Source organism: Akebia trifoliata, chromosome 2 (assembly GCF_017979445.1).
Source record: "Akebia trifoliata isolate Shusen 1 chromosome 2, ASM1797944v1, whole genome shotgun sequence".
Taxonomy (NCBI): domain Eukaryota; kingdom Viridiplantae; phylum Streptophyta; class Magnoliopsida; order Ranunculales; family Lardizabalaceae; genus Akebia; species Akebia trifoliata.
In genome coordinates, this window is record NC_141376.1 from 8,567,848 (window position 1) to 8,702,669 (window position 134,822).

General features: G+C 34.6%; 11 protein-coding genes and 1 non-coding gene across 23 annotated transcripts; 6 read left to right on the plus strand and 6 right to left on the minus strand.

Annotated features, from left to right (window-relative positions):
• The first annotated feature begins 7,781 nt into the window (after positions 1-7,781).
• On the plus strand, positions 7,782-12,273 carry LOC147409335 (ADP-ribosylation factor-like protein 8a). 3 transcript variants are annotated; one of them, XR_015173395.1, is made up of 7 exons: positions 7,782-7,998; positions 9,087-9,168; positions 9,268-9,300; positions 9,450-9,571; positions 11,202-11,363; positions 11,626-11,814; positions 12,016-12,273. XR_015173395.1 is itself a non-coding variant. In XM_086427726.1 (6 exons), exons 1-6 carry the CDS (start codon positions 7,961-7,963, stop codon positions 11,741-11,743), a joined length of 555 nt encoding a protein of 184 aa, XP_086283852.1. In that variant the 5' UTR covers positions 7,782-7,960; the 3' UTR covers positions 11,744-11,988. The 3 variants fall into 3 exon arrangements, 1 of the variants encoding a protein (XP_086283852.1); XR_015173394.1 differs by having other exon boundaries at positions 12,039-12,273; XM_086427726.1 differs by lacking the exon at positions 12,016-12,273 and having other exon boundaries at positions 11,626-11,988.
• Positions 12,274-17,192: 4,919 nt separating this feature from the next.
• On the plus strand, positions 17,193-19,730 carry LOC147409336 (LIM domain-containing protein WLIM1-like). Its single transcript, XM_086427745.1, has 5 exons — positions 17,193-17,593; positions 18,538-18,634; positions 18,711-18,754; positions 19,069-19,158; positions 19,245-19,730. The coding sequence occupies exons 1-5, from the start codon at positions 17,459-17,461 to the stop codon at positions 19,470-19,472; spliced, it is 594 nt and encodes a 197-aa protein (XP_086283871.1). The 5' UTR covers positions 17,193-17,458; the 3' UTR covers positions 19,473-19,730.
• Positions 19,731-21,789: 2,059 nt separating this feature from the next.
• On the minus strand, positions 21,790-28,582 carry TRB1 (telomere repeat binding factor 1). Of its 3 annotated transcripts, none has more exons than XM_086427766.1 (8): positions 28,418-28,571; positions 26,571-26,633; positions 24,360-24,563; positions 23,769-23,989; positions 23,310-23,394; positions 22,914-22,997; positions 22,230-22,577; positions 21,790-22,005 (listed from the first exon to the last, which is right to left on the minus strand). In XM_086427766.1, the coding sequence occupies exons 3-8, from the start codon at positions 24,507-24,509 to the stop codon at positions 21,991-21,993; spliced, it is 903 nt and encodes a 300-aa protein (XP_086283892.1). In that variant the 5' UTR covers positions 24,510-24,563; positions 26,571-26,633; positions 28,418-28,571; the 3' UTR covers positions 21,790-21,990. The 3 variants fall into 3 exon arrangements, with proteins under 3 accessions (XP_086283892.1, XP_086283899.1, XP_086283884.1); XM_086427773.1 differs by having other exon boundaries at positions 28,441-28,570; XM_086427758.1 differs by lacking the exon at positions 26,571-26,633 and having other exon boundaries at positions 28,418-28,582.
• A 1,937-nt stretch (positions 28,583-30,519) lies between these two features.
• Positions 30,520-33,746, minus strand: LOC147409338 (exocyst complex component EXO70I-like). The gene is made up of 2 exons (XM_086417757.1): positions 32,780-33,746; positions 30,520-31,860 (listed from the first exon to the last, which is right to left on the minus strand). The coding sequence occupies exons 1-2, from the start codon at positions 33,554-33,556 to the stop codon at positions 30,520-30,522; spliced, it is 2,118 nt and encodes a 705-aa protein (XP_086273883.1). The 5' UTR covers positions 33,557-33,746.
• Positions 33,747-36,969: 3,223 nt separating this feature from the next.
• On the plus strand, positions 36,970-43,935 carry LOC147409339 (NADH dehydrogenase [ubiquinone] iron-sulfur protein 4, mitochondrial-like). Its single transcript, XM_086427805.1, has 5 exons — positions 36,970-37,193; positions 40,603-40,691; positions 41,910-42,039; positions 42,938-42,967; positions 43,726-43,935. Exons 1-5 carry the CDS (start codon positions 37,029-37,031, stop codon positions 43,777-43,779), a joined length of 468 nt encoding a protein of 155 aa, XP_086283931.1. The 5' UTR covers positions 36,970-37,028; the 3' UTR covers positions 43,780-43,935.
• On the minus strand, positions 43,908-45,423 carry LOC147409340 (uncharacterized). Its single transcript, XM_086427792.1, has one exon. The coding sequence runs from the start codon at positions 44,994-44,996 to the stop codon at positions 44,034-44,036; it is 963 nt and encodes a 320-aa protein (XP_086283918.1). The 5' UTR covers positions 44,997-45,423; the 3' UTR covers positions 43,908-44,033.
• Positions 45,424-46,372: 949 nt separating this feature from the next.
• On the minus strand, positions 46,373-60,954 carry LOC147409341 (putative amino-acid acetyltransferase NAGS1, chloroplastic). Its single transcript, XM_086427779.1, is given in 11 exon segments — positions 46,373-46,838; positions 46,840-46,948; positions 47,451-47,523; positions 49,261-49,420; positions 49,622-49,733; positions 53,538-53,635; positions 55,677-56,160; positions 57,227-57,378; positions 57,562-57,770; positions 58,552-58,639; positions 60,437-60,954. Coding segments are annotated over 11 exon segments (1,920 nt in total). The 5' UTR covers positions 60,827-60,954; the 3' UTR covers positions 46,373-46,793.
• A 14,392-nt stretch (positions 60,955-75,346) lies between these two features.
• LOC147409342 (nucleobase-ascorbate transporter 7-like) lies at positions 75,347-84,179 on the plus strand. 5 transcript variants are annotated; one of them, XM_086427831.1, is made up of 14 exons: positions 75,348-75,589; positions 76,539-76,636; positions 77,045-77,221; positions 77,373-77,413; positions 77,522-77,597; positions 78,107-78,166; positions 78,806-78,990; positions 80,880-80,976; positions 81,171-81,257; positions 81,365-81,423; positions 81,792-81,883; positions 82,078-82,155; positions 83,378-83,538; positions 83,659-84,179. In XM_086427831.1, exons 1-14 carry the CDS (start codon positions 75,475-75,477, stop codon positions 83,875-83,877), a joined length of 1,545 nt encoding a protein of 514 aa, XP_086283957.1. In that variant the 5' UTR covers positions 75,348-75,474; the 3' UTR covers positions 83,878-84,179. The 5 variants fall into 5 exon arrangements, with proteins under 5 accessions (XP_086283968.1, XP_086283957.1, XP_086283963.1 ...); XM_086427815.1 differs by having other exon boundaries at positions 75,350-75,589; positions 77,313-77,413; XM_086427824.1 differs by lacking the exon at positions 75,348-75,589 and adding an exon at positions 76,132-76,267 and having other exon boundaries at positions 77,313-77,413.
• Positions 84,180-86,131: 1,952 nt separating this feature from the next.
• On the minus strand, positions 86,132-90,940 carry LOC147409343 (uncharacterized). Its single transcript, XM_086427855.1, has 4 exons — positions 90,713-90,940; positions 89,899-90,601; positions 89,591-89,781; positions 86,132-86,918 (listed from the first exon to the last, which is right to left on the minus strand). Exons 2-4 carry the CDS (start codon positions 90,146-90,148, stop codon positions 86,799-86,801), a joined length of 561 nt encoding a protein of 186 aa, XP_086283981.1. The 5' UTR covers positions 90,149-90,601; positions 90,713-90,940; the 3' UTR covers positions 86,132-86,798.
• A 5,804-nt stretch (positions 90,941-96,744) lies between these two features.
• LOC147409344 (U1 spliceosomal RNA) lies at positions 96,745-96,906 on the plus strand. Its single transcript, XR_015175709.1, has one exon. It is a non-coding gene; the product is annotated as a U1 spliceosomal RNA (small nuclear RNA).
• Positions 96,907-112,881: 15,975 nt separating this feature from the next.
• On the plus strand, positions 112,882-114,618 carry LOC147409345 (protein SOB FIVE-LIKE 5-like). Of its 4 annotated transcripts, none has more exons than XM_086459245.1 (4): positions 112,882-113,584; positions 113,681-113,764; positions 113,856-113,925; positions 114,038-114,618. In XM_086459245.1, the coding sequence occupies exons 1-3, from the start codon at positions 113,225-113,227 to the stop codon at positions 113,901-113,903; spliced, it is 492 nt and encodes a 163-aa protein (XP_086315371.1). In that variant the 5' UTR covers positions 112,882-113,224; the 3' UTR covers positions 113,904-113,925; positions 114,038-114,618. The 4 variants fall into 4 exon arrangements, with proteins under 4 accessions (XP_086315371.1, XP_086315354.1, XP_086315363.1 ...); XM_086459228.1 differs by having other exon boundaries at positions 113,851-113,925; positions 114,038-114,611; XM_086459237.1 differs by having other exon boundaries at positions 112,883-113,584; positions 113,856-113,941; positions 114,038-114,617.
• A 2,664-nt stretch (positions 114,619-117,282) lies between these two features.
• Positions 117,283-126,760, minus strand: LOC147409346 (WD repeat-containing protein PCN-like). The gene is made up of 11 exons (XM_086427867.1): positions 126,298-126,760; positions 126,062-126,205; positions 123,301-123,604; positions 123,104-123,167; positions 122,826-122,939; positions 122,578-122,740; positions 120,630-120,783; positions 119,790-120,379; positions 119,168-119,349; positions 118,049-118,309; positions 117,283-117,953 (listed from the first exon to the last, which is right to left on the minus strand). Exons 1-11 carry the CDS (start codon positions 126,463-126,465, stop codon positions 117,638-117,640), a joined length of 2,460 nt encoding a protein of 819 aa, XP_086283993.1. The 5' UTR covers positions 126,466-126,760; the 3' UTR covers positions 117,283-117,637.
• Between the last annotated feature and the right edge of the window lie 8,062 nt (positions 126,761-134,822).

Genomic DNA, 134,822 nt, shown 5'->3' on the forward strand with positions numbered 1-134,822 from the left:
CGAATTCTACTCGGATATTATCCGATATCCGATAGGATAATCGGATTCGAATTCAGATAGAGTTTTAGAATATCCGTCATATTCAAATTCGAATTTGGATATAATATAAAATTTTCGGATTTGGATATTGTTGTATTCGAACCGATAAACATCCGTTAACAACCCTACTTTAGCGCCATGATGAGCACGATGGTAATGCAAGTGTGGCTTGGCGACTTGTGTCAATATTATCATGTCACCCATCAATGCTAAACCATCGACATCATGACCGAACACGACGGTGGTGCCAATGTGGCCTGACAGCTTATGTCAATGTGTAATGTGACCCTTTGGCACGATAACCAAATATGAAAGTAGTGCCAATGTGGCCTTACAACCTGTGTCAATGATGTTACGTGACGTTTTGACACCATGACCAAACATAGCGATGGTGTCAATGTCTCCCGGCGGCTTTTGTCAATGGTGCTCACATGATGTTTTGATGTCGTGATCAAACACAATGGTAGTGCAGGTGCAGTTGGATGAGTTGTGCCTATAAGTTGAGAGAGACAGAGAAAAGAAAAAGTGGAGCTAGTACTAAGAAAGGGAAGCCCTTCCTTTGTGACCTCATATCTTATTTATATATCTAAATGAAAAATAAAAACGACTTAAATATTCCTCTAGGCAAAGGGAAGATGAAATGACTTAGTTTCCTCACTCTCATTGAATGACATGTATGTGATGTATTTCTAAGGTAAAATGCGTCGAATGAGCAATCATGCGATCACGATAATCTTTCGATCTCCAAACCCACGTCCTTTTTAGCTCCCAATATTGATTGTGTTTGTTCACCTCACATTTGACCAATCCACATGGTTCACATGTGGATCAACTTATTTTTCACCATCTAGAGAAGGTAACAAGGTTGCGATATATACTTATGATAGAATGATTCAAAATTTTGTGTGTTTTGAAATGTTTGGAGTGTGACATTAACTCTAAAACATTGAATGTTCCTACAATATTTTAGAATTTGTTAGAATATTTTGATTTCTCTTCTAAATGAAACATTGCTTTGAAATAAGATTTTGAACTTTTGGAAAAATTACTAAAAATGATTAATTTTTAATTAACTATAATAAAAAAAAAAATTATAAAAACCAATGTAAGACATTAGACAAGGGGCTGTCCAGCTCCAACATTTTATTAAAGTCACTGGACTGTCCAGCGTTTTACACTTTCCTAAGAGGCTATAAGCATTGTAGAAAAACACTTTCCTTAGTAAGATTCGAATGTTTGTTTGATCCAAGATTCTGAAATTGGACGACTACTAAACTCTCAAATTTAGAATTAAAAAATTTAATGGTAAAAAATAAATTCTTTTTTTTTTTTTTTTAAAGCAATCCTTTTTCAATAATTTTCCCATACCTACCTTAGAACAATCCTTGGCATGCATAAGTTGATCACACTCTCCCGCATAATTCCATTGCTTAATTTGTTTCAATTAATAAATTTATAGATAAAGGTCATAGAATATTTATGAAAATAAATATAAGATAAGTGGATAGGTACGATAGTCCGACTAGTCTTCCTAAGTTAGTAAGAATTTCACCCTTAGTAAGGGTACTTGAGCTCACCTTGTGACATCCAAAATCATGATCCAATGCTTCAAGGTTATAGAGGACAAAATGCTATGAATTTCAACAATATATATTTCACCATTGAATTTTAATTTTAAATTTTGGAGTTAAGTGAAAGTTTGGTAGCCGTCCATTTTCAAAACCTTGGATGAAGTCCTAAACAAATTATTTTTATTTTTATCTGAGTTTTTCAATGAAATCTAGAGGGCTTTGGAGTTGGATTGCTAATGTAACAAACCATTTGAGCAAAACAACCATCAGTAAGACTTAAAATCTTACTAAGTTAGTAAGGAAGATGTTTTTGTAATGGAAGATGATTATTAATTTAAGCTAGTTGTAAAATACGAAGCGTCTAGGTGAGTTTAATTACAATAATCTATTTATTTAATTAGTATAAACAATAATTTAATAATTTATTATTTAAGTCCTATTTGAACAATGGACAAGTGACATTCAAAGTCTACATAATTTTTTTGTGCAACCAATGGATATGACTCAAAGGTTGGCCATTTGGGTAAGTTGTAAGGAAATATTCAAATTAAGCTCAATTTAGAGGACCGAATTCACAAAAACTTGAAGTGTGTTTTTGTGAGAGACTTTCCTTGATCCAAGGTTTTGGAAAGGATGGCTATTGAACTACACAAACTCTATAATAAATAAATAAATTAACAATGAAAAACAATATTTCTTTTTAAGTTATTTATTTATTTAAAGTTCATTGAATCTTGTCCTCTACATTCTTTGGCATCGGATCATGTTTTTAGATACCCCAAGGTGAGCTCAAGGCCCTAAGAAAGATTTGAAATTTTACTAAGTTAGTAACGCTAAATTTACTCATGAAAAAGGCTTTTAAGGTTTCTTGTCCTCTTCCTCTCACAATATTCCACTTAGATAAATAATTTATTTAAGCTAAACAACCTACCTTCAAGAATAATGCCTTCACTGCTAAGGCTAAGTATTTAATAGAGTTATGGTTTGTTTGATTTCAGGGAATTTGATTTTATAGAGAATTTGAATTCGTTGAGAAAATGCTCGTAAAAAAATAATTTCTATGAAAATTTATTTTCCACCATTTGATTGTACCTAGGTAATTATAAAACAGAGAAGTGGTTTTTACAATAACTATAAAACTTGTTGAGGCAACTCGAAATCCAGCGAGTTGAGTTTTAAAACTTTGTTTTAGTTTAGAAGGTGGAATAAATCCTGATTTATGTTTATATTTAACATCTTATGAGTTATATGAAAATAATATAATTAATTTATAAAAATATTAGTTTTAAGTTCATTCAACATATTACCAAACAGTACACTCAATTTAACAACTTTAAGCAGAGCTTTTTCCAAACAGATCCTTAGTGGGTTTATTAGTTTGTATCATCACACTATGATGTAGTAATACCCCCTTACCAAAGTGGTGAAATTAAATGTATCCTTGCAAGATGCAAGATTAGATTTAAAGTTTATATATATATATATTTGTTTTGTTGATGATTTAAAGGTGAAATTTTAACTTTTTTCAAAGAGTTGTTCTAAACTGACTTCCTTAAACACTGAGGAAACAAATCTAGGGTTCCAACACACTACCAAGTCAATATAGTGTTGAGCGCAATGTTGATGGAAGTCAATGTAGGTATCAAAATTTAAATGGACCCCCGCGACTTTTTAAATTAACAAAATGTCTCTTAAATCAAAATTGGGCCGACAAGTCTAAATTGGGAGTCCATTATTCAGGATGGGCTTTATGTGGTTTGGGTTTGGGTTTTCGCAAATAAAGTCCATGATCCAACAAATTTAAATGATCCACATTAAATATTGGGCCCTACATCTAAATAAATGGGTTTAACCCAATAATAATTCATAGAATCCTTGAAAATTAGATTTTGACGAGTTTAACATTTAAATAAACCAATCAAATCTCTTTAAGTTGGGATATAATTGGAAAGTTAAATTATCTTTAAGTCTATAAATACAATAGCCTCTTTCATTAAAAGAGGATCGGGATCACTTTTTCTCAGAAGACAGAAGCTCTCCCTCTAGAGAAGAAGAAGCTCTCAAACTCTCCTCAAGAAACAAAATAAAAGTTCTTCAGAGATTTAGACTCATATTAAAGAGAAGATCAAACATGAAGCCTTTTTCCGGAAGTCAAGGAAACATTCTCAACTGATAAAGCACGAAGTCCGGAGAGAAGAAAATCTGTAAAAGCCTTTACATAAGATCAAACACAAAGCAAAGTCAACGTCAAAGCAACCTACTATGCTAATAAAGCGCGAAACCTAGAGAGAAGAAAAGCTACATACATCACCATCATATTTTTGTACTTAACTATTAATCAAAGAAAATACTGAGATTTGTATCTCCTTTTTTTATCAAAAATCAATAAAATCATTTGCGATCTTATTTTATAAATCTCAAGGTAGATTTGTTGAAATTTATTGTCGCCAATCAGTTCAACATTTTCTTTTTGGATAAATTATACTTTGACCCCTTAATATTTTGAAAATTACACTTACTTCCCTTACATTTATCTAAAGGGTTCACTTACTCCACTTCCATCAAATTCCCGCCAACTTAACAATTAAATTCAATTTATAAAAATCATTTTGTCCTTTTTAAAATGTTATTCTTTTTATAAACAAAAATATGCCTGTGAGAAAATGAGTTCAATGAATGCCTAAACGTGAGTATTTTAATTCTTGTTTTAAAATTTATTTATTTTAAATAAAAAATAACAAAAAATAAGAGGGTAAAATAACATCTAAATTTTACCAAAGTATAGGGAGTAAAAGCGTAATTTACCCATTCTTTTTTCAAAATGTACTCTTAAATTACTAAATCAGAATTTGAATCTTGAGGTCACGTCAACATTATTCATAAAGAGTCGTGCTGGAGTGACCTCAAGATTGGACCTCATATCGATTACCTTAAGTGAGTGGATGGGAATCATAGATGTTTTTTCACTTGTATCAAAAGTGTGTGCGATGTGAGATCACTTCAGCATTATTCTTTAGTCTATTGGAAGATTGATTCTAGTCAAACGTACTTGATTTTTCTATAAGAGAAATATGCAAAAAAAACCGTTGAATCTATCACACGATGCCACGTGCGTATAAAAAAAATGTAAAGTCATTGATTAGGTGGAGAAAAAAAATGTGATGTTACACATTCCTCAATATATACATAGTATCATGCGATTGATTTTATTAGCTTAATATCATTATATTTTTTTTAAACAACAAATTCTTATTCAAAAGCGAGTGTTGCGTGTCTCTATAGAGCGTATAAAGTTCCTTTTCTTCAATTTGTAATGATTCAATTCCCCCCTTTTCTTCAATGGAATCACTTTTCCTTTTGAATCATTTTCATAAAAATTGTGATTAGAATGTTGATTGTTGAATGAAAATGCTCAGAAAGTGCTTCTAAGGATTCAAATTCTATATAACATTTGGTAAAAGAAGAAAATTTGTGTATTAAATTGTGTTTGATTGACCATAATGCCCACTTAAAGATGTGTGAAGAGTCGAATTGATGCATTCTAGTGAATAAGTACAAATTTATGTTTTTTTTTTTCATTCCATCTAGATTCTTGCAAAATCCAAAAGTCAATTCATGAATTTGGACTTCAACATCTAGTTAGAATTTAGGAGTAGACTGCATACCAAACAAGGCAGTGACTTCCCAAAGTAATTTTAAGAAAAATCTGTTTGGTATGCTACAAATCATTTGCAAATGCAAATAATTTTATGAAATCAATTTTACCAGTACTTGGTTACACAATGCAAATAATTTGCATTACAAAAAATTTGTATGGATCACCTAAATTCTTAATAAATTTTAACGAATGATTTGCAGTACAAAAAGTATCAGAAATCATTTGCAAAATCACAATGAAATTCTTTATTGTGAAGATCAACTAATCACAAAAAAAGATTCACAAGAGATTTCCCATTGGTTACCAATCATTAATAAATCATTCATCGTAAAACATTTGCAAATAATTTGTAGGTATCAAGCAAGTGTTAGGATTTTATTTAGAATTTTTTTTTTTTATTAAATAAATTTTTCAAGAGATGCAAATGGTTGGTTATTCATCGAGAGTCATGTCCTTTGGATTTTCATGAATGAATATGCCTTTTGGTTATTCATGAATAAACGTAACCCTTGACTTTTCATGAAATGACACACTTTTTGTTCAAACGTCTTTATAGAAAGATATTTAAGAGTCCCTTCAATCTCTATAAATAAGATTAACATTCAGGTAAAATAAAAAAAAATTATTTTCTAAAATTCAACTAGAGTTTTTCAACATATTATGAAATATTTTAATTTTCTCAAATTATCAAGTTGAAAAATACATATTATTTCATAGGAGAATTATCAAGATTTTTATTTACAAATTTTTATAATGGATTTATTGTATCCTGAAGGCTATTTTGTAGGTAACCCATCAACAAACTCGTCTATGAGTCAAATAAAATCTTAAAGAAAATGATATTTTCTGTCTCAAAGTCTCAAAATTATAGATTTTTTTATAATATAATTTAACTAAATATTGATATACATTTTCTCAGCTAATTTATTTTCGCTCGAAAATGTTTTCTAGAAAATCACATGTACCGAGGGTACAGGATCTTTTCTGGTCCGAAAATATGCGGAGTCCAGCTAAAGTTGCCAAATTTAGAGCCAGGGTATTTCTGGCTGTTTGTCGCTTTCAAATCTCACTCGTCTTTCTTTGTCTAATTATTATAGATAATTACTATTGTCACACCAACCTTACTAACCACACACCATCTGTGCAATTTTTTATGATTTACAAGTAAGTAGTGTGTTATTAGTAAAAGTTAATATGACAACAACAGCTCTCTTATTGTATTACGGAATTTTCATTGCCACCCCAACACTTTTTTATAATCCCATTCTTGTGAAACCTAATATCTTTCTATGTTTTTCTATTATAGTTTTCTTTAAAGAAATCTTAAGAATTTCATAAAAGGAGGAGAATAGTAATGATCTTAATTCTCAAGCCAATTAAATAATTTGTGGACTCCAAGAAAATCGAAAGAACAAAGGAAAGAAAAAAAATTGAAATAAATATTTTACTCCCAAAAAATCGCAATACTAAAGAATGAATGCTCAACTCAATATATATTCCCAATGATCCAAAAATACACAAATTTTACTTCTATTTAATTCCGACTCTTAATTGCGAACAACCCAACTCTTGGAACATACTACAGTCCCAGGTGGCGAAGAGCCGACATCGAGGTGTCAAACCTTCCCGTTGATGTGAACTGTTGGGGAAGATCAACCTGTTACCCTAGAGTAACTTTTATTCATTAAGCGATGTCCCTTCTATTCGACATCATCGGAAAGATCTATTGCAAACAATCTCATTATTCATTATTACAAATATGTCCATCTTATGTTAGTATAAATCAGCTTTCATTAATGTCGTAACATTTGCTTCGACTATGAGTATGGATTACATCCTGTCAATTTGAGTAATGCATCCTTGGCATGTTGAAATCACTCGACTCCAAAAATAAATCATTAGAAAAATGATCCAATCCTTTGTCCCTCTTCTCTAATACATTTTTGTTGTTGTTGTTGTTGTTGTTGATTGAGACATCGGTCGTACTGAATGCCATGGGTAGTTCATTTGATACACCACACTTGATGTTAGTTATCAATCACACTCAACAAAATTACATCTTTTAATCTCGATTGATACTAGTTCGTCGAAGCTCTCGATTACTATTGTTGAGTTGCTTCAGCAATAATAGCTTTTAATCTTGTATTTCCAAAAGACTTAAGATCCAATACGGTCTCCTGCTCCTATAAAATAGGAAAGGTGTCTATATAGCATAATTCAATTGGAATTTAAGATCACCTTGGGCTCCTAATCAAATTGTGCATGGAGCCCAATGTGTATGTTCTCCAATTTAAACGTGCTATGTAGGCACTTTTCCTATGTATAAGAACGAGACATCGAACTAGATCTTGACTCTTTCCAAAAAGAGTGTCTACTCTCCTCTCTCTCTTCCATTGGATTTAGGTGATTGGTGTGTGAATAAAAATTTAGAAAAAGTTAGGGTGCTATAATTAACAGTTGGTGTTACAATAGAAGTTTTCTTGTACAGTTGTACTATATTTAAAGTTTTTAATTTTTAGACGTACGAACGCCATTTTAGAGCAGGAGAAGGGAAGCTCGTCCTCCTGCGAAGAAAATAGTTCAATCGAGAAAAAGCAGAGAAGTCTAATCATCTATTTTCTAATTCTCAAAACCCTAATCTCTCAATCTTTCTCTGCAATTCTTGTTGTTTGATTTTTCTGTTGGTTCTTCAATGGGGTTATGGGAAGCTTTCCTCAATTGGCTTCGAAGGTAAGAATCTCCCTCTCTCTATCTGTCTCTCTCGAATTTAATTTCATCATATTATGTGTTTAAGTAACAAATATTAAGATTTAAATGGATTCGGAATTTTTTATTTATTTTTTAGTTTAAGAATAATTTCTACAATCATTTATTGGGTTTAGTTACTGTTTTGAGTTTAATCTTTCACTAGAAAACTATTGGTGGACGGAGTTTCATTCAATTAGAAGAGAGAGATGCAAAGGCAGTATCTCTGCCTGCTTTTTGTGCATTTTGAGGAATAAATTAGTTCGATTTCTTGATCTATGTTCTTTCCTGGGTGGATTTCAGTTTTTCTGTACTTCATCTATGATAATCACCACTTCATCTATGATAATCACCACCATCAACCTAGGCCTTATCTCATAATTATGTTGCACGAGTATGTTTCCTCGATTCTATTTCTTTTTATCACCATTGACAAATATAAAGTTGTCGATAGTTGTTTGTATTAGTTTGATAATCATTGATCCTATCAGATTTGAGTTGTCGATATTATTTAGAAGATTTACTGAATTGTGGTCGGTACACCCAAATCTTTGGGACAAAGTTTCAACGATGATGATGAGATAAGATTTCTTTACATTGGGATGTTGGAAAATATTACTATCTGAGGAGACATTAAGAATAACTCAATATAATATAGAAAAAATATATATGTAATCTTGGGGATATAAAGAAGAACTAAAATAAAAGAGGAAGAAAATGTTTGGGAAGATCGTCTATTGTTCTTGAATTTTACTAAAATATTTTGTTGTTCATTTCCAACGTTTAGCAACCATTTTAGTGTATAAATTGATATTAATCGATTTACATGAAAAGGGAACTTTTTGTGCAAGGTGGTGAAATTTCTCCTAGGTTTTCTAGGATAATTTCTTGTGCAAGGTGGAAGGAAGAGGTTCCCTTGAAAGTTTGATGGAGTTGCCAACATAGGCATATTTATGAGAAATGCTTGGAGAGCTTTAGATGTTTCTTTTGTTTGCTTTTGCTACTAGTTTGCTGTTACATCATCCATGGAATGCCTATTCAGGATACATCTTTTATTTTGGTCTCTATTGCAGCCTTTTCTTTAAGCAAGAAATGGAGCTTTCTTTGATAGGTCTTCAGAATGCTGGAAAAACCTCGCTTGTGAATGTCATTGCAGTGAGTAAATATTTAGTTGAATGATCAATTGATAATGTTTTTGTGTGTGTGTGTGTGTGTCACCAAAGCTAAGATGTGTGCTTCTGGATTTCTTTATAGACTGGTGGATATAGTGAAGACATGATTCCTACGGTATGTAATTCCTCTTTGCTGAGGTGTCTAGACTAGCTTTAATTGTTTACTTTAGTGGTGACTCTTCTGGTTTTAGAATGTGTTATTCCTTAATATAACAACTTTTGATTACATTTTATTTTATTGTCTGCATATGTTATGTCCAACAGGTGGGCTTCAATATGCGGAAAGTAACTAAAGGGAATGTCACAATAAAGTTGTGGGATCTTGGAGGTCAACCCAGGTTTCGCAGTATGTGGGAGAGATACTGCCGTGCTGTTTCTGCTATTGTGTATGCATCCGACCTGTTATTTGACTTTTCTTGCCTAATGGATAAGCTTGTTTCTAATACTATTCTGCAGAGTCCTAACAAAAGCTATTTCTTGAATCCAAAAACTTTAAGATGACCATTGACGCATTTTAAGTTGTTAACTAGTATCCTCGTTCATTGTCAAAGACTTCTTGTTCAATATAGTACCATTGTTCCTTGTAGGATTGGGTTAGTTTTTTGAACAATATAATGGTGATGGAGGATGTTAATAGAGTTGAATGGTGAAATAGGATCCATGTTGCAGATCCTGACATCTGAGATTAGGTATAGATGATGTTGATAATGAAGAAATCCAAGCTCCGGGGACTATAGATCTGCCTGCCCACTTTGTTATATTCATGAATTGCATTTATGACTATTCAAGTCATGAACCAGAGTGGCCCTTATACATGACCTAGTTCAAAATCATATATAATGTATACAAGTCATGAACCAGAGTGGCCCTTATACATGACCTGGTTCGAAATCATATATAATGTATTACTTAAGATTCACTAATTGGATGGCACTTGTAATATTTTATTAGATGGGGCTATGTATAAATATTCAGAACTAGTATTGCCTCTCATCCTATGGGACTCCTACACTTGCACTACTCTTTTTTATTTACTATATTTCTTCTCTCATTTATTGCCACCACTATACTATAGGTTTATTGAAGCTTTTAGTATACGCCTGATTTTAGAAGCTATTTCTAATTTCTTATGTTGAACTTATGAGGGGAAAGGCATCTTGTTAATTCATAGGAAATCCTAGTCTTCTATGAGCATCCACCTTAGTTAATTCTTTGAAGATTCTTCCTGTGGGCTCCAGTTGCTTAACCATAACTTTCTTTAGCACTTGCATGTTTGTTTTGGTTTGGTTTCATTCCATACCCAGTGAAGACTATTGCAATATTTAGTAAGGCTTAGAACTGATTTGATATTGTTTGTAAACCTAATCTTATACAAGCTAACAGTGTAGCTGATCCATCACCCAAAAATGGTGTATTTAGATCTTTTTTATGTATTGGAAGCGCCTTTAGTTTCCTTTTATTGATATAATTTAATTCTATCGATAAAAAGTGATGAAAATTGCAAAGATGGTAAAACTAGCAAAAGAAAATGGATTCCTTACTTAAAACATTACTTTATCTAAAACCATGCACTGGTGGCCTTCCTTACCCAACCAGATATTCCTGTAAGCTTACACTTTGGTAGGCCATCTCGGATTCATGGGTTGGGAGATGTTTCTCCCTTTGCTTTGCTTTCTGAATATGCTCAAGATGTAAAGCTACAAATGGCATTTCTAGGATGAAATATCCATGAAGATCAGAAAAAGAAGGTAATATAACACTTCTTGCGATACCCAATACCCACATTGAAGTTGGGTCCAACAATGATCCTCGAGGAAGGTTCTTGGAGTTTTGGTTGTGTCTACTTTTCCAGGGTAAATCATTTTCCCTATGCAACCATACAACCCTTAGTAATTAAATGATGTTTCATCTACTGCATATGTACCATTTTATCGTATGTGAACCTCATTTCATGGCATGCTACCATTTATGATGATTCAACAATTGTAGGGCTTGATTATTTCCTACCTATTGCAGTTATGTTATCGATGCTGCTGATCATGATAACCTGGCCATCTCAAGAAGTGAACTTCACGACCTATTGAGCAAGCCATCACTGAGTGGTATCCCCTTACTGGTGCTGGGTAACAAAATTGACAAGCCAGAAGCTTTGTCCAAACTTGCTTTAACTGATCAAATGTAAGTGGAGATGGCTTTTTCTCTCCTTCTGTAACTTCTGTTTCACAATATTGATAAAAACCCATCATGCCTCTTTAAATGGATTGTCCTAAAAAGCAAAAAGAAATAATTTTTTATTTTCTAATCATCTCATTTGCTAAAATTTTGAAAATCCCAAGCCGACCCCATCCAGATATAATTTGGAATCCTTTTGGAAACAATGGGCCTTACCATTAACATCTGTAGTAAAAAAAATTGGTGCTAAGAAGTTTGTGCTGTGCAGGGAGCTCAAGTTGATTACGGACAGAGAAGTTTGTTGCTTCATGATTTCGTGTAAAAACTCGACCAACATTGACTCTGTTATTGATTGGCTAGTCAAGCATTCCAAGTCAAAAAACTGAGAAGATAAATCTTATCAAGTATGGAGTTTCTGTTACTAAGATTTCAGAACACTTCCTTGGGGTTGATGGTGGTGAGATTTGCTCTTTTAACCAGGCTTTAGATTGTTCGACTATTGTCTTTTCTCTATTATTTGGCTTTTTTACAGTAAAGGTTATATTATTTCCTTCATTTTGGGAGAACATGTGGGATTTTATGGTGCTAAGCTATTTCCCTATCAGTGTTATATAGAGGCTTTGGATTCTTATGTATCGATACTGATTCGTATGAATAGAGTTGCTTCTATTGCATCTGCAGAATTTGGGAAGAATTCTGATGGTTACGTAATCTAATATAAAAGATGAAGATGGTGAAACATGAAAGAACAGCAAGTTTTAAAAGCAATTTCAAAGGGGAAAGTAAAACATTGACATGTCAGAGGGGACATCTTTCAGGTATTTCTCTCGTTATTTCAGGACCTTCAATTTGATTATTTCTTTTAATTGGGTTGTAATCAGTCTTCGTGGATTATGCCCAAACAGTCTTAGTTGACTCTCTTAGTTTATAATCTATTGGCGTTCCTCCTACAATTTCATCCAGGCAAAATGACAAAGAGAAATAATCCTTTTACCCTACACAGAATACTGAATTTTTCTTGCAAGTAATGGCAAATATTGTACTAGAATTGTGAAATACTGATTTTTGCCAATTTTTAACTCAGCGTGGAAACATCACAAGAAGAGGTTTCCAATATTAAGCAATGGAAAGTGATTAATGAAGATTAAAAAAATATATTTAAGTGAACAAATTGACTAGCTTCTCAGAAACAATTCCAATCACAAGGAGCCTTGAATTTATTGATTTTTTTTATATGCAGAAAACCCTTTCTCATTATTTGGAACAATGATGCCAGTGGATTTGAGTTAGGAAAATGCTGAAATGACAAAAAGAATTTACTTCGATTCTCATAAGTGACACGTGGGATGTGCACATAACCATAGATGTGTTTCCTCATGATACAAGTAAAAACCATCTACGGTTATGTATGCATGTCCACGTCAGAATTGTGAGAATCACAGTAAATCCTATGTCACCCTGCACAACTCTTTGAGTTATTTTTACTTGATAGAAATAGCATTCTTATCAAGTATTGGAACCACATGCATGGTTGGAAAGACTCGAGAAGCAATACATGGGATGGATGGATGGATGTGATGGAAGAAAGAGAAAAAATTAAGTCAAATATGAGAAATAGAAACTTTAACTGTTTATTTTTGCAGCATATTCTGCCTTGAAAATTGAAGGAACCAACCCCAACAATAACAATGACCAAAATGTAGCATTCACTAGGAATAGAAACTCCAGCCAAACAAACCTATTTGATTAAAACAAAACCTCAGTCTCGTGAGTTTTAAAACCCTTTTTGATGTCTCATCTCGTTCAAGTGCGAGACCAAGTCGGTTCAGACAAGTTTTCCGATACATATGAGTTCGTCTCATTCAACAAAGAGAAAAATGAATCATGATTTTAAATCTTGTTCAATATGTTTGACTTGCCTTTCAGTCTCATTGGTGGACTATAGGTCAAAACATATCGGACAAGTCATCTTGGTCTCAGTTGAGATTTATAACCATAGTCTCATCTCAACCAAGTTATCTCAGTTTCAATCATGGTTTTAAAACTCAGTTTCGTGTCTCGTCTTGTCCATGCTAAATATCGAGTCGTCTCGAACAAGTTTTTCGATGCATTTGAGCCATCTCGTTCAAAATTTTGAAAATTGAATGTGAGTTATTAAATCCCGTTCGAAAAATTGACTTGTCCGTCCATCTCGTTCATGCCTCGAGCAATACTTATCAGTCTCGAACAAGTTTTGAAATCATAGTTTCAATGGTAATAAGATGAGCACATTAAGAAAATCAGTAAGGCAAAGTGGCATCAACACCATGATTTTCCTGAAAGTTGATTTGACAAATATCATCAAAATCAGAAACCCAAACAAGTAATCATTATTTTTTTATTATCATAAAAGCAAACAAGAATAATCTTATCCTATCATCTGTGCCGTAGGGTTTCTGCTACATCTTTGAATCAAAATCTGCAATTTCTACTTTCAATAGAAGTAACGGCATTCAAAATTCAAATTCTTCAATCAAATAAAAAACAAAATCTTCTACAAAAAACTTAAAATCATTCTAACACAACCGTAGCTCCCAATTCCTTAAGCTTCTCCACAATCGGATTCGCCTCTTCCTTCGTAATCCCCCTTTTCAACACAACAGGCGCCTTTTCCACCAAATCGTTTGCTTCTTTCAATCCCAAATTCGTGAAAGTTCTAACTTCCTTAATGATCTTGATCTTCGTCGCCGCATCAAACTTCTCAAGCTTTACATCGAAAGCCGTCTTCTCCACTACCTTCGTATTCGCCGCAGCAGATCCAACTCCAAATGAATCAGAAGACGAGGAATCAAGACCAGAGATCGCAGGTCCGTATTTGTTTAACCCTAGTTTACACCTGAAGAGGATCGAGTAATCGTACCTTTCGAGCTTATCGAGGGAGAGAAGTTTGTCTTCGATTGACTCTCGACTCTCGGTGCTGTTGTTGTGGAGAGAGATCGATGGAGGGGTTTGGTGTGGAAGATAAACCTCAGTAGGGATCGAGGAGGGATTTTGGTGGATATGGAGGGCTTTTTTTTTTTTTTTTTTTAGTTTATGATTTTGGTTATTCAGGTTTGGAAATGAAAGCATCGTTGTTTAATGTTGAGACTTGAAAGTACTCTATAAGTGAGAAAGACTGAAGTTTCAGTGGGCCTGATCTCTGTAACCCAATTTGGCCCAGCCCAAAATTTAGATAATGGATCTAGAGTGTATACTCTTGTTTGGGTTTTAGAACTGGTTCTTAGAATCTAGTTGAATCCAGTTTGACTTGAGAGAATCCGACCCGACTCAAACTAATATCTCTTCCCAACATGATTTTTAAACTCGGCCGAGACCGAGACCTAGTGCCCAAGTTAACTTGGTATTTGAGAGGACCGCGTATCGTGATATAAACGGGTCGTCTCGGATGATATTTCGATTATCTCGGGTGATACGAACGAGACAACACAGTAATGATTTAACTCAAGTTAAACGAGACGTATCAGACGAGATTTTCAAAATCTCATCTGAGTTAATCGATACAAATGAGTTAAACCCTCAACCCTTAATTCTTTCACTCATAAATCGATTTTTTTTAATTTTATATTTTTTTGGATTCATTTTTTTATAGGAATTATTTTGAATTTTTTTTAGAATTTTTAAATGGTTAAAAACTATTGTCTCAATGTCAAAGGAGACAACTCAAACGAGACGAGACGTATTGTCTGAGTCAACTTGGTATCAGAGCTAAACGAGACGAGACGTAATACCAAGTTTAAAAACCATGCTTCCCAACCGTTTCAAACCTAAATGTTCATAAATTTAAAAAAGTTTGTGTTTATTTCCCTCGAGACTTTAGGGTGTGTCATACCCTTGTTAAGTCCAGTGACCCTCTTATATTCATAGTTGTTTTCCTCTCTAACAAATCGGTACTGAGAGGAAGAGTGAAGGATTCGAAGTCTCAAGCGCAAAATCAATATACTTTTCCTAAATAATCAACTCTACTCACACGAGCTATGATTTCTTAAGTTCATGTGAATTAAAACCTTGCTAAAAACTTGAGAGAAGCCCACCCACCAATATTGCACAATGAAGAAAGGTGCACAGACCTGACATTCCTTAATCATCACAACAAAGAAGTTTTTATCTCGACACGTTTCATCTGATCCCTAGTTGATATGACCTTACCTATATTTACTGGCACCAGAGATCCCAAATGTATAAATAAGTAATTATCGAAGAAAAATAAACATAATTTCCATTATTTCTAAATTGAATTCCTATCGTATGTTCGACTAATTTGATCGTCATAGTATTTTCTGCACACACTTAATGTGGTTAAGAGGACCACCATCACTCTCAGAAAGAAGATGAGAGAGTAGAGAATATTGATCAAATAAAAAGGACCCCCCCGATGTCACCATAGAAATCTTAATAAATGCTACAATAATTGTAGGGTGAATTACTATTTCCTGAGCTGAAAGTGGGGTTTTTTTTTTAAAAGAGTCGTGCTGGGGTGACATAGGATTTATAGTGATTCTCACAATTCTGACGTGGACATGCATACATAACCGTAGATGATTTTTACTCATATCGCGAGGAAACACATCTATGGTTATGTGCACATCCCATGTCAGACTTGTGAGAATCATAGAAAATATTTTTTCTCATTTCAACATTTTTCTTTTTTTAATTCTGATTCACAGATCATTTTAATTGTTAGAACATGAATAATCACATTTTCGTTATAAAAAAAAATTCAGAACAAAGTGACTATTTTGTAAGTTTAAAGTGAATCACTTTAAACTTACAAAATAGTCACTTTAAAAACCTCCGAATTTGTTATCGTTCATGTTTTGATAATTAAAATGAACAGTGAGCCCGAATCGTAAATGCAAATATATTATATCAGAATAAATGGGACAAATTGACTCGGTTTTGATTATGGCCTCCGAGTCCATTCCAACATCTGAGTCGATTCCACTCATTCGAGTTTTTAACCAGTAGAAAGTTAGAGGCTAAGAGCTGTTAGGCACTCATTTGACATCATCAATGGAGTAGGATCGAAGTTGGCTATCATGATTACATTGAAGGACCCACGTGTCATTCCATGTACCAAACATGAGCAATTATCACCTGTATATCTGTTGTAACAATTACACTAGATGCCATGCACGTGCATGGCACATGCAGATGCAGATAGAGAAACTACTACCATCACTTAACTTCCAAGGGTCCCACTTAGTTGATATCTCACACTATCTTTAGATATGGTTATAGGAAAAGACTTTGATTTAGGTCAACAATCTAGAACAAAAGAGTCAACCCATCAGTCGGTTCTTGGATCACAAAACCGACGCAGGCCCACAATACATCTGTTTCATGATCATCCTCTCGCATTGTCGCCATAGCTGGACCACAGCGTATCTAGCTGAAGAGTACCGTAAATGTTATACAAACCCATTATTTTCTTTAAGAGAGAGAGAGAAGACAAGCCAGCTAGGAATTGGATCATGAAATGCTGGCAATCAAAACCCCGGGCCCACCATGTTTTCATGTTTTTCTTCCTATACTAACTGCCTGAAACAATTCCAGTTTTGTAAACTGCTACCGAGTACACGTGGCACACATGCAGGATCCCAACCACCCAATATAAAAAAATTGCCCTTTTCGTACTTAAAACCATGGATGATTAGAGAATCAATCGGTCAAAGAGAGCCGTATGCAATTTAAAACGGTAGCACGGAATGCACGAAATAGAGAACTATTAACGGCTCCGTTTGAAAAGAAGAAGAGAGAGAAATGAAAGAAAAGCAAAGGCTGTTGGGATTGGGATTGTGGGGGTGCTTCAAATTCGGACAAAAATGATTGTTAAATTCCACTCCTTTTGATTATCTATAATTTTGCTTCCTCTCTCCGCAATAATCTTCAATCCTCACATTTCTTTCTCTCTCTCTCTCTCTCTCTCTGTCTGTCTTTCTCACCTCCTCTCATTGTTTCTTCCTCTTTGAAGAATTGTGAGAGATTTATATTTTAAAGACAGAGAAGTTAGTTTGGTTGAGGGGATTTAGTTGTTCTTTGTTTGTTTGGGATTTTGAAAAGCCATGGCATTTGCAGGAACAACCCAGAAATGCAAGGCTTGTGAGAAGACAGTGTATCTGGTGGATCAGCTCACAGCCGATAATCGAATCTTTCACAAGGCCTGTTTCAGATGCCACCATTGCAGAGGAACTCTCAAGGTATTAATATTATGTTGGTGGTCCATTTACGTTCTCGGTTTCAATTGGTTTTTCTTTCTTAATCTGTTTTTTTTCTTTTAATGTTTAGTATAGTTGTTAAATTCTTTAACTAGGATTTCATCACAAATTAATATGACCATTTAATTCTATCTTAGAGTCTAGATCTATATGTTTTGTCAAGGCACGTGTCAATGTATCATCAGATCTTTCGATTGTTGTAACTTCTTGTCTTTTTGTAGTCTTTTTAGATCCTTCAACTTGTATCAAAGCGCTTTTTCTCACTGGGTTTTATTGAAAATTCCTAAACTATCTAAATTGACTTTATTTTTTTTCTTCTTGAACAAATTTCTATCATAATCATCTATAGTTTTAAGTGGGTTTTTGCTAATTTTGATGACCCAATTAAATAAAACTCAAGACTTTCAAACTAATATGAAGTTTCAGCTGTGGTGTTCGTTTTTCATCAGATTCACTCCTAAGTGTTCTTCCTAACAAGATCTCTTGTAAGCAATCGATTGCTATCCGATCCCTGGTTTTCTGCAAAGTCTGATCATTATGGGTGCCTATAATAATTGATCCTTTGTTCCCTAAAAACAATTCTGAAGAACTAACATTGTCGTCATCAAAACCTTATTCCAAAGATTTGTGGTTGGCAAAACAAATCTTGTTCCTCCGTTCAATTATGTCCAGAGCCATGTCTTATGTTATTGAAAGTGTGTTCTTATCTGCTTTTAATATCTCAATCCATGTTCTTTTGGGCCTTCCAAAAGGACTCAATCCTTCATTCCTCTATTTTACCTTTTTTTTTTTTTTTTTTTCCGGCTGGGATAATTATAATTCAAGCAGATCTGACATCGGTTATTGAGTTCAAAATTTCTCTGTTTCGATGTCTCTATTCCCATTAAAACTAACTGCTTTAACTCATGCTTTGCTTCTTTTTGCAGCTTAGCAACTACAATTCCTTTGAAGGAGTTCTGTACTGTAGGCCTCACTTTGATCAACTCTTTAAGAGAACCGGCAGTCTGGACAAGAGTTTCGAAGGTAACACTAACAACAAATCGTAATACACTCAATGCATTGCTAAGTTCCGGGTTTCTGACTTTTAAACTTCTTTCAGGAACGCCAAAAATTGTGAAACCAGAAAAACTCGTAGATACTGAGGTAATATGCCCTTGGAATATAGATTCTTGCATATCTTTGTTTCATTAGATGTGTCTTATAGCACATCTTAGTGAATGGGTTTATCGATGGTAAAGTTATGATAATCTGATTAAGCTCTTGGGTCATGAAGGTCTCCCTGGTGGGTCCTGACCCCTCCATCGAACCAAAAACTTCCCAGAAATTTTCAGATCTCCTTAGAGAGGCCTAACAAATAATGGGAATCCTTCCCTACATGCCACAAGTTTGATTCCATTTTCTGTAAAAGTTCATAGTTCTTCCTCCTACTAATCTTGAACATGGGTTGCCTTGAACAGAATCCTATAACCAACAAAGTCTCGAGTAAGTTTGGGGGAACAAGAGAAAAATGTTTGGACTGTAAGAAAACTGTGTATCCAATTGAAAAGGTAACAATCGTCAACTTTGTGATGATGCATATAGATATAGAGTTCACACATGAACATATATCGGTAATAATTGTCTTCTTTTACAGGTAACAGTGGATGGAAGTATATATCACAAGAGCTGTTTCAAATGCACCCATGGAGGGTGTGTTATCAGCCCATCTAACTACATTGCACATGAGGGGAAGCTCTACTGTAGGCACCATCACATCCAACTATTCAAGGAGAAAGGAAACTACAGTCAGCTCGAGAGCGATCACGACAAACAAGCGGTGACAGAGAATGTAACTGCAACAGAAGTTGCTGCCAAGTCCTAATTTCCATCTCTATATAGTAGATATCTCTTAAGAGTGTTCCCTTATTCATCTATGGTCTGATACTGTTTTTTCTTCCCCAACTTATAAGACTGAATTGTTATTGATGTTTGCGATTTAAATTTGTCGATTCTATGTGTTTTTCTGCATTGGGTTGTTATGTGAGATAGTGGGGAGCTCAGATAAGATGTGTTATGATCTTTTTGATCATCAAGAATACTGTGGTGATTTTTCTGAATTTAACAGTTTTCAATTCTTATTTGGGTTGCTGTTGATTTTGAATAAACCTTAATGATCCATAATGATTTTGTGATGTTCACCTCTTATTAGGAATATAATTATACACTGATGGAATGGGAAAATGACTATACTACCCTGACTCTGCTATTATTTAAAGTGAACGTGCCGCAAAAAAGATAGAATCTTTAGGTTGATGACCCAAGTAAAAAGCTTAAACCTAGAGGTTGAAGATGATGGATATTTTTGGAGAGAAAAATCAAGATTTTTTGGGTTGAGGATGACAACCTCTGTGTTTTGAAAAAGATGATATGCCCCCGACCTCAGTCTCGTCTCTAGACTAAGACTTAAGTGCCCTCGTCTTCAACCTCTAGTCAGATACCTTTGATTTTTCTCCCCAAAATCCTTATCTCCAAGCTCTTCAACCGGTATGAAAAATTATTTTAACTATTCATCATTATCTTCAATCCATCGTTTTTAACCTCACCTTAAACTTTTATAGAAACTATTTTGACTTTTCTATCCAAAAATTCCATCATCTTCTACTTCCTTAGAAAAACCTATCTCGTTTTATAGGTTTGTAGTTTGAAGTTGATAGAATTTTAAGGTTGAATGTGAGCGTAAAAGATTTTCACAAGAGTTTGGAGATGAGCGGGTTGAGGAAGAAAAATCAAGGATTTTTTTTTTACTAAAGATTAAATGTAAGGGCATTTAAATTATTTTATTAATCCAACAAAGAAGATTGTGGTAGCAATGGAATTGGTTTGTTGAATACTATAAAAAAAAAATTATAGCAATAATAAAAGTAAATATTGAAATAAGTAAACGAGAATTAACTTGAATGACCATGTTACCATTCTTTTACAATACTATTAATCATAAAAATAAGATTTTAAGAGTATTATAAAAAAAATTAAATAATGATTAATTTTAAAAATCTATATAATAAAACACAATTGTAGGTCTCACTCCAACTATAATTACGGGGTATAATTTTAAAATTTTATATAATAAAACACAATTGTAAGTCCCACTTCAGCCTATAGTTACGTTCATTTAGTATGATCCAAACTATTCACTACATTTTTCTCAACCCCCTTCAACTTTATTATCTTTCCTCTCCTCCTCCTTCTCTTTTTCAATAATATTCTTTTACTTTTACTATCTTTCATCTTTTACCCCCTTTAACTGTTGTCCCCCTCCCCCCCCCCTCCCTTCCCTTCCCTCTTTTTATAAATATCCCTTCGATTTTAATATAAATCTTTTACCTCTTTTTTAATGATACCCTTCTAATTTTACTTCATTTCCTCCGATACCTCTTTTAACCCATTTATTATCTTTCCTCTCTCCCCCCTTTCTTATCACCTCTTCAACTTTCATTATTTTTCCTCTTTTACCTCAACCCCCAACAAGATGTCCATACCATAAGCACCAACAAACTCCAATTTATCCATCAATACACGTCATTGCAAATATCTCAATGAGAGTTTTTCTATTAAAGACTAAATAATCGTAGTTCTGTAAATTGGGTATGCCCCCAATGCATGTGGGCTCATTTGATTGGTCTATCATAGAAGATCTTGTGAGCAATGTGGGGGGAAAATCCAAATTGCCCATTGAAGTTAAGGGTTTTGAAATCATTCTAGAAAACAAAAAAACCCATTTTTGAAGGAAGAGAGGAAAACAAAAGACAAGTGATTGACCAACGAAAGGTTAAGAGAGGAGAAAATAATCCATCTGCATGTTGATAAAGCAAATAGTCATTGATAGTAATGTTTCTTCCATATATATCCCTAAAAAAGTATTTCAATTGTTCTTGGTGCTATAAAGCAAAGGTTTTGTTATAACCATTTAATGATTATTTTCATGAATAACTTTTCAAATATTTGTAATATAAATGTGTGACTGAACAATTACAACAAAAATCCTTATTTTTTGTACTAAAAAGACAATAAGAATAATATTTTAGGTATATATATATATATGATGTCTTGGACATATGGCATGTCCGATGATGAAGAACCAAAAAACCTTATCGCCAAGATCTGACAAAAAAGAAAAACATTTTTTGGACAGATGAAAATGTTAATAATAATTGTGAAGCTGATTCTTAGATTTTCAAAAGTAGTTGGCATGGATGAATCTTGCATTTAACCACATATACAAAAAAAAAAACTATCAATATTTACAGACGTGTTCATGGGAGATGAATCATGTGAAAGTAGACCTTGAGCAGTCTCCCAGCTCAACAATCTGCAAAGACAACCTGTTTGAGAAATCTCCCTCATGCATGGACCATCTGCACACATTTGTAAAAGATTCCAATACAATTAAAAACCATAGAGAAAAAGAAAGAAAGTGCAACTGCAAAAGATTCCAATAACAAACAAACAAAAAAGTTATAGCCTGGTGAGAGACCAGTATATTAACATAAGATTAATGTACATATACATATATATCTACATAAGATTAATGTACATATACATATATATCTACATAAGATTAATGTATAAAAAAATTTACCAGCTTTGACGTGTTTCTATTCTTCAAAGTCATCATTGCTGCATCGGCAAAAGCTTGTGCTACTTCTGCATCAGCTTCTGCTGCTTCTGCTTCCCTCGCTGCCTCTTCAGCTTCTGCCATGGCAGCTTCTGCTTCCGCAACCGCTCGAGCAGCAGCTACAGCAGCCTCCTGTGCAGACATGTTTCGCATCTTTGCAAGCTCAGCATCAATTTGGGATTTTGTAAGAATTTTGATATCTTCTTTTTCTGCTCTAGGAGAATCCCTCTGTCGTCCCTCCAGGAGTAGCACCCCAGAACTCCTTCCTTCAGAGAAAGAAGCACTTGGTGCAATCCTGTACTTGCGTTTTACCTGTTAACAATGGAAAGTTCCATCATAATGATCCAAAACACGAATACAGGATCACAATGAGAAAAAAATATCAATTACCCTAGAGTAGAAAGTAAAAGACAAATCACGGTGGTTGGTCAAAGTAACACACATGTCATCCCAGTCATCCCATACATAAGTCTTCCATGACAGGACAAGAAATATCTAGTCTACTTTTATCAATTTGAATGTATATTTAGCCCTTTTATAAGAAAAAGAAGATCATGAATAGTATTTTTGGAATCTTAAGAGTTTGTGGGCTTTATCGATTCAATAAGATTCATGGGCACAACTGAGAGAAAAAGGAAAATAACTTACCTTGATTAATTTTCCACTCGCGGTCAAACCCTTTAATTTTGATGACAAGATCCTTTTGAAGTTTGGAGGCGCATTGTACAGATCCTACACAGAAAAAAAAAAAAGGTTGAACCCATTTAAAAAATGCTGCACATTTACTCCTGAGCTGAACGTGCATGAGGTTTTCTGTATGTTGCAAAATGATCCAACAAGGGTTCTTGCAGTGTACTTGGGCTTAAACATTGAACTTGACAATTCATGAGGGTCTATATAGTGAGTGTGATTTACCATGAATAGCCTAGAAGTATTCTTGGTATGTGAAAGCCATGCAGTTAGAACTAGTATAATTTTTATTTTCTGCATATACGATAGAAATTTCTAAAAAATAACTTCGAGATACATAAGAAATGTACATACCTCAATGTACATAGCAATAGCAGTCTTGTTGGATCCACTAGGCTCCTTCAATTTGGTTATAGCTTCTAATATAAGATTGTCCAGCCTATAAACATTAAAAGGAAGTCCACATAAGACGTTAAGAAACATCACAATATGCTCATAAATGCACCCTTAGGCATGGATACAGCAGAAGAAATCAGTTTCAAGCAATTATATTTCTTATAGGGAATGCTTGAATACCGTATTAGCCTTTCACGAAGTTTTACATATTTCATATACTCTTTCACAATTTTATACTTCGTCAAGGATTTGAACTGAGAGAATATACCAGAACTAGATCGACCCAACCCTTAAGGGATTCAGAATCAAAACAAAACTAAGAACATAAACTACTCATAAGTAACAAAGTTTTGAACCATCCACACATCAAAGTTTAGAAAATAAACATGTAACATCCAATAATGAGAAATGAATAACCTTGAAATAGATTTTTTTGGACCAGCAATCTGCAACAATCCACTAGAAATTGCCAGAGGCTTAGCATCAACAATTTCCTCATCGCTTTGAACTACTGTACTAATGGCCCACTCGTTTTCATCATGTTTAAGACTGCTATGTTGACTCCTCTTGAGTGCTAACCTGGCCTTCTCACGAGACCCCCATCCATTTGCTGTCACACTCATGTTTCTCCACTTGTCCTATCCAAAGTTGAAACATACACATCTTATCAGCTTCGGAGGATAAAAGTCAGGAAGACCACACAAGACTGGGTTTTTTTTTTTAAGTGAAATTTTATTGAAAACAACACAAGACTGGTCTTAGCAGGAACTGTTATTTGGTATGTCATATCCACAGTGTTGAAAGAAAGAACTAAAATCTAGCCTAAGCAAGATTCAACATCACTAAAAAAAACTCATGGAGTTGGGCTTAGAGCCATAGCTCGTTTGACAATTGCAAAGCAACTTTGAGGTCGTGGGCTCAAGTCCAGCTTACCCATAAATAAATAAACTGATGGAATTTCCTTTCGAAGAGAACTAAATTTGCTTATTCAATACATGTTACTGATACCTTGAGATCCACATTCGAACGCAAAGACAATACAACACTGAATTCTGGGTCTTTAAGTATTGTGCGCCATTTTCCTGCCCCATGCTTAACTACGCCAGCTTTAAGGGCTGATTCTTCATCTGATGTCCACCTCTGCTTAGGAGCGCCCATTAACAGGAGAAATGAAATCTTTTTAGAAGAACCTGAACATCTAAACCTCGTGCCCTGTATCAGTAAATCAAAGCAGATAAATCACAAACAAATAAAACAGGATTTCTCATAAATCTTCTGATAACTGAATGGTTCTAGGGACAACTTCAGCTTAATGAACAACAACATTTTAATGAGAAAGACAACATTTTAATGAGAAAGAATAATAATGGTAATAATACTATTATTAACAATTTGAAGCTAAAATATGAAACAAAACAACTAAAATTCATCTCATCCACTAGTTCACTGTTATTTGTCAAAATCATGAAGGAGAGTAGATTTCCATCTATGCCAGAACTCAAAACATCACTCCAATAGATGCCGAAAGATCATCATGTTCCTCAAAGTTACCGACAATTTATCCAAATAGCAAGACAGAATTATATCCTAAAATGAGAAAATCATCCAGAATAAAATCAAATGCAAAAAAATTGAAAGCAACAAGATCTAGAAAAACTGGACTGAATTTTGTAGAACAGCGAGTAAGCATGATTTAGGTGAATGGTTCCTAACATAGCTTCGGTTTGAATGTAGAATAAATGCAGCTCCTTCATACTGAAATATGAAATGGGGTCAACCTCTTTTGTCCCAAAGGCGGGGTTTAGTTATACAAGGCAGTTGAGATGGCAGGTCCAAATGGGTCCATTTATTTCACCCTCACTCATATGAGAAGTTTCAGACCAGTAGTACACGTGACGAGAAAAGGCTTTTTTCTCTGCCTTTCTGTTTAAGCAAGTGTAAATTCAATGGCTGCTGATCGTAAGGGGAGACTAATACATGGTGGGAGTATGAGCATGGTGAGAACAAGGGCAGGTCCATGTGACAAGTTCAGAGGATCTTCTATAAAATGGATTGAGGCAAGTGAGAGCCCTTCTAAGATGTTTGGCACAGCAATCCGGACAATCTTTTTCCACATAAATTGCGAAAAATATGTATCAAAACCTAAGGCTTTCAGAACATTTAAAATGATATTAAGTTTTTCCCCTATGATCAGGTGACATAAATCTCACTATTTCAAGAATTGAATAAGTTGTGTAATGGTTTATTGTGTGAGATCAGGCACTTACATTTCAATTGTTTATGATAATACCATTTGCTATGCCATACTAGACTGTTTTATGTTAGATGTTATCTAAACAGATGCCAGTAAAATATCCATCCATGTAACCTCCAGTTTCCTTGTAACCTAGATGAGAGTTCAGCATGATCCTACGTCACACTCAAATGCCTATAAATGCATAAGTAACTGGCGCCATTTGTAACATCATATACATCACTTCCGAGACTAATTATCCACCCAGACTCATGAATATGTGATACCAAGTCGGCACATAGTGCAAGAGGAATTCGATAAAATCCAATATTCATATAGCATAGACCACAGACACTGTTGCATTCCTGATTTTGGAATTGTCAAAGAAAATGTTCTGTATTGATCTTCAGTTAGGATTTTATTCATTATTTACGATGATTTAAGAAGAATTTCCTGCCCCAGTGGTTGTTTTGACCACTCTAAGTAAACATAATTAAATTATATCCTTCATTGGAGTTGGTCAAGTTACCCAGATTCATTAAGAACACGGTTCAAGGTCATATGTGTGACCCAATCATGGATCAAAAGTACAGGATTTGTGAGTGGAGCCACATGAGATTTTTTTTTTTTAAAGCGAGCAGGTTAGTAGTTAGTAATTAATAGGTGTAGCCGTGTAGGCGGGTTTGCAAATCAAGTTGTGGTATCAAAACTCATAGGCTTTAACCAACTTAGCAAGTTGTGCAGGAAAATTATCTTCATCATTGTGAGGACCTAAACCACCACAATTGAGGGATTTTCTTTTCAAAAAATATTCGACTTTATTTAAAAAAGGAAAAAAACAGCTTTTTTTTTTAATCCCACCTCAAAAAGTTTCCACATTTAACCATAACAAGATAGCAAATAGTCAAGCAAATAAGGGATGAAGAACTCATATAAATCACAGCAAGGTCACATGGTCAACAAGTATTGTAGTCAGGCAATATTACAGGATATGAGAGGTTGCCACATTCAAACCATCAGAACTCTACCGTTTACTAATTCTTCCATGCCTGGAGAAAGAAATAAATAACAATCAGTGCAAAAGTTTTAGTCCTTCATAGCAATAATAAATAGGGAAAATAAGGAATAAGGGAAGAACATTATATGCTTGTCACCAATGATCTTCTAAGAATATCAATCAAACTATATCTTCGACAAGAATGAGTTGATAATATGGATAACAGGTAAAATAATATGAAGCAATAGAGAGACTATGTATCTTAATCATAGATTAGTCCAAATCCATATGGTAACTTTGGGCACTGAGAACAATCGTAAAAAGTAGCATGCCCTTCCAGAATGTTTTGGTAGAACATTCTGGATTTACCACAACCGGCACAAAACATTGACCCCAAAACACTGAATGTTTCAAATTGTCTCCGAATGTTTTAGTCTCAATAGACCGTCTCAATTTTTCACTTGACCAAATCATTGTATCAAAATGAAGTCTTAAACCTTGCCAATAACTATAACATAAGCAGGGGTGATCATAATCTAATACCTAAGATATATATAGGAAATCTTAAGGTAGCATAAACTTCCTGATCATAGTGAAAAAGAGAAGTTAAGTAGCAGCAAGGATAGAACATGAACCTACGTAAATTTAGTTAACTACAAAACACAAGGCCTGATTATGACCGAACGTTGTAGATAGGGAGGAACAAGGTGGTTCTCAAAGCCATTAAAAAAACATAGTTTATGAAGAATCCAACTAAGCCAATCGTATGAATTAGTTGATTAGTTTCCACCGAGATTTGGCAATTCTTTATAAGAGCATATAATCTTTGGACTATATCTCACATAGATCGCCTACTTAAGCACCTAAAGCTTAAATTTTTACAGGAACAATTGTTTTTTACTTACTATAGACCCATATGCACATTTATAAACTTTTATACCGACTCAGAATATCTTACTTGGCCGAGATAGGAACGAAACATTGGAACATTTCAAGATTCTCTCTATCAAGAGAGTCTTGGTTTTTCTCTTGGCCGAGAAAATGCCTTGAGATGAGAAGCTCATAACAACTTAGCATCCATGAGTAAAATAATCAACTCACTTATCAAGGAAAAAAGTGCACATTGGTAAGAACCAAGTACTCAGTAAACAAGATCTAAATAAAAACATGAAGGGTGTGCATTGGCGATCTTTGTACATCAAAAGCCCTTCTTAGCTTCCTTTCTTTTCTTTTGACCTTAACGTAACTACATATCATTATTTATATCAAAGATTGAAGTTTAACAAAATAGAATTTTTCCTAGAGTTTGTTGGGTTTCACCCCTGATAGATTTTCCCCAACCCTATCTTTATCATGGTTTGAGGATTCATACAGATAATTTCCTTCAAATTTTGGCTGATTCCTCCCATTTGCGTGTCTTATGTGGAATCCCAATAGAATTGCACACAGCTCCAACACACTAATAATTAAGAAAGAACCCTAAATTATGAACTGTAACGTCAGATGATGATTGAAGCGGTTGATAAGCCATACAAGTTTTGAATAAATTAAGCAGAAAAATTGTTACAATTATGTCCAAAAAATTCCATATATAATTAAATAACACTAAATTGTATATACGAACCGTAAATTCTACAGTTGTGAGGAGATTCAGAAAGGCAATTGGCAAGAGAATTTTAGATAAACAAATCGATTCAAATATCTAGAAGATTACAGGGGAAAAAAACAAATCAAGGTCCAAATTAGAGAAAAAATAATTCGAAAAAAATTACAACTTGAAATCCAGAAATGATTATCGAACATAAAGGAGACAAGTTGAGAACGATTAGCAATTACTTGAGAGGAATACGAAGATTCACCAAAATAGGGATCGTTTCTGCCAAACGCGGGAGCGAGATACATATAGAGAGAGAGAGAGGTGTCTCTTATATAGTCCCCAAACGTCGAACCAAGCACATGTGGGTTCTATGACGGTACGGTATGGTTCATACGGGGTTGGATATACAGTGAGGACAAATTGTTAATAGGGTTTTTAATTTGCCCTATTAGAAGCGAAATTATAAAGGCACCCCACGAATTGATAAGGGCAATTTGACTAATTGAAAAGTGGCGAATTTAATGTATGTTTTACTGTTACTAGAACACCCCATGGAAAACATCAAATGTCGACATTTAGAAATCGACACATATAAAAAATGGCAACATTTTTATGTCGACATAGAACAAAAAAGTCTTGTTTAATGTTGACATTTATAATTGTTGACCTTCAGAAACATGTCGACATTAAATTATCAACATTTTAAAAAAAATATTGGGTTGCTTTCATTTTCTGGGTTGCCTTAATTGCAAATCCAATAATATTAGGGTGCCTTTTATACATAGGTGGCCCTAATGATTAAGTGGGGTGCCTTTATGTTTTCACAAATAAATATATAAAATGATATTTGAAGTGTTAAAATTATAATTTAAACTTAAAAAATAATATTGTTCACATTTATACACTCTCAAATTATTGATGTAAGAAAGAGGGGTGTTTTTTAAATAAATAAAAAAATCCAATGACATGATTTTGTATGAGAAAAACACTTTGAACACTAACAAAGTAAGATTATAAACCTTACTAAAAGTTTTTTGATCAAATGAATGGTCATGCAATTCCAAATTTCTAACAGATGGATTTCAAAGTCGCTGCTATGTGGCACTCTCTCAACCACACAACTACAGAGGATCCGCTCCCATTCTAGAGCCTCGTTTCTAGAATTAGAATTTGATGATGCCTTTGCTAGAGATCAGTACAATTTTCCTAGGGATTTGTTTTCATATGAATCCCAAGGGATATATTCTCCTATATGCCCTATTGATTTGATGGAATTTAACCTTAAGTGTCTGTCCACAATGGGCTAAACCCAAAAGATTGTGAGGCATATTTTTGTTATTTTTTTTCCTTATGTTTATTGCTTGACCAATCATAGAAGTCTTGGCGGAATTTTTTATTTTTTACTTTTGAAAAAAATGTACTAAAAATTTGTTCTCCAAATAAAAAAAACCTTAAAAGAAAGGTGGATTCCATGGTAATTTTTGAGTTATGTCTTCAATTCCTGATTGGTGATTTTTGGACTATGTTGCAGACAATCACGAAGGTTGAGCTCAGTTTTCTATTAAAGGTCTTTGTCTATTTTACCCCTAGGAGTTGTATATATAGGTTTCCTTGTTTTTGGGATGCCCTAGAGAAATTGAGAGTAGCTGCGTAGTTGGAGAGATACAAGAGATAAAGAAAGATTGTAACTTGAGTACTACAAAAAGTACTTTAGGCATCACTCTCATTTTTATAATCGACATCAGTTTTTGTAAAAATGGACGTCTAAAGTATAATTTTCGCTGGGGTGAGGAGTTGTGTGGAATTTTACAATACTTTAGACATCGGTTTGTACAACACCGTTGTCTAGAGTCAGTATGTAATAAGTAATATTGTGGTTCCAAAAAAACGTATATTAATAGACATCGGTTTCGGGATTCAAGAGGAACCCGGCTTTCCAAATCAGCACATATATCTTGTGTGATTGTTTTTAGTGTTCTTGTTGATTTTATACTTCAATCTGTGGTTTTGCTCTAACAGTAATTTTCTTTTTATTAATTTTCAGTTCTGTCTATTAATTTGCTTTGTCCCAGAGATAATAATGTGACATTGGCATGCAAGAACAAAGATAATCATTTCTAATATTAAATATGTATATGTGTTCATTGATGATCAAACCAAACCAAATGTGGTGCTCTTTGATCAGTTAAATACTCATGGTAGTTGGTTAAATCTACTATGTTAGATTTAGAGTTTGCAGAGTAACTGATCATGAATCAATTACTGTAAGACGGATTAGATGCTCTGAATGCTATTGAAGGACCATGAATAAGTGAAAGATAATGCATTTAATTAGATTGGTTTACATATCAACATTATTCGGTCTTGGAAAATCTTTGATCTCGTAAGACCCTTCAGCCGAAGCCGAGTTCCCTCCTCCTGACCGATCTTTTGAATCACGCCATCTCATTGGCATCTTTTGATCACCAACTTGATTATTCCCACCAAAAATTTGATTCACTAATCCTTGAATCGAGTCTGGTGAAAGAAATGACTTCACCTGTGAAATTGATGAATAAGAGTTCAAAAAACCAGCATAAGTAAGGACAACCAACTTCACAGTTGCTTCTCTTATCTGTTCTCTTAAATCAACATCAGGAATGTTGTATGAGCTTCGATGTCTTTGTAGATTCTCGTTGAAACCTTTCATGAAAGATTCCATCTTTCCCCTTATCAATGCTTCTGTGGCTTCATTGTTAGGTCGCTTTGTTTCTTCCTTCTCCAATATCTTCACAATTGGTCCCCACGCTTGTTTCTGATACAAATAAGCTGATTCTTCGGCAACAGTTTTGTATCTTTTCTTCATCAATTGCTCCCCTAATAGCTTTCCCAACTCTGAATTCCTAGTCCTCATGTATATATACCAATAAGTGTTCATGGAGAATATATGAGGAAGCACTTTGTCTTTATAACGCAATTTCTTCGCTTCAATGTTCCTCTCGAGAGCTTCCATGACATTAGAAATGGCATCTTTGACTAAATTCTCATCAGTTTCGGGATTTGAAAGGAACCCGGCTTTCCAAATCAGCTCAGTTCGTAGGACCTTCGCCATAGGTGCACTATAATTCTCAGTTGCGAGGTATTTAAGGTAATTAATGGCGTACCTCACAAGCTTGGGAACAGAACCGTCTTTTGGGGGAGGAAAACCATCTTGATTTCCTTCGATTTGTAGTCCAAATTCCCAAAAAACTTTGCTAGATGCATGGACAAGAAGCTTCTCTAATTCTCTAAACCTCAAGCAAATATCGGCCCCTGCTTCACCTTCGAAGATCTTGGAGAATTCGGTCGAGAGTTTCTCGAGGGAGTCGAACATGTCCAAGAGCTTGAATAACTTTTGGGGTTCTTTGGTGCTCCTTGTCACTCCCTCTCCAAATCTAAAGAACACTGCCATGATCTTGTCTGCGATTTTAACGAAGCATTCAGCCCATATCACACCATCCATGATTTCCCCCAGAACTTGTTTGCATAATTTCTTTTCCGAAACAAAGACGGTTTTAACGGCTAGCTCGAAGTGTTGAATCCAAAGAGTTATTGATGTCTCTAAGCCCTCCCACTCCATTTGGTCGATTTCTTCAGGGGAATAGGTTTTCAGATATTGTGGGTTTAGTCTCATTAATGCTTTTGCAGCTCTTCTATACCTCACCTGTTCATCAACCAAATAAATAGTATTATTGGAAATCTTCATATAGTGGATCAAATAAAAGGGAGCCAAAGATGATCAAAACATACTACTAAAACTCCATTTATACAAACAATCTGTTATACTATTTTGTGAGGGCAGAAAATTGTAATTTATTCCTATTGTACATTTGTTACATCGAGATAACTAATACCTAACATAAACCTAAGAATTGTACTGAAACATGAGATCAATACATGCGGCATGAATTTTTTATAGATGGCTACATTTAACATTCGTAAACCATCAATCAGTTACAGATATAGAAAAGAGATAGTTATGAAAAAGTGATCAACTTTTGACGAATTTACAATTCCAGCTCACTGTTCATTTTAATAACCAAAACGTGAACGATAACGAATTCGCAGTTTTTTAAAGTGACTATTTTGCAGGTTTAAAGTGATTATTTCTGAAATTTTTTTTACGAAAACGTGGTCATTCACATTTTGGTAATTAAAATGAACAGTTAACCAGAATAGCAAATAACTCATTTTCAGCTTACGAAATGGTAATTTACCCTATATAAAAACAAATCAATGGTTCTGTGCCCCCTTGGCACGTCAGCCGCGTACCAAGACTGCGTGCATTCATCACAACTCTTCTAAGATTATGGCTTACTTGGCATGTATGGAGGTGTGGGAGGAGGGTTTCAATCCGCCACGACCCCAAGTGTACATGATCCGGAATCCTTAAAATGAGGATTGGAGAGCCAATAAATAAGAACTTAAAAATAATTTACTAATATATTTTCATCACTTCAGAGTTTAGGAGTGTTTTTGATAGTTACCCCATTGACGAAGAATTTAAGGTTATAACACAAATCCTTATAGAATAAAATATTTAACAAATTCCTTATAGAATAAAAGAAATTGCAATTGATTACCTTAACGAAGATGTCGATACAAATATCCAAACAATCGTTCCTCGCTAGTGTTCCCGCAATTCTTCTAAGTACTTCAACCTCAAGTTCAGAACCAAGATCCAAAACCTCCATTTCAGTCCCTTTATCCTCCGTCACCTCTCCAATATTTTTATGTCTCAATTGCTGCAATATACTCTCATACTCATCTTGCAAACTCAACAAAGCTTCATCAAGCAACCCCTCATAACGCATGGCGTCAACTTCAGTCTCATAAAGCGCTTTAAGCGTAACAAGTGTCTCTCTCAACCGATGCGTTCTATAATAATCGGTCGCTTTAGTCCTACTCAAGAACTCCACAACTTCTTGAAGCTTCTGAATTGCAGGCTCGCAGTCATGACTAATCGAATCGACCGCGTTGTTGAGCTGATCAACACAATCGACGTACTTGGTGAGGTATTTGAGTCTTTTGGTTGGATTCTTCTTGGTGGGTAATTCGGAAGAAATGTTTACAAGTTTGTGTTGAAGAGATTCTGCATGTCTGAAGCTGTCAAGGAGAGTTAGTGCTGGTGAGATTGCTCGGTTGATTCTAGTTTCAAGAGCTTTGGTTGACATGGCTAGAGATTGTAATGGAGCTATTGTTCTCGAGGTTTTAGTGAGAGTTTCTTGTAAGATATCGAACCTTGTATCCATTTTTTCGATACTTGTTTCCATGTTGGCTGTTGTTTGAAGGAGATTTTTGAGTTTCGAGCAGGCGAATTCGATCTTAGTTATTGTTGGATCCTCTTCTTTCGACTCCATGGATTTTGATTGAGAGAGAATTAATGGAGAATTGGTTCATGGGTTTTGAAGATTATATCATATATTAGAAGTTAGTGATTCAACGACAAACCCAAAGAGAAGATTGATGAACAGGACGAGCGAAGACGACGAAGACTCAATCTTGATGGAAACTAAGAACAAGTGGCGTTATAATCTAAAAGAAAACAAATGGGAAAAAGACGAAAAATTAATCGTTGTTATAGCTGTGTTGGTCAAGAATGGATTCAGCTGCGGTTTCCTCAAATACCATGTATTATTTTTTTTGGTTGACATTAAACATATTTCAGGTTTGAGATACCCTCCAAAGTTTTCAAATTGAAGATATACCTTGATTATTATAAGAAAGTAACAGAAAATAACCGAGATTGTAGTACTAAGGGTGCATATTGGATCGGTCTATACAAGAATCAAACTGAACCGGACCAATTAGGGGTGGTTTGGTTTGATTTTATATAAAGTCGGTTTGATTCTGAGTTAAGATTTTAAAAAACCTATTAATTTGGTTTGATTCTCGGTTTAGGGGCGTCTTAGAACCAAACCGAATCAAAATACATGTACGGTACGGTTTGACAATTGGGTACAAAACATAATAAATAAATTTATTTTATTCTAATGAGTACCACTTAAAAACAATAAAAGGCTTCAAAATTATGAAGGAACCTCTTTATTAAATGATACATGATGTCTTAAATTTATTTCATGCACCTAGATTTTCATGAGACATAATGCATTTGAGCAAAACAACCATTGAAAATGGACATTATGATTTAAGAGAACTGAACCGAACCGAACCAAATCAAACTATGGTCAATTTGAGTTAGTTCAACTCTAGGGGATAGTCAATTTGGTTTCGATTTTGAATTTGTAGAACCAATCATGTTTGTTTTGATTCCAATTTTTTCCCAAACCCGAAGCAAACTGAATCATATGCACCCCTACGAAATACCTTATTTTCAACCTCTTCTCAAAAATCCTTATTTTTTTTCTTCGAAAATCATTGTATTTAATCTCTGCAGTCTTTAGGATAAAAAACTTTGATGCTTTTGACAATAATGGTTTTTTTTCCCCCTAAAATCCTTTATCTTTTATCCTGAATTATTGTGTAAAAAATTAGACTTGGTATGAATGCGCATAATGTTGACAATGGCTTGGGGTCGATTTGGTACCATTCGAATAAGGATTGTATCAGATCCAGAACTTATCCAATAAGTATGGATCAGACACTTATCGGATTGGGTTTTTATGGATCTCAATATTAAGATCCAAACCTAATCCAATAACAATCTGATCAGTCCAATCTATATAAACTTCACATATTTCAACAAATATATCATATATACTTTATAATGTTTTATTGGATTGGGTCATAATTGATCCAAATCAAATATTCTCCAATAATATATTGAAATCCAAAATATCAATCCAGACATGAAATTGTAGAATCAAAACAGATCAAATTTTGGGTCTGATCCAATCCATTGATGGCCCTTATTGCACATGGAAATTGGTGGAAAAATAATTCATCTTGCAAATGCGATTCGTAGGTATATATGGTTGTGTATTCTCTCAAATTCACCCATCCCTCTCTCTCTCACACACACACCACACACACACACACACACACACACACACAAAAAAGTGATTTTCTAAGAAAAATGATTCTTTTATCCCATAGTGTAGGAAAATGTTTTTTTTTTTCCCTCTGAATGTCATTCTCTCATGCTTATTGTCACCTCCAAATTAAAGATAAACTCCTTTTTTTTTTTTAGGAAATCTTCTCAAGGGGAATAAATCAGAGAAATCATTTCTCATGAAATTCATTTTTTTCACAATCGTTTTTTCAAAGAATCTGTGTTCCCTTACAAATTTCATGCAAACTTTTAAGGTGAAAGTTTTATTTATCTTATTCTCAATGATTCAAAATTAAGTGTTTTATTTATTTTATTCTCCATTATTCAAAAGATGAAACTATATAGAAAATTAATTGATTGAAACATCCAAAGACCAGTTGTGGCGATCTTGTCACTAAACTCGAGATTGAGCACAAAATGTTTTTCGGAAAAAAAAATACAAAAAAAAAAAGTTTAGGCAAGAAGTTGAAGTTGACGAGCGTACTTCACTCTCATGATTTTGGGTTATATCGTGAGTTTGAAAATGTAGGGGTATCTCAAATATTCACTAAAATCCGGAGGGGTATGGTTAAATTATCGTATTATTTGTTATCTTGAAAAAGTTCCGTACACACACGTATGTTTTGTACAGTTGGTTGTTTTTAAATACTCAGCCAGACCAAATTAATCCAGCTAAGCTACACCTCAAGGGCACTCAAAGACAAATGATGGCCGATTGGCCGGTTTCCTCCGCCTAACAAACCAACGACAAAACTATCATCTGCTCCAAGAGTTGGGTAACCTTACCGAGCTACTCCTCTTCTTTTCGACACGTGGAGCATTTTTTTTTTTTTTTAGTTCAATAGAGTAGCCGAATCTGCAGTCCTATTATACTCCCTCCTGTGTCCTATCGCCTGTGAGATAAAGGATGCCTCAACCCTTCACGTACAAAGAAAAGGGTAATTTTTAAAGACATCCCTCATGCTTTTGGTGAATATTTGATAAACCCCTATTTGGCCAAGGTCTTCTAAATTGACTTTTGTAAAATTCCCAAAATGCACCCAAATAGGATTATGAATGGACCAAGTTAGACCAAATGCCAATTAGTTTATTTTATATATAAATATACATTTATATTATAGAATACACGAAACATATAAGTAACTGCTCAATAGACTAAGTTTCTAAGCCTGAACCCAACCCTAAATATGAACCAAGCCTAATTTGACTAGGGTGAATTACTATGCAATAAACAGGTCTAGTTGCACTACTCAAACACGATCTATATTGAGTCAGAACAAGCTAAAGTCTGACTCATTAATAGTCAAATTTTCTTTTTTATGTTTCAGGGAAAAAACAAGGATTGATAAAAGAAAATTTTGAAGTTCTCACAAAACTATAGATCATTTGTCTCGGGATACATCGAATCATAAATTCTTTTCTTGTGTATCCCAAGGCAAATGATCTACAATTCTGTGATGAGCGTGGGGGGCATATATCAGAGGGGGGCATCAAATTATCACGACTCTTCTTACATTAAAGATGGAAGAAATTGAAGAAAAGATGGGCTTAAAGATGGAGTATTTCAGTAATTTAGTTAGTCTTTATCGAAGACTACAGTCAAGGGCAGGTCTTGAGTTTGAACATGCAGGGTGTATCTCAAATACTCACAAAAATATGGAGAGTTTTCCCTAAATTACCCCAAAAAAAAAATATTGGGGGTGCCTACTGCGCACTTCAGTACACGTTAGAAGCTTGAGTACAGAACCGAAATCTTAAAAACGAGGGGACTCGATTACGTTAGGAACTTGGAAGAAATCGGTTCAGTTGAAGTCTTGAAGATGGCCAACTCTCTGCAACGAAGCTTAAACTTTGCTCGTGTTTTTCGCTCATCTTTTCTGTCATCTTCGTCTTCGAGATCGTTCTCTGCAGATGCTTTGGTGGAGTCCAAAGCTGGTGAAATAGGGATCGTTTCCGGAATTCCTGAAGAACACCTCCGAAGAAAGGTAATTTTTTTTTTGTCTCATAAAATCTCATTGAATGTGTTAGGATTTAGCTTCTCAATTATAAATTTGGGTTCTTTTCTTGTATTATGATCTCTAAATTTGAAATCTTGTAATAAATTATGTTTGGTTTGGCTTAGAATGAGCGTGGTTTGGATTGATTCCGTAGAATTAAAGACTGAATGTGTTGTTAATTCATATTTTAAGTTAAGATTAAGAATTGGATATGGATAGTTATGTTGTTGAAATATGCGAAAGTGGGTCTCTTTAGACTTGAGTTGTATTTTGGTTTGGAAATCAGTTGAGAATTGATGCACCCTCAAAGTTGGTTTTTTTTTCTTTCCTTCCCTTTGTTCATATTTGGAAGGGTGAGTGGAAAGAGTTGGAAATACGAAACAGAAATTGAGCATACCCAAGGGAATCTAAGATAAAACGAAGGGAAGTCATTGGGATGGATGGAGAAAGAGTATTGTGGCGTGTGGTTGAAAGCTCTAAAATGGGGTGGAATCCAGAATGAACATGGATTGAGAGAGTGAGAAATTGGCAAAAGACATAGCTCTAGATAGAGTTGAATGTCAAAAATAGGATTAAATTCAAATTCAATATTTGGGATAAGTGTGATAGGGTTGATTAAACATATAGACGTTACTCATGGGGTAATTTTAATTGGTCACTATTTGTCCCAATTTTGGACGTTAATTTGCAAGACCAATCCCTTTTAGTTTTTATTGTTTGTGGTTATTCCACCATGGGTTAGGTGACAACAACTTTTAGTGTTTGCTGGGAAGTCAAGAAACCCACTTGTTTACTAGAGAAGTAAATAATCTTGGCATCATGGAAGCTTAAGTTAGTAACAAGAAATTATGTTCTTGCACATTAAGCTTCCACATAGTGATTAATGTTAAGAATATAGGGAGAAACAAACACTGTAATTTAGAAGGTGGTCACCAGTCACCATAACAGAATAAGTGGAGGTGTTCTTTTTTATGATCATCGTAAGATGTATGGTTAAGTTGTTTTAGAGGGGTTGATTGCTGTTGTATTTATCAATCATGTATCTTATTCTTCCTAGTTTTCTATGCACATGGAATTGTCATAGGTGTGTGATGTTAAATTTTCAATGGAAATCAACAAACAACCAAATACACATTGTTTTACTAACCAATATAGCAAGGATACTCCATTTTCGAAGAATTTACCATGTTGTACTCATGTGTTAGACACCTATCGATGCACTTTTTCAAAAATTTTAAGTGTTCTGTGCAGATCATCAATAAAAATAAGAGAAAAAAAATATATAAAAACATTGGCAAGTAAGGATTGATCTACAGAGACAACGTTGATCCAACAATTTATTATTTAAAAATAATCACGGTTCGAAGTATTAAAGGAAACTGAATTAAAATTATTCTAAGATAAACAAGAGTAGAAATCTCAATGTAAAGAATTAGATAAGTTAAATCCACCAAAACAAGTCACCTTATCAATTTATTTGTTTACTTTTTATCTCGATCCAATCAACAAAGCTAATGTTATTGGATTGGAAGATGATATCTGTTAATCCAAATAATAATCCTAAATCATGTGATGATATTTAATAAGACGAAATCAAAGGTAAAATATCGAATCTCTAACAAAGTATAATATAACTTGAACTTTTCTAAGAGTAAACTATCAAAATCATAAGAATAAACATTCTATTCAATGATTACTACTTGAGAAATTAGTATCACACTAAAACATTGAAGCATGATTTAAAACAAATAATTATCTAAGATGATCTTGTTTGGGCTTCATCGACCTCTCAAACGGAGGTCTAGAGATAGATCATAACAAGAATAATAAAAATATAATAAAAATAAAAGATAAGAGAATAAGGAAGAAAATGATGATCCTTTAGTAATCTTGAATTGAATCTGGCAAAATACTCTTTCTGTTTACAAAGCTCCAACAGAAAGTAAACCTAAAATCCAGAAAACTATGAAAGAACTAAGAGAAGAGAGATGATCTTAAAAGAGATGAGATGATTTGGCTCTTATCTAGTCTCTTATTTATAGAGACCAAATTAGGGTTCTTTTAAAATCTAGAAAACTATGGAAGAACTAAGAGAAGAGAGATGATCCCAGAAGAGATGAGATGATTTGGCTCTAGTCTGGTCTCTTATTTATAGAGATCAGACTAGGGTTCTTTTAGAATTCGGAACACTTTCGTATTTTACAAGGACTCTGAACCTTAACTTGTTACATTACAAATCACTCTGCCTCAACATTGCACAAATCTCGAAAAAAAAAAAAAAGTTCATTAACATCATCGCGCCACCCAAGGTGTTCACCGCACCGCGGTGCTTGTGGGTCTGTTGACCTTGGTCTTCGGTCTGTGGTCTTGTCTTGAGTCTTGAAAAAAGTTTAGGATAAGTAATGTGTATCTTTACTTATCTTTGTTCATCCTTTTAACTCTTGCGACTTTGATCTATTACCCGTAAATAACAATAATTAATCCGAAAATTCACAATTTATTAAAAAACAATAATAATTATGGACTTTCAATGTATTATGTCTATTTAGGGGATTTTATGTATTATCCACCCTTAAAGTCTCTGTAAATAGGGCCCTAGAAACAACTTTCTAGGCCCTGATTATTAACTTATTCTAGTATTTTGTTTTTAGATATTTTTGATATATTGTTTTTGTATTCTTAAACTATATCGGCTTATCTACAGACATTAATCTATTGTTTCCTCATCTTTTTTTCTTTCTTTTATAATAACATGGGATATCTTTCAACATATGGAGTAAATTTTGAGGACTTTTCAGCATATTATTCTGGGGGTCAGTGTTTCTGAGTGTTTGTATAGCATTGAAGCTTTACAAGTGTCTACATCTCTATTAAATAGGGAACAGACAAATGATCTAGTTATTCATGAGGACTATATCTTAGATTATGGAACATGACAATACAGATTAGTTTGAGATGAGATATATCTACTGCAAAGCATTGGGGTTAAACTGTCCCTTTAGAACTAATATAGGGATAAACTATGGCCATTCATGTATTATGAAAAGAGTTTAATTGTCCATATATGAGATACCACCGTGACTCTGTTTGTGTAGATTTTTTGTAAGTAATTCTACTTTATGTAGATAAGTATAAAATTTCAAGCTTGATCTTCAGATATTAGTTTTTCTAGCTGATCACAATAAATCATCAACTACTGTTGGTTGAAACTCGTGTGGAAGGAACATCAACACTGTCGATTGAAACTTGTGGGACTACGCTTGCCGTTGCCTCAAAGATTTGTGCATTTACGTGAATATCTTCTCCTTTTGATTTCCTTTATTATTTGACAATGTTTGGGTTTCCTTGTGAAGAATAGTTCTTCTTTTTTCAATTGATCTTTGTCCATGCATGGCAGGTTGTAATTTACTCACCTGCTCGCACTGCAACCCAACAAGGTTCTGGAAAACTTGGAAAGTGGAAAATCAATTTTATGTCAACCCAGAAGTATGCTACATTATGCACATTTGTTGATTCCAGTTTAAACAAGTTGTAGAGGATGGAAAATCTTAGACAAACAATTATGCTATTGTGTTGGTTGTGAATTGTGATAGACATGTATTTGCACATAGTTTCTGTTGTATTGTATTTGTATAGGCATTAAAATGCACTTTTTAAGTTTTGTTCCTGAACTTACTTCTGGAACAGAGTACCAGTTGTCTTAAACATGTTTTATTGATTAATTATGATAAAATCATAACAGAAGATGTTGTGCTTTTTTTGGGGGGGTAAGAAGTAGTTGGGTTCAAGGGGATTTGAACCTATGACGTGGAGAATAACACTTACCAACTTAGCTAAGTTGGTGCTTCAATATTGCTCTTCGTAGTAGTGACTAGCAAGAGAAGATTCAGGTTACCAATCCAGATACTTGGGGATGAAACACTGTTAATGATGGATTACTTCTTTCGGTTACTCATTAATACTTAACAATAAAAAAAGATCTCATTAATACGACCCACGCATAATTTGTTTGTCCATGTATACTTGGCTTACAAAGACACTTTAAGATCCATTATTGATGATACTATCACTTCTAATGTACTAGAGTTGAGGGTTACACCTTTTAAGTTTGGAATAAACATAGAAAGAAAGCATTCATGCATTACTGGTCTAAGAAAAAAAAAAGGAAAAGGAAAAAAGAAATTCTACACAATAGTTAACCAGTGGTATCCCATTGAGAGATGCAAATATCTCAGTAGTTTTTTGACAAAGAAATCTCAGTTTTGGAGCTTGTGTTTCTTCTTTTTCAAGTTTTTCTCAGTGTTCTCTTGGGAAAAGTAAACACAAGGAAATTAGACAATTTCATTACTTATGGATAATTCCCCCTTAAGGGGGTCATCTAGTGCTCCTGTTTCTTGAATAAAATTATACTTATCATTAGAAAAAAAAATTCCTTTTTTACCAATTAGAGTTTTACTGCTTTTTCAAAATCACAGAAAATCTATGAGAACTTGTAAAATATAGGAGATATTTTTTGTTTGGGAGTCATTGTTTCGAGTGGCTCAGGGATAATCTCCAGTAATTGGATGCATCACTTCTAGTTGTAAAAGTGCATTTTGCCACAGTGTTGGGCATTAACTAACTAATGTGAATCAGAGTTGCAGGGCTTGGCTATTGATGATAGATAAATCATTTTTTTATTATCATTTACTTGTAATTTTGTAGGTGGGAAAATCCATTGATGGGTTGGACATCCACAGGGGACCCATATGCTAATGTTGGTGATGCAGGATTCAGTTTTGACAGTGAAGAATCTGCGAAGGCATTTGCTGAGAGACATGGATGGGAGTATACAGTATGTGTCTCTTAATTTTTTTTAATTTTGTAGGGGATTGATTTGTTGAAGAATGTTATTTGTACTTTTGAAGTGTTTTTAGTATGCCTTTTTTTTCTGGCTTCTAGCTCTTTGTACCTTCAGTCTTCATATTTCCCTAATTCTCCACTTTTCAAACGCATTTCTAATTAGGAAGAAGTTATGCTGCCGTGCATTAAGGAAAAAAAAGGACAAAACTTGTTTCTCTAGTTATTATGTCTCCAAATTAGTCATTTAATTGAGTCAATCCAATACCATGGGCACAGTTGAAATTAAATTCGTGGAGATTATCTTGGATGAAACATCAAAACTGCTATTCTTGGAGACTGATTCATGACTTATTTTCAAATTTGGGTTTGCTTAAGAAACTTTGGAAATGTCATAAATTTTCCGTAGGCATAAAGGAGAAATGCCATAACGGAAGAGTAACTCCAGAGTCTAGACAGAGCTGAGCAGAGAAATATCATTCATGTTAGCGATCCCAAATAATTGGGATGAGACACATATAAAACATGTTGGTAGAACATCTGGAATCTTTATGCCACTTAATTTTACTACATTAATTTTAGGTATTTTATCCCTTTTCCTTGCGACTTCTTCTGAGGATTTTTACCTTAGGAGCCTTTTGTTCTATTGCACTTTTCCCCTCTTTTTAGATAAGTGAAAATTTCATTAAAAAAGCTGGAGAAAACAAGAATGTAATACCAAACCATAAATAAGAAGAAACCCTCCCTATAAAGACTCAACTTATTAAGGATGTATGTTCAAGTTTTTGTGGTGGTTATGTTATGTTTCATTTATTCCAGTCAACATGTTGAATTCTTCACACGGCTTTGCTTGTTGCACATTCTTGACACAGCCTTATTTTGCTTTTTTCCAGGTTAAGAAGCATCATACACCACTTTTGAAGGTTTGAGATACTTTTTTTTACCTCCATCTTCTTCAATGATAAAACTAAATTATTTCTTCTCAATCTCTCTTGTTGATTAGTATTAGTAGAGGGTCTCTGAACATAATAATAATAATAATAATAATAATAATAATGTGTGATTTTATGATAAAAGACGGAGATACAAAATGGCACTAAGCAATATTTCCTCTGCATTTTATATATATGTCATTGTGTTAATCTTATATTTTTGGTGATTTTTAGGTAAGAAGAATCACCTTTTTTATTTTATATTGTGAGGTGATAATTTAGTTTTGATTGATCATTAGCATTCCTCTTTTTAGGTAGTGTTTTTGCAAATCTACTTCACTATCAATTTTATAGAGAATTGGGGAAGAGACGAATAGGAAAAGATTTTATAATCCAAGTATGCTTTGTTGTACATTCCAATGTGGATCATGGTGGGGATATTTACATATGCTTTGTTCTTCATGATCCAAAAGTATTTTAAGGATGGGAGAAGCAAGCTGGAGATGTCTTTTTTATTTACAATATCATGATGGTGCTGCTATTCAGTTATTAGAAACAATTTGATCTCCTTTGTATTTCTTCTTGTTTCTGTGACACATGGGATTATTAATTTTGAGAGCTGCTATTGCCACACCAATTCCTATGCAAATCAATCACCAAAGAATTGCACACAGTTGGTGTGGCAATAGTAACTCTCTTAATTTATGGCTTTTCTTATTTGATTTTCTATCTCACTCATTTGGGCTTAGGTTAAGGCATATGCGGACAACTTCAAGTGGAAGGGCCCTCCCCAAGCAGAGTGACACTGATTTCTTTGTATGTTTTTCCAATCATTTATCCTTTTTTTATAGGCAAAGGTTTGATCTCCTTTTATATCTTGAATTGTGGGTACCTCTGAGTAAAGAGAATAAATCAATGAAACCCCCTTCAATTTCAATAAAATGTTCTCTTCTTCTTCATTTATATAATATATAATAATATGATGCATTTGTATTATATATATATATATGTACATGTACATGTACAGTACACACAAGAAAAATATTTATTTATTTTTCTAAACTTGAGAAATCTCACTGGTGTGAAACCTCCATTTAAGGATATAGTTCTTGGACTCACAGGAGAGCTTCATTACATCACAGGGAGCATTGATGGAACTCTTCTTTCCATTACTTCCCCATTCTATCCTCACTTTGCAGGAAAACCCATTCGACGAAACCGGCACTCGTGAATCCAACAAGTCCAACATCACCTCCCCACTGATCCTCTTGCATGCAGTCCTTCCCCCCAACTGCCCACCACCGTATATCGCCATGGAATCAAGCCACGGACACTCCGGCTGACCCACCATCACCTTGTAGGCGGAATTAGCTGACCGAACTTTGTTGTTAGAATCCGATACAATAGTTGGTAAAGCATCCGATTCGACCTCTTCCTCCACCTCCTCGGGTTTCTTGCAAATGCATGCAATGGGACATGAGCTATGGACCTCACCGATCCATTCGACGCTGATGGTAGAACAGATCGGTCTCACGGGCAGAGGCGTTATAACGGTTCTACAACCGGAACTCGAAGGATGATCTTCTTGTTGAGGAATTTCAGTATTGGAGATCTCCTTTGATTGATAATAATAGGGGTTTAAGGCATGTAGTTCTGGAATAGAAGAAGAGGAAGGATATGGTAGAAAAGGAAGTGTGACAAATTTGACTGGCTTTTCGAATGGAAATGGGGCGAACCCATGATCAAAACCTTGTGTGTAGTTGTTCTTGGCAAGAGAAGCAACACCACATGTGAGGAAATTGGTCTTTGATCCCTTGTGGATGGCAGATTTGCCTTTCCTCCTTGCTCTAGAATACTTGGAGGATTTTTGTAGTTGTAATTGGGAGAAGTGGGTCTTTTCAGGTGTTGGTGGGCCATGCAATGAAGGATTGATTGGGATCTGAGGTTTGGGGGCAATGGGTCTATATCTTGACATGATCTCTTCGGTTTTAGAGGAAGATTGAAAACTGAGAGAATTCATGATCTGGATAGTGATTTCTGATTGTGTGTGTGGTGAGGAGGGTGGGGAAATGGTGAAGTGTTGAAGAGGAGGAGATCCTTTTTTAAGTAATGGAGGACTGCCAATGAGAGGTGGGCAACATGAAAAAGATACTGGAGGGAGGTGATGGTGACACGTGGGATTGTGTTTGTTGAGAGGTTGACATGTGGAAGGGATTTTGGGGGATATAAAAACACTAAAAGCTACATGCAGTAACGGAGTCAGAGATGTAGTGACAATTTGCCTTTCATACCTTGTTGAGTGGGAGATGGTGGCAACACCAAGAGAAGAGTTTCTTTTTTATGTTTACGCGTGTGGGTCGTCGACTGCCCATGCATGTCATCAACGAACTTCGTTTACTCAAGTATGAAAATTACGAAACTAGCCCAGCTTTTGGACTCATCCACCATTTATTTTTATTATTATATATAAAAAAGAGGAAAAAATTCAAGTTAATCTGAACCTATCGAGTTAGATCCGATATCATAACATGCTGGTGGAGTGGTATTTTTCCTCATGAGTTTGGGTCCTATTAGTCTAAAAACCATCTTGATTTACCATTCTTATCCATTAGATAATTGTTACAAATCATCGATCAGACATTTTGATAGGTTAATCAGAGTGGAGTGGGCCCAAAAAAAAACCACGTATGTAGTGATTCCATGTTGCATTATCAAACTTTTGTCAAGTCCCGTTAAAAAAAAAATGGATCAAAGCTTGTTAAAATTTTCTGGAGCAAATCAATGTCACCTTTGTTATTATTTTATCACCACCACCCGGACGAACAGCTTAGGTTTTTCTATTAGCTAGCAACATAAGAACCGTTGGATAGCTTTTCAATGATATCTGTCCGTAACAAATATTTTTAGTACTAAATATTTCATGTGTTACAACTTATCTTAAATGACAGAATTGTAATATATAGCCATTTACAATGCTTTCTTTCCATATTTTCTAATATCTTCTCTCTCCAAAAGCAATATTATTGATTAGTTACAACAGATAACTTTCCAACTAAAATTTTCTTTGGATAAAAGTGTGACATTTATTAAAAAGACAAAACTTTGTTGGTTGAATTCCTTCTGCCACGATCGAGTTCAATCTAAATACGGAACTCTTAATAAATTTGCCTATATATTATTGAAATAAGTTAACAATAACAAAATAAATGCCTTTAACGTTAGTGACAATATTATGAAATTTTCCCCGAGAACCCAACAAAATAAGGCACCCGAAGTTTTGGACGTAAGTGTTAAATGATCAACTCTGAGAATTATGTCCAAATAATCAAAACCACCAAAAAATAAAAATAAAAATTAGTATTTTATGGAACTTTGGAAAGATGGTCAAGGCCAGACTGATGAATGATAAGTAGGTTTAGTAAGGAAAAAATGAGAATATTACAAACAAAAAAAACAGACGACCTAACTAGAAATTAAATAATCATCGACTTCTCCTCAAAAGTTAAAATCCCAAAAATATCTCAAACACCCCACAATCCCATAACGGCCTTGCACCAATAATACATTATTAATTTTTTCTACAATTTTAATTTATAATGAAGTTAACCCTCACAAAACTAATCAAGTGGAGATCGATAATCACAAGAAATACAGAATGAGATGGTTAAATTCAGGACCTAGAAACCTTGTAGCTACAAAGCTAAACCCCAAATTAACTAGCTATGACTCGATTCTGTTTTCAGAATGGTTTATTAATCTGCAGTGCTCACTCGAATACCCACAATAAATATATAGTGAACGCAAGTGAGTGGTGTTATCACCTCAAGACTGCCCTATTAACAGTGACGCCACTTCGATCTTTACCGCAGTATCTTTGAATAATATTTCGATCTGCGGGACAAATTAATTTTTTTCCTCCTCTCCTTTGGAATGGACTCGATGGTACACTCTGAGAAGCCACGCCTTACAAACCTGTAAAATGCATTATAAGGTAACAGTCAAAATTAGTAAGTAGTCTGATCATCACATCAATCAATTGGATCTAATATGCAAACTCGTTTCTTTGGCTGATCACTTGATGCCACCAAGCCCTAAACCCTATAAATTTAATACTTATACAGTAACCCAATACTCGATGATGGTGGTGGTGAAAGGAATGGATCAAATCTAACAAGCATATTCCAAACACCACAAGTATGTATGTGCTTACGACGATGCAGCCGCCAATAAGACATTTATATCCTAACTGAAACATTTAAAGTTACACTTCGGTGGCCAATGTAAATAAAGGCTGCAGAATCCATATCACTATGAACATAACTAAATCAAGATGGAATGAAAAGAATATGAACTGCAGAAAATATTAATGAAAAAGCTGACATGGAATTCATTTTCTATTAATTATTTGAAGTTGAGGTAATTAGCATGCATATGAGATCACTTTTATTTGATATTGTGGTAAGCATGTACATACCAATCTGCTGTACGGGTTGTAAGCAGAAAAAGCTTCTCCAATCCAAGGGATGCTGCTTTCTTCTCAATGTAATCTGCAGCATTTTGATTTAAAATGTGAATGACAACACATGGTAAAAATCAAAACCAACCTGTAGTTTGAGAATATAAAACCTGAAGTATTTTTTTTTAGAGAAAATTAATGCCATTTAGTCCCATAGTACTGATATTAAACAAACCATTTTAAGAAGCCACCAATAACTTACTAAGCCAAAACAATGTCCAAGGTTTAAAATTTTGTTCCAAAGCATGTTTCCGTGAGGAAAGAAACCAAAATGTTCTCTCCCGAAACATTCAATCTTTCGTTCTGGTCTAGACCAAAACTGGAATGCTGCGCCGAAACAGAGTGAGATATTGAATCATGGCAGTGCCTACAAATTCAAAAAGTACATCTTCTAAAAACAACTCACTGTAGAAGCGATTAATAATTTTTTGCACCCCAGACAGCAGGGGATAAAACGGTTGAACTGGTTGGAGAGTATGGGACCATGAACCGTGATTCTCACTAGTTTGGATGACACCCCAACCAAACTTTGATTAAACCAACCATGCTAATAAGAAAAATAGTGGAACTTGGTGATTGAACAATTCAACCGAGATGGCTCGAGGTTGACCCACCCAGTCTTCATAGTTTCTTTCTTACTCTCAAATGTTCAAAATTTTAATAAAGAAAAAGGGTAGGACTCAGTGGAGAAGAGAAAAGGAGTTGATTTGAGAGAAACCAGAATGGCTGTGCATTCTTCAATCTGTTGCAAAGCTTCTTCAACTCCATCAAAGCAGGACTCGATCTGAAAATCAGAACATCAAATCCATTTTCTTAGGAGCCTCCTCACCTTGCAAATCTCCTTCCCTAGACATGCCCCACCGCTGCTCCTCTCTAGAGCACTGAAACCCATTATTAGAGAGCTCCTCTCCTCCCAACTTCTGGCAAATGTCAGCAAGAAATCCATGATGATATTGTTTTGTTATTGAGATAGGGAAGAAGATGAAATCACAGTGGGATGGGACTAAGATAAGGATATATGGGTAAAGAAAGGCCCATGGAAAATCATAAAGGTTAGCTGGTGGATCAAGATAGGTGAACCCATCTCCGTGGTATGAACGCGCAAACTTCATCAACTTAGAAAACTAAATCTTCCAATATAACTCTACAGAGAATGGAAATTTTACATTTTTTTACCACTAAAGCAATGAACTGATATTTTCTTTATAGAAAGCATATTGAATAATCCTTAAAAATAGGCCAAACACTGAAAGTAATATTAGTACTAAGCCAACAAAAGTTTGGAGATACAGCATGAAGTATATGGAATATGTATTTACTAGTCCATAAGAGTGCCACACATCAGGCAAGTGAACTTTCGTATTGATCAACATCAAAATCGAAGACAATGACTGATCTAACACAGTCCACTGCTAAAAATAATGAATACAACCAATTTAGTTATTGATATGCTAATTTAGAACGTTCGAGATTGTACCATTCATTGATACATTGTTCACCGAGATAATCAGATAAAAAAGTACTGCATCGCATAAATAATATCAAAAATAAAAAATCAACAGTCAGATAAAACTGGTAATAACAATGTATGAAATTGCTACTCAGTTTAACATGTAACACATTTTACAAGTCCATAAAAAGGGCCACACATTACTAGATATGAACTAGCATAAAATTCATGCAAACATTTCCTGTTATATATGAATAATAATATATTTATGGGCATATCAGAGATGTTTATCTACCAAAATAGAACTTTATATCATACCAAGCAATTTGTCTCCTTGTCCATGTCCACGGCATTCAGGAGACACAGCAATAGCAGCAACCTCTCCACACTTTTCTTCAAAGAATGGGAAAAGGGCAGCACATGCAATAATTGAACCATCTCTCTCTACAACGATGAAAGAATCCAATGCTTCAAGTAGCTGAGAAAAATGAGATCACAGCAGCACCTCAGGTCAAAGTTCAAAGAAGAGATGAGGCTAACATTTGGATCACTACTGCTATTATTTCATAATTTAAGTACATGCACATAAAATCCAACAAATCACAACTAAATGGTTCAGATATTTAAGAGCTCCGTGGGGTGGATGTGAGGGTGGGGAGAGGAAAACGATAGCAAGTACCTCTTTGTTGGTCCTGCGAACCAATGTACCAGATTCTTCTAAAGGTTGTATAAGTTGTTTTATCCCAGACAGATCCATCACAGTGGCTATTCGTGTTCCTTCGTAAACATCACTGAGAAGAGTAAATGAACATTAAAAGTGTGTAGATATTAAAAATTGATGAGAATGCAAAATACCATATTTTTCTCCTTTAATATTTAGTCCTTTATACATATTTGGTGCCTAAATGTACTCATTATTCTTTTATTTTGATTTAGGATGCAAATGGAGGTGTTAAGCGCAAAACGAAATTAATTGGGCGATTTTGAACAGTTTCAATATCACTTTGTAATCTGGGTATAACTCTCTCATCTGAACTCCGATTGAGATGATTCAAAATGCTATGGAATGCTAAGAAAAATATCTACAACTTTCATGTTTTGAGTTTTGAGAGATATTGACTGTATCAAGGTCGAAATCGGGCTTGAAGTTGCTGCACCTGCACTGTTGACGCGAATTTGACGCTGATTTGATACGGTTTATTTGAGAAAGTCTCCAAATCTGGTGCACGAAAATTCCAATTGAAAACACAACTTTCCTAGTTATATTAGGACTTTATTTTATTTTTAATATTTCTCCTTAATTAATTAGATTGGGATATTGTTATTTCAGAATATTTTTAGGAGATTTTGTAGGCTTCTAAGGAGGAAAAATAACGAGTAGAAGAAAGGAGACTGGAAGAAGATATCTCTCTCTCGCTTCTTCTCTAATTTTTTCTTTTGGGAGTTTTGATTATGGCTTTGTGTGGCTAAACTTTTCTAATTGGTCGAAGGAAACAGAAGCCTGGGAATCAATAAAAACTGTGAGATCTAATTGATTTTTATTGTTCAATTTATGCTTTGAGTATTGGATGTTCTTCTATGCCTATTTTCATTATTGTCTCGTTTAATTACTAGGAGGCCTACTAGCTTATTATTCGTTGCAATCTACTGTTAGGTTAGATATCAAATCCGTAATTGTTTGATCCTCTAATTTATGAATCAACTAAGATTTAATGATTTGCTGCGTCAAAAATTATTAGATCTTAGGAAGAACACTCGACTAAATTAAATACAATTGCTTGTGCTTGTATTGTTTAGCTTCATCGATCTATCTAATTCTTAAGGCTACTACTAGATTAAACCTTTAACACTTGTTTTGGGTTGTTTAGTAGTTAGGGTTAATTAGATCGCTTGTTTTCTATTTAACTATGACTAAGGAGAGATAGGAAAATATTTCCAACGATGAATATTCAAATTGTGAATTGATATATACTTGCATCGATGATCAGTTGTAAAATTCCTATGGTGGAAGTTGACTTAGACCAATGTTTGTTCTTTTGATTGATTTTAATTCTTCTATTTGAATTGTTCCTTAGTTATTTTTTTTAAAATTATTTTCGTTATACTTGAAATCCCCCTTTTTATTCACATAGCATAAAACCTAGGCTAGATACTCTCCGTGGGAACGATCCTTACTCGCACTAATACATTTATATTTTAGGAGTATAGATTTTATTTTTGGTTGCATGCGACAGCACACCAAAAATATCTGGGCATTCTTCCATCAATGATAACTAGGGAAATGCATGATGCTCGTGTTGTCTAAGAGTGGAAACACGGGCATCAATCTGGGGAAATTCATGATGCACATTAATTGAAAACTAAGAATCTAAGATAATTTGAAACAATCTGAGAGATTCAATCTTTCAGGACCAATATTTTGTTCCAGTTTCGCCTTACATATTCCAAGACGATATGGAACTTTTGTTGTGAGATGGGACAGGGTCTGTTCGTTGTCGTGAGATTTTTGGGCTTGTTTTTGTTGTTGCTTGTTGTTTGCTTGTTTTTTCTTCTTTCTTGGCTTTGTTTTGGGTTGGTCTTCTAGACCCCCCTTGTTTCCCCTCTTTTAATAAAATTATCTTTACTGTTCAAAAAAAAAAAAGACGATATGGAACTTTGACCATGGGTATAATAACTATATTACTTTTGTATACATCATTCTTAGGTGTTAAAAAACAAAAAGAAAAAAAAAAAGGTTTCTCAGGTCACATTCTACGAAATTTTCATTGGGAAACCAGCTCACAGAAAGGAAATTATAGCCTTCTTAAAAGTTAGAACAATACTTTTTTTTGTTAATAGTTCAAGGGTTAGTGGTTTGAAAGGTGAAGTTGGGTTCAAGGGGATTTTAGCCTAGGGCGTGGGAAGACCTCTCCACACGTCTTACCAACTTAGCTAAGGCACTTCAAAAAAGAACAATACTTTTTAAGAGTGGGAAGAAAATAGAAGCATAGGTAAGGTGGTTGGTTGCAATTAAGTGGTATGGGAGTTCTGTAAATTGATGAAGTACGAAATGTGGTTTTTTGTTGTCAACATCCTAGCAATATTACAAAACTACCTCCAATAAATTACAAAACTGTCCTATACATAATAACATCGTAAGTTGATAGTACAAGGTCTCTTTTTGAGGAGAAAAGCGGCAAAAGAGACACATGGTTGCAAGGTCACAAGAGGTGCAAGCTTGGAGAGAAGAGGCTTTGATGGTGATGATTAATGTCCATTTCTGATGCAGCCAAAATGCCCACCATTTTCACTTCCAGTAATGAAATGATGATTTTAAGTAACACACCTATATTCGTGATAAAAAGAATATTCCTAGCTCACGAAGTCTAGAAAATACCACACCTCATAAACCATGGGGGCCACAAACAATAGGTTAATTGGCATCACGTTCTAAAAATTGGTGCATGTGCATTTGGCTTTTAAAAAATGTTACCTCCACTTATCAAAAATAAACAGCACTGCTAACGAAGTGCAATATTCTCACAAAATTTGAGTAAATGTTCACACTCAAGGCAAGACAGAGCAGATCTGCTTTCAGTAAAAATAAATACGACTCTGGACCATTGTGTAAGTTCATATATTGAAAAAAAATTCATGTCAATTGGAAATTCAAACTGTATATATACACCCAAGGTACCTAAACAGAAATAACAATAAGACTAAGAACTTCAAGAAATTTGAGGTGATGCCTGAACGGTTTAGCAACAATTGAGCATTAAAAAGTCTAATCTGACAAAGCACACATATGCTATAAAAAAAAATTAACTTAGTAGTTCATTTGGTCACACAACCTAAGTCCATTTTCTGTACTTCTCCATATCCACTTTTCTTTTTGATCATTATTATAGGGAAAGCTTTCTTAAAACCAAAAAGGGGGAGCAGAGTACCAGAAGATGAAAGAGACAATAAGCCCTAAAAAAGAGGGCCAAATAAACTCAGAAAAAAGATAGAATTACAATGTTAGAATATCTCACCTCCATCATCATTAAAGCCTTATCCAAAAAATTGGGGTTGCTCAATGAATCATGTTCCTCCATGCAAATTTTTCTAAAGCCATGTCTTCCATTATATTTGTTTTATTCTTCAAGAAGAATAATCCTTCCAGAAAGCTTTCATTGAGAACTATCCAAGGGATCCATTCCTAACTATTTCCATTTAGTCATGGAATGTTCTCTCTATGTTTGGCATATCTCAACTACTATAAGGTCCATAAAAACTTAAAATATTCAAGATTTGTATGAGGTCAATAATGACCTACATTAAGGTCCATTTAAACATTTGTATTAAGAAAGGAATGTAGTCAATTGGATTGAAGCCTATCACTCAAGAGTTAATGCATATGCAAGACCAACAAAAAAGAAACAAGAAAGTAAACAATCTTTAGCAAGGAAATGAAAAGGATTGATTGGGCTCACTCAATATTGAAGGTAACGATGTTTAGCAATAGGGAGAATCAAAATGAGTTATACCAAGAAGCTATCACCGTGCACATATTGGAAAATTATTATTGATTAAAATCATAATGGAAGCCAACACAACAAAAAAATCATGCATACCTAGCCACCATAGTCCCCACTCCATCTCTTTTGAACAATTCCAATAACAGAACTCCACTAATGGTGCCATCTAATAAATGAACTCTTTGAACGCCTCCCTACAGAAAGAGAACAAAAAGTTAGAAATTTATAAATTTCCGATAGGCCAGATGCAGGATAATCGGTATAGTAGTAGATGAGGTTAAGTAGGCATATGCCATGTAGAGAAATTTCCTATGAATTGGCAGTTTAAGGAGATCTTTCTCAGAAGAAAACAAGTTAAAAACTTTTCTATTAATTTTAGCTATACCGACATGAATCTTGTTTCTGAAAACAGCAAACAGAAGACATGGCATTAGAGAGAATTGAAGGGAAGAAAAGGATTGTTCAGCAAATCCCAAAATTTTGGGACAAGAAATTGATGATGAATCCTCGTTTCCATTCAAGCACATCAAGAATTCTATCTTCAAACAAAGTAAGTGTCTTCAAATCTTTTCTTACCCACCTCATTCCATATAATTTTCGGTCTTCCACTTGCCTTTTTACAGCCTTTAACTACCACCAAGGCACTCCTCACTGGTGTTGTGACTGCCTCACTAGTTATTGTTGTACAGACTCAAACAATCTCAATCAACTTTCCCTTAAATAACTTCTAATCAATGCTATTCTTAGATTCATTATTGAATTTGTCTTCTCTAGTATTACCACTTGTCCGTCTCAAGTCTCAACATCTTCATCACTGTGATACACATTTCTATGAACTTTTTTTATTATCGGTAAGCCCATTTTTAATGAGCTTAGTAACTCAGTGCTGACGGGATTTGAACCCAGGTCTCTGGTATCAACTCCCAAAGACTTTACCAACTAAGCTAGCTGACACCTGCTTCTATGAGCATGTTGCTTGTTGATTGTGTGACATTCAACTCCATAAAGCATAGCATGTCTTACTATTCGTTGTCTTGTAAGATTTTCCCTTTAGTTTGGTATACATCAACCACATAATACTCGGAAAATGTGTATCCACTCATAATGCAAATTATGTGGGTCACACCCTGACAAAGCTTTCCATCTTTATGGTACATAACTGCATACATAATAAAAGTGGTATGTTATCTCAGCATATGAATGCACTTACTGAAGTTGTAGCATCAAATATCTTGTGTCTCGATCCTACTTAACTATAACATCCATGTCTCTAAGGAATTCCTCCATGCTCCTAGTTTTGAAGTATTTTCCTCTCCAATTTCATTGACCAACACTCGATCATTTTCAAAAAAACAAGTTAAAATGAACCTTGCCGTGAATATAAGCAATTAAACCATCTATAAACTGAAGAGTTGCAAACATTGGACCAGTTCCTAGTGAACAACTGGATTTGATAAAATTATTATGTTCATGTAAGTGAATAAAGGAGAGCAAAAATTGCTCCCACTTAGAACAACTTGCTTACACCATCTTTCACAAACAAGTTAGAATCTACTTCAGCATTAACACGAGCATGCATGTACAAAATATCAAGGCCCAATCTGAAGAGTCAAAAACAAAAATGGACAGTTGAATTACAAAATTAGTCACCTAATGAATGTGATAACCTTGAAACAAGACCCATTTGGAAACAATATACAAATGACCAAATGTCTTCTGGTGGCCTCACTCAATCATCCTATAACACTACAATAAAACAAAGTTTCACATAGTCATCCCTTTGGGAGAGTGGGTGACTTCCTCCAATCAAAAGAGAAAGAATTCTAATATATAGAAAAGGTGAAAATCTGATTGTTCTCCTAACACTTCCGTTTCAATGGATACAAGAAATGATGCATAGAAACTAAATATACCTTGACCGGCATCCAGCAAACTATAAGTGCAACAAGGTTAAAATTTGTGGATTTTAAACAGTAATAAAAAACAAGAGCAGAGATGAAATGAGCTGGATTCATAACGGATGCTCCCATATCACAACTTGGGATTGGATCATATGGAAGCACTGGCACTATAAGAGACTTAACTCAACGTCAGAGTTATAGATTGTATAATCACACAAAAAATGAAACAGGAAACATAATGAAAGAAGAGTTCATACAATCGATGGAAAACATGCATGAAGATTAAAATGTAATTGTAATGGGAGTTCGATTGCGGATTGTATTGTGGACTTACTCTGCAAACAAAAGCTCCAGCAGCCAATTCCGAAAGGTAACCGTTCAATCTACTCAGTCGTTCCTCACCTCCAATCGCAAATCCCTGTTCACCAGACCAGAGCCCATTCCCATTGTCAAAACCAACACCGTTCTGAAATGTAGCATTATAACTTTCACTGAAAGCATTCCCATTTTGAGGAGGATAGCTAGTTCCATTCCCATTTTGAGGAGAATAGCTAGTTCCATTCCCATTTTGAGGAGGATGGCTAGTTCCATTGGAATCAATATATTCAGGATAACCGACTTCTTCGTCACCAACAGCTTTGACATAGTTTGCGGCAATTTCACTTTGCTTAGCTCGCTTTCTAATTAATAGGTCTGCATCTTGAAGAGTCATGAAACGAATAAGCCGTCCAGATTCATCAAGGATTGGACCATCTACAATGCAAATAAGCTTCTCTGCTCCAATAGCTAAAGCACAAGCAGTAGCAACCTCATATGTGCTGCAACATTCAAAAGCATTAAGCATCAGAGAACTCAAGCAGTACATATTTGCAGAAATCATCACTTTAGAAAACGATAAAATACTTGGGAAGTGCAACACAGTTGAGTGTCAACAGAGATGAACAGTCACGCTTGAGTGCAAGTTTGAATCTATGCGTCTAATATGTAAATAATATTCAAGTTAGTTTCAAGGTGCATCAATAGAGGCACGTACTATAACATACTCCTAAAACCAAAGAACTTACTGAAACAGAGCCTTGCTGATCATTTTGCATTTTATGTATCTACTTTTACGAATCCATGCAAAACTAGAGAGAAAAAATAACATTTTGGGGTGGGGGGGGGGGGGGGGGGGTAGGGGGGATTCAAACCTTCATCCGTAGCAATTTTTTAACCTATCCTGGACTTTAAAACGGAAAAAACCAATACCCGGTGATAAATACATTTTAGGCAATTTATTTGTGATAAGGTTGGATGGCCCTTTCAAACTAAGAATCTAGGAAGAAGGATATAGCCTATAGAAACTTCAGGGTTCTTCTACTCATACAATCAAATATATTATTATCAGCAAGGTTGTTTCTTTCAGAATCATTTTCAATTCTAATTTATTCATTTGCATTCTATGTTCATTAATTCGGTATATATATGTGGAATAGAAACATTGGAAAACTAAAATATAAAGTGGATGACAAAAAAATTCTGAAAATGTGGCGTTTAGGCTCAATATCAATAGACTCTTAATTGAATCTGTGAATGACCATGCTAAATGGTGACAACATGCTTGAATGAGTAACAGTTTTGCATCTGCATTCCAGCACGAGGTTACTGATCATTGTGGAAAATAGTAGAAGCACCATATATGTGCACACTTGTTGTTCACTTGTGTTTTCTTATCTGTCCCAGTAAAACAGAATAGAAAGAAGAAAAGATAGCACCTGCATGCCGATGTTATATAAAGCATGATAACAAAGTGGTAGGTATTAGCCAGAAAAGAAACAGTAATATATGTATTTAAAACACAAGTGAACTAACTAAAGGAACATTTTAAAAGGCTATCTAGCATACTTGCAATTTAAAACTTCTCCAGTGCTGGAATAACCCAGGTTACTTAATATTACTATACAATCTCTGTCAAGCCTTTCGCGTATGCGAGAAACATCTATCTTCTTTACTTCACCCGTTGCTCCATAATCAACACCTTCAACAATCCCTCTTCTCTGGAAAAAAAATTAAAAAAAGAAAAATTACTTCACCTTCTCTTGTGGTAAAATGGAAAAACAACACAATAAACACTAATCCTCACTATTTTAAAACAGATCCTGTTTAAATGAAAGAATAATGACAGAACTTTAGTTGAATTAAAACAGTAAACATTTGATCTGAAGCAGGAACTTGCTCACCTTAGCTGCAAGATAATTACCACTTGCAACACTGACACCAACATCATGCCAACGACTATTTTCACCATGACGACGAATATTCGATATAGAGGGTCCAGGAGAGAGCTTTGCTTCCATCATTATTCGGATTCTCCCAGCTGCTTCCATCGCTGCCTCAAGTGAATCAGAATCTGTAATTCGGTATCGACCAACATACTTGGCTTTGCTTCCTGCAAGAACAATGTTTGGGAGGCAATGCATACATGACATTGTGACCATTTCTTATAACTTGAGTGTGGTATGCCAAGAGAAAGATAACAGCATAAAGAGAACAAAGGGGAAAGAAATGTGAATCCAACAATGACAGCATTCAGTGACCATAATACATTAGCATAGTATTTAACAGGTCCGCGTTTTTTACGCTTTCTTAGTTCAGTTTTGTATGATCATATTTTGTAAATAGAACACGACCTTAGATTATACACTCCAAACCATTTTTCTTATAAAATTCAGAAACTCGGTTACATGATTAATTGATACAGACCATAAAATTTCAAGCATTCAATACAGTCCATGAAAAATCTTCGGTACTCAATTAGATTGTCAAGCTTTTATGTTCTTCGGAGAAAAATCTAGCATAACCTGAAAACCGAATTTTTTTTTCTGCTCATTTTTTCTTTTCCAATTGTTGACTAACTTGAACCCAAGTATAAAGCATAAACCATCCCAAAGCTTTCTCTTGCCGTACTTCATGGTTCACATCAAAATGGAGGGCAATGGACACCCAATCTTCTTAATTGAATTTTTTACTCGTGCCATTTTTAGTGCATTTAACATTACAAGAACGAAGTAGAAGCATATAGTAACACTTTGCTCTCTGTAATTCACTTAATTGGCAAATACAATTGTTCACTTCGCCTTCTTATGAGGAAATCAGGTCTAAAAAAGATAGAAGTAACAAGAATCAATGAAGAAGCAAAAAATAAATAAATAATAGCATGGATTCGTCACCTCTCTCAGTCAAAAGCTTGTCAATCAGAATATGTGTCCCAGGAACAAGAACAAATCTGATCCCCAGACCATGGAGGAGAGAGAGATCCTGCATATAACGCAAATATCCTAATGTTGGTAATCCACACTCCTGTTTATTCCACAGACAAGATACAAAACGAACAGAAAAATGCTTATTTTTAGCATTCTATCCATTAAAATGGAACTAGAAGTATTCATGCATGAAACCACTGAAGTTTTTTTCCCCCAATTACGACGATTATCAGATCAAACTTGGTCATGTTGGAAAGGACTTGGATTTCTTATAAGTCGCCAACCCTGCATCAGATACCTGAACACCATTGATACAGTTGTTGGAAAACAAATTGGCATCTACAACCAAGGGTTAAAATGTAGTTTCGGAGGAATGTTTCGATTAAGGAAAAACATTGAAACATTGTAAAACATTTGGAAATTTCCAAAATTTCATAAAAAATTAACATTTTTATGGTAAATTATTTATAAAAAAATAAAAACACATTTTTGGTTATGAGATGACTCACAACTATTTAGTCCTAAGTAAAATACAACTTTTTTAACGTTGATACATGCTATTAGACACCAATACGCTGTGAATATACTAGGGTGTGTTTGATAAGTGATGGTTGCATGAGAGAGTTAGTAATCCGCACGAGTTTCTAACTTTATTGCGTTTGAAAAGGTATTCGCGAGAGTTTACAACTCACCAACTCTCAAACCTTTTTTTTTTTTTTTTTTTTATAGATTACACTCAAACATTTTTGTCATTTGCAAAGTCCAACATTCACCAACGCTCTCTCTCTCTCCTTCTTCTTCCCCAGCAACGCCCCAGCCATCTTTTTCCTTCCCCAGCCTCAGCCATCTCCCTTCTTCTTCTTCCCCAGCCACAACCACTTTTCCATAGCTCCAGCCTCCCTTCTTTTTCTTCACCAGCCACATCCAATGCTCACTGCCTGCTACCATCAAACCCTATTTTGAATCCTCAGCCATCTCCCTTCTTCTTCCTCCCCAGCCACAACCAATCTTCCATAGCCCAACCATCTCTCCCCTTCTTCTTCTTCCCAGCCCCAGCCATCTCCCTTCTTCTTCTTCCCCAACCACATCCAATGCTCAGCCCTCTACCATCAAACCCTATCTTGAATCCTCGTTATAACCAGACACAAAAGTTGTAATAAACTCTCACCCTCAACATCTGAGAGTTGAACTTTGAGAGTGGAACTCTTGAATGTTCAACTCTCTCAGTGAACTTTCCTTTATTAAACACACCCCTAGTTAGATTGCATTAAAGTATGTTTGATGTTTCAACTTTTAGTAAGCTATCAAATACTTGTAGCCTAATATGGATAAAAACTCAGATTTTAATCAGTAGATTGTGGGTTCTATCTTTCTAGATCTCATTTAAAACTGCTCCTCAAAATATAACTCTTTCTCTGCAGATTTGAAAGAACTAAAATATTTTTTGATATTGCGTTGCTTTTTTTCTTTTTTTCTTTTTTTGTTGTTGTGATTCTTGATTATTTGAATCTCTATTGGTTTGCAGAGATTTCATTGCTTATTCTAATTTTTTTTTTCCCGATTTTGGTTCATTTCGAAATGTGTCATCGAAACATTCCAACACATGCTGACACAAATCAAAACATTAAGGTACAAACCAGCACCAACCGAAACATTTAATTCCTCGCATATTTCGTTTTGATTGTTCAAAAATTGATATATATACCGACTGATACATTCCAATACGATATTTTGAACTACTAAATTAACCAACTGAGGAAGGTTTGAATCTTGTTATAAAACAGGTATAATTGAATTTTGAACTAAAACCAGATCAATCAAACCAGAATTTAAGCATGAAATCGAAACCTGCCTCGAGAATTGCATCCAAATAAGGACTAGCTACGATCTCCCCAGATATAATCACGACAAATGAACTACCTCGATGAGCTCGAAAGTAGGGCCAAGCTTCTCGAATCGACCCCACAAAACCCTCGTATTCCTTAATTAAATAAGTGCCATCGCTGATATCACTCACTGTATCTCCAATGAAATTGCAGCTCAAAGAAAACCGTTTCCTTCTCTTGGGCTCATTTTCGGGCAAAAAAGGAGACGTTTTAACTTCTGAAAATCTCCCAATAAATCCTCTCGATCCATAGGCGAACCTTGAAAGACAAGTTCGAATTGGATTCTTCTCACACAAAGAGGAGATTTCTCCAGAATTTTGCAGAGAAATCCATGAATTTGAGCTTGTAACCGCCATTAATGTACGGACCGAAACAAAGAGAAACCTAACTCAAAAAAAAAAGATAGAAAAGAAGAGATCAAGAGCGAGGGACGCGGCAGCTGCAGAGAGAGACGCCACTGATGACTGGTGAAAACGGCGACGTAAGAATTTGACGTTTCTAGAAGTTAGAACTCGTTTTTGGAATTTCGACTCGAAAGCACCTGAGTCTGAGTGAGATATCCGCAACGACTCCAATCACTCGTCCCAGATTCGAGTTTACTCAACGCGGTCAACACAAACGAGTGAAAACAGTTCAAATAAGTTTGGACTTGGTTAATGGTTATAGTTTGGAAACAGTTTTTCTCGTTCTATCCACCTGACTCGTTTGAGTCCATCGATCGAGAAAGAATTAACAACTCATTGCATGCCACGTAATCCACAATCTAACCAAATTTTGAAAAGGAGACATTTTAGACTTTAATTTATGTGGCATGTATTTAGGGAATCGTTTTTTTTTTGCTCACGCGGTCTGGGCAGACTCTTCGTGCAAGGATAGTTTTGTAACGAACAAGGGTACTTTTGCAAATTAAGAATTCTATTTAATACACGTGGGTACATGTGATTGGTGTATGCCAAGATTTCTCTGCGCTCTATGACGAATTTTTTATGTTACTCACTAAAACCTGTCTTTTGTAGCGCCATACGGTGGATCATACATCATCATTTATTTAAATAGATATTTGCTGTTTTAAAATTTATGTGTAAGGTGATGAACCAATGGCATGATGCCATGTGTAATGAAAAAACAGCAAGTAAATAAATTCTTCAGAAAAAAAAATAATTCCCAGACTTTTTCTCTCCATTAACTAATAATACTTGTTTGTCCAATGAGTGATGATAAATGGATGTTGTTTTTGATTTCTCTCTCTTGCCCATAGTAAAAAAATATAAAACTTTTTTATTTGATCACCTCGTGACATTCAAAAACATGATCCGTTGCGATGGAGTTGTAGAAGACAAAATTATATGAACATTAAATAATTAAAAAATAGTTATTTTTCATCGTTGAATTTTATTTTTAAATTTGGATGCTCGTTGATATATATATATATATATATATATTTTAATATCAATAGTTTTATGAAATATAAAAAAATGTGTTGTTGGATTGCCAATGTCATAAGCTATGTGGGCCAACAATCCTTTTTAGGATTTGAAATCTAAAAGAATAAATATGTGTGGAGCGGGAAAGAGAGAAGTTCTCTATATTGTTGATGTCATTCAAACCACATGTAAAGCGTTTATTGGGCTGTGAGCCAACACATCAGGAGGCGTCAAGGGTGTGCAACAAAAACCATGGCATCATGCCATTAGCTCATCAGCTTAGCACATAAATTTCAAGAGAGCAGATTATTTGTGTGATTAAATGGTTCTTACTGGTTTGGTTGGATCAAATAGATCACACATGGACACAAATACTATACAGGAATTTATGATTAACACAAAAATCAATCCTTGGAATTACTAACCACCAAACTAATTTATAGATCAATGCTAAAAATTATCATCAATGGAGTCAACCAATTAGCAAATTTATGATGACTGAAATTTAATCCCTCTTTTATTTTATTTTTGCTGTCCTAAAGAGATTGGTTGCACTTGCACCAATCCCATCACCCACCGTCCCTAAGTCGGCTAAGCCCAAGATTGATCTCAAATTAGGTTAAAGTTGATTTTTGATTTAGTTGATGTTCGTCAAAATAGGAATTCAACTTCCATCTTAATTAAAAACGATTAAACATAAGAGTTTGATATCCAGTATGAGCATTAAGTCCTCAAGGACCTTCCGTGAGGGCACATCCTCACTTGCTTGGTCTGTGTGATTTACGGGTGTTGCATGTACCCCGGGACTAGTCCTTGGACAGACCAAAGTCTATGGACTGAGCAAAGCCCAAATATGAGTTTTGCCCAATCTGTTGTCTACTAGGATACTTGATTATGAATACATATACATATAATATGCCCATATCCAATATAATAGTAGGTCGGGACATCAGGCACGGTTGGACGTTGTTAGGCCTTCTCATTATCCGTATTTAATGAATTGAAATTTTTTAAGAATAATGCTGAAGTGACCTCGGGTTAGATTCACATATCGCACTTCAGGTGAAAGTGTATGAGAACTATGGCGACTGAAAAAGCATCTATGATTCCTATCCACTTTCAAGTCAAGAACTGCAATAAGGGCTTCCAGCTTGAGGTCACTCCAGCACAACTCATTTTTTAAACCGGATACCCCTTTTCATACTCAAAGATCAAGGCCCTTCTCTTGGTTGGGCCAGATTATTGAGTCAATTTGACATCCCTATTTCTATGAAAGGGGAATTTGGTGGATTCAATGTAATCGAATTGGATTTCATCAAAATAGATCCCAAAACCTTATCACAAAAATATATCTAATTTCCCTAATAATTAAATTAAACCATTTGGGTACTGTCATGCTCATACATGTATTTGACAGAATTTATGATTATTTGGGGAAATAAACGAATAATATCTCTGCTAGGTATTATATTAAATTCACTATGCACCACGTAGATGTGCCCCGGCCCAGATAATTTTCGTTGAACTCTCACTTGGAACTTAGATAATCTTACCATCTATTATTGGATTGAATTCTCTAGATAGTTTTTCATTTGTTTTGCTATACTAATTATATTAGATAGATCCATAAGCAAGCCAACAACAAGTTAACTAAGATGCATTATATACGAGACCGATAGGCGATTAATGCCCATAGGTCATGAATATGATACTCAATTTGAGCTTTAATTCCTCAGGGCCCACCCTCACTTACTCAGCAAGTGTGATGTGTGGGCGTTGCACATGCCCCGGGACTAGTCCTTGGATAAGACCATGGTCTATAAAATGGGTAAAGCCTGGATACAGGCTCAACCCGCTACCTACGTGGATGCCTGATTATCAAAAATAAATAAAAAATTGCATTGCATATTAGGCCCTAATATAAATATATAAATCAAGACTACTTTGCGTTAGTGGAAAGTTGTTCACTATTAGAAAATCATTTTCCATGGAAGTCCAAAAAAATTCATTTATTAGAATTTATTATTGTGGTATACGCCATCATCATTTGTATCTTATCTCAAAAAATACAAGCAACGATTATTGTTCCTCAATTTTAATTTTGTCTAAAGTTCAACTCAATGTATTTCTACAGATGTGGTATCAAGTCATGCCTTCAAAACTTTATATGCCCTTCCACCAGAAGGTGGCTATTTAATGTTGTACATGTGCCAGGTAGGATGGCATGTGCGGATTGCCAAAGGAAAAAATAAAAGAGGTGGTATCAGGGGTAGAGAAAGAATTTTCTTGTAGTAGGGGCAAATTATAGAAGGTGTTATAGTTGACGAGCTTGAAGATGAATGATTTTGGAGAGAAATTTAGAGATTTTTGGTTGGAAGTTGTAGAAAATGATATATAAGTCATTTCCAATTAGTTTATGGGAGAAGCCAGTCAAAAGGCAATATCATCTTCCAAAAATATAAGGGGGGCAAAAATTGGACAAAAGTGAGGGCAAATGGGACATGTAATTAATTGAAAATACAAAGGGTTTCTCAAAGTTCAGTGGGGACAATTGCCCCTATTGCATCGTTACTAGCTCCGCTCACATGTGGTTGGCCAGATAACCAAGATGAAGTCCGCTGCATTATTCATTAGTAATCGAAGTCTAGATAAAGGTGAACGAACAAAACAGAATCTTGATATCGTTGTCATGATCGAGGATCATCTGAAAATAATATCCCGAAGAACAAGGTGAAGTATCCTACATTTGAAGATGATTTCAACGACGATCAATTAAGACATCTTCTTCATAAATTTTACTCTAAGCTTTAGATGATCAACGTGAGATTTGAATTGATGAAGAAGAGGTGGTTGTTGGAAGTATGACGACCCAATACTCCTACTTGTATTAAATGAAAATCTTAAGGCACATGACGTGGGAAGAACACACAAGAAGATATTATACACATGCAAGTATTTTATTCCATGCATGCATTTGATCGACGTACGATAGTCATAGTTAATTATCCTTTTGATCCCACACTAATCTTTAACGATAGTCCACCAATGGATTTGATGATGTTGATGAACGAATTGGATTGCGGGCTCTTTGATCATCTCAGTTATCTTGTTTTGGTGTCCCAACCATTTGATTTCATCTTCAACCATGATATCGTCTCATAAGATCCCACAACTAAGAGAAATAAATATGGCGTAGGGACTTGAAGCATAGATATGTACCTTTTGACTCCCCTTGGAACAAGTAGGGCTGGTAATGGATCGGTTAGGTATCACATCAGTACCACTCCATTATCGATCTGAAAATTTGTAAGCATGTACCCGATCCAATCTGATTAATGAACATGTGAGCAAAATCTGATTTGTTTCATCTCATCCCTAATCCGAAATCAATCCGAATACATGCTTTATTTTCAAATTATCAATATTTAAAAAAAAAAACATTAAAAAAAATATAAAATCATATAAATTTTAAAAAAATCTACTTTCCAACTACAAATACAGAGGGAAACCAAAAAGACTAAAACATTTATCTATATGTATTTATATGTTCGGATCGGATTTTTTTTAATGGATTGGGTACATCCGAATCCAATCCAAAAATCCATTTTTTCATGTTTTTTTAATTAATTTGGACATCGAGTATATTTCGGTTCATTGCCAACTCTAAGAATTATTGTGTTTCCTCATTAGGTAATCTAGTCTCGAAGTCTCCTATTCATGGACAAAAGTATAGTTCAGAAAACGAAGGATTAACAATTCAATATGACTGAAACTTCAGCAAAAACCAAAATTAGAAATGGTTGATGCACAATATTCCTTAACTATTACAATGGGAATACTAATAAAATGACCCATCTCTACCTAGGTAATGGGTGAACCGTGCACACAAGTCATGACATGTCACACATGATGCAGGGGCCCAGCAGGGTGGAGCCAGGAATTTGCTCATGTGAGGGGCAATCAAGAGTAGAAAAAAATTTGTGGGGACAATTAAGAATGAAAAAAATTAGTTATGGGTGTAACTAAGAGGGCAACTAAGAGTGGTGGAAAACAAAATTGCAGGGGCAATAAAGGTAAATTTTAGTTATGGGAGCCACTAAGAGGGCAACTAAGAGTGGTGGAAAACAAAATTGCGGGGGGCAATAAAGGTAAATTTTAGTTATGGGAGCCACTAAGAGGGTAACTAAGAGTGGTGGAAAACAAAATTGTGGGGGCAATAAAGGTAAATTTCTTTATCCATCACTAAAATTTGTCATTTGTCACAATAGCACGTTAATCCATAGAATTTAAAAACTCACGCGCGCGTGTGTGTGTTGGGGGGAGGGGGGTTTGCCCCCACTCTAAATCCTCCCTGAGGCCCACCATATTAAATGACACCAACTAAAGTACATGTTGTAGGTAAAATCAGGGGAAATTGCTAAAACAATTCTGTATTTTGTCATATATCCAATTTAGTAATTATATTTTCTACAAAAATAATTATTTGTGTGTGTGTGTGTCTGTGTGTGTGAGAGAGAGAGAGAGAGGGGGTTGGTGGTTAGGCTTTCAAGTGCCCCCACTCTAAATCCGCCCCTGAGGCCCACCATATTAAATGACACCAACTAAAGTACATGTAGTAGGTAAAATCAGGGGAAATTGCTAAAACAGTTCGGTATTTTGTCAAATACCCAATTTAGTAATTATATCTTTTACGAAAGTAATTATTTGTGTGTGTGTGTGTGTGTGTGAGAGAGAGGGGGGTGGTGGTTAAGCTTTCAAGTGCCCCCACTCTAAATCCACCCCTGAAGCCCACCATATTAAATGACACCAACTAAAGTACATGTAGTAGGTAAAATCAAGGGGAAAATGCTAAAACAGTTCGGTATTTTGTCATATACCCAATTTAATAATTATATTTTCTACGAAAATAATTATTTGATGCATGATCATTGAGAAGGCCATTTGATGAAAATTTACACTAGTGAGTTCCATGTAGAATCATAGAGAATGATAATAGCAAATATAACCATACATTATAAAATCATTTTGATAATTACAAAATTGGATTCATGATCATCTTCGTAAGTATTTTTTTTTTTTTAAATGACTGGTTTAGTCATTTTTGCAAAGTACTCTTACCATTTTTGTAAAACAGCTAAATCAAGCTTGATGTGGTAATTATTACCATCTCATCGCCCATCTGCATACCATGCGATCTTACATTCTTAAACCATCAACATGTAAAAGTGTCAAATATTTAGCAATCCAGACGAATGAGAACTAAGAACTGCTCCATCGGCATCTGGTTCTTGCCGAGGAGAGAAGGGAAAGGGCTTTAGTCAGGTTGGCTGCCTACCAGCAAACGGTTAAACACTCGTATGATCGTAAAGTCCGTCGAAGGAGTTTCAAGCCAGGGGACCCGGTCTTGAGAAAAGTATTCTGGAACACCCAATAACCCTTAAGTGGCAAGTTGGGGTATCTTGGGAAGGACCATATATAATTGACCGAGTTAGACTAAAGTTATATATATTCTCAATCCACAAATGATCTAATTTGATGATCGATCGTCTAAGTATGTTTTGATCAACACCATTAATTTTTCATGTTCAAGCTCAAGGTAGTTGAGATTTTTACTCATAAGAATCAAAATTCTTCGAACGTTTCAGTACTTCACATTTATTCTGCTTTCTTTATCAAGGTCATGAGGGCTATATGAAGAAAAAGTTGTGTTTTTAGGCTTTTCTACCAATTTGGAAAATCCTCATATACCCTTTATTTAAAATGAAATACTCATATATCCTTCATTTAACACGCTTCCCATACTAGTTGAGGACATATTTTTCATTTCAAGAGAAGAGTGGTATGATGAGATTTTCTTCACATTGTTCGTGCACGCACAACGTGAAAAAAACCCATATTCGATGGTCGTAGAGTATCTCCATTGCAACACCCTCTACCCATACCCATAAATGAGCTTTTGGGGTATAGTGGATTGCAATTATGGGTATCATGTGATACGCACACTAACCATGATGCCCATAAATTGTTTAGTAATTTTTTAATTTAATTCAGATTTTAATTTTTCTGAAATTGACTTATTTTCAACATAACTGCTTGGATTTTTTCCCTCCAAAAAAGATGGATAACCAAGTGGGAGTATGTTTTTTTGGTATTAAAAATGTCAAGACCTAAAAAATTGTGAGGGATGGGTCTTGGGTTGGAGACAACATTTGGGAGGAGAGATGGGTATTGTGTCGAAGTTGTTCTTAGGCCGTCAAATTTTTCTTTGTCGAATCTTTTTTTTTTAATTTTATGGGCCAAAACAAGCCTTGGAGACAACATGAGAAAATAGTTTTAAATGACATAACTAACATATTTCCCTTGTCTAAATGAAGTTGATTGCATTATGGCAAAAATCAACATGACCCAACATTTACTCCTTTTGAAGTTGGTTTAACATTTACCAAGGAAACGATCCTTCCATGTAGGGGAAGGGAAAATTTTTTGAAGTGGTCATCCCGCTTCAAAATTTCGATAGAATCAGAGGCGGATTTATAGTGGTGGCAATGTGGTTAATTTCCCCCCCAAGAACTTTTAAAACATATATCAATAGTGGAAAACAAAATCCATTGCTATTGACACACAATTTTTTTTTTTTTTTTATAATAATTTTTAAGTGTCTTAGTTGACCCCACATGGACAAAATACATTGCCCCAACAAAAAAAAAATTAAATTTTTAACTGTCTTAATTGCCCACACGTAAACAAAATCTTGGCTCTGCCCCTGAATTGAGCCACCCTCTCCTTTGAATCAATCACATGCGTTGCTTCCAAAGAGGTGTCCCAAATATTAATGAAGAAGTAAGGGTGCAAAATAAATATAAACAAAATTCATTTGTTTCTTGAAAACTAGAGCCAACGGATACTCATGATTCTTGGTGGTTCTAATTTTGATTCCACTTATTTTAAAATCAAAAGCGACAAGAATTGGAATCGAAAAAATATAGTGATTATGATTCTACTTCTCATAGGATCAAATCGGAATAAGTTTTTCTAAGGTAGCACTTTATACATGGTAACTTGGCTGAAGACGAGGCCTAAGATAAAGTTGAACCGTGATTGAAGCAGCTCACCAAATATCTGAGATTAAAAGAAAAAATGAGAGGAAATATTACCACAAAAGGATCGTGCTTGATGCGGGACTTTACCTAATATGATCCCTTACTATATGTATTTGAAACTCAAAGACACCTCTACCGCCTCGCATTTTAAAGAGAATTTGTAACATGTGAAGCCTAAGCAAAAGTTACCTTTAACTTTTACTTACCTATACCTATAAATTATCGATCAAAATTAGGTATGTAGGTGTGGTAGTAGATTCTCACCATCAAACTTCAGACGCGTACGCAAATTCCAAAGAGACTTTCAAGTCTTATATTTTTCAATTTGGACCAAGAAAGTGACTTTCAATTACTAATTTTCAGGGGAAAGTTCCAATGTGTGTGTGTTTGTGTGAATGTTTAAGTAACATCGAAATTGACAATGTTTCACATATTATTGATGTGGATGTGTACAGAATCATAAATACTTTTCATTGAGATACAAGTGAGAAATATATATGATTTTATGCATACCAATATGTGAAACGATGAACCCACCATGGGTTGTCTAAATGGTAAGGGCGAGCACGTGAAGTGTGGGGTAGGCGCACGTCACGGGTTCAATTTCCCTCTTGGATTTTTCTCATGATTTAACTGGGGGATCATGACAGTGAGTTGTTGTAGAAGTCCTCCCCAAGATTAGTCGTGGTGCGCCCAAGCTGGCCCGAACACTCGACTAGCAAAAAAAAATATGTGAAACGATGTCAATTTCAATGTTACCGAGCACTGTTGTTGAAAGAATAGTATGAACGCAAATTCAGAATAATGTCAGAACAAAGAATTTTTAGTTGGGTAAAAGTATATATATATATATCAAAATGAGTATATGCCACATTTGATAAACATTTTAAAAATGTTCTTAGGCCAATAATTCTGACCAAATGCTTAGAGGTTTTGGTACAGAGACATTCTATTGCCACACTAAATTTTACTAAATTTTATTTGATTTGACATCATCAAAACATTAACATGCATCTTGGGGTGCTCTAATTAAAAGTTTATGTGGCAATAAAAATTCTTTTCAAATAAATAACCAAATTTTTAAGTAAATTATGAGGACTACATATTAAGAAAACATATGCAACCGAACTAAGAAAACGAATCGAAAAACAAATACAAGACAATATACAATTATACAAAGATCTTATGTGGTCTCTCAAGATGGAAGTACGTCCACAGATCACATCAATTCCACTATGAAGAGAAAGTTCATAGTTACAAATTATAATCTTTTATAAAATTAAAAAAAAAATGAAAAATATACAATAGCATAGAAAACCTAATTAGGGTTTTACATAATATTACTAAAATTATGAAAGCGTAAACGCGTGCATGGTTTGATTTACAAAACCTCCTTGTTGACCAGTACTCTTAGGCTCCATAAATCACAGCACTACAATACCATCATCTCTTTAGCACCTACAAAGCAAATAACAGCTATTTAAGCCATATAACTCATCTTACCAAAGTCCCTTCAGAATACAAAATAATATTACACTTATCAAACAAAATGAAACAACTCTAACAAAATCCATCCTCTATACATAAAATTCAATCTAAATAATGTGACTGGTTTGCTTGCCTCTTCATCACAAAATTTTTTTCCCATAATTTTCCCCGAAATATTATAATTTTCTATATTAATGCCTTCATCCCACCTTAGGAAAAAGAAAAGATAAAAGGACTTTCTCAAACCTCAACCTATGGTTGAAACTCTCCATCAACTATATGGTTGGGATGTTAGGCATTCCCAAAAAGACTGTATCCCTAGAAAAAAAAAATTGTACTAATACTTAAATTGTCAATACTCGTCTCTAGGAAATCTATGTTTGATGAAGAGCCTCACTTGTGGGTTATAGTTAGAAAAATCCAAAATATTAGGCCCAAATGATGACTAGGCTGATAAGTACCTGCTTACTAGAAATACAGAGGAGTATCATAGGTTAGGACATATAATAGTAAAATTGTTCATTTAATTTAGATATTTCGATTAAGATAAGATTAGAGGTTTTAGTAGATTTGGATTGAGATGAATATAGAATAAAATCAAGATTAATTAGATCTAGGGATTTTTTTTAATCTATTAATATCGCATATATTTTGGTGTTAAGTATGAATAAGAAAATTGATCAAATCCTTTTGAGTTTAGGAGATTGACCATTTTGAATCTATCAGAAGACTTGATTTGTCTCGAATCAGACCAATCTCTCATCTTCTTCATTTTTATTCTTATTCTAATATCAAGGGTTGGGGTCCGTTGACTCTTAAGAATGAATCGTGAAAAAAACACATGATCCCAATCCTTTAACCACAAAATCCAATGGTTGAGATTTGTGAATATCTTGATAACACAAATTTTGGATGTACTTATCTTGAGAATGAATCTCAACATTGGATTTTGCAATTAAAGGGCTGGGATCATGTGTTTTTTTCATGAGTAATTCTTAGGAGTCAAGGGATCCTGACCCTTTAGTCAATTATCAGGTTATGATTTAGTTAGATCATGTGATATTTATAGATAAAAACAATAAAATCACTGGATCTAACTAATCTTGAATTTATTATATATTCATCCAAATCGAAAATACTATTAGGGTATGTTTGATTGCACATGGAAAATAGGGTGGAAAATCAATTTCCATGGAAAATGACATTTTTCAAGTGTTTGATTGCACATGGAAATGGAAATTCATTTTCGACCCCATTCAAAAAGTCCACTAAATCATGGATTTCACTTTCCCACCCATATGGGTGGGAAAATGAAATCCACCCATATTTTCCATCATCAATTCTTCCCTACCACCACCACCACCACCATTACATTAACCTCACCGTCATTGTCATCGTCGTCGTCACCATCGCCGTCGGCTCCCTCTCCGACCACCTTCTCTCTCTTCTTCTTGTTCTCCATCTCTCACCTCCTCCGCCACCACTACCACCACGTTCTCCCCCCATCTTCCTCACTTACCTCTATCGTCGTCGTCGTCGCCGCCGCCACCGCCACCATCGTCTTCGTCGCCATCGTCATCGTCGTCACAATCGTCGTTGTCGCCGCCACCGTTGCCATCACCGCCGCCACCACCGTCGTTACCGTCAACACATCCTCCCCCCTCCCTCTTCCTCGTCATCTTCTTCTTCCTCTCCCCCTCCTCTTATCTTCTTCCTCCTTCTCTTCTTCTTCTTTTTTCTCATATTTTTCCATGATTTTATCCAAGTGAAATCAAACAATGGAATTTGATTTTCCAACCCTACCTATTTTCCACAACTAATTTTCCATGGATTTCAAATTCCATGGAAAGTGACTTTCCATGCAATCAAACATACCCTTATTAAACTCCTTATTTCTATTAGAGTAATGATAATCTAACACCCCCAAGTGTCATACTCAAAATACTCTCTTAACGTGGCATGTGCTAGAACCATAGATTTTCTTTCATTAGGATACACAACTGCACAGATTTATAGGGATGTGTAGTTGTATATCCCGATGCATAAAGTCTATGGTTCTCGCACATGCCATGACAGGAGGGTATTTTGAGTATGCCACATGGGGGAGTCAGAATAGCAATACTCTTTCTAATAACAAGGTACGTATTAAAAGCTCACCAGTAACGTACAATTGAAATAGACAAATATTTATAGGGAGATAATCTATACTGATCCATAGGAAATAAATAGTATCTTTAAAGGAAATATGTTAAATGTAAGGATTATTCAGCCTCAACCCATGAAGAAGATGGTTTGGATAAGAGGAAATTACAGATTTTCTAATTAATAGTATTATCTTTCGAAGGATTACTACACTTTCTCGTAGGATCCCAGGGATACAACTTCTCTAGACAATCCCAAATGAATAATGATTTTCGAAGGTCTTCGGCTGGCTGATGTGTCACAGACATGAAAACATAGATATATTTCCTCGGGATACACAAATATCTTTGTATTTGTTATCCCAAGAAAACAGATGTATGGTTCCATGTCTGTAACACGTCAGCCGAGTATTAACTGAGTAAAGATTTTTTACTTCCAATATCAGCAATCAGCTCAAATAGAATGGTTGATGCCTGAGAGGCCAACAGGATGGAAAATACAAATTTCATAGGGATTAGTACTATTTTCCAATCTTGGTCGTACGTTGAACTCTGAGAATCAAACGCACGTTTGACATTATAATTTTCTTTTTGAGAGATTTACCGTTGCAATTTTATTTAAAAAACTCCCTTGCTTTATCAAGTTTGTTACTTGAAGTCATGGTTTTTAAACTCGGTATCGCGTCTCGTCTTGTTCAGCTTCGATATCGAGTCGTCTTGGACGAGTTTTCCGATACGTTTGAGACGTCTCGTGAGATAACTCAAAAAATATAACGTGAGATATAAAACTCGGTCAAAAAAATGACTTTGTGAGTTGGTCTCGTTCAGCTCTGATACCGAATTGACTCGAACGATACGTCTCGGTCTCGGTTAAAAACCATGCTTGAAGCAACCTTACTTTATGAGTCATGCTACCATGACCAACTTAGTATGAGCTCAAATCTTACTTAAGGCTCTTTGGGCCCATGTGAATTATCAAATTAGCAATTTATAACTCTCTGACGTAATCGCAACGATTGAATTGCAAGAGTGGCATTGTACGAATTGAGATATATCCCCCTTAAGTCAAGTGGAGCATACATGAAGGAGTTAGATGTTTGTTATATTCTTTTGCCTGACGTAGTTGGGCCATCCTGGACTTGAATTAGAGATGTCACCCGTGAAGTAAATCATCGCATCTATGATCCTACCAGTTTGGAGAGAATCAATAGATTCTTTTTTGGGAACGATTTATTCTTTACAAACGTAAGATGCCACAGATTGATCCTATAAGAAACTATTTCAAGGTATGTTTGGTAACAACTTAACTGCATAAATTTTAATTTGGAAAACTTATAATTTTTTTTTTTTTTTAAAGATGATAACTAGGTCATTTGATCCCTTAATTTTTTTTATTTTAATAAAAATTTAAAATAAGACGGTAAAATGACCTAGTTTCAATTTTTTTTTATATTATTAAATAAAGAGTAAACAATGTAGTCAAATGACCTACTTTGAAAAAAAGAAAAAAACAAACAAGTCTTTAAATTGTCATTTTTCAATTTTGAATTTAAATTTTGATAATGGATATAAATTTGAATGAAAACAGACAGTTCAACAACCAATTTTCATTTAGAACGATCTATTTTTTACTTATAAATACGGGTTTTAACTTTTAGGGCGTTCTTCCTCACTTAGTTCTGGTGATCTTATTCTCTCTAATATTAAATTGCCATAACTACATATAATGATTGCTTCAAATTGTGACATTAGAATGATTTTTATCTTAAGATAGGTTATTACAATAGAATCTAAATCAATATTAATTGATATTTATAATCAACTTCCTTGACAATATATACAATAATGTGCTTATAAGATTTGCGTGCATATCCAATACAACAAAAAAATTAATATGGTAGATAGATAATGTGAGGGCAATTTAGGTATCTTACTTAAAAAAAAAAACAGTTGATAATCAAATGACCTTATTTTAAAGTAAGAGATTTTATTTTCTTAAACAATATGATCAAAGGACTTTGTTTTGAAGGTAAGTACATAAAAAAATTATTTCTTAAAGAGGACGGTCAAATAAACTTCTTACTTAATAAGGTCATCAAACGACATTGTTATTATTTTTTTTATAAAATAAATAATAATAATAATTTTTTTCCTTCGAATTTTATGTCGTGGATTCGACTCCTGACTTTGCCTAGTAACAAATTTGATGAAGTAAGATTTGATGGGTAACAAATTTTATAAAGTAGGGTTCTTTTTGAGTTATCACAAATTCAAGGGAGTTTTTTTTAAATAAATATCTATTTATTTATTTTTTTAATACAGCCAGGATTAATACTATTTGAGTTGTGCTGGGGTGACATAGCATATACAGAGATTCTGACAATTCTGACGTGGATATGCATACATAACCGTAGATGGTTTTGAGTCGTATCGCGAGGAAAAACATCTATGGTTTCTTGTACATCCCACGTCAGACTTGTGAGAATCGCAGTAAATTCTTTTTGTCATTTTAGCATTTTTCATACTATTTTCCTATCTTAGTCGTACGTAAGATCAGAGGTTCCAAGATCTATGTGGTAAGATCAGAGGTATGGAGTGAGATTTTGAACTCTCCTCCCGGATGTATACGATCTGATCTCTCTCTCTCTTTGTTCTTGCCTTGGTCGTCTGTTCTACTAGTCACGTCGAAAGCGTCCGACTGTCATTTTCATCATGCTTCTTGTCCCAACAGAGAGAGAGAGAGAGAAGATTAGAACCTCTTCAGTTCAGTTCCATCTCTCCCTATTATTATATTATTAAATAACCAAAGTTTTTTGCTTCTTCTCTTAAGAGAAAGAGAGAGAGAGAGAGAATGGTAGTGATACGTAGTGGTGGAGCGTCAGCAAAGCAAGAAGAGTTACAGCCACATCCGGTTAAGGATCAGTTACCTGGAGTTGAATACTGTGTCACTAGCCCTCCTCCTTGGCGTGCGTACTACTCCCCCTCTGCGCATTTTAGCATTTCCATCTCTTTTTTTTTTTTCCTTTACTTCTCCTGTTCTCTGTTTGTTTTAAACCATGGATGGAGTTTTTTTTCTTAATTCTTATTTATTACTTTGTTCTGTTTAGCTTTTGGTTCTCTGTTACTGTACTTCGTCTCTAGCATAAAATCACCACTAGTAAAAAATACTAGCCATTGATTGATATTTCATCAAAGTGTTTCTAACCGTTGATCTATATTCTGCATGGTTTCCCGCGTTTTGTTTTCTTATCTCACTTTTCTCTTTAAGGATTTTCTGGTAAATCTTCGTTTTGTTCTTTTGGTGTTCGAATTTGTTTTTTGTTTCTTTCTGTCTGAAGTGAACCCGATTTAAACTTCATTAAGAAATAAGAATCGATTAAAGCATTTTTGGTTTTCTACACTTCTAAGTGTTAATTTTCTTTTTAAAAGAACGTAGTTCTTTTGATCCCTGTAAGCTTAATTTTTCATAATTTTGAGCATTTCGATGTTGTTTGAGAGATATTTGTAGGGTTTCGTGTTCAATTGGAATTTGGATCTGTTGTTGAATAAAAAATATCGTATGAGATCATCTGTTTTTTTATTCATTTTTTGTGTCTTTTCTATCTTCAAATCGAAAAATGGTACCATTGGTGATAATTTGTTGGGTAAATTACTATTTCGTGAGCTGAATGAAGAACGAGATGGCAGGTTTTTCAAAGTGACGATCTTGCTGATATATATTTATTTTCAAAGTGACTATCTTGCTAAAATGTAGCAAATCTGCAAGATCGTCTCTTTTATAATCTGAGAGATTGTCACTTTTCAAATAAATATCAGCGATGTCACTCTTCATGTTTTGGGAATTAAAATAAACAGTGAGCCGGTTGATCACTTTTTGGGAAATTTCACTAATTTGTTCTTCTTCCCCTAATGCAGCGGAGGCCATAATTCTTGCTTTTCAGCATTACTTGGTGACAGTCGGCACTACTGTTCTCATAACCAGCTTCATAGTTCCTCAAATGGGTGGCAGCAATGTAATAATTTATTTTATGTTTAATTGTTTATTTTTATGGTTTGTGAAGCCTGGTGATGGGAGTCCACAATTTTCTGGAAATGTGGTTCAAAGCGAAAAACCGTACTTTTTGTGTGTGTGTGTGTACTTTTTGGGTCCTAATCGTAATTCGTTAGGGGTATTTATCATAGTTTCATAGGGGAGAAATATTGAATTCTGTTTTGGATGTCTGATCATTGTGTAATGGTGTTGATCTGTGGAAGTACCTCAATCTTGAGAGAACCTTGTAAATCTTTGTATCATGTTTTGATTTTGCATCTTAGATCTCTTTATTTGCTTTCTTCATTTACAATTTCTCTGACCATTTTTTTCAATACCATTTTGCAAAATTCCAGCTAATTTAGTAACTTTAGAATTCCTTTCTTGGCAGGAAGAGAAGGCCAAAGTGATACAGACCTTACTCTTTGTCACGGGTTTGAACACGCTTCTTCAATCCCTGTTTGGGACTCGGCTCCCCACAGTGATTGGGGGGTCATTTACGTTCACAATTCCTACTCTCTCGATTGTCCTGGCTGATCGTTATAGCATGATTATAGATCCTCACGAGGTTCATTTCTCCATTCTCATGGACGTTCTCCATTTTGTTTTTTGAAATTCAACGGATTATAATTATAGTTGTTGTCTACCGAATTTATCAGAGGTTTCTCCAGACCATGAGGGGAATACAAGGAGCTCTCATTTCTGCTTCTTTTTTCCAGATATTTGTTGGCTTTTTGGGATTCTGGAGAAATGTTGTTTGGTGGGGTTTTCTTTTCTTTTTTTTTTTCTTTTTTTTGAGATGTTTCATTTTATTTGTTTATGTGTATTGAAAATTTCATGACGGGGTTTCTTTCTCTTACTGGTTCAGGCAGCTGAGTCCTCTCTCTGCAGTTCCTCTTGTAACTCTTGCTGGGCTCGGGCTTTATCAAATTGGTTTCCCAAATGTAAGAATTTTGAATCATTGGTATTATCAAGAGGAATACATGTTATGTGAGTCAAGGCAGTTCTTATTGTATTGTTCATCAAGTTTAAAGACTTGTGTAAATTATATTAGCTTTTCTAATCGATTGGTTTGTGTGTATCAAGTCGACCCATCCTTGTGACCTGGGGACTCACCATGTAATTGGATCAAACTTTTCCACTTCTCCTAGACCCATGGCTGTATATTTTCTAATAGATCGATATAGTTGCAATAGATTGGATGTTAATAAATTCATCAATTAGATTCATATATTGTGGCTGTGAAGATCTATTAGGTGTGGACCCATTGAGTGTTGGTCTAAATCATCTGCATGTGTGCCACGTACACAACAGACTCAGAGAGTATGGGTTATTGCTGAAACTAAGTATTTAATACTTATTTGCTTTATATCCTTATTCGAAGTTTCGAACTGTTTGTTTTTGGCACTAATTTTTATTCCTTAAATAAATATTTCTCTACTGATGCTTGCAGCTGGCAAATTGTATGGAAATTGGGCTCCCAGAGGTAGTTTTGTTGGTCTTAATTTCACAGGCAAGCGGTTGGTCCTTGATTGTTTGTTTATTCCAACTTAACAATTGTTTTCCTCCTGGAGTTGCACATGGTTGGGATTGATTCTGATCATGTTTGTGATGATTGTGTTCTTTGTTTTCCCTTCGAGGAAACTTACCCACTCTTACCAGTAGATTGGTGTACATGAATGGGCTATGAGGAAGAAGTGGGGCACAGATGGGGTGAGGGAAATGACCGAGTGGGATTCTATTTTCCATTAATCCTCATCAAATACGTGCCAATTTGGTTTGATTTTTTTTTTTTTTTTTTTAAATTTTGGATAAATGGACCACAAACGTCAATTTGATCGGGGGTGGTTATGATCATCCAATCTGGTGGTTTTTTTTTTTTTTTGAGCAAGGAGTTCTAGGTAGGACCCACACAATGGTAACTCATCCAATTAGATATTTTTTTCCAAGGCCAATCTCATCACGTGTTCTCTGCAGTGTTCTGTGCATCACATTCCTGTATTGGTGATTGTACCTAAACTTTCCACATTTTTTAACAAAATAGCAAGGGGAATGTTAATATGCAAACTTTAATGGCTTTTTTCCCCCTTATCCATAATCCATTTGTAACAGTGCAAATGTGTAATGCCTTGGGTAACTAATACTTTTGCAGTATCTCCCCCGTATAATAATATTAAAGAGAGCCATATTCGATCGCTTTGCTGTGCTGTCCTCAGTTGCAATTGTGTGGGCTTATGCACATATCCTGACAGCAGTGGGTGCATATAACAACAGATCTTCAGTCACACAAACTAGTTGTCGCACTGATCGTTCAGGGCTCCTCAGTGCAGCTCCATGGTGAGCTTTTGTTTTCTAACCAAATTGGATTTTTATTGCATCACTTCTCTCGTTCTTTGTAATGGATCTATGCTTTATAGTTAATTGTCTCTTTTGTTAGATTTTCTCTGTACACCGTATCTTATGTTTAATCCATCTCTATGATATGGCTTGGGCCAGAGTTCTATTGTTTAAAAATATTAAATTCCTAGGCACATCTGCTGTATTTTGATTGGCTTTTCCTAGTCAATCAATTAACTTTTTAACTATGAGAATGTGGACTCAATTCGGAGCGAATTTCAGTCAACTCAGCTCATCACAATTTTGTTGTGATCAGCAAGTTTCTTATTCGTTGAATTAACATTCCATGTTTCATTGGTTTGGGTGCAGGTTTCAGAGATCAACATTGTATAGTGTGAAATTTGGTAAACCACAAAAAATAGGATTTGCGGAATTAGTAATGGATTTTAATATTGGGATATTTTAGATATGTGCCATATGCAGAAAGACAAGAGAATACTTGCATTCAACACCATTTTTTGCAAAGAAAAATTCAGTAGGTAGAACTCATATCTCACGATAAGAAGAGCAACAATTCTAAAGTGTTTGCACTAGGGTCTAACTCTTATCTTGCTTCATTGTATAATTTTCTCATGTTTTTTTATTTCCAGATTTTACTTTAAATGGTATTTTTAAATTTAATCTAGCTTTACAATACAAATTAGGCCAATCTTCTATTGTAAAATTATAAGGCTTTTGGGCTTGATCTTCTTTGGAGGCTTTAGAGAGATTTGTTGCAGATTTCTTCTCTCTAGGGCCTTAGGCTTCGAGTTTGATCGGCTGAGAAGGGTACTTAGATTTTGGATAGGAATTTTTAAGCTTGAACTGTATTGTTATACGATGTTCTGCATAGTCTTATTGGACAAAATATGAAAGGAACTGATCAAAGAAAATGGAAAGAAGCATCTTTGAATTTTCCTTCTTCTACGCTGCATTGGATGGGTCCCTAGATTCTCATTGTTGCAACTTGTGATCATCAATTTCACATATACAGAGGTCCATGAAAGTGAAAAAAGTACATTTTATTAGAGTATTGGATATGATGCATTGTTATAAGGTGTACATTGATACACACCAAGTCATGTACTCAGAATTTATTCTAGTATTCATGAGAATATGTTTGGGTTTATCAATGTACACCTATTCCAATGCATCCTATTGATTACTCTATTACAGTTAACATGTTCTGCATGTCTGTCCCATCTACATATTGATAAATATAGCCAGTTCGATCTCTTGCATCGCCTGCTTGGCAGAAGGTTATTTATGTCATCCATTTTAACTTTCAGTTAAAAAGGAGTTAAAATGTGAAGAACTTCGGTGACTATAACAACTGCTTTATGAATGGGAAATTGCAGTTAGCTTCTATGAGTCGTTTGCATTTTCTAGTTGGCATATTATTTGGGTTGTTGCTCGTATTTACCGTTGAATGAACCGCATTCACACATGGACTTTGCATACAGTACAGCAAGCCCAAGGCAAATTTTTATGGTCTTTCATGGACACAAAGTTGATTTATGTCCTTCATTGGCATGAAACACGTCCCCATTTTTTTCATTTCTGTAGTATGGACGCAAGTTATGCAATTGATACTTTTCTATTGTTGATTTTCATTGGTTTCTTCACTCGGAGATACGTACCATATGGGTAGAACTCGTATAGCATCAAGATAAGTCAAAATGTCAACCAAATGGAGCCACAAACTTGAGCTCTTGGGGCTTCATTCCATGTTTTACCATTATAAGGAAATCAACTCAGACACGTCTCCATGCAAGTCATGCTTAAGTTTAACTTACTTTTTGGGACCTTTTAAATCAATGAAGCTCACTAATTTACTTATTTTCATGCAGGATAATGGTTCCACGTCCATTTCAATGGGGTACTCCGACTTTTGAAATTGGAGAAGCTTTTGCTATGATGGCCGCTTCTTTTGCGTCTCTTGTGGAGGTTACTTTTTCCAGAGCTTACCTTGCATCTCCTGTTTCTCAAATAACTAATTTAGTGGTTTCCAACATCTCTATACCTCCTAAAGAAAGCATTTGGGACTGTACATGTGGCTCATATTAACCATCCCCCTTTAAAGATAAATAATGAGGACTCACAATACACTCTCTGTAGATTTATTTCTTCTTCATGTGCAGTCTACAGGTACATTTATTACAGTATCTAGATATGGGAGTGCCACACCTATACCACCTTCTGTTCTCAGTCGCGGGGTTGGCTGGCAGGTAGCAAGTACTTCTAAGAGGTCTTACTTAACATGGTGTCTCTTTTAGAGCCCATAGTGTCCATACATGTTGGTCCTTGTTTTTTATATGATTCTTCAATGTTTCAGGGGATTGGGATTTTGCTGGATGGGATGTTTGGTACAACAACGGGCTCTACAGCATCAGTGTAATGAACTCAAACAGTTCAAGACTGTTATTAGACTTTTTTCTTCTACTTGTACTTAGATTAGGACGTTAACATGCCCCAACTCCATACACAATAGACATGAAAATGAATTTTCCCCAAGTAGATCTACGCATTATCGAGTCCTAACAACCTGATGTATTGCATTTCTTGTGAGGTTTAGAGAGGATATGTCAAACAGCTCGAGTAAAAAAATGAAAAAAACAACTGAAACTGCATTGGGTGCATGGTTAATTTATACCACCTGTCTGGCAAAATTGGGTAATAATAGAGGGGGTGGGCTAGTCCAAGTATTCCTTTTACATATGACTCTATATTGATGATCTTAATGTATCTCGTTATATGTATAGTGAAAATGCAGGTCTATTGGCACTGACACGAGTTGGAAGTCGAAGAGTCATTCAAATATCTGCAGGGTTTATGCTTTTCTTTTCTGTATTGGGTATAGTATTCCATTTGGTTGTATGATGATTGGACTTCAACTTCCTTATCTTGTTAGCTTATTGGAAGATCTTAAAGCACGTTTGGTTTATATTCTATCAACATTGCAGAATTAGCTTTAAAATTTCATTATCTTTATAATTTCATTATTTGGTCAATTCATCTGATCATGTCGTACATTTTACCATTAAACAGGAAAATTTGGAGCGTTCTTCGCTTCTGTTCCGATGCCTATTGTTGCAGCCTTGTATTGTCTCTTACTTGCATATGTGGGTATGTGTATTTATCTCTACTCAAGAATATTTCTGCAGTTTATGTTGATTACAGTTTCTTCTGGTTAACTTTTAATTGGACATGCATGCCCGATCCCCTATATCATGCACAGACAACTGAAGCACCAATTCTCATCGTGCATGCTTTTTGATGTATTTTCTTTTGGGATTTATATTTATATAAGTAAGATAGTAGTAAACCTTGAGAGCCTACTCCTTTCTCAGCCAAGTAATCAGCAACCCTATTCTCTTTTCTCCAAAATCAAACTCAAATTCACACAACTTAAACAGGCCTTTTGAGAGCTTGAATTTGAAAAACCTGGAAAACATATTTCCAAGACCATACTCATTCGCTTTGTGGGCATGGAAAAGAGTGCCCACTGCAACAGAGTAATACTAAGAATCAACAAACAACGATAGCATTTGAAAACAAAAAGAAAGAAAAGAAATCTGGGAAGGCAACTAATCACAAAAGACCTTCATGGCTCATAGCTAAGAATACCTCCGCAGGCAATGGCTATTGAGAACTTTCACTATACAAAAGATTTTTCAAAACCCCTTAATTCAACCCAAAACCCTAAATTGATTTGTGGTTGACCTACAGTTGATTCCCAAACCCTTCTAAAATGTCCAAAACCTTGGAGCACCCCTTCAAAAACCAGGACGCACAATTAATCTTCAACCGAATAACTTGAGATACCTAAGACTTGTCCCTTACCCCTTTTCTATAGAGAAGCACCAAATGCAATCCTCTATGAAAAAAAACGAAGCAACAAAGAGAACAAAAAAACACACACAAACACAGGGATTTACGTGGTTCGGTAGTGTGCACGTCCATGGATCTGATCATGAACAATCATTATTTTCTTTTAAGTTTTACAGCCCTAGATATCTCTATTTAAAGAAACCGGACGTAGAGAAAACGTTTTCATCTCCCAAAAATAGAAAATCTTTAAGAAAATATTACATATCTGCTCCCCCTGAGCCCTGGCAACTCACCATACTGCCAACAAAATACTAGACTTTTACACAACATGCTCAAGAAACCAGGACAACTCATTCTCACATGGATTTCTAGACAATTTGCAATGGGTGCTCATCCGATATTTTGGATTGCCAAATACGAGCCAAAATACAATATTGATTATAAATGTCTTTCTATAATATTTTCTCAATAGGTGTTGCGTGTTGCATTTGATTGTGTTCTATTATGGCTTGAGCAGCTTCTGCAGGCCTTGGTTTGCTTCAGTTCTGTAACCTCAACAGTTTCCGAACGAAGTTCATTTTAGGCCTCTCGTTCTTCATCGGATTTTCAGTGCCACAGTACTTTTATGAATATGCAATAACTTATGGCCGTGATCCTGTTCACACTTACTTTACATCGGTAGGGAGATTTGACTCGATACTAATTCAATTCCTCCTGCCATAGTTGTAGTTCCACTTTATATTTTTTTAACAATATCAACTGAAACATTTCATTGTATTTCTTTACTATCACTTGCAGTTTAACAATATCGTGAAGGTAATCTTCACATCCCATGCAACCGTGGCGGCTTTGGTTGCTATCTTCTTGGACTGCACCCTCGGTTTTGGGGACACTGCAATTCGAAGAGAGAGTGGTTTACATTGGTGGGAAAAGTTCCGCCATTTCAAGACGGATACCAGGAGTGAAGAATTCTATTCACTCCCATTCGGCCTCAACAAGTTCTTCCCTTCCTTCTAGTTCTCGGGTTTCATCTTTCTACCCACTCAAGCTCATATCCAGGTCATCATACTTGCCCTTCGGTCTTACCATATACCCATTCTATAGTATAACTATAATCAACAAATGTTTGTCAAAGTCTGATTCAAGCGATCTTACTAAACAGCTGACTAGTCTCTTATTGTTTTCCATATTATATAAGACTTTACTTGATATTGGCTTTAAACCTAAAGAATTAACTTTACATATTTAATATGTATGAAGGTTCATCCTCGAATATATAAACTAGGTTTTTCACAAACCATGATTTATATGGTTTTCAAGTTGATCCTGTTTCTCCAGTTATGAATGATTTCTATTATTTTTTTTCTACTTTTAAATGAGTAGATGCTTTTCAGTGTTGGATTACACCTTTCGCTTTAGGGCCGTTCTATTTGCACCCACCATTAGTGCTCGGTGCACCCACTTAACTCTTTACATTTCACTCAATGTGGGTGCTCCATAGCCTGGCGCATTGGTTTATCCATCACATGTTTCATCAAGAAATTTTTTTTTTTTGCTCACAGGGATCCACCAATCACATGAAACCGTGTGTATTGAATGGCATCCCCAATTTACAAAACTACCCTTGATATGCTTGACGTGGCTAAAAATCACCCTTTTATCCAAGGGTAATGGGACCCAAACAGATGAATCTTACCCACACACAGGACAGGTAGAATATCTGGATGGTTAAGTGGCTCAAGATACTTTACTTTCACAGACCTATGAGAAACAAGAGCAGAGAATCACAGCTCTAGTGCCCCTCTACATATGTGCGTATCTAAAAGCACAATCCTCCTAAATTTGCTGAGATACTTTTCCTTGAGAATCTCTTGGAAAAGCTTATACTCACTACTACACGACATATTCAGTATTAAAAGCAGAAAAGTAGAACCGAGAGTGTACTTCACTGTTTAAATCTGAAGGGAAGCTCGATAAAAGTAGGTCTCCTCCCTCAGCACAATAGTTTTTGGGCTGCTATTAAAAGCTATGACCATTTATCTTCCGTAATGGTTTTAATTATACAATATGGATCTATGTTTCAAATTTGACAAACTTTGAAGAATTGCCACCAGCCTTATAAGCTCAACTTCCTCCATAACTGTTCTATTTTACACCATTCCGATCATGCAAGTTTTACATTTATAATCCCCAGTAATGTGACCCAAGTAAACTATTAATTATCGGTTCATGTACCTTTATATATATTTAACTATATAAATTTGTATTTCCAACAAATTAAAAGATAAATGATCTGATTTTTACAAAATGAATGTATTGATATTTATATTAGTGATATGATATTTGTGAGTCTGTTTTCAAGAGTAGTGAAAGTTCATTTTCTCAAATTGGAAAGAAATTTTCAGTTCCTTAACAGAAATTATACAATTTGTGTTACAATTTTAAATTTTGGTTAATAAGCATAAATTCAAAACGGCAATAAAGCCTTATCCCAAGTATTTGGGATTAACTAGACATCTTATTCCTCCATCCCAAGCCAAGATTTATATATCCATCCATATTCTGTTGGTTCTTCCTCCATTTTTTCCAAAAAATACAAAAACTCCCAACTTGAGATTATACTCAATTTCCATTAAATGAATGCAAAACATCTCACATTTATTATCCTTTTTTCTTTGATTAGGGATCAGGAAGGTGTTCTGATCCTATCCAAGGTCAGGTGGCACCCAATTTTATACCGTGTGACATTTTTGTGATCACTAACATGTGATCCATCCCTTGGTGAATCTACACACAAAAGATCAATCTGAATGATTTCTAATCATTGGATTTAAACTCTTTTTGAGAGCTTAGATCTAGTGGATGCAAGTTATCAAACACTGATCATCGATAGGTAGGTTTACCTAGGGATGGACCACACATATCTATACAGTCAGTGCATCTCAAAATATGCCATGTGGCATAAAACTGAATGCCACCTGGACTTGGTAGAAACAGGACAATGTTTGGATCCCTACTCTTTTTCTTTTGGTCGGTATCCCTCATTTATTATCCATTGCAGCTAGTCTTTCATTTTCTCCATCTCTAGAACACTCAATTTATTACCATTATGCTTCTCTACTACCCATACATTCAACTCCACACATTAATCATACAATCATTACTTAAAAATTTTAAATTTTAGTTTGACTCAACCACACTACTCTGATTCCATTTGCATACTTACATTCTTCTACTTAGTTTATCTTTATCATAAGGTACTCCGTTACGGCTCAATAATTATCTTAAAAAAAGTGTAGGGTATTCATATCTAATTACATGCCGAAGTTTGATAAAAGAGCAGATCCATATACACGTTCACAATCACTGTTTAATCCAGTGCACTTTACCTAGAAGGACAGATATATACCAGCATCGAGTCTCACACTAGCAACAAGAACCTACATCTATTTAATATGGGCGGTTTTTCACAGGCCCTAAAAAGAGTCAAATATTGTGTCAAGTATTTTTTCAATGTATGGGTTAGAGGTTTTGGAATAGACTAACATTTTGTGAGGATGATCTCTATTTTGAAAAATCAGTTCATCTTCACCAAAAATCAGTTCATTCCGAAACTTCTAACCCCTATTTTGACAAATATTTCACACAATGTTTGGCTCTCTTTAGGGCCTCTAAAGTCTAAACGCTTTGCAGTTAATATTTATCTAATCTAAATATCTAAATAAGAAAAAAAGAGAAAAGTAGAGGACAACGTGAGGACCAGAAAAGTTAAAAGAAGAACAAAGTGATAGAAAAAGATAAAAAAGAAAGCGGGAGAAAAGCGGGATTGGTTTTTTGTTTTATTCGTGGAAGGAGGAGACACTGGTGGGGTAGGGAGACAAAGAAGAGTAAGTAGTAGTAGTAGTAGTGGTAGTAGTGGGGGTGGGGTCTCTCTCTGCTCAGTTTCCAACCTCTTCGATGCTCTGTAAGGCTGGTTTCCATTGCCCACCACCACCTTGATAATGTTGCTGCCTTCCCACCCTACTGCCGCTGCTGCTACTGCTTAGTCGATGGCCCTCCTACGTGAAAAAACCAAAATAAAATTATGAAAAGTGCGGAACCTTGTCATCACATATCACTTTACTAAAAAAAAACAAGACAAAGAGTCCAGCTCATTATTGAAGATATATATATATATATATATCTCCTCCCACACCCCCTGAATTATGGATTGTAAGCATTCAAGACAGGCTCAACGGTGGGGTACAACGTCACGCTCTAAAAATGTAGTAAATTGGAATTTATTTAGAGAGCTGCTATTGACACCCAACTTCTACTTATAACACCAAACTTGCTTAAATTATTTATCACCCTATTAAAACACTCTTCAGGCAATACAAGGGTTTGGCTCAAATTATAATCTTAACATTATAACAATTTGTAGTTGTATACAATTATGATTAGGTTCACAGAAAATCCTTAAAAGAAAAAACAAAAACAAAACATGAGAACTTTTATGGGTACCCAGACTTTTACTTATTCTCAACAGTTCACTTATTTTTAACCAGCGTAATAAGTAAAAGTTGGGTGCCAATAACAATTCTCTTTATTTATTTAGAGAGCTGCTATTGGAACCCCAACATTTACTTGTCACACCCCAATTAAAAAATAAGGGAATATATAAAAGTAAAAAAAAAAAAATTTCTTTTGAATTTTGAGGGTTTAGGATTTTATCCAAATCTAACCATAATTGTAAATAACTATTGAAATTGTTTGAACTAATGTAGTGTTTTGTGAAGTTATGGTTATAATTTGAAATAAATCTTACTGATGTTTGAATAGTGTTTTAATTTTTAATCGGGATGTGATCATGGTTTTTAAACTCGTCCGAGATCGAGACGTATCGTCCGAGTTAACTCGGTATCAGAGCTGAACGAGACCAACTCACAAAGTGATTTTTTTGACCGAGTTTTACATCTCATGTACAATTTTTCGAGTTATCTCACGAGACGTCTCAAACGTATCGAAAAACTCGTCCGAGACGACTCGGTATCGAAGCTGAACGAGACGAGACACGATACCGAGTTTAAAAGCCATGGATGTGATAAGTAGTTTAAAAAATTGAAGTGTAATAAGCGAAATTTGAAGTATCCGAAGCATGAGAATCACTATTTTTAACTTTAAGAACAAAGATGGTCCTCAAGTCTCCACTGCAGATAACATAACATCACACGTCCCATCGACTCATCAATCACAACCGTTCATTGGTAAGACCCCAGACCACCTTGAGGACCAGTAACAACGCAGTTGCCCCTTATATAAAATAAAAATAAATAAAAAAGGACATAGAACATGCTGAAGTCTGTAAAGGACATATGTTGATGTGGAGGTGCGCATGGAACATATAGATGGGTTTCTTCGAGATACGAGTGAAAAAATCAATGGTTCTGTGCGCACCTCTACGTCAGCCAGACTTAAGATTCCTGACTCTACATTTTCGTTTGGGTATTGCGATGAGGTAAGACCGCATTGTACGAAGTTTCGACAGGTTCCTTCTTTTGAGAGTTGAGACTGAGAGGGGCCAGGGGATAAGAATGGTAACTCGACGTGACTCGATAAAATACTCATTTTCTTCCTTTAAATTATAACTTTTCACCTTGAAAACACATGCCTAGTGATCTTGGTAAATGCTATTACCTAAAGTGGACTTCCATCACATATGTCCTCTACAAATCAAATAACCATGGTTTGTAGTCGAATGACACGTGTGTATGTTAGCATGAAGATGAAGGGGACCACCCGCCTCGCCCAAAAGTCTGAAGCCGATAAAGACGTTTAGGGGCCTAAATCTTCAAAGCTGTTATTGGACCCCCATATTTTTACCTAGTACACTCCATTAGAAAATACAGAAGAAAAAAAATGTGCAAAAGTTGGGATGTCTCTCCCATTTCTTTTTATTGGGTTTAGGATTTTAAAGGAATCTAATCCGATTGCAAACTACTAAAATTGTTTGATCGGATGCTATAATGTTTTGTATTGTTGAGATTATAATATAAATTAAATTATTAATATTTAATTAGGATGTGAAATAATTCAAGAAATTAGTGTGTAATAAGTAAAAGTTGGGGGGTGCTAGTAGCAGCTCTGTAAGTCTTTTATCTAAGGCTCAATAGTCAAAACGTTGGACTACAATATTTAATTGACCTCATTCCCGCTCCATTTTACGAGAAATGCACGTCTTATACTTAAAAAAAAAAAAAGAAATGCACGTCTTATTATTTCCAGTGACGAGATTTGATGTGTCGCTTCAGAATTCTGTCCTTTAAAATTTAAATATGTGTCGTCCTAGAGTAACATTTGAAATGTACATCGATTCTCGCATTGCTGACGTGGAGGTAAATATAATCATAGATGACTTTCACTCGTATCTCGATGAAAAGCATCTATTGTTCCGTACATACATCCATGTCAGCGATGTGCATATTAATGTTACTTCAGCATTTTCCATTAAATATAGAATTTTTTTTTTAAATTTATATAGAAGAAAAGGACCAAATTGTCCTACTCCCAGTCTCCTATGTAGCAGTGTGTCTAGGGAGAAAAGAACAGGAGAAGTTGAGTTTTATTCTGAGTCTTCAACTCAAAGTTCTCGGTTCACACGGAAATTTTGGACTACCAGAAAACAAGGTCTAAATAACCAAACTAACCTTCTAAGTTTCAATAATTTACTGAAAAAAAAAAAAAAACTTACCTTAATAACCGAGTTCGAGATCTTCAAATCCAAAGACGGCTTCGGATCCCTAACTTTCCTCTTCTCCAAATCCGAAGACGGCTTTGAATCACCTGTGTCTTTTCTATTCTCTACAACACTATTCTTTCCTGTCTCCTTAAGCAATCTCCCAAGTTTCACGCACTTCTTCGCAGCGAACTCTTTCAATACCTCTGAATAAACAAAACAAAGTAAATCAAACAAAAAATACAGGGGATAAAACCGTAATTTAAAAATAAATAAATAAAAACGTAAGAAAAACAGTTCTTTGTTTCAATGTTTCGTTATACCTTCGAAGCTGATAAGGCGATAAACCTGACCAATATGGAGAGTATCATCTGGTCGAAGAAGCTTCAACCTCTTTAATGGCTTACCGTTCTCGGATTTGGCCGTTGGAGATGTGATAATAAGAGCCACATAGTGACCTGGATATGAAGTCATCACTTCGTTAACGCTTACAGACCAGTAGATCCGCTGAATCTTGCATCCTGGATGTAGAATCACAACCGTCGATGCTTCTGCTGCTTGACAATTCCCCATCTCTTCTTTCGCCAAACAGATCTGATCGTTCTCCCTTATATTTTTTTCTTTTTTTCAACAACTCAGACAGAAAGATAGTTCTTGAAAATAGGTTCCACGAGAAACCAGTCGTTCTATCTTCCAACTTTAAATTCTAAGTTTTTGTTTTTGAAGATTTAAAGCGTTCTGACTTCCAACGTAGATCTATGATCTCGTTTACGGTTTCCTTCTGGAGTTTATGAGATCTACTAATAACTTGTATTAATATATATTGGATTCCTTTTTCGCCATTAATGAGGCAACGATGGTTCTTCTACAAATTTCTTCTAGTTTCGCGAAATAGTGCAAGAGAAATCCGTGGAACTCGAAGAGACCGAATCGAGAATCGAGCAACCGAAAAAACTTTAGAAACTGAGAAATTTCCGCCCTTCTAAAATATTTGAAGCTCAAATTTCAAAATATCTGGATCATCAACTAGTAAAAACAAACAAGACGAATATAAGAACTGAATCTAGTAACGAAGAATTGAAATAAAAACAAAAAAAAGAACTATAAGATCAGATTGGAAGTAATATTGTCACTCACTCTGCTTGAAGATCTGAAGAACAGAGTTTAACTGAAATCAGAAACAAAAGAGTGTCTTCTAGGGTTTTGAGAGAGAGAAACAACGACGAAAGACTTATCTTGTATTGTTAGCTGAGAAAGCGTTAATACGAATCAGAGGTGTTCGATCCGCCAACCACCTGCGCGTAACCAGGTTGAAAGCGAAAGAGGAGAGAGAGTGGGGTCCATCTTTTCATTTATTCTTATTTTTTATGACGAAAATAATCTATAAAGAGCGATGCCCTTTCAGCCTTTGCTTTACTACGCAATTTATAAAGAAAGAAAGAAACCGTACCCCATTTGTCAATAATATTTCGTCGTTTTCAAATTGATGACATCACTTGACCTTGGTCTTCTATAATAGATTAATATAAAATGATCTCAATACCCTCATCTTTAACTACTGCTCAATTCTTACTCTAATCTTTCTCTTTTCATCATGCTTTTTGAAATTTTAATCTCGTCGTGCCACCTATGAGTATATTTTAAGAATCAGGTTGATTAAAATTTTGATTGGGTATCCTACTTTGATTGTATCAATTTTCACATTTTACATCCAAATGTTATCTGATTTTAGAATTTGAATCCCTAATTGGTGACGTGTAGGACTCATCATGGGTGTAGTGAGATGGTAAGACACTAGTAGGATCTTGCCCCTCTAATCATGTGTTCGATCCTCCTAACTTACCTAACAAAGGATTGTGTGGATCGGACTCGGATCAATGTCCAGTGGACTAATCTGTCGGATAAGTCCCAATGGATTATGGACTGGGCACAAGGCCAGATATGATACCAAGGCCTGTTGTCTATGGCAATATCATTGTATAAAATAAAAAAAAGTTAGTATAATACGACTCTATTAATTTTAATGAATTATACGATTATGATACATTAGAGGGTGTTCAATGTTGGGAATGCTTCTACAATTTTGTACAAGGGAATCTATGTCTTCCACCCTTCCTCAAGACAAAATCGTCTAATTCAGAATCTTAGACTTATCAATCGAACAAATGACTTCATCGCTTAATTGCTCTTGGGAGTGTACTTCGCTAGGATATCCTATCTACTATTGAATCATATAGTGTGATTCTCACTTATTTCTAAAATCTTTACATTGTATGATAGATATCTTATAATATATTATAACCTAAATTTTATGGTCTCTTCTCAAAAAAAATATTTTATTTGATTTGAAGCAGATAAAATAATAAGGGTATTAAGGTCTTTTTCGAATTAATATTTTAAAAAAGACAGGTGTGGTCATTTCATTATTTTAAAGACAAAGGAGTATCTTAAGTATTCATCCAGGGGGCATGACACTGTAATATTTAAGAGTTAGAACCCAGTTTCGAAGTTTGAACTGGTTAAAGAATTAATAAAGTAACCAATAAGGTTAACAGCTGACGTGGACACAAATTCAAACGTGATTTTAAAGAAGATTTGAGATTCCCAATTTCTAATGAAGATTTATTTGGGTCCACATTTACCATAAAAAAAGGGCCGGCGATGGTTCGTGTGTGTGTGTGTGTGTGATGAAGCTAATATCCGACTTGTACACAAATTTTAAGTATATATATCTTTTTGTGAATATGATGTAAAATCTTAATATTTTTATTATATTTATTCTAAATTTACTATGTTAAATTCAGATAAACGAATAATCAAGTTGGATATGATCCATATCATATCTAACCCTAAAAATATTTAAATAAAAATAATTACGAATAAATTTATCCAAATTCTTAATCGAATAAAAAATTTATACCCATATCTAAATAACTTGAATAAGATGAGCCGCTCTTTATACTAATATTAAGTTGACATGTATACACCTATAATTGAAAATAAGAGAAACATTTTCCTTACAATTTAGTAAGAATTCAACTCTTACTAATAGTCGTTGAACTCAAACAGATTATCAAATTGGCCATCCAACATCACAACCCTCTAAGATTCATGAAAAATTCTATTAAAATATATATTTAAAAATTTTTCTTTTGAACTTTATCTAAAGTTTTGAAAATTGACGATGAGCTCCCACCAAACTCTCAAATTTAAAATAAAAAATTTGATAAAAAATATATTTTTTTTAAATTTATAGAATTTTATCTTCTGCAAGTCTATGGCATTGGATCTTATTTTTGAATTTCACAAGGTGAGCTCCACGGCCCTTCGTAAGGTTAGACTTCCTCTAAAAGATAATTATTAAAAAATAATAATAATAATAATAATTGGACCCAATTGTTCTGACTCAGCAAAGGCGCCTTTTTATCAGACCGGGCAAAATGGTTCACGCTCAGTCAGGTGTATGACCATATTGAGGTGGGTCCCACTTGATTAATAATGCTGTCTACTTCGATGGAATTTTCCCGGCCAAAATACAAAGTGAGTCTGTGGTCCATAAAGAGTCATGTTGCGCTTGCAGACGTGGAGACGATCGTTATATGAGAGTTAATTTTGATGGAGAGATTTATCCAATAAGACTCCATCATATATGTGTCAAAAGTTATGCTACTATACATGTAGGAATATAATTTGGGTCCAACGCATGGACCTCACTATCTCAATTATGGATGAGACAGCTTTTTATTGATCCTCCTTTATATTATAGAACTTTTGTTGTTCTTTTTCTTAATTCAATTATTGTGTTCTATGTAAAACTTCCACGATGAAGTCAGTTATCAAATTTTGACAGAATTTATCTACGAGTCCTCGTTAAATTGATCCAATAATTCAAGTCGACTTGATATTGATGGAAGATGATTGAACTAAATGTTATCCCTCACTATATTATTCAATGTGCCATCTTTAATCGTTGCAAGATCAATAGAAATAGAGGTAATTCAAGGAAATTCCTAAAACAAAGGCAAAAGATCAATAAAACGTGTCATAAGTTATCTATTTAGGGAATTAGGATATAGAATTCTACTAATTATATATGATATTGTAAATCTGATTTAAGCATAAAAAAAATTCTTGATAGGTATTATCGTGATTCCATGAGTTGAAGAAAATTGACTATATTGGAGATCCGACCTCTTCAATTGATGGTAAAATCTCCTACAATATGTATTGATAAAAATAACAGAAATTTAGGGAATTAATGTTAATTTTTATTCTTGCGAACAATCAATGGAAGCTAATGAGCTCAAAAATACCAAAAATAAACATAATAATATATTTTAATTAATTGAAAAGTAATGAAATACATTTTTCTTTATCGTGATTTACAATAAAATAAATTATAACATAATTGAGTAGAGCATGTTGCTCCCCATCTTCTACACACACACACACACGGGCATATCATTTTTCATCTCTCATGTAACAATAAAATTAAATTCTTCATCTCCATCAAAGACACGCAATTGGTAATCCGATTCAATACATCTATGGTGATATCAAATAAAAATGATCGATGTTTTCGACTACAACCAACAATCACATTATGGCATAATGACATTCATATTATATAATCAATCACACGTTCTTTCTTCAACGGAATATGCGATTGTGAGAGGGTATTAAAGTATTAGTTATGTTATAATTTATTTTGAATAATTAGGGTATATTTTATCAAAGTGTATTGAGTTATACTGGATCATGTTTATAATTAGGGTAGTTATATAACCACATGTATCCACCTCTCCTCTTTAATAAGAAATTCATTCCAAAATCAATTGAACTGGGTTTTTCAGTTAATAAGAAATTTATCACCCTCAATGCCCAATCTAACTTCTAGAAATCAGCCATACGTAGACAATGGTACGATGATTATGGCCAAATCAACTAAACTCATTACTTGGTCTGCATCTGTGCATGAGCTTCGAACATGTAAAATGATTTGTTACTAATTCAATCACTTATGGGCCATAAAATGTATGACTTTTCTAACCTCATATTTGTCGAGGCTCTCTATGAAACCCATATTTCCTAGATATTAGTGCAACTAATTTAGTATTTTTCCATCTCTACCTCTAATTTTCTTCCCACCTTGGCCATCGATCTGTGGTTAGAAAACTCAAGTTTTTGTTCTTTTTAACTTCAGATTTAGTTGCATTTCCTCGGACAAGATATTATCCCACACAAACATAGAAATTAAAAAAAAAAAAAACCCATTTTTATAAGGAGGCGTTCAAGGGTCAAATACAAAATCAAACATTTTTCAATATATGCGATAAAAGCTTCTAACTGGGTGACTATGCCCACGCACCCACCCATCGGACCCATTCCATCTTGAATCATGCATGGGTTTCTTTGGTTTGGGAAAGGATGACTACCTCTTGGAGCCAAGACATAAGTTCAAGTAAGCCTCTTTAATCTAATTTAGAATAAAACACTCTTTCACTTTTCACTCGTGATTTGGCATAATTACCCTTTAATATTTTGATAATTGCATTTACCTCCCTTATAATTATCTAACGGGCCCACTTACCTCCCTTCCATCAACTTGTTGTCGACAAAAGAGTTAAAAATTGATTTTTATTCTATATAAAGATCATTTTACCTTAATTTTTTAAAATGTTATTAATTTTTATAAACAAAAATATTAGAGGGTCAACATGGAATTATACCAAACTAAAGGGGGTCAAAGTTTAATTTATCCTTTGATATGGAGAACGAATTTACTGGTAAGAAATTTCTGTGCTGATGAACCAATGGCATTGCACCATGTGTATTTGAAAAGCAAACAGATTGGTTTTATAATACACATGGCATCAGGCCATTGGTTCATCAGTTTAACACATAAATTTCTTAACAACAAATTCGTATTTTCTAACACGTAACTCAAGTTTATGTCTAAAACTTATCGTTAAATGCACATTAAATTAGTTCACAAAATCAGTGTTTTAAAAATCGGATCAAATTGACCGTCTCGATTTTCTATAAAAATTGATCTGATTTTTAATGAATCATTACTTAATCAAGAATTGTCTATTATTTTTAAATCGATGGCTCAACCGTTCAAACCTACTCTTGAAATTTTTTCAACGATTCTCTCTTTTGCAGAATTAAAAAATTGATCTATCGTTAATCTATTTTAGACTTTTAGTATCAAATAAATATAAAAACCTATTAAAATTAAAATTTTAACAAATAAAATCTGTAAATTTTCAAAATCATGTATTTTTATTTTTTAGGGACTTTAAATAAATAAAAAAAACATTCTTAATTAAATCAAATCTCAAACTTTCTTTAAGGCTTTAATTCCATATTTTGCTTTGATTCCATTGATGTTATTCATCAATTAATGTTTCTTCTACAAAGAATGTTAATTTTTGAGTATTCTTATAGAGTTAAATAATGAAATTTAGTGTCTTAAATCTTATATTTTATTTATTTATCATGTACTAATTTTTTGAATTCTCTATTTTAGCATGCATTTTTTTCATTATTTACATTTTTATATATAATTGTTTAATTTATAGAAATCGGTTTGACCGATTTGAAGCTCAGTTGGATCCTAATTCGAGTAATTGAGCAAAATTTTGGTTCGATCGTCAATCTGATTTTTAAAGCATTGCACAAAATTTCAACATATTTTGTGGTTCATAATTTCTCCAAAAGTTCATTTGAAGTTGAAAAACTTGAGATGTCCATTTAATAATTATTTTAGGTTAACTTTTTGTACAATTAGTTTTGTTAGAATAGACAAATTAATCCAACCAGTAAGTAAGCTTAGGAAATCTAAGCAAACACACGCATGCAAAGTGATACAAGAAGGCAATGGTGAGCAATTAGATTAATATGGTGGCAACTTACAGGACAACACAGAGTTCATGGGCTTGATAATAGGCAATTTGTACGCCTGGGACACGGTATGGGAAGCCCACCACATGTATGGTGAAAGTTGTACTTAGGCACCAAATCAACAACCCTCCTTCAAGTGTATAAACCACGAACGGTTGGCTCAATGGCAATTTCGGATTGATAAGCGGTTAATGCCCGCAAGTCTTGAGTTCAATACCCATTATGAGCATTAATTCCTCAGGGCCACCTGCAAGGGCGCACCCACACTTACCTGGGCAGTGTCAATGGGTGTTCAAGACGGTCCAGGGCCTAGGTTAGCAACCTCCATTGCACATAGGAGGGGTGCTCGCCTAAGATCTCCCCAAGCGGGAGAGTCTATGTCATAATTTGTGATGGTTGGGAATATGCATTGGTGCGATCCCTATTAGAGAGGGGAGAAAATAAAAAACGGAGGGTATCAGGTGAGAAGGCCATGTAACTGTGAGATTTATGGTGAAACGGCTTTCCAAACCTGTGAACGTAGGCACGTTTACTGAACCATGTAAAAAATCTGTCTTCTCTATCTTTCCATGTTTGTTCTATTATTTTGTTGATTTAATGGTGAAATCGTGATTGAGGTCGATTTATCACAAAATCAACCTCTACAATTTCTTTGGCCCATATCAAGAAAGAAACATCAACTTTCAAGCCCAGTTATTCCTAAAGCCCAACAACTTGGTCCACTCACAAGGACACATACAAAGACATGTACAAGGACCATGGTACATATAATGACACATGAAATAACACGACATTGACGCATACTTGACACAGTATTGATACACATTATATAGACACTATGTACAGACGATTGGATTAATGGTGTAGTTCTCTGGAAAAGCTGGGTATTAGATTGACCTGCACAAAATCTACCATTAACAGCTCTACTAAAAAATGGACATATTCGAAAATCAAGAGAGAGGGACAAAGAATTTAAAAATTAATATATTTTTATTAAGAGAGAAGAATGTTATAATAGTAGCCTGTTTTTTTTTTTTTTTTTGCAGTGAAGATAATAGTAGAAGATCAAGTTGGATCTGCAAAACCCAAGCCCAGCAATCTAAACCGCATTTGAGGCCAAGCCTGGGTTCATACGTTTAGAGTTCAAGATGGGCCTATTGGTTTAGGACACAATTGTCTAAAACCAGTCGGATGGATTATCAATTTGGAACTTTGTTTAATTGAATATTATTGGATCAGATCCTTATTGAAATTGGAACCCTCAATACTGATCAAAAATAAATTTCATCTATTTGAATTTTGGAACGAATACAATCCCACTTCAATGAGTTTCATGGAGACTGGCCTAAACCTTGACCTTTTTTAAAAATGGGACCACACCTGTGGTCCTATCAGGTTCGATTGGAGTTTTAAAAAATCATTTGGACCGATGAACCATCCATTTTTTTGAGGTTTTTATATTTGATTCAAAATAAAAGTAATTTAAGAAAAAGGTTCACATAATTTTATTTTGCGAAAATGTAAATATATCCAACCATATTGAATGAACTATTGACCATAGTCCAACCAATTTGATAATAAATAAAAAAATTTACTTAATCATCACTCGTCTAAAGTTTGAACCTATGGTACCCAATTGATTGATATCAGGAACCACGAACTCATTGAATTTTGATTGGATTAGGCAAACAAAAGCATACCGATTCGCAACAATTTTTTAATTAGTACGATGAATCTAACTAATTTATTATATTTTTTTTCATATTTATATTTGAATTTTTTATTATTATATTAATTTATTTCTATCTAACTTAAGAATTTTTTTTACATTTTAATTGTACTTGGAACTTGTAAACTTCAATTATATATATGGGGGTTGTTCGGCTGACAATCTTAGTATGACAATGTTGATTGACAAAATTTATCTATACAACTTAAAAGTTTTGTATTGGGCTAATTTTTTGTGGGGATGATCTATAGTGAGGTGATCATAAATCATCCTCACAAAAAAATCAGTCTAATTTGAAACTTCTAACTCTATCAAAAGTGATTTACAAAGAGAAATCACTTTTGATGGAGTTAGAAGTTTCAAATTAGGCTGATTTTTTGTGAGGATGATCTCCACTTATAAATCACTTTTGATGGAGTTCGAAGTTTCAAATTAGGCTGATATTTTGTGAGGATGATCTCCTCACTATAGAGATCATTCTCACAAAAAAATCAGTTCAATCCAAAAAATTTAAATCATATAGGACAAATTTTGTTAATCAATATTAAAGTCTTAAGATTGTCAGTCGAACGCTACCCTATATATATAGAGTCAAGAACCCTCAACTCCTAAGAATGACTCATGAAGAAAACACATGACCCCAACCCTTTAAAGGAGTTATCTCTACCTACCCCTACGAATTGGAATCATTCTAGAGTGACGAACCACGAATCTAAATTTGAACCGAAAGAAACAGTTGTTCCAGGTAACCTAGGTTTGAACTATCCCTACTCTGTATAGTAGTGCATTAATTGTACCTATCAATATAAAAGTTATGCCTAGAGGAATCACTTCTCTTGATAAATAGTCATTATTTTTTTATTTCTAAATTTGTTCGATAGATTGATATAAATTGAAAACTTAGGTCAAACCATTTCACTATCTGAATGGGGCATTATTGGATTTTATGAATTTAAGATGCTCTTGACTTTAAGAGGTTGAGAGGACTGAAAAGATCGAAAGGAATACCAATTAAGACAAGAGAGATGTTGGCTTCTTAAAGTCTGCTGGCTTTGTCTTAGAATGATTCTTCCAGGCCAACCATATATACATGAATAATAGGGATAATGAGACAAGAAGGATATAAAAGAAAAGTAATTATGACTGTAAATTGGGCCACCTTTTGTATGGTGGAAACACATGCATCACATATGCCACACCATGAAACAGACTTCGTCTATGAAACAATCAGGACCCTACAAGTAGTGGGCCCTGACCAGCTAGTATGATGGGATACCTCAAGCATCAGGTCGGTCAGTCGGTGGTCTAACCTTCAGACTCGAACATAAAAATCAAATTTTGTATCAGAAAGAAACACAGAACTTGAGTCGTGCTGGGGTGACACAAAGGGAGACATAATGATGTGGTGGCATGCACATAACCGTAGATGCTTTTCCACGAGAGTAAAAAGCATGTGCGTCCCACCACATCATTTGTGTCACTTTTGTGTATCCATTTATATCATTCCAGCATTTTCCATAGAACTTCTAATAATTTTGAATTAAAAAAGTCATCTAGAACTTTAACATGCAAAAAAGTGATTTACATTAATGTGTGTAATTTAACAAATGCACACCCAAATATAACTTCCATAATAAGTTTCGAGGAAAATTGCGCTCAACAATGAGTAAAGCAAGCATTTATATAGCCCCTCAAAGGTATCAATCGAAATGGTCGTAGTTTCATATAAAAAATTTCGCAGCAAAAATATGTCAAAGAATAAACAGCATGTTATATAATATGGTGGTGAGTGGATCCACATGTGAATTTTATGTAATAATTTATTTTTATAGGAATCATATTTGAAAAGATGATTCAAACACCTCCTTTAATAACGAATTTTGAGTGTAGATATGTAAGTCTCACTTACAAAACCTTCATTCTACTTCGGTTTAGAGTCACCACCATTCATGAAATCAAAGTGTGAATGATCACCTAAAAAAATAATTTTTTTAAAAAATTCATTTTTATAGAAAAAAAGTGACTCCTAGCTGGTCTTAACACTAGAAATGGATAAAGAGATTCGGTTGAATGATGGGGAAGGTGTTAGGCACCCAATCTTACCCACCAACTCGGTGGTTACCTAATTGTAAAGTAAAGCTTCGTAGTGTGGGGTCCTACTAGTTTTAAATTTTTTACTTAAGTTTACCCAATGGATTTGTTTAACTTGGTTTAAGACCCTTGATGCATTGTATAATGGTACGAAGATGAATGAATAATGTGTAAAATGCAAGAAAGCTTGGAACCTTGTGTGAGTGCATGTCAGTAAACTAAATGCTGCCTTCAGTAGGGATTTTATTGTTTAGTTAAAACTTGGAAAGATACCTCATAAGATAACCTCTCTTGGATTCTAACATTCTTATGTACGTGGTGAAAGAATGTACCCAAAAGTCACTGAAAGTGGATATGGTTTTGTGGTGGAAAAGATTTGGGAGGCTACTCTTTGGATTGGACTGTTTCTCTTATGACTTGGCTATCTCCACCTAGAATTAGCATGAGTGAGTGTGGCATGCTCCTAAGGAGCTTGTCATGTACTCATGATGATGAGGATATACTCTCTAAACAAAATTTTACCATGGTGGGTGTTTAACTTCATGAAAATAATATGGAAATGTTATAAACTTAATGATGAGTATGCAAAGATGTTTTTTAATTAAATGATGCCTGTTAATGCTCTAATAGAACTTATTATGGACTTACAATGGTGATGATTACCTCAAGAATGGGGTATACTCTCTAACCAATATTTCTCCATGATGGATACTTAGCTTTTTGAAAATGCTCTTAGGATGAACTACATAATTTGGGGAGTCTAAAATTTCTCTATTTCAAATTCTTCTCAATTGATTTTAAAGGTTTAATCGTTGCTTACGTTCTTCCTTACTAGTTATCTTTAATCTAGATGATTAATCTTAGATGAGTTCAAGTTAATTTATGCTTAACCTTGATATCTAGTTATTAAAAATTAAGTGATTATAGTTGGAAACTTGGTTCTATTATTTAATGGAGAATTTCAATGGTTTATCTTTGATCCAAGAGCATTAAGATGTCAAGATGGATTGAAATAAGAGAAGACTTGAAATGATTTGAAATTATAGCTTACAGTTTATTGTCCTGGATGGATTCACCTTCACTAATTCCTTGCTTTAATTTGTAGTTTTTCCCAAATTTTATTTTATTTTTGTAATTTGTAATCCAACAACTCTTCCAAATTGATTTTAAATTCTTTTGAAACTGGAAACTTAGCCACTTTTGATGTTTAGAGTGTTCCCAACCATCCATTTCGATTCGACCCTCTCTTAAGGTTTATTTTTATTTGTTCTTTTTCTATACACAAGTACCTCGACGAACATAAGTGACTTTGAAAAGTGATTCGAACAAAGTTTTGAGGTTTGAAGGATTTTGAGAAGATAATTGAACATAATTTTGGGTTGAAAGAACGTTTTTTAAGCCTTAGGAGTCTCCTATATTTATAGGTCTCTCAAGATCCTTGGGATATAATGGTCCATATAAATAATTTCAAGTAACAAAACCTCATTGATCCTTGAGATAGTCAAATAGAACTTAATAAGTCTTACCAATCAAAATGATCAAACGTTAAGAGTGTAAATTTCTTTCAAGGTCTCTAGAGAATTCTTTGAATGATAGAGTTTTCCAAAACCTTAAAAAGATAAAATTAAAAAAAAATCAATAAGGAACTTGGCAATGACAAGAAATTATCAAAATTTAGGGGGCCTTAAGGGTTAATTACCCTCTCATACACTTTAACCACTTGGGGTCAAGAAGGTGATTGCTCTCTAAGTTTTAGAGAATTATTTTGATAGGCAAGGACCTCTATAACCTTAGAATCAATTTTCATAAAGGACCTTAATAAATGGCATAGAATTATCCAGCAATGGCGGGGTCTTAGTAGTTGTTTGCCATCATATTAGACTTGGATAATTTGAGGTTAAGGTGGTAAATTGCTCCTAAGATATTTCTGGGGGAGTTATGGGAGCACATGGGTCTCAACCCTTGAGAAATCAAATACGAATGGATATGTGGAGTATTAGAGGGTGGGCAAAAGAAGGAATTTCTTCTCAAATGTCTCAAGACAATGGGGGAAATCTAAGTGATTAAGGAGGTTGAGGTGTAGAAACACCTTAACAAAATCTATAAACACATAGGGAAGAGGATTCCCAAAAAACTGTAACAAAATTCGGACCGTTCAATTCCCAAGGCAAGGACCCTTGCAAAATTGCACTAGTCTTTGCTTAGGGGACAGATCAAGCAAAACTAAGCATAATCCATGCACTAGGAACAGACTGACGCCTTTTCTAGCCTAGTCCCCATGCTTTAGGCATGGACCTGGTTAGTTGGGCCTCCCTGGATTTGGACCTTTTCGAATTGGAACTTTTCTTTGGGTTTTTTTATGGATTTGGGGCCTAGCTCTGTCTTGCATGTTTCTGGTTATATGGTTTGAAGGACCACTTATTTAGGAGCTCATGTCTATGTAGCATCCAAAAACACAATCGGGTGCCACATGGTTTTAGAGCATAAAATTCTAATAACTTAAAAAAAATTTAAAGGAATAAGACTTGTTTTCACAATTGGATTTCAATTTTAAATTTTGGAGTTCAATAACCGTCTATTTTCGAAGTCTTAGATTTGATCAAATAAAATGTTTTCTTATGTTTTTTTTCTTTCAAATTTAATTTACTTGTAGTGGGTTGAAGTGTTGTTTAAACCATCATGGCAATCCATATGACTAAAAATATTGAGGACCTCGATCTAGGTCCTACATTCTTCAGTCATGCAACCTTTTCTCATATATATCTTTATTATCATAATGAGAGAAAGCGGAGTAGAAGTTGGTCGGCCCCAAAATGTGAGTAGCCATAAATGCCCCCACTTTATATTTAAATTTAATATAATTAAGATCAATTTAGTAAAAAAACCAAGAAAATTGCAACTCATGACTATATAATCACGATGCTTAGTTCTCAAAAGAGTCGTGATTTTCTCACTCCCCACCTCTAACATACTCCCCTTCTACTCTCCTGACATGTCATGTGATAGAATTTTAGATTTCTTTCCTTGGGATGAACAATTGCACATCCCCGTAAACATGTGCAATTATGTATTTTAAGAAAGGAAATCTACGATTCTGTCGCATGCCACGTCGAGATAGTAGAGGGGGATTCAGAAAATCATTATTCTTTTCAAAATTACAAAAGTAATCTTTTTACTATGTAATCTTCAAAAATCCTTTATCAATATTTGAAAGTATAAATAAACCTTTTTGATACACGAGGAGGGAGACTACATTATGTGGTATAAGTTCACAACTACCACCTACCCCACCCATGTGCCATGGCCTTCTTTTATGTTTTGATTTCTCTTTTTTCTTCACCAAGTCTCCATTAGACTTACTCGTTGTCCTTTATGACCCCTGTTGAGCTTTTAAAAACTCCTTTTTGACTTGTAATGGTCCCATGAATTGAAAGTTCTTAATAGTCCCAAAAAAAATTTCATTAACATCCAAGGATGAAGCTTCTAAAAGAGCAGAGACGAAGATCAAAAGGAATGAAGAAGTCAAATTAATTAGAGAAATAAATTTAAAAAAGATTGAATGAACATAATTTTTTCAACCAAACCCAATTTTGGTATAAGTTTATGACTATGATGATGATGAGTTCTGATTGAGAATCTATGAATTAGGAGTCCAACTTTGAATTCAAAATTTCGAAGGAACCCTCTTAACTACTAGACACATTGCTTTTCGTATTTATTTCACTTGTACCTTTTCATTAATATTTGAGATACCTCCCTAGATACACCACGTGTAATTGAAAGAGGAGGGTCCCTCTGATATTTTGAAGCGGAATGCCCGTTTCAAAGTTTTTTCCATGAAATATGGATGAGCCCTTTGTTTACCATCTATCTCATATTAATGGCAATTACCTGGTACCATCTACGTCATATAGTCATATTAATGGCAGTTAAGCGCCTTGTGTACATGAACTTCATTAGCGTGATATTCATTCTACAATATGAGATCATTAATACGGTGCATGAGATATACCATATTATGAAGGTGTGGTTTTTTAAATTGGTGAAGTTTGTGATTCTTGGATATCACGACCTAAGTTTACAATCCAACTTTATCATTCATTAATTACCAACCACCTTTGTTTATATATATATATATATATATATATATATATAATATATATAAAAGAAGAAGAAGAAGCCAAGGCGTGTACACTCTCACACCTTAGCTCTTGTCAACTAGATCTCATTAAATGCACCAGAGAAATGAGATTCTTTAAAGAGTAATGCTGGGGTGAGACAGGCACCGTAGATGGTTTTTTACTTGTATCTCGATGAAAGACATTTATGACTATCACATCATTGCAGTGAGAATCACAGTGAAAAACAAAGTCCGTAAGGATTTTTCTTCTTTAAATTTTCTATATATGTGAGTGTGGGAGTTGGGGCTTTAAGTAAGAGAAAATTACTTAAGGATTCTAGCAGAGGGATTTCTCTCTAAATAGTCCCTAAGTTTTAGGATTTCTCTTAATTTTTTATTTAGTAAAATTTTTATTTCTAATCAGTCCTGGAGCCCCAATCCACGCATTTCTCATGCTTGAAATGTCAAAAATACCCTAAGCATTCAAACTCGTCATTTTCATCTAAAATATTTAAATTTTTGACATTCTAGTCGAGTTTCAGAGATTCCATTCTGATGGAAAGGAGAAGAAAGAATGAATCATTTCAAGGGTATTTTTAAGTATTTTGAAGATGTATGTAAAAAATTATGATTTTATAATAAAAAAAAATTGCTCTATTTTTTAAATGAAAACCAATCCAAGATGGTTATGTTGGTTTGAAATCATCTACATGAGTTATTATATCAAGTTTTTAGTCGACCTTTCTATGCATTTTAGTCGTAAAAACTCGAAAACGAAAACGGGTGGGTTTTACCAACGTCGAGCTCACCACTTTTCATTTTCGAGTTTGACATTTTCATTTTAAAAGAACTCAACAATAAATAAAAAATTAGTGAGCTCGACAATAAATAAAACTAGTGAGCTCAACAATAAATAAAAATTGGTGAGCTTGACAATAAAAACGTTTAACTTGACAATAAATAAGCTCAACACTGTATAAAAAAAATTTGAATCTCAACTCCGCTCTTTATATTTTTTTTGTTATAAATTAGTGAAATAAATCAAAAAATACATCTAAATGTTAAAAAATTAGAAGTTTATCATTCTCATTCGTCATTCACAATTAAAAAAAAAAAAAAAATCTTCAAAAATGATTGGAATCACCATTGGAAAACCTAAGTATGTGAAGAAGATGAAAAAATTGATAGTTTGAATATTAATTTCAAAAGCATTATAACCTCAAATGAGGTTGAGGGACTATTAAAAAATAATTTTTTTACAAAATGGACTATTAAGTAACCACTCAAAACATAGGGACTAATTAGAAAGAAATCCCTCCGCCATGGTCCTTTATGTAATTTTCCCTTTAATCAACCCTCCTCCCAAGATATTTATGATTCAAACTGTGAAAAAAAAAATGAGATATACCAAATCGTTAGTGTTAAATCTTATCATCATTAATAACAGTATGGTAAGCATAGGAAAACTTCTATTAATTGAAGTCTTTTATTTAGGGCTCTAATTTTCTTACAAGTTCTTTGAAAGATTTGGTCTAATATTAAAATTCTTTGTTTACATCTTACTAGGCTTTTTGTAATTATCCTCCTTGGATAAGTTTGGATGTCGTGGGAGCATTAAGATTGTGTTTATAGAATGAGATTTTATTTTCCAATTACTTGAGCATAAATCATGTATATTTTATAAAAATTTGCAAGTTATTTATACGATAGTATGCATTATTCCAGAACTTATCAAATAGGGTTCTATAAGGTAAAAACTACTCTTGTCTAGAAAAGAAAACCTAATCCTTATCATATTGAGTAATGATTTGCTAATTAGAAAGTCTTCACTGGGTCAATACTTGGCTGACGTGTTATGGATAAGGAACCATAGACCTGTTTCCTTGGGGTATGTAAAGGCAAATCCCCATAAAAGATGTGCATTTGTGTATCCTAAGAAAACATATCTATGGTTTTGTGTTCGTAACATGTTAACCGAGTATTGACCGAGTGAAGATTTTCTAATTAGAATATCAACACTATTATATTACAATTGTCAAATCCATCATTATCTAAATATAGTAAGAATAATGATTTTATGACATGCCCTTTTGACCTACGCTCCCATCAAAGAACCAAATATCATTTACCTCAGGATACAAAAAATCATAAATATTTTTCTTGTGTATCCCAAGGTAAATTATCTACGATTCTGTGATGGGTTGTCAAAGGGGGCGTCAAATTATCATGACTCATATAATAATTATCCAAAGGAGAAGAATTCTTTCATATAGAGATTATTTCTTGATTAGATAGGATCACATCTAAACAATACTACATGTATATCTCAGGATATGATTGGTGAGACATGAATAATCTAGATGGTAGTAGATTTTATCCCTTCACAATAACCCCCTCTCGAAGGTGGAAATGATGAATCGATATCCGCCTTCAAGAACTCATATTACAACTAATGAGTAGGTTTTATACCTACGAATTAACCACTTTTAGATATAATATTTTGTTAATTTTAGAGTCTTTTAGTTGTTTTTATTTAAGTTTAGTTAGTTTTATACTTTTTATGTGTTTATATGTTTTTATTTGATTTTTATGCTTATTTTACAGATTAGGAACAATATGGAACATTGGGATAGGTGCATACGTTTAGGAGAAATTCTGACTCCAAATTGGTTCACTCTCGGAAGAAGGAAGCTAAGCACACAAGCTAAAAAGTCTTCAAGCCGCAGCTTGATAGAAAACGAGGCCGCTGCGAGAATTCAAGAATGGCATAACAGAAATATAGAAATACAAGCCGCTGCATGATATATTGGGAGGCCATGGCCTACTTACGTTTCCAACTTTACACGTTAATTTGTGATGATCGAATTAGAGACGGATTTTGGGACTCTTAAACCCTAATGACTCCATATCTATAAATAGGAAAGTTTAACCCTTATTTGGGGAGAAGTTTTGGGGTTTTTCTTGGAGGCACAAGATCGAGAAGGAGGACGAGAGTTGGAGATTCGACTTTTGAGTTTTATCTTTCTAAACTTTATCTTTTCTCTTGATATTTGTAATCTCTAAGAATGGCTAAATACTTTTGTGATTTTGTTTTCTTTTCAATGAAGAACTAATTTCTATTCTAGAGTTATAATGGAACCCATTCATGATATTTGATTAGTTTTCTTTCTTTCTTCTATGATCCCACATGTGATTGTTTATTCTATCCAATGTTTAATGCGATTTGATTAACTGATCATTGATTGAATTGATTTGTTGAACCTTAATAATATCGGCAGAGTTATTTTGTGTTCATGACCTAGATAGATTAACATATGCTAATTTGAGATAGGAATATACTCAGGTTGCATGTGCATTCCTTATGAGAACTTATTCTTAATGAATTCTTCTTGATTTGATTCTCATAGGCATATAGGGAATTAGTTTAGAAGGGTATTTTTACATGACCATCGGAAGAGGCTTGTAGAGAATTTAGTGTTCTTGGATGACAACCATAGTGGATTAATTTATCATAGAGGGAAGGAGAATTAAATCAAGTGGATTGTTTGGGGGAAATTATAAACCTAGATTTTATCACTCATTGATTTTAAATCTGCAAGTTTATTTCCTCCATTAGTTTCTCGTTTAGTCTTAAATCCTATTTTTACTTTTGTTTGGATAAAATTAGATTGAGATAAATTGATAATTAATAATAGATTGATATTTAGTCTCCGTGGGAACGATACTTTCTTATCACTTTATTACTTGTTTCGATACGTATACTTGCGTGCGTAAATTTAGACAACAACAACTCCTAACAATCCTTATTGAATTAACACTATCCCTCATTTCTGAGTCAAAACTAATCCTGATTCATAATGAAACTCTAATTAAAGACAATGGTTTTACCCTTTTAAATAAATAAAAATTCTAAACCTATGAAAGAAAACCTAATCCTAATTATATTATAAATGTTAAATCATTCTTATTTAAATATAGTAATTATTCAAAGAGAAATAATCATCTTATATAAGGATTGTTTCTTGATTAGATACGATATAAGGATTGTTTCTTGATTAGATAGGATCTCATCCAAATAATGTCACGTGTCTATCTCGGGATACGTGATGACTGGTGCAATATGAACAATTCAAATGGGAGTGAATTTTATTTCTCTACAATAACTAAAATATCTTCCCCTACATTTTGAGGATATGTCTCAAGTTGTTTCCAGTAATGCTTTGATTTAACTTTTGTTCGTATAAGGAAAAAGGTGATTTTTGGAGGAAAAAAAAAATTGCAGAAAGGTTATCTCGAGTCTCGACAATAGTGTAACGAGGTGTTGTGCTTAAAAAGAACTCCTCGGCTTGATAAGGAGCCAATATCTTATAGCTATAACAATGGTACCTCAACCCAATATAGTCGAGATATCCTAATTGTTAAGTGTTAGTCATTCGACCTTGGCCGAGGTAGTGGCCTGGTGTTGTGTCCTCATGATCGGTGTGGTCGGACAGATGTGGTGAGGTGATCCTCACAGATATTGACACAAATCTCGAGATAACAGACGGTGACAATAGATTAGAAGTGCAAAAATCTAACTATACAGACTACAATCATCAATGATGATCGAGGAGTAGAATAGTGCCAAGAGGTGATTATCATAATCATCAATGTCCAAATCGACATTGACAACTTTGATAGAAACATGATAATATGTATTGGTGACACGATACTTACTTAATAGTGATAGTTTATACGTGGTGGGGCCCACATTTCAATGATTGCACGTTGGAAGGACGCAATCATGCCAAGCTGGTTGGTTTTGATCATTTCAGCCATAGTTACTAGAAAACCTATTTTCCAAGTAAAATAAAATTTTCTGAAAAATCTATTTTCCATTTGTTTAGATAATTTGATACATTTAAAAAAAGAAAAAACAACACATGTTCCTTCATTATTGAGAAGAGTGGGTCTATTTGCACATATCGAAAGGGCTCATTGCATCACTTAAGTGACTTTTTTTTTTTTTTTAATTACCATTTTATCTTTACATTTTTGCTAACTGAACAAAAAATCTAAAACCCACTTTTTCTTCCTTCCTCCCTCCTCCTCCTATTTTTCTTCTTATTATTATTATTATCTATCTCCTTTTAAATTTTGTGAGAAATTGAAGAGGTTGAATCAATAGAGATTAGGATTTAGATTTTGTTTTTTTTTTCAAGATATCTTATTTTTTTTAATTATTTTTATTTTTTATTATTTTGCATTTAATCATCAAGAAAGAATGAAAAATCACTATAAAATTTTAAAACAATGAATTTGAATCAAAGAATTCGAAGATTTTATTCATTAGATACCTACTGAATATTACTAAACAGGTTCAGTAAGTACTTATCGAATAGAACTTTTTCATGTGAGCGGCTTCGATTCGATTAGAAGTGTTACAGTAAGAAAAATAAGTAAACTCAAAACTTAAAACCCTCAATTAAAATTTTTCAAGATGCAAAGAAGAAGGAGAGACAGAGAGAGAGAGAGATGAAGAAATGGTCTACTACCCGTTGGTGTGTATAAAATAAAAAATGAAGGTTAAAACACATTGTTAGGTGTGTGCAAAGGGATATTTTAAAGTTAACATGAGTATAACTAGCAAGTGAGTGAAATGAGTCGTTTTCGTGTGTACAAGAAAACCCATCATTTTATTAATCATAGTTGAGAATCCATTTTCCAAAAAAGCATCTCTTGGAAGTACACTCACAAGGACATGTAAAATTCCATCCCCTAACAGTGCGAATGATAAATATCTTCCACTGTAACATGAATAAAAATAGTATAAATTTGATGTACCCTTTCAGTTTTGGCATATACTTGATTTTCAAATTTGTAGCAAGCCCATTTACCACAATCTTCTATGAGAGACAAGTTCAAAATTACCAAAATACCTTCATCTTCAACTTAATCTTTTCATTTTTATTTTTGCAACTCTTTCTTATTTTGCAGAAAATCATAAAATTTAACCTCTGATTTATTTGACAAACTCTGTTAAAAATTATATTTTTATATTTTTATTGATTTATTCAATAATCCTTAATCATTTTTTCGAATCTCAACATTGCACCACACCACGCCTAAATTGAAGATTGGTTTGAAGGGATAAGTGATCGTGGAAGGGGGGAATCAAGAATTCAGGTTCGGGGTTCACCATTCCAGAATGAATTCCACTTGTAGGGTAGATAGAGATAATTCGTTTCTTGGCTCACTTGGATTTCTTAGATTGATTTGCTAGCTTGATTTGTTTGTGTGTATGTATTAGAGAGATTCATCCTACAAACCTAATTGTTGCATTTTTATTACAAAAACTAAGCTTGTTACCCACTAAACTTCCCTTTATCGAGTTTGTGACCGAGCAAACTTTGGAGTGGGGATCCACGTCATAAAATTCAAATTTATGCGGTTAATTTTTTAGTTAATATACCTTGGAGTGGATTATAACCTCATCAATTTTTAGCATACAAAAACATGATCTGATGCAATTGGGTTATAAAAGACAAAATTCTAAGAAATTTTAAAAAAATAATAATTAATTTTCACTGTTCAATTTTAGTTTTAAATTTGGGAGTTTAGTAGCTATCCATTTTCAACACATACAATTAAAACTAAAAAACATCCCCTTTTTTTTTGAATTTTTTTCTTTTTAATCTGAGATTTTCCATGAAATCTAGAAGGCTATATTGTTGGATTGCTAATTTGATAATCCATGTGGGCCCAACGACCCTAGTAAGATTTGAAATCTTACTAATTTACTCATGATAGCATGATTCATATAGTAAGGTTTGTTTGAGTAACAAACTTGATAAAGTAGTGGAGTTTTTGTAATAAAATTACAACAGATACGTCTACTCGATAAATCTATTTATATATAATTCAAGTATAGAAATTATAAGTACAATCGTAATGTTTAAAAATTCTAAGTTAAACAAAAATAAAATAATTCAAATTTTGAATATAAACAATGAAAAAAATATATAATAAATTGGCTTAGTCTCCCGAAATAATTAAAAAATTATTTGGTTCATCGAACCCAATCAAAATTCAATGGATTTATAATTTGCTTGATTTTATGAACTCAGTACAAATTGTACCACGAACTAGTTCGATTTGATTTGTGATTCCAACTAGTAGTAACAAATTAGGTAACATTGATATGGATTATTCTTTGTCATGGTCTAGATCTGCACGTGAAGAAATATATTCCTTTTCTAAAAGGTAAAAGAATTGGAATTGGATAAGAATAATGATTTTCTAGAGCCTCCACTTACACATGTCCCCTAACGTGGCATGTGTCAGATTCATAGATTCTTTCCTTGGGATAGATACTACACATATTTAAGGATGTTCAATTGTATATCCCAAGAATAAAAAACTTATGATTCTAACCCATGCCACGTCGGGGGTGTGCATCAAAAGGGGCATATGAAAACCACACTATTTGATTAACGTGGTCACATGTGCATTTATTAAAATTGTAGTCAACCACGAGACTCACACAATCTCTCTTTCTCTCTCACACGAGGTAGAACATGTGTCTCACTTAACTCCGCCCTTTTTTTCATTCAATTTAGATCTTTTCAAACTTTTAAAGGATTATGTTGAAATGATACAAACGGAAATGCAAAGGTGACAAAAATGATGTGGTGATGCGTATGTAACTGTAGATGCTTTTTATTCGTATCTCACGGAAAAGCATCTACAGTTATGTATGCACCATCACGAGTTTTTGTCACCACGACTCAATTTTAAAATACCCCCACAAACAAAACAAATTAGAGATCAATAAAGTAAGTCCATTATTAATTAATTTATTAACAAGAGTCGTGCAGGGTGCGATTTTTACATTTCTGACGTGGAGGCGAGCATATAACTGTAGATGTTATTTTCTCGAGGTACGAGTATAAACACATCTGCTGTTACGTACGCACCTCCACGTCACAAATGTAAGAATCTCAGTAAATCAAATGTCACCCCAGCATTAGTGTAAAATCCAAAGACGTCAACGACATCCACTTTCTCTCTCTACTTTTGGCTTTCCGTTCCAAATATTCCCACGTCACGTTCAAAGATTGGATCCTCTACACCAGGGAGTTGTATGGCTACCCAACTCCTGAAATCATTGTAAACTTTCTCTTCTGATACAATCAAATAATCAGCCTGATTAGTGATTACTGTCCATTGTATTTATAAAAAAAAGTACCCGTGGATGATTTCTAAGGCCCCATGATTTAGAAATCACCAATCAAACTAATTCATAGTGTAGGGGTGGTGAGTGGACCCCACACACTTACTTAAAAACCAAAGTATGTAGTTGGTTGGAGACAAAAGGGTCACAGATTACAACTTTCCTGTTCACGGGATTTGAAATAATGGACGTGTACTCGGTTTTGTTTAGAGCGTACACAGTGCCTCGCTGTATTGCATGTGAAGGCGTTGTGGCTCCATCTCTTCTTCCATCCTCTCTCTCACAAACCCACCCTTCACTCACCTACAAAACCAACTCAGCTAAGTTTATTTGATTCATTCATTTTGTGAGATAAATAAGGTAGCAAACCTCAGGACAAAAGTAAGTCTAAGATTTGGTTTTGATTCTGTTGGTTTTTTTTTTTTTCCTCACTCCGCTGTTTCTTCTCTTGTCCTACTTAGAAGGAAAAAACTATTAAGGGCAGACCCATTTCAATCTCATTTAAATTTCATCCAATTCATAACTCTTTGTTCAAAAAAAGTAGTTGAAAGTAGAAAACCCATTTTGGGTTTCTTTGAAGAGAGGCTGAGAATGAGTGGAATGGGCTCAGAATGTAGTAGTGGGTGTGAATCTGGTTGGACTATGTATTTAGACCACTCCTTTGTTTCTCCAAATTCTTACAAGAGAAGTAATGGGTTTGTTGTTGATGAATTTAAAACAAAAGTAGCAAAAGAGGATGATGAAGAGGACTTATCTATGGTTTCTGATGCATCTTCTGGGCCTCCACATTTTCATGAAGATGAGGACTACTTCTTTGATGAAAATGGGTGTTTATGTTCTTCAGCTACTGAATTAGTGAAGAAGAGAAGCAAAAGACAGAAAATCAAACCACAACAACACTCTTCTCTTCTTGATGACACTGCTAGTTCTCCTGTCATTAGCTTTTCCCAGGCAAGTTTAGAGTAAAACACACACTAATTAGGGGAGAAATGTAGAGAAGTAGACTGTTTTTGCATTATTATTAATGGGTTCTTGATGTTTTGGCAGAAGAATTTCACTGCTACCAACCATCAAAGTTCAAGGGAGAATGCCTCAGATTTCTTGCAATCCATCTCTACAACTCATTCCAAGGTACTTGTCTTGCCTTCTCTCTCTTTATGTTTGTTTTTTCTTCCTTAAGACTAATATCTTCTAACTACGATATATATTCTTTATAGGGAAGATCTTCATTCCAGAAGCATTTTGGTTACTTAAAGTCCTCTGTGCCTGAAAAACCAACCTCAGCAAAACATGTAATTGGGTCTTTAGGTTAGGCTTTGACTTAATTTATCTAATAATGTATAAAGGTTCATAGGTACAATGCTTATTAAATCTCTTTGTTTTCTTTTTGTTCTCTCTTCACAGAAGATTTGCAAGGAAGAAAGTGGAAATGAGATATGGTGATATCCTCTATCACTCCAACTGATGCTTCTTCTACTCAATAAGAGATGAGAGGGTTGAAAATAAAAATAGAATTATATCTCAGTGATTCTGTTCCCTTTCTTCTGTCTTTTTTTTTTTCCTCTTTGTCTTGTCAATGCTTTGGGAAATAACCTGAAAGCAAGAAGAAAAAAAAAGAGAGAAATAAATTTATTATGTTATTCAAATTTAATTTCTTGTCATGAGTGATGGTAACAATTGAGGCCAATGGTCTTCTTTGCAGACCTGTCCATGCACACACATAGTTTCAGAAGGTGCCCATGCTCCATCTCTCTCTCTCTCTCTACATTGATCATAAATTCTATATAAAGATTACTAAATAAATTTGATAAAATCAGAGTTTTATACATTATTCTTTAAGATATAACCACGAAAAGATTAAAAAAGAGAGAAGTTCTAATAGAAGAAGCGTCAAGAAACCCAATAGTCCTTTTCAATAACAGGGTGTCTCTGAGACTCAAAGTTGTATTCTCCATTGAAGAGCACTGTCCATATTTGCAGAGAAAGTGGTTGTCATCAACACAGACCATGTCCCAAATCAAAAACCCAATTTTTTTCTACACTTGGGGTTTGCCAGACAAAGCTAAAAACCAATGGGGTGGGTAAATTTGGTAAATCTGGCATTCTAGCATTTACACGTACTAAAGTCTTCCTATGCCATATCACTCTCAGTCTCACTTTACACAAAAAGAAAAAGAAAAAAAGACCAAAAGACTACAACCCTTTGAAGGTTACTTCACAAGAGATATGATCCAAAGAAAACAGAGATAATTAAATCTATTTTGGCTGGTTTTATCCCTTGTTTTTTTTATTGAAAGACTTTATATATGTAGAACCAAATCCCGGAAAGGACTAAGGTTCTGAAAAGACAAGGACCCCAGTGTCCAGTCAAGGCTCCTTAGTCCTTCCTTGTACTCTAAATATTTTTTTAATGAAGTAAAATTCAGGCTTAATCCAAGTGAAAAAATTGGATAAGAGAGTATATAGGATGACGGGTGATGGGCATTTAGATCAGAGTGCAGAGATCAGAAGAAAATGCCAAAGTTAATGTTGGCATATGCTGTATCTATCTTCTCAGGACACTTTCAAGCCCAAAGATCTTGCCTAAGATCTTCCTGACCCAATAGAACATGCCCAAATTAATATAATATGATCTCACAGTCTAATTTTGGAAAGATCCCATTTATTTAAATAATATTTTTATATTTACTCATTATTTATATCTTGTTTTTCCCCTCCTAGACTTGTCTGCTTTGAAGGTGTCATTGGGTAGGTGTCATGCATTATGGGTGTTTTTTTTTTTCTTTTTTCTTTTTTAATTTACTTCATTTATTTTATTAATTTAATCATTCTCTGATAATTCCATGTCTGCTAAAAAGCATTGATAACCGTGATGGGGAAAGAGAAAGAAAAAAAGAATGCATTTGGGAGTTTGGAATGTTCACACCCTTGGCCTCTCTCCTTCATATGAAGACATGTACAAAATCTCAACCAAAGTAACCAAAAAACAAAGGAAAAATAAAGCTAAAAACATGCTAATTAAATATATAGCAATGATGATAAGTATTGTCTCATATAAATGGGAATCAAAATCTTTTAGTCATTCTACCCCTTAATCAAAACACAAGCAATTTTTACTTGTATGAAACCTGCAAATTTTACTTATATGTTAGGTGCAGCTCACATGTACATTGAAACAGTACAGATGCACATGCGTGCACTCTGCCACAATCAACACAGATTCAGCCCCACATTGTACTGATCCATACTAATAGAAGAAAACAAAAAACTTTCGGTACAATTACATCTTTACGCCTTTAAGTGGACATTAAGCAAAGGTCAAAGATCCTAACCTGATTTTCCATTAGAACATAAGACCAAAGTCCAAGTTTCAATATCTAATAATATTTCAGGTAGAGAGCCTTTCGGTTTTTTTTGCTTACAAGAACATTGCCTCAAGACGACATTTTTAAAGCTTGGTGTACGACTAGTAGAATTTTAACACTCTCTAATACACACATACAAACATTAACTAGTGTTTGTATGTCCATGAGAGATGACAACAAACCCCTTTCTCCAGTTTTGAAACTCAGGAATGCATGACAGTAGGAAAAAGTTCCAATATTAATAATGAGATAGTAAATGGAAACGTCGTGGTAAATATCATAGCATTATGCACATGTTTTTGTAGGTTGAGAATGTGATAAATATGGCCTTCAATAGTTTATTAATATGAGATAAATTTGAAAGAGTCAAAAGAAATAGTTTTAACCTTTTATTTCTAGTACAAAGAGATCCATACAAATTGTCCAACAATGGACAAAAACATTTGGAATATTTCGTTTCTGAGCAGAAGAAACATGTTCGAGTAGTGTTCAATCAAATTACGTATTAACAAATATTCGATAGATAGGTCTGAGATTATCAACAAACAAGACTGTCTCTTTAACTTTCTATTATTAGCTTAGACATGCAGATATGTCAATAGGTTCCAATAGATTCTTTAAAGTATAGATCCATTTATTCACCAATTATTTGTTAAGAATCTGCAACTGCTATTGGTTTGATTTGAATAGCATCATTTACTTTGAAAATCTCTTCTTATGAGTTATGACATGAGAGGTTTAACCTCAGTATTATATAACCTAGTAATTAATGAATATCTAATAATAAGATTTAATATTATTTTGTAAATAAGAATGACAATGATATTGCAACAACTCATAAATGGTCAAGTTGATATGTAGTTGGCATAAAATATAACACACTAACATTTTATTGTAAAAAATACCAGGTTTTTCTTCTTTTTTCCAGTTGAGAATTGATTAAAGAAATGGGTCGTGGAGCTGATTTCAAATGGCCGTACTTTACCCTATTGAAGACCATAATTTTGGTAACACTAGAGTACACTCAAAAGAAATGATGTAAAAGAAAACGATGATGTCTTCCGTATGTCTACACATTAGGATTGTACGTGGTGGTGGTGGTGGTGGTGGTATGTCAAAGACCATTCTATTGTCAATCTACAAAAGGCAAAGTGACGAAGGTTGAAACTAATTTTCTGCTTAAAATTCCACGAGGGAGTTTAACTTCAATTTAAAGTAAAATTTTCCAGAATCTTGCTTAAGCTTTCCTAGAACCAATTCACTAATATTTGGAATGAACGAAACTGAACCTTTAAATAAATTTGTACCAACCTGTCATCCGAAGTACAAATACAAAAAACAAGTGTCAACCAAAACAGACAGGTGAAAACTCAAATTGTTAAATGCTGTGAAATAATAAATAAAAAGAAAACTAATGAAACATATTAATTCAAAACTACTAACCAATAATTTAGGCATTATTCTTTTGACCCTCGGGTGACCGACCAACCAGAAAATGGGATCAGGGCAACATTTAAAGTCCCTCATTTGCTGTAAACTAGCCTACAAGGGCAGGCTAGGTCCCAAAAATATGTCTATGAACTGGGCCAGCAACATTTGAAGTCCCTCGTGTGCTGTTAAACTAGCCAACAAGGGCAGGCTAGGTCCCAAAAATATGTCTATGAACTGGAGCATCAAATGTCTGAACTACTTCCCTCCATGGTTTATCTATGGCTAACAAGGTATTTTCTGATAGGTGTCCGACAAATTGAACAGGATCTCTAAAAGCACTAAAATCAAAATTCTTTCTCCTTTCGTGCTTACGTTGTAGAATAAAATCCTTCCTTTTACGCTTCACTCCTGCATTGTTGGATAAATTTCGCCCCTTCTTAGATGATAAATCAAAACCATTTATTAAATCACCGTTGTCTTCATCTTGATCTACTGGCATTCCAAAGTCAATCAAGCACATTGCCCTAAACATAGAAAATCAAGCAAAGGATCACATAAACCAATATTCAAATATCTACACTTATAAACATCGTAAGAATGCAAAGGACGCTGAGCGCACCTGGCACTGTAAATAATAACAGAAGTTGAACTCGAAGAGGGCGGAAAGGAAAGCCCAACCACCTCCCCTGGAAATTCCTGAAATCTTCTGGGTAGAACAGATGTGTGACGCCTTGACCATTCACCCAATTGCTTAGCCTCCACATCAAAAGCATACACTTGATTTACTGAGGTTGTGATGATGAGCACATTGCTATTATTGGGAGGAAACCCCCCAGCAGTGACAGAAGCCCCATCCAATCTGGATATGAACCAGTGCTGCCTGTTTCAACCAAACGTGAACCTATTGCATCAAAAATCGTGCCGAGAGTATATAGAATACAAGAGAGGGAAAAAAAGGGGTAAATGTGTATTAATGATCTATAAAGTTGAGATAATGTCAGACAAGATCGAATGCAATACTCGGCATACCAAGCATAGTGAAGTTTTAGTGAGAAAACAGCATCCAGTGAGAGAAATAATCCACACTTCACACATCAAACCAAGTGAACAAATTTCAGATTCTCAGACATTCTGTGTAATTGTCTAAGTTGGGCTCGTTGGCATCCGTACTCCAAATAATCCTCTCTTTTTTTGCTACAACACATTAAGAACATTTATACAATATAGAACCCATATAAATAATAGTTATTGAGTGTGTGTTGTTAAGTAATAGTAGTAGAGTTAGAAATACAGATTTTTCACTATCCACTTTTCTCTTCTACTTGTTCTTCATTTTCTACTTTGATTGTGTATACTGTATGGAGTTGACAGAAAAAGTTTTGTTCACTCAGCAAACACAACTTTTTCCCTATGAAAATAATTGTGTAAATGTTACATAAGGATTAAGTTAATGGTGTATAATCAAGCTAGAGAGACAGAAATTAAGAAAGAAAAATTGTCTAAGATTTATCAGTTTAGGGCCTGTGATGTATCTGACGATCTGTTTTGCCATCTCTGCAGAAAATTCTCTGTACTCAACTTTCTAGGATTTTTTATTTACTTGCCTGGAAATTCTTTAAGTACACAATACAATTCCATGAAGCTCCTTCAAAAGCATACATATCTGATACTAAGAGCTTCAGATAAGAAAAAAGTAGTAGCATCAATAAAGAAATTTTATAACAGTGAAATTCCTCACCTTTGTATCTCAAGATTAAATAAATATATGTCTCCGAAGCAGTTGACTGCAGCTAGCCACTGACCATCTGAACTGGTAAACATTTTTGTGATGGGAGGCTCAGTAGGTGGTAAATTATCGTCATCCTCCTTCCGGCTAGGTATGAAGGTGTGCAACAGTTCTGCACTTCCCACATCCACGACCTGGAACATAAGAGAAGGGTAAAGTAATGAAAACACAACTTGATCCACAATAAGCCCTTATTTCAATGCAGATAAAGAATAATTTCAAAGTCTTCATACAAGCTACGTGCATAAGTTGGAAAAAATTTATAAACTTGTCTTAATGAATTGTGATACAATCTATAAATAGAGCTTTGACATAGAGAACATATGAAAGGGATCTGAAACTATCATTCACTGGGTCCCACATATTTTATAGTACTGATTTCATCCTACTAGTACATAAATGCCTATCAGACATTATTTGAATCATACCACCAAGTTGACCATAGATTTACCTCACAACAACATGCGAGCTTTACTCCAATATAAAATCCAAGTTCAAATCATGTCCAACGAACTCAATCTAAGTGCTAAATAATAAATAATAAATAACTCAACATATCAGGTGGAGAGCTTACATATATCTTTCTATCATGGCCTGCTATCATCAACCGAGAAGAATCAGAGCTAAAAACCATAGAATGGGCAAATGGTAGTTTTCGAGGTAGCTGCCTTCTATTGACAGACCATGCCTTCTTTCCAACTTCAGAACACTTCAATTCAAACAGGCTAGGCTTCGCATGATCAGAGTATGCAAAGAATGTCCCTGAACAAGAGACGGTGCTACAAACAATCTTCCTAGATGCCTTGCTCTTAACCCGAGCAAGCAATTCTGTGGTTGTGCTCCTCCCAGAACCCTTATCAAGAACAGTGGCATTCTTTATTTGAACACGTAAAATATCCAACGTACTAGAGCACTGAACTAACATTAGAGAAGCACCATCTATTACTGTATTATGCACCAACTGAATGGGCACTCTTTGAGGTGCAGGACAGATATCATGCGGAGCGAACCTGGTGAACTCCTTGGCAGAGTAAGCAAAGAGCTTTGTATCGTCACCAGCCGAGATAAGCATGGGAACTCCCAAATGGGCCCATCTATGATAACTGAAATCGATGGGTTTCTCATGACGACGAACCCTTGTTACCTTTTCATCTGGCAATGAATCTATCAAAAACAAGCACAATATAATTACCAAAGAGAAAATAAATTGAGATGGCATTGTGATATACAACAAAGACATAATAATCGCAATTAGAAGGGGCAATAGGAAGACCAGAAAGGAAGTAAAAGTTTAATATTTGGAAACTCGTGAATTCAGAGAAAACATGGGTTTAGATGAAACTAAATTGAAGAACAGGATTCAGCTAACGACTCAAGCAATCCTGAGGTAGAAAAATATCATGGACAAACCAACCTTCTCTACTGATAGGTACAGCCATTGTCAAGGCCCTGACATCGTGGGTATGAGCTCTTAGATAACCAACATAGACCCATTTCCTTATTAGTTCTGTAGAAGACCTGTTGGTGTGAGACCCAGTTGTGTCACTAGAGAGCTTATATAAGATAACCTACAAGCAAGAGAAATCAAATAATCAATTACTTTTGGTTAAATAGTACATAAAGCCAAAAGTTCTATTGTTCTTTAAATGTGCCAGAGCAGTAATTGATTTCATTCAACAAAAAAGTAGAAGCTTTTTAAGTTTCTGTTTGTACTTTCACCGGTCATCTCAACCACTTCAATTTATAAAATTAGCATTTACTTGTAATAATTTTTATTAAAAAAAGGATCACACCATCGAATATTCCAGAAAAAAATGCAAAAAAATTTCCAAAATTTAATTGGAGCATTAAACAATGATTTCTTAGACATGTAACTACCAACACTACGAGTGCAATACAGCACTTAATCAAGTACACAGGAAGATGTGTTCAACCTACTGATCACAAAGCCTCATGGTCAGAAATGCTGAACTAAAAATTATGCAGTGTGGCTTTGCAAGCTAATGCCTCCACAGCTTCTCAACCTCATGAGCATATTATTCAGCCAATAACTGAGCCAGAGTTATTGAAGGCGAGAACAGCACTCTAGGCAACAAGATGTGATGCCATCTCACTCCCTAACCTTAGGCAAGGCCTCGACATCCATACAAATCAACACAAAACCAAGATGCTCTTACTGAGGGTATCTCAGTCATTTTTTTAAGGTGAAACTCTTAGGGTTACATACCTGTAAACCTAAATACAGAAAAAGAAACCCCGATACAACCCATTTTGAAGATGAAAACGCCCTAAAATCCTTGAATATGTGTGGATTAGTTGTTTTCTAAAACATTTTTTTCCTGAAAAGCCGAAAAAGGAAAAAAATTTGACAATTATATTTATGATGCCAAACGGTCATTTCAATGAAATTATATATCGACTATAATTATAAGTGTGTGTGTGTGTGTATATATATAAAAGACATGCTTACCAATCAAATTAAAAGACAAAATTTTATAAAGACGGTAGTAAGAGAAGCTATGTTTTATAAAGCTGAATGTTAGGTAGTAACAAAGCATCACATTAATAAATTGAGCAGAGAGCGTAACAGAGATGAGAATATTGAGAATTTGAGATGAACAAGTGTAAATCCTAGGAAAGATAAAATTTGAACTGAATGCATTCAAGAAAATACATGAGTAGCTCCACTAGGCGATAACAAAGAGAGAATCAACTCAGGTCATTTGAGCATCTACAACAGCTGAGTACAGCCCCGGCTAGAAGAAATAGAAATATTCAAGTTGAAGGTCCTAGAAGAGTGCGAAGAAGACACAAAAGAACATGGATGGAGATCGTGAAAACACACATGAACTTACTTTCAGTAGCAGAAGGCTGGGCTCTGGAGAGTGTGGAGTGGAGGAACAAGATTTGTTTAGCATACACCAAATCTTTTGGACAAGGCTTTGTTGCTGCTGTTGTACACACACACAAAAAAAAAATCTGGCCAGAGGTGCCCCTAACACTTTTAATTACCTCACAAACACCCAAGTATGATATCAGCAAAACTGCTTGGGATCCCGGACAACATAAAATTTTGTTCAACACCATGACTGGAGAAAGTATTAACTTCATGTCAATGTTCGAATAAAGCATTGGCTTTACACTGCCAGGAAATTTCATAAAATGGCTCATGTGTGATATTGAGAGTTGGAGTTGTGAGTTGAACCTACCCGTTAAATCCTTGATGCAAGAAATATAATTCATAAAGTACTAGGTTTAATTTGGATTTAGATACTTGAATACCATTTTCATACAAGTTCAGTGAACCACCATAAAGAAACAATCAAATGATTTATACTGCTAAAAGCAACCATAATCCATACCTGACCATCAGCACCAGCTGAAAATACCCTGTTATGGCTGGGATCTGCAGCCAAAACATTAACATCACCCTTGTGGAAAGTATGTGCCTGCAAATGGGTTCCATGCTGACTGTCCCAAAACTGAACACTACCGGTACTATCTGCACTAACAAGGGTTCCAGACCTGAAAGCGTCTGAGTTTAATAATCAGAGATTTCAAGTGCTGCAATATTCAAAACCACATCTCAAAAAAAGACTTTCCATTTTACCTTAGTACGAGTAAGGACCATACACAAAGCTCAGGTACACTACCCAAGCCTCCAAGTCCAACCGTTACCCTATAGATCTCATGAGCCGATTTAGAGTCCCAGCATCTTATGAACCTGCAAATATCAATTATTATGTAGGCAAGAAAAGAATCTATTCATAACACCTTAAAGCAAGAACAACAATGGCACAATATATGAAAGAGATGTCTTGTGAGATATAAGTCAATGGAGAAACAAAGAACTCATGTATAATAACATCATCAACAAATCAAACATACCCGTCGCTACTCCCAGAAAATATAAGCTTTGCATCAAGACTCCATGCAACACTTAAAACACGACCTGCCAATTAACCCATAAGCAATGATTTTCTTGGTGACAATCATCATTATCCTATACTGGACCCTATTAGCAAATTTTCTAGATGCAATACCAAGCAACAAAAAGAAAATACTCATAAAAATAGAAATCTTACCACTAACCCTAGGCAATGATCTACTGTATGCTAATCCATCTGAATCAGAGACAGTATATACTCGTACACAACCATCATCGCAGCCAATGGCCACACGTTGATTTTCAACAATTGGTTGCGCATGAAGTTCAGCAGAGTCATCATCATCACTTTCACTAGTTTCATCATCATCATGATCTCCAGCTTTTTTATCCGCATATCCATTAACTGCTTTTCGGGAATTATCTCGTGCAGAGAGTACTGAATCATCTAAGGGGTCTACAGCCATCTGCCAAATTGATACCCCAATTGAATCTAGCAAAATCTGCACAATACAAATAAAGTAAGACAAGTGCCCCAATGATGAATTCACAACCAAATATCAAAATTGTAAGTAACACACCTAAAGAAGAACTATGAAAGAGAATATAAGTATGAACTCTTAAAAACATACAGACCAACACCTTGCTTTCTTATTTTTCGAAGAATAAAAAAAACAGACATGAGACAACCACTGATAAGTATATGCAACTACAAGAAGATCTTCCTTCCATAGTATAACATCTAAATGTAACCTCGTGTAAATTCCTCGGTTGCTCTCGTGTATGATTATTGGTTTTTTTCTTCTTCTGTCTTGTAAGGATAGGTCTTCTCGACCACCTCTATTTTTATCATTTTGATTTCACTGAATTAGCATAGCCAAGGCGAGCGCCTTAGTGTGCTTCAAGCACGCCTCAAGGCAGGGCACACTAAAGGCACCTTAATACATGTGAAGCGAGGCAATGTATGTGAACCATACCAAAACGCACGCTTTGACTGTGCTTCAGTCAAGGCGCATCAGGTGCACATCTCAATAAAAACTGAATAAAATAAATATATTCTATTTAAATAATAAAACAATTTCAGATTTGATTGTTCAATCGTTGCATACACAAAAAATTTATTTGGAAGTACAATTTTTTACTATTAACATTGTTGAATTCTACATTTTGTCATTTTATTCGACCTAGTTCCTTTAGGGCAAAATAAGCACTTAGTCAAATTAGGCCCAATAGGTATAGGGCCAGTCCAAGATAGAGACCACCCCTTTAGAGCCAGGTTAAACAACATGTTGCTGACCTAGTTGTTGCTCTATTGTATTAGCAACAACACGCGTTGCTTGCTAGCTTCTACTTTTTCTTCCTCCTTTCTTCTTGTTCTTCCTCTAATTTTTCTGAATACTTTAACTTGTTTATAAACTCATTAATACATGTTATAATTGTAAAACATCTAGAGCACATCTTTCATTATTTTATTTTATTTTATAAGTTTATAACTATATTATAATTTTATTGTGCCTTACTTCACCCATGCTTGTGCCTTGCGCCTTTTGCTGTTAACCACACTACAATGATTTTTTTCACTTATCCAAAAAATACAACACTGCATCAAGTAAAATAGAGTTATTATTCCCAAGTGAAAACCTTATGTCCATATGAGGCAGCAAATAAGTCAATTGAGAACTTGTGGTTGAAAGTGTTTCCTCGCGCCTTGGCTCTTAGAAACCCATATACTTATTGAATGGATTCGGTATGGGAAAGTAGTATAGTTAGATCTCTGTATGATTTCAATGTATGAAAAGACATCCAAAAGTTCAATATGAAACTTTGGTGGCATTTTTAATTGGACAACGGCCTCAAATAAGTTTCCAACCTTGAATCATCTTATTGCTCCTTATTTAACGTTTGCTCTTTATGCAAGGCTAATGGTGAATTTATAGTCATATTCACAGTAAATTATCGAGATATATTCGGTCCAAGATTATGTGTCTCACTGTTTTCAAGCGTTCAGACATGAGACAAGTTGTTCAGCTAGACCAGTGTCTTGAGGCACAAGGCATAAGCATCAAATGCATAACTATTTTAAGTAAGTACTGTAGCCCAATGCGCATCTGGAGGCATTTTGTGTCTCGTCCTTATGCACATCTGGAGGCATAGGTCTCGCACAAGCACTTGTTTCTTATAGGAATCAGTTGGATTTTTCCAAATCCACCTTTGCTCTTTTCCAAAGTTGATACTCCATAGACTGTATATTCCAAAAGAAAATCCTATGAAGCTTGCTACTATTTATGGTTTGTTGGGGAATTTGGAAAGACAAGAACAGATTCATCTTTGATGACACAGAATTTTCAAATGGAAAACCTTTCATTAGCATTTTAGGCCTCATTTTATTCTGGAGCAAATTATTTAAAGAATTTTGAGGCTTTTTATCTAAGGAATTTATTTGAGGTGGGGAACAATAAGTCGAGAAGAGATGTAGCAAGACCTTATTGCTGTGTTGTTCACATTTGTTTCTTTCCTTTTGTATAGGTAATCACCTTGACCTTTGGGCTTGTACTCTTCCCTCTCCATTATAATAATGAATCTTTATACTTACACACCCAAGAATAAAAACTTCTCCGAATGCTCACATTGAAACTCTAATTAATTTGCTTCCTAGGTAGATACCATCGATAGAGATTTCATATGTTAGGAACATGGGGATTCGTGAATATTCTAGACTTTGGTGCAAATTGCAACTCAATGAACGACCAAATAGCACCATAGATGCATATTTTACAACAATGCAAATGGTATGAACGATTCTCTAATTAGATAAAAGTATAAATTGGTAATATTTGCAGATTGAGAACACACTTTCCTAGTTTTCTTTAAAGCGAACCCGAGTGTTTCCGACATGTTCTACACAACTATCTGAAGTAAAAACATGTTACATAAACATACACATAAAAAAATCATAATACCTTTTGCTTCAAGTCAAAAAGATCCCACTCTGAAATCGATCCATCGATGCTAGACGACAACAACCGACCTAAAGGCATACTTTTCGAACTCGAACGACACCAAACCAACGAAGACACTCTTGAATTAGAATCTCCATGGATCGTCTACACATCAAAACAAACATTTACACTAATGCAAACAACCTAAAACTCGACAAATAACCATAAAAATGTGAAAAGTGGTGTGAAAAATATACCAACTGACAGTGCCAACCAACTGAACCGGGTGAAACGAGCCAAATCTCGAGAGATCCATCTTCGCGAGCTGCAGCGACTTGAGAATCATCGATACTGGTGGCTAGGGCTACGACTGGTGATGGTTTCCAATCGACGGAGCTATTCTTGTGCACTTGGAGCGATTCCATGTGTGATATAGAGTCCTAGAGGAAGAAAACTCGATTCTTCCACCAACACATCGCCATCACTCGAGATAGATATGAGGATTCGAAAACCAGTGTTCGAGTTTTGTTTGATGGATTTGAAACAGTTGAAGGCTAAGCTGTGATTTTCAGTTAGGGTTTAAGCGGCGCAGTTCTTCAGCCCTGGCCACAGGGTTTTGCGTATCAGCCTTTAGGGCAAAATCCTTTCTTTGTTTTTCTTTTTTCTTTTTTCTCTCTCACTCTGTCTCTCTCTCTCTCTCTTCGTCTGCCTATGTGTCTTGATGAGGGGTTCTTTGACTATTTTATGCTCTTTTTAATGATCTGTTAGCTTCGTGGGGTTGGAGGGAATTTCATTCGGTAGCCTCGCCACGTATATCGAGTTGACTCTTCCGAGTCATATCGTTTCTTTAACAAGGCAAAAACCATTCGAATTAATTTAAGGTGAATTAATAGATGCTTATATGTGGTCAGGTTCAAACGACAACCATTTCAACACACGTATAGACAACGTGTTTTGTCTTATATGGGCAAAAATGTTTGGAATGGGCTGATTTTTTGTGAGAATGATCTCTATGGTGAGGAGATCATCCTTGCCAAAAATCAGCTCAGTATGAAACTTCTAGACCGTCCAATTTTTGTTGAAAAATTATAGACCGTCCAACTTTTGTAAATTAATTTTGATGGGGTTACAAGTTGTGGAATGGGATGATTTTTTGCTAGGATGATCCCCTCATCGCAAAGATCATCCTCACAAAAAATCAGCCCATTCCAAACATCTTTGCCCATATAAGACAAACACATTGTCTATATGTGTGTCGCAGGAACCCGACCCATATATATATATATGGGGCGGTTCATGGGACGTCTCATAAACCAGCTGAGAAACAGATGTGTGAGAGTCGTTGGATATGGGAAAAAGAATGGTCAGGATCGGTAGAGACGTCAAGTCGTTTAGTTTATTATAAATGTAATAAATTCCAAATACCTCCCTCTAATTTGTTTTAATTGTTTTTTTTTTAATAAAAGAAATAAACTATATTCTCTCTCTCACTGTCACTGTCTCACATGAATGAAAGAAACTCTCCTCTCTCTTGGGCGACCGGGAGCTACAAGTGGTCTCGTTGATGTTGCAGCAGAGCTCATTGATATTGCAGTAGATCTCTTTAAGGGGATAAGTAGGGATGAAATATTTGGTTTTAGAAAGCCTTCAGGTGAATGACGCCGTGAAACTGCTAATAGGACTTTTCTTGAGCGATCTGGTCTAGATGAAAGTGGTTTTCAGCGTCCACACCCCCAAAGACCCTCCCAATATGGGGATCCAGTTGTTTCAATGTGGTCCTCGGTTGAAAACTCATCCAGAGATTTGGAAGCTCTGCCTGTTGGAAATTTTGATGCAAGTCAGTTACATATGTTTGATGATCCTATTTTTCCATCTAAACATGCATTGACTTCTCTCTTTGGTGACCGTTTGGTTGTTGCAGCGCCACCACCTTTGATTGATTTTTCATCAGGCATGGATCCCTTGAATTTGGTGGGGTAGAGAGGGTCAGGTGATGGTCGGTGGACTAATGATGGTCAACCTCAGGCAAGTGATCAAGCTTCTGCCATTGCACAGGCAGTAGAGGAACAATTCATATCTCAGCTGCCTAATGTGTTTGCTGCCAATAGTTCTCCCATTCAGAGGTCGTTAGAGAACTCAATACCATAAGAGAACCCACAATTAGATGTTCCTGAGTCATATGTTAATAATCAACCACTGATGATAGGTGATAACATTGAAAGTCAACAACATGAAGCCCATAATCAAGAACTTGGTATCGAATCCGCACAACATCAGGATAATCAAACGGTAGAAAGTGATTCATATATTCCCCAATCATCCCATGGACAGGTCAATGTTGAGTCTGTTGCAAGAGAACAAGATGAAGGTTTACAAGTTCAAGAACCTATGTCCATACATCCATATGAGTTGAACAATGTATCAAATGAGAATCTAAGCATGGAAATTGGTGAGGGACATGGCATTCGCAGTGGACAGTTAGAGACAATATAACTTTGATGGGTTTTAATCAAAATCAAAGAAGATGGGAATTTTATAAGGGGCCATTATTTGAACCCGTCGATCGAGAGAAAGAGAGAGAGTATCATGATGGAGTCTTGTGAGATCGAGAAAGAGGGATCGAGAGTCTTATGAGATCAGTAGAGAAGAGAATGAGAAATGAGAGTTTCTTTCATTCGTGTGAGACAGTGACACTGAGAGAGAGAAGAGAGTTTATTTTATTAAAAAGAAAAACAATTAAAATAAATTAGAGGGAGGTATTTGGAATTTATTACATTTATTATAAACTAAACGATGTGACGTCTCTAGCGATCTGGACCATTCTTTTTCCCATATCCAACGACTCCCACACATCTGTTTCTCAGCTGGTTTATGAGACGTCCCACGAACCGCCCCCATATATATATATAGGGGGCGTTCAATGGCCAACTTTTTGGCAAACTTTTTGGCAAAACATTTTTCAAAACATGAGTTAGAGGTTTTGGAATGGGCTGATTTTTGGTGACGATGATCTCTACGGTGAGGAGATCATCCTCACCAAAAATCAGCCCATTCCAAAACTTCTAACCCATGTTTACAAGCTGAAAATTTGTGGACCGTCCATTTTTTGTAAACTGTTTTTTATGCTGTTAGAAGCTTTGGAATGGGCTGATTTTTGGTGATGGTGATCTCCTCACCGTAGAGATCATCCTCACCAAAATCAGCCCATTCCAAAACCTCTAACTCATGTTTTGAAAAATGTTTTGCCAAAAAGTTTGCTAAAAAGTTTGCCATTGAACGCTACCCATATATATAGAAACGAACAAGGCCAAGATATAGGAGATGCTATCAATACCCTCATACTTGCTATAACAAGACATTTTATAGGAGATCTAGACCCATATAGAGATAGAGCTTCAGAACTACTAACAAACCTTAGATGCCCAAAACTTCATGATTTCAAATGGTATAAGGACGTTTTTCTTACCAAAGTAATGCAAAGGACAGATTGTGGACATAGCTTTTGGAAAGAAAAATTCCTTTCAGGCCTACCTACCCTATTCGTAGAAAAGGTTAGAACTAGAATCAAATCTCAAAACAACGGTACAATTCCATATGATGACCTCACATATGGTCACCTAATTGGATTTATCCATTCGGAAGGACTCAAGCTCTGTAATGACCTTAGACTCCAACACAAACTAAAACAAGATAGGTACTCTACAAGAAAAGAATTAGGACAATTCTGTGAACAATGTGGTCTTCCTCCACCTTTTAAATCCTCTCCTTCCAAGTTATCCAAACGTTCAAAAAATTTTCGCCCCCGATATGGTAATAGAAACAGGAACAGTGAAAACAAAATCTTTAAACCAAAAACACCTTACTATAAAAAAGTTAAGCAACAAAAGAAAAAACCTTTTGAACGTCTGAAACAAACAAAACAAAAGAGAAAAACGCCTACATGTTTTAAATGTGGAAAAATAGGACATTATAAGAACCAGTGTAGGGTAAAACAAAAGATAAACGAATTAGAAATAGATAAAAATCTAAAGAAACAATTAGCAAATCTAATGATAAACTTCGACTACAATAGCAGCAACACTAGCAGCAGCCAAGAGGAGGATATCATTGAAGAAATACAAAACTCCAGTGAATCAGAAGAAATAAAAGATTCACTTCAATTCTGCAATACAACATGTAGATGCAAGTCAATAAATACTTTAACCAGGGAACAAAGAGTTTTATTTGACTACATAGATAAAATACAAGACCCAGAATTACAGAAATGATATTTATTACAATTAAGAGAAACAATAAAGAAAGAAGACACAAAATCTCAAAATTTTCAAGGCTACAACTTACAAGAGATATTCAAAAGAATTAAGGAACCAGAGAAAGAAGTAACAATCAAAGACTTACAAAGAGAAGTAAATCAGATAAAAGAAGAAATTAAAAGGTTACACCTAATCAATAAAGGACAACAAGAACAAATAGATCTATTAAACTTTAATAAACTAAAACAAAAAGAAGTAGTAGAATAAGAACAAATGGAAGAAAATTTTATCCAAATAATCAACAAGATTCAATACCAAAAATGGTTTGTTAATATAGAACTAGTATTAAATAGAGAGTTTACAATAACAATTGTTGCTTTAATAGATTCAGGAGCAGATTTGAATTGCATACAGGAAGGAATAATACTAACAAAATATTTTGAGAAAACTACAGAAGGAGTATCTACCGCAGATGGATCAAGCCTAAGAATAAAATACAAACTTACCAATGTTCATGTATGCAACCAAGGAATTTGTATAAACACTCATTTCATCTTAGTAAAAAATCTGACTAAATTTGTAATACTAGGTACACCCTTTTTAGCATTAATCCAACCTTTTACAGTAGATTCAAAAGGAATAAGATGTAAATTATTAGACCAAGAAATACATTTTGAATTTATAGAAGAACCCCAGGACAGAGAATTAAACATAGTAAAAGATAAAGTTATTACAAAAACAATCAACTTAATAAATAAAAAAGAAAAACAAGTAAGATTTCTAAAACAAGAAATAAACTTCTTAAAAACCCAGGAACAATTAGATAACCCTGAATTAAAATTAAAGATCAGAAGTTTCAAAAAAAATCTTGAAAAGGAAGTGTGCTCAAACCTACCCAATGCCTTCTGGCACAGAAAGCAACATGTGGTCAGTTTACCATATGAACCAGATTTCATAGAAAGAGAAATCAAAACAAAAGCAAGGCCTATTCAAATGAAAAAAGAAGATTTAGAATATTGCAAAAAGGAAATACAAGATTTACTAGACAAAAAATTAATAAGACCAAGTAATTCCCCCTGGAGTTGTCCTGCCTTTTACGTTAGAAAACATTCAGATATATATATATGGGAAATGTTCAGCACCCTAAGTTTTACCACACACTTTAACAAACGTTTTTTGTCCTACATGGGTTAGAAGTTTTGGAATGAGCTGATTTTTGGTGAGGATGATCTCTATGATTAGAAAATCATCCTCCCCAAAATCAGCCCATTCCGAAATGTTTAGCCCCATATTTACATGTTGAAAAATCGTGGACCGTCCATTTTTGTAAATCAATTTTGATGGGGTTAAAAGTTTTGGAATGAGCTGATTTTTGGTGAGGATGATCTCCTCACCATAGAGATCATCCTCACCAAAAATCAGCTCATTCCGAAACTTCTAACCCATGTAAGACAAAACGCGTTTGTTAAAGTGTGTGGTAAAACTAAGGGTGGCGAACGGGACCCTATATATATATATATTCATCCGTTGACAACATTTTGTCCTATATGACAAAAGAATTTCAAATTGAACTGATTTTTTGTGAGAATGATGTCAATGATGAGGGGATCATCATTGCAAAAAACCAGCTTATTCTAAAACTTCTAACCCTATGAAATGTGATTACAAATTAATAGTTAAACCACCAATTAATGGTTAAAATGAATGGTCCACAATTCTTTAACTTGTAAATTGGGATTAACAATTTTAGAATGGGTTGATTTTTTGCAAGGATGATCCCCTCACCATAGAGATCATCCTCACAAAAAATCAGCCCATTCCGAATCTTTTTACTCATATAAGACAAAATACATTGTCTTAAACATTGTCTAGAATGTTGTCCATGGATCCTATATATATAGGGTCCCGTTCGGCACCTTAAGCTTTACCACACACTTTAACAAACGCGTTTTGTCCTACATGGGTTAGAAGTTTCGGAATGGGCTGATTTTTGGTGAGGATGATCTCTATGGTGAGGAGATCATCCTCACCAAAAATCAGCTCATTCCAAAACTTCTAACCCCATCAAAAATGGTTTACAAAAAATGGACGGTTCACAATTTTTCAACGTGTAAACATGGGGTTAAACATTTCGGAATGGGCTGATTTTTGGGGAGGATGATCTTCTAATCATAGAGATCATCCTCACCAAAAATCAGCCCATTCCAAAAATTCTAACCCATGTAGGACAAAAAAACGTTTGTTAAAGTGTGTGGTAAAACTTAGGGTGCTGAACATTTCCCATATATATATATACATGGCAAGTGCAACAACTGTAGATTTTTCCTTCAGGATACACAATTGCACATGTTTTATGGGGATGGGAAGTTGTGTATCCCGATGGAAAAAATCTATGGTTTCTTGCATGTGAGTTTTTGAGTCACCTGGTTAGGTTAAGTACAAAATCATTACACTATTAAAAATATATAACTTGGCAGCTAGTGTTGTCTCAAATCCCGAACAAAATGATGAGATGGACAATTCAAGTTGACCATTCCACTCAAATTTCTTCTAAAAGTGCTCGGGCCATCTCAAGTTTGAAGGTTTTAAACCATGATTAGAGTTTGACGTGAACTTTTGGTATAAACTTATGTGAGGCACTCGAACCGAGAAGTCATTAACCATTGCTTAAAAACTCGTATAGGCAGAGATGAATCAACATGTCATCTCGATCTCAAAGGCCCACTAGGAAAGACAGATGCACGAGCAGAACCAAGATTTTCTCATAGTGAGGGCAAATTATTTAGGTTTTTAATTAGAAGTTGAAGAAAACGATATTTAGGTAATTTTCAAAGTCTACGAGATAAGGTCCAGTCAAGAGGCAGTGTTATATTCAAGAAATCGAGGTGGGGGGATTTGGAGGTGAGGGATGGGGACAAATTGGGAGGGAGTGCAGGTAAATGGGGCATGTAATTAGTTGAAAGTACAAGAGTATCTCAAAAGTTGGAGGCGAGAGGTGTGGGCAAAAAGGACATGTAATTTGTTGGGTCTCTCAAAGTTCTATGGGGGAAATGCCCCCATTGCATCCTTACTAGCTCCGCCCTCGAGAGATGTGATCCATTTGTCCGTTGCATGGATTTGTCCAAGATAAACCATCCTATGTTTTAAAATTATTAGTTAAATTTAAAAGAAATAAATAAAAAATAACTGGGTCAATAGGTTCTTCTATGCATTTTGATATACAATAATTATTTTTAATAATTTAAATATTTACTTAACATAAAATAATATTCTATGACTGAACATCTACTAATTCAATTTGTAATAAGAAAAAACTACACACACACATATATAGGGGAGCTTTCGGAGGCCCTAAAGAGAGCCAAACATTTTTCAAAACATGGGTTAGAAGTTTCAGAATGGGCTGATTTTTTGTGAGAATGATCTTTATGGTGAAGAGATCATCCTCACAAAAAATCAACTTATTCCAAAACTTTTAACCTTAGTTTACAGGTTAAAGAATCGTGGACAGTCCAACTTTTGTAAATCACTTTTGATGGGGTTAGAGGTTTTGGAATGGGCTGATTTTTTGTGAGGATGATCCCCTCATCATAGAAATCACCCAAAAAATAAATAAAATCAGTTTATTCTGAAACTTCCAACTCATACATTGATAAATATTTGGCTCACTTTAGGGCCTCCGAACGTCACCCACATATATATATATATATATAGATGAGATATTGAGTTTTAAAACGATGCTTAAATTTATTGTCTTCTTAGTACAAAAAAATTTTATTCTTCCTGACACTCTCAAATGGACCCAATTGATACTATGGATCTTTTAGTGGATCTAAGAGCTCAATGGGCAATTTCTAATTATTAGATTGGAGTAATCTCCAGTGATTGATTGTTTTTTATATTTAGCTCTAATTTCTATATATCATTAATTAATATATATTTTTTATTGTTCACAAGTCCATATCTATACATCATATGGTTATTGATGCAATTGAATGTGGCACAAAACTTTTTTTTGGGTGGGAAGACCTCAATTTTTTATATTTAATGAGAGTAACAAATTGTTCTTGTTATGTTAATTTATCTATCGAAGTACACCTCTAAAAATAAGTTATTCTTTGGAGTCGCGATACTGGTACCCACTTTTTAAACACTTATACCTAGTTAGTAGTTGCACCCTCGAAATTTATAACGAATTTGGCAATATACCCACATGGTATATGCATAGTTGGGCTCAACCTTCTTCCTCAAAACGTCGTCGTCCCACATAAAACTTCATCTTCGGCTAAGAGTTGTTCTGAATCTTACAAGCCATCAAATTTAAGTTCTTTTTTACTTGTTTATCAACTCTATTTTATAATGTATTTGTAACAGGGGGAAACAACAGAAAAATCAAGGTAAATGGTAGAAATTGATTTAAATTAGGGTTAAAACTCTAGTGTACAACAATTGAATGCTTAAAAATGTTGTCAAATATTTTTAGAAAGTATTAATAACAAGAACTTGTTGATAATGCCTTAAATCTGGAA

Coding starts and splice junctions, on each gene's coding strand:
- LOC147409335 (XM_086427726.1), top strand. CDS start 7,961: ATGGGGTTATGGGAAGCTTTCCTCAATTGGCTTCGAAG. Junction 9,572..11,201: donor CGTGCTGTTTCTGCTATTGT/GTATGCATCCGA, acceptor TACCTATTGCAG/TTATGTTATCGATGCTGCTG. Junction 11,364..11,625: donor CTTGCTTTAACTGATCAAAT/GTAAGTGGAGAT, acceptor TGTGCTGTGCAG/GGAGCTCAAGTTGATTACGG.
- LOC147409336 (XM_086427745.1), top strand. CDS start 17,459: ATGGCATTTGCAGGAACAACCCAGAAATGCAAGGCTTGTGAGAAGACA. Junction 17,594..18,537: donor ATTGCAGAGGAACTCTCAAG/GTATTAATATTA, acceptor TTCTTTTTGCAG/CTTAGCAACTACAATTCCTT. Junction 18,755..19,068: donor AAAAACTCGTAGATACTGAG/GTAATATGCCCT, acceptor TGCCTTGAACAG/AATCCTATAACCAACAAAGT.
- TRB1 (XM_086427758.1), bottom strand. CDS start 28,483: ATGTATCTCGCTCCCGCGTTTGGCAGAAACGATCCCTATTTTGGTGAA. Junction 22,998..23,309: donor CTATTGCTATGTACATTGAG/GTATGTACATTT, acceptor TTTTCTGTGTAG/GATCTGTACAATGCGCCTCC. Junction 22,578..22,913: donor CGAGTGGAAAATTAATCAAG/GTAAGTTATTTT, acceptor CATTGTTAACAG/GTAAAACGCAAGTACAGGAT.
- LOC147409338 (XM_086417757.1), bottom strand. CDS start 33,556: ATGGAGTCGAAAGAAGAGGATCCAACAATAACTAAGATCGAATTCGCC. Junction 31,861..32,779: donor GTATCGACATCTTCGTTAAG/GTAATCAATTGC, acceptor GTTGATGAACAG/GTGAGGTATAGAAGAGCTGC.
- LOC147409339 (XM_086427805.1), top strand. CDS start 37,029: ATGGCCAACTCTCTGCAACGAAGCTTAAACTTTGCTCGTGTTTTTCGC. Junction 42,040..42,937: donor GACATGGATGGGAGTATACA/GTATGTGTCTCT, acceptor GCTTTTTTCCAG/GTTAAGAAGCATCATACACC. Junction 42,968..43,725: donor ATCATACACCACTTTTGAAG/GTTTGAGATACT, acceptor ATTTGGGCTTAG/GTTAAGGCATATGCGGACAA.
- LOC147409340 (XM_086427792.1), bottom strand. CDS start 44,996: ATGAATTCTCTCAGTTTTCAATCTTCCTCTAAAACCGAAGAGATCATG.
- LOC147409342 (XM_086427815.1), top strand. CDS start 75,475: ATGGTAGTGATACGTAGTGGTGGAGCGTCAGCAAAGCAAGAAGAGTTA. Junction 78,167..78,805: donor TGTTGGTCTTAATTTCACAG/GCAAGCGGTTGG, acceptor ATACTTTTGCAG/TATCTCCCCCGTATAATAAT. Junction 80,977..81,170: donor CTTTTGCGTCTCTTGTGGAG/GTTACTTTTTCC, acceptor CTTCATGTGCAG/TCTACAGGTACATTTATTAC.
- LOC147409343 (XM_086427855.1), bottom strand. CDS start 90,148: ATGGGGAATTGTCAAGCAGCAGAAGCATCGACGGTTGTGATTCTACAT. Junction 89,782..89,898: donor TCGCCTTATCAGCTTCGAAG/GTATAACGAAAC, acceptor TTGTTTATTCAG/AGGTATTGAAAGAGTTCGCT. Junction 86,919..89,590: donor TCTCGAACTCGGTTATTAAG/GTAAGTTTTTTT, acceptor TTTTTCACGTAG/GAGGGCCATCGACTAAGCAG.
- LOC147409345 (XM_086459219.1), top strand. CDS start 113,225: ATGAGTGGAATGGGCTCAGAATGTAGTAGTGGGTGTGAATCTGGTTGG. Junction 113,585..113,680: donor CTGTCATTAGCTTTTCCCAG/GCAAGTTTAGAG, acceptor ATGTTTTGGCAG/AAGAATTTCACTGCTACCAA. Junction 113,942..114,037: donor ACATGTAATTGGGTCTTTAG/GTTAGGCTTTGA, acceptor CTCTCTTCACAG/AAGATTTGCAAGGAAGAAAG.
- LOC147409346 (XM_086427867.1), bottom strand. CDS start 126,465: ATGGAATCGCTCCAAGTGCACAAGAATAGCTCCGTCGATTGGAAACCA. Junction 126,206..126,297: donor TTGGTTGGCACTGTCAGTTG/GTATATTTTTCA, acceptor TTTGATGTGTAG/ACGATCCATGGAGATTCTAA. Junction 120,784..122,577: donor CAGCTGGTGCTGATGGTCAG/GTATGGATTATG, acceptor TCTTGCTTGTAG/GTTATCTTATATAAGCTCTC.